The 138,117-nt window shown below is 41.2% G+C and overlaps 7 protein-coding genes and 1 long non-coding RNA gene across 14 annotated transcripts; 4 read left to right on the top strand and 4 right to left on the bottom strand.

The window, feature by feature from the left end:
• Window positions 1-5,923: 5,923 nt before the first annotated feature.
• Window positions 5,924-12,138, top strand: LOC141572782 (scavenger receptor cysteine-rich domain-containing protein DMBT1). The gene is made up of 4 exons (XM_074338664.1): window positions 5,924-5,936; window positions 6,147-6,322; window positions 9,077-9,459; window positions 11,847-12,138. The coding sequence occupies exons 1-4, from the start codon at window positions 5,924-5,926 to the stop codon at window positions 12,136-12,138; spliced, it is 864 nt and encodes a 287-aa protein (XP_074194765.1).
• Window positions 12,139-17,551: 5,413 nt separating this feature from the next.
• CUZD1 (CUB and zona pellucida like domains 1) lies at window positions 17,552-28,941 on the bottom strand. The gene is made up of 9 exons (XM_074338859.1): window positions 28,791-28,941; window positions 26,492-26,642; window positions 25,283-25,497; window positions 23,668-23,818; window positions 23,116-23,333; window positions 22,496-22,668; window positions 21,060-21,451; window positions 19,606-19,874; window positions 17,552-18,011 (listed from the first exon to the last, which is right to left on the bottom strand). The coding sequence occupies exons 1-9, from the start codon at window positions 28,870-28,872 to the stop codon at window positions 17,839-17,841; spliced, it is 1,824 nt and encodes a 607-aa protein (XP_074194960.1). The 5' UTR covers window positions 28,873-28,941; the 3' UTR covers window positions 17,552-17,838.
• A 14,445-nt stretch (window positions 28,942-43,386) lies between these two features.
• Window positions 43,387-55,618, top strand: LOC109436397 (ATPase PAAT). The gene is made up of 6 exons (XM_074338858.1): window positions 43,387-43,606; window positions 44,336-44,539; window positions 45,369-45,438; window positions 47,874-48,080; window positions 48,713-49,164; window positions 54,459-55,618. The coding sequence occupies exons 1-6, from the start codon at window positions 43,443-43,445 to the stop codon at window positions 54,691-54,693; spliced, it is 1,332 nt and encodes a 443-aa protein (XP_074194959.1). The 5' UTR covers window positions 43,387-43,442; the 3' UTR covers window positions 54,694-55,618.
• A 12,994-nt stretch (window positions 55,619-68,612) lies between these two features.
• Window positions 68,613-76,498, bottom strand: LOC109436390 (ATPase PAAT). The gene is made up of 6 exons (XM_074338850.1): window positions 76,193-76,498; window positions 75,260-75,463; window positions 74,365-74,437; window positions 72,124-72,330; window positions 71,037-71,491; window positions 68,613-69,796 (listed from the first exon to the last, which is right to left on the bottom strand). The coding sequence occupies exons 1-6, from the start codon at window positions 76,354-76,356 to the stop codon at window positions 69,562-69,564; spliced, it is 1,338 nt and encodes a 445-aa protein (XP_074194951.1). The 5' UTR covers window positions 76,357-76,498; the 3' UTR covers window positions 68,613-69,561.
• Window positions 76,499-79,182: 2,684 nt separating this feature from the next.
• Window positions 79,183-83,002, bottom strand: LOC109436387 (uncharacterized). The gene is made up of 2 exons (XR_002136106.2): window positions 80,816-83,002; window positions 79,183-80,322 (listed from the first exon to the last, which is right to left on the bottom strand). It is a non-coding gene; the product is annotated as an uncharacterized LOC109436387 (long non-coding RNA).
• PSTK (phosphoseryl-tRNA kinase) lies at window positions 82,987-103,478 on the top strand. 7 transcript variants are annotated; one of them, XM_074338852.1, is made up of 7 exons: window positions 82,987-83,485; window positions 86,170-86,461; window positions 86,707-86,905; window positions 89,359-89,434; window positions 89,953-90,046; window positions 92,883-93,044; window positions 102,021-103,478. In XM_074338852.1, the coding sequence occupies exons 1-7, from the start codon at window positions 83,015-83,017 to the stop codon at window positions 102,053-102,055; spliced, it is 1,329 nt and encodes a 442-aa protein (XP_074194953.1). In that variant the 5' UTR covers window positions 82,987-83,014; the 3' UTR covers window positions 102,056-103,478. The 7 variants fall into 7 exon arrangements, with proteins under 7 accessions (XP_074194953.1, XP_074194954.1, XP_074194956.1 ...); XM_074338853.1 differs by lacking the exon at window positions 102,021-103,478 and adding an exon at window positions 101,368-101,875; XM_074338855.1 differs by lacking the exon at window positions 92,883-93,044.
• On the bottom strand, window positions 95,213-101,018 carry IKZF5 (IKAROS family zinc finger 5). The gene is made up of 3 exons (XM_019714931.2): window positions 100,886-101,018; window positions 98,790-98,972; window positions 95,213-97,571 (listed from the first exon to the last, which is right to left on the bottom strand). Exons 1-3 carry the CDS (start codon window positions 101,016-101,018, stop codon window positions 96,628-96,630), a joined length of 1,260 nt encoding a protein of 419 aa, XP_019570490.2. The 3' UTR covers window positions 95,213-96,627.
• A 5,608-nt stretch (window positions 103,479-109,086) lies between the features above and the next one.
• ACADSB (acyl-CoA dehydrogenase short/branched chain) lies at window positions 109,087-136,954 on the top strand. Its single transcript, XM_019714935.2, has 11 exons — window positions 109,087-109,245; window positions 121,771-121,930; window positions 122,132-122,232; window positions 124,701-124,907; window positions 125,433-125,603; window positions 126,328-126,453; window positions 127,659-127,751; window positions 130,196-130,285; window positions 133,818-133,955; window positions 134,648-134,747; window positions 135,460-136,954. The coding sequence occupies exons 1-11, from the start codon at window positions 109,204-109,206 to the stop codon at window positions 135,528-135,530; spliced, it is 1,299 nt and encodes a 432-aa protein (XP_019570494.2). The 5' UTR covers window positions 109,087-109,203; the 3' UTR covers window positions 135,531-136,954.
• Window positions 136,955-138,117: the final 1,163 nt, after the last annotated feature.

The following is a 138,117-nucleotide window of genomic DNA, read 5'->3' as shown; positions in this document are numbered from 1 at the left end:
ACCCCACCCCCTTTATTATGGGCATGTTCTGTCTCTCTAGTTTCCTACTGGCCAATGCCAATTATTTCTGGGTCTGGAGGCATCTCCTTCCTTTTGGGTACTTAGTGCTTCTCAAACTTTATTGTGCATATAAGTCACCCGGAGACCTTGTTAAAATGCAGATTCTGATTCAGTAGCGGTGGACCTAAGAGTCTGCATTTCTAACAAGGTGGTACAGATGCTGCTAGTTCATGGACTCCCCCCTCAGATGCAACAGCTTGGAGATTCAGAAAAGAAGGGACTTGCCCAAGGTCAAATGCTCGGTTACACAAAGAGCAGAGGCTAGAACCCAGGTCTCTTGGGTCCCAGATCCACGTACCATTTTCTCCATTCTTTATTTCCCTTAGCTTAATAAAACAGAATATAAAACCAAATAGGAACAGACATAATCAAATATGAACACAACTGGGGCATAATTTGTAAATAGAGTGGACTTGTAAAAAACAATTATTTACCAGTGAACTTGATTGAAAAGGATGGTATTTAATTATAATTTAATTTAGGCTTGTTTTGACAGTTTTGACAGTTTCTACCTCAATTTCAGCCACAGATTTGGTTCTTACAACTAGTAACAAGTTTTCTGTTGATGTGTCCTCTTACTACCTGTCGAAGGGATATTACTGTGTTGAAATTCTACCTAGATGGTACAATTATACTATACAAATTGTCCAGGCGTTGCTTGGCTGAATTAATCCCTTGAAAAATAGACTAGAACCCTGAAATAGACGAAGAGGCATCTATGCAGCCAAGTTGAGGTCCCAACATTCCAGCTCAAGTAAAGCACTTGAATACGCTCAGGTGTGTTCCACAGAGCCTGTTGTTCTTGTTTTCTCACACACGTGACAACTGGCTATCTGCTCTCCCTACTGGCCGTGTATTATGTAAGACAACAAATTGGGAGGGGGAGCAGGGACCAGGAGGGGGGCACCTCATAGCACAGCCACATTGGCAATGGCTGTAAATGCTAACAGATGCTGGTTGCAATTATCCGAGGAGTTCTTGGTGTGCCTTTGGGTTTAAGAATTTTACAAATACAGTGTTAGAGGATTATTTGGGGGAAGACGGTAAAAAGGGTGCTCTCCCCAACTCTAGGTGCTACAGCAATTAATAAATAAAACACCAGAGTCAACACAAAATATGGCCTTTATTATTGATGAAGTTGGACACTTAGGACAGGAGACAAATGGACCTGCCACCCCCTCCTCACCCTCAGTAGAGATCGTGGGACAGCCCACCTAGGGAAAGTTCCCGTCTGCAGTGCTAACCCTTTCCTGGGTCACTGCCTCCCACCCATTTGAAGGGAGGAGAGAGAACCAGGGAAAGCAAGTCCCCCATTTACAGAATCTTTGTTAGGTTAGCCTCATACAGTGGAGGAACAGCTGTTGCCCCCTGAATAGGTGATCCCCACCTCCAAGGGGAGAAGTGAAGGCTGGGCAAGAGGAATGGAGACCCAAGGAGTGGAGGCAATGGGGGACCTGGATGTGCCCTGCAGTAGCTCCCGTCTGAAACGCAGAAAAACAAACTGGGCCAGTCGCACTGATCTGTGGCAGCCATCTTTACAGCTCCTGCGTCTTACAGAAATGTGTGCCTGTTATGGCTGTCTCATTCTGCCTTATTTTTGTTCATCTACAGCTTCGATCTCAACTGCTGTGACCTCCACTCCAGGTAAAGTACTGTCTACTGTCCCATTAAGTGCCTCTTCTTGGAGTTCCGTTTTTCAGGCTAGGCTGTTCCATGGAAATTTTGTCCCCAAAACAGACTCAGTAAAACAGAAACCCAGCTGTCCTCTCCACTGGTATTTGTTTTTGCTTCTTTTTCTAGCTATCTCTTCAACTTCAGCAGAAGTGACCTCTCCAGCTTGTAAAGGCTCTCTCACTGTACTATTTAAATGAAGGAGACCCACTTCTTCCTTGTCATGTTCTATGTAGAAAATAGCCCATTTCACAGCCGTTTTGACCACAAACTAAACCTCAGTAAAAAGACACACAGAAATGTTCTTTCTCACATTTTTAAGTGTCCTATTTTCTTTGTTCTTGCACAGATGTATCTTTAACCTCTGCAGAAGTGGACATCCCCTATGGTAATGTTACCAGCCTCTCACATTTCTTAAGTTAAACCTAATCAACTCTCTCTCTTTCTATTTAACAAATGAACATATATACTGAATTATTTGTCTGCAGTTCAAGCCGCAATGTAAACAGAAGTCCCAGCATCCTTTTCACAGAAGTTAAGCTTCATGTTCTCTTTATTCATCCAGACACAGGAGTGGTCCCTCCACTAGGAAACACCTTCTGCGGGTTGTACTGGTCCTCATCATATGTGCCCACAGGAGGTGGGGCCTGGGGGTCCACACCTCCACCTGCTTGGTGGTGTGTGTTATGTTTCAGGTGATGCTTTGACCCGTCCAGCACACTGAAACACACACACACTAGGGAACCGAGTTGTGATAGCATTGGTTCTACCCATTCACTGTTCTGTTTTCTACCACACTGCTGTTCAAAAAAAAAAACACCTTTTAAAATTTTTTCACTGATATTTGAGTTTGATTCTTCTTTATTTGCAGATACAACTCCCACTTCAGGCAAAGAACCTTCTTTACCAGGTATGCTCCCTCATCCTTGCCATAGCCCTGGCGAGTGACTTTCTGAGAAACCCCGGCCCAGCAAGTTTACATACCAGAGTAGACACTTCCTGTTTCCCCAGAAGAGGTCAGCAGAGAGGAGAGGAGAGGTCAGGCAGGTTCCAGGCCACTCCCCCATCACTGGTTCTAATTCTGAACAATGAAGGCAGATGTGGAGATAGGATGAATGAGATAAACTAACACCAATGTCAACCCTGGAGGAGACCTTAGAGATGACCTACACCAGCGATTCTCAAATATTAGTGTGCAAGCGAACACCTGGAAAAATGCAATTCTGATTCAGTGGTGGAGCCTGAATTCTGCATTTCTCATAGGCTGCCAGGTAATACCCATTCAAGGAGTTAAGATGCTAAACGACCACAGTTGTCTTGGAGGAAAAATGTGGCCCAAAGAAGGAAGAGACTTGCCTAAGTTCCCTGTCTTAGCTAGAGTTGCCATAACTAAATACCAGACTGCATGGCTTGCACTACAGAAATTTATTTTCTCACAGTTCTGGAGAAAAGAAGTCCAAGGTCAAGGTGACAGCTGGGTTGATGTCTGGTGAGGGCTCTTCCCTTGGGTTGGAGATGGCCACCTTCTGGCTGTGTGGTTCCTCAGTGTGTGCTGGTGGGGAAGGGGAGAGGGCGCTAGTTCTGGTGCTTCTTCTTATGGAACACCAATCCTATCAGATCAGGGCCCCAACCTTAAACCTCGTTTAAGCTTAATTATTTACTTAGAGGCTAAGGATTTTAGTATTTTTGTTTAAAGATTAGATTCTTAGGTATCTGGGAAATTAGGCTGTCCATAATCGCCAATCGCTTGAGGGTTTCAGTTAATTAAGCTTTTACTTTTTGTGAACGAGTGAATGCGACAGAGAAAGGTGGGGGGGGGGAGAGAGAAAGAGGGAGAGAGAGAGAGAAAGGGAACTACTCAATCAGACAAAGAACTCATCCCAGTGTTAATTTTTTTATTGTTAATGACAAGGGACACCTGAGATGCGGTCTGGCGGTAGGAACCTACCCAGCCGTCCTTCCCACCTGACTTGCTCTCTTGCCTCCCACAGACCCTGCCCTGCGTCTGGTGGGCGGACGCAGCCTCTGCGAGGGCCGCGTTGAGGTCTGGCACCAGGGAGTGTGGGGCACGGTGTGTGACGACTACTGGAACATCAGGAACGCCCGTGTCGTGTGCCGCCTTCTGGGCTGCGGCCGCGCGCTCAGGGCCCTCGGGCGCTGCCACTTCGGCCCAGGCTCCGGACCCATCCTGCTGGACAATGTGCGCTGTGAGGGCACCGAGGGCGCGCTGGAGAGCTGCGCTCACTCTGGCTGGGCTCAACATGACTGCCAGCACCAAGAGGACGCGGGCGTGGTCTGTGCAGGTACCGAGCGCCACGCCCCTGCCCCGCCCCATCGCCAAGCCACCCCAGGCCCTGGGTCTTCCGGAGGCTCTGTCTCTTCTCTTCAAGCATTCCTAAGGTCAAAATTCACCCCCCCCCCCCCCAAGGAATACCAGGTCAGCCAAGGAGCCAGATTCTAGGATAACAAGAGCATATTTGTAACACGACCATTGCGGTCAATGTTTTAATCATACAGGCTTGGGTACTAATCCGTTTTGTCTAATTGCAATATATTTGTTCCGAACTATAGCTGAAAAGATTATGAGGCCAAAGGAAAAACTGACGGTGTGATAAAAATGATTAAGGACATAGCACTTGCTGCTCTCATTCAGACTCCAATTTGTCCAAGTCCTTTTTTCAATCTCTGACAAAGTCATCAAGGGCACAGTCCTGAGTGGATGCCATTCTTCACCTTGACCTAGCCCTCAGAAGTCAGACCCCTACAATGTCCTGAGTTCCCCTGTGTTCCTTTCATCCAAGGTTTGGCCTGTACCTTTCCTGGAATACTTTTATTATCACCCAATATCTGTCTGGTCATTCTGACCTCCAGAAGTTGACCCCCTTCTGTGTGGAGAGGTACTTCCTTAATTCACCCACATAAATCTCAAAGAGTGATGGAATTCTAAGGTCTAGTGAACAAGTCTGCGCTCACCTCATCTGTTCCATTATGAATTTTTTGTAGGTAAACAAGGTAAAGAAATCATGGCCATTGCTTTTACCTTGATGTAGGAATTACTCTTGTTTTGCATAGAAATGGGGCCCAAATAGAAGAGTGATCACAGTGCCCTTGAGAAAAACACTAATCCTGCAGAGGCCATGTAGCATCAGTCTGTCCGGGGTTGTGGGCTGTTTAATTTCCAGATCCACACTTTTATTGTGTCTGTCCAGCCATTCCTCCTGCTGTTGGGGTGGGAAAGGGTGCACTATAAATGGTAATTCACTTTCTATTCTTGGATTATACACCAAGGGGTTTCCTTTTCACCATTATAGCAACTAAAGGACCAGTGGTCTGGGGCTGAGGTTGAGTGAGTCTGGTCAGCCACGCTTCCTGGCCTGGGCCCTTCTCCTAGGTCACCATCCTGCCCAGTTTCTGGGCTGGGGAGGCCTTTGATTGCCACACACTCATATTTCCCAGCCTCAGTTTCCAAATGTGCCTTGTGCATGGGAAGGGACGCCAGCCAGACTCATACGTGTGATGGTGTTTACAACCCGCAAAGCCCTGTATTTATTATCCTCTTGCTCCAGCAAATCTTCATGTTGACGACACCCGTATTCTCAAGACTACTTCACAGATGCCAGAATCCCGTCCTCCAGCTGCATCAGGAGGCCCTGGGTTCTCCTTTCTTTTGCATTGCCCTGGACTATTTTCATGTCATTGTACCCAGCTTTAATAGCTAAGTCAGCTGAGCCCATTCCCCTACATTTCACGTCAACTGCTGGCTGTATCATCCTCTTACAGTGTTTCTGCACAGTTAACATTTGCTTTTCATTGTTTTTCCTTTACCAGGTGGAACTGACTCTATTATACCCAAGGACAATGGTAAATTTTTCTCCTTTCCTAGAGTCTGAGGCTGTGGAAAGGGGGAGCTAAGAGAGCAATTATCTGGGGAAGAAAGAACAGTCTATGAGGGGGGCCAGTTCTGTGTCTCGACTGAGATTTTGTATCTCCATCCACTCCCTGGGCTTTAGAAGATTGAGGAAGAAGCCCCTTTGCACCCATCCTCCCTCCCCGTTGGCTTCCACTCTCTTTTTCCAACCTACCTCTCATGCAAAGGCCCAGATAGATGCATGTTCAGGCTCAGGGGTTCTCAACGTGTGAAATGAGCTGTGCTTTAAATCCTTAGAAGACATTCTGACTCACGGCCCACAGGATGGATTTTGTAGGTACAACTCCCTATGGATATGGTGTGACTTTTGGAAAAGGGAGATAGAAATAAAATCAATACAAGTCAAGTCAAAGGTAGGGGGTAATAAGAGCTGAGCCAACCTAGGGCACTGTCCATGGTACTTTTAGAAAGTTACCGTACACCCACACCCCACGTCCTTGACCTACACATTCTCTGTGAGTTTCTCCCCATCGGCCTTCTCCTGCAGCCCAGCTCTCCTGCTTGCCTCACCTCTTCCAAATCACAATTGACCGAGGCTATCTCCGGAGGCTGGGCTACTCCTCCTGGGATGTCCACTTAAATGATGAGCTGTGTCGTCCCCAAGTCACAGGACGCTACCTGATCTTCAACATTCCCTATGGTCACTGTGGCACCGTCCAACAGGTAAGAAACTGACAAGGTGGTGGTACCCTTCTGTGGATGGAAGCCAAAAAGAGTGGTTTGAAAAATTCAATCACCTGTTAAAAAACCTGGGTAGAGACAAGCCGTGACTTTATTTCTGAGTTTGGTGAGAACTGGAGGAGCTCACTAATTTGTCTGAAGCTTTCATTCTTTTTGGGAATTTGGAATATATACTGAATTTTGAACACACAGTAACAAGTGCTGGGTGCTGATAGACTGATGCGATGGATGAGTGGATGGATCAAGGGATAGATGCTATTCCCTTAGCTCCAAAGAATTTTTGGAGCAAAAGCCAAAGAATTGTTCACAACATGCTTCTTTATTCAGCATTAGTGCACACCTACCATGTGCAAGCCATGGGGCTGGGTCGGGGGAGGACAGAGGATCTGTCTATCTGACTGCTATGTTTCATTTCCCAGTCTAGCCAGTAAATATCTACCATGTTTCCCCCAAAATAAGACCTAGCTGGACAATCAGCTTGAACGCATCGTTTGGAGCAAAAATTAATATAAGACCTGGTCTTATTTTACTATAAGACCAGGTATAATATAACATAATATACTACAAAATAAAATAATATAATATATAATACCTGGTGTAATATAATATAATGTAATATAATATAATATAATACTGGGTATAATATAATATAATATAATATAATATAATATAATATAATATAACAATACTGGGTCTTATATTAATTTTTGCTCCAAAAGACGCATTAGAGATGATTGTCCGGCTAGGTCTTATTTTCGGGGAAACAGGGTAGTACATTTATGTTTAATGATTTATGTTTATTTCATTTTTCTTAACCACCTACTTATTTCACAAAACAATATCATTGAAGTTAAGGAAACAAGTATACCAAAGATATCGAAAGAGTGTATAACCACAAAATAATTTTTCTCAGGACATTTAACAATATAACATATTCCAGAGCAAGATCCCCACACCATTCCTCCAATTTTTTCATCCATGTGCCTAAACACACACACACATACACACACACACACACACACACACACACACACACACAAACACTTGACATTGTTGGAAGTTGAATTCATTCAAACAGTATGCATGACGCCAAATAAACACTTTAATTCCATTCTTGACATTTTGTATATTTGGTCGTGTAGACCATGGTCATGCTTATCTTTTTTGCTCTGGAAATTCTAGTTTTCACCTCAGAAGTTTCTGCCCCAGGAATCATGCAGGAAGCCTGCCAGTGTCTGGGAGGAGGGCAGCCCTGGCAGCTTCTGGGCCATCAGGGAGGACCCTCGGCTGTCCTCTCTTAGCTATTGGCCTAGCTTCCCCAGAAGCCTCCTGTGCTGAGCACAGTGCTGGGCCAGTGGGCACAGCAGGTCAGGAACCACGAATCCCAGGCCACCCACAGGGAAAACACCACCACAAAAAGCTCCCGTGTCTGATTTCAGAGTCAGTGAATGAGCAACATTCCAGGTGCTGAGGACACAGCAGCCAACAAGCCTGACAAGGGCCTTTTCCATGACCCTTACAGTCAAGAAAAGGGAGGCAGGCACTGAACAAACACTCAAGTGAGAGTGCTTTATAGTGAAAAGGGCTAAGAAGACAACAAAGCAAAGACAGGAACAGAAAATGATTTGAGGAGGAACAAAGTCCACTTTGAATAGGGGGCCAAGGCCCGAGGCCCAGGAGGAGACGGAGCCCCCTACAGATGAACAGGAGGAACACTGGCCAGGTGTCAGCAGGTGTCCAGGCCTCCAGGCAGCAGCAAGCTTGGAGGGCTCCAGGAAGAGATTGGGGGCGTGAACACCAGGGAGCCCGAGGTCAGGTTGGAAGGGAGCAGATCCCTGTGAACATGAGTTTAGCTTGTCTTCTAAACTGTGCATTCTCCACGAGGGCGATGTCACCCTCAAGGGGGAGGAGAGACATTGGTTCTTAGGGGCAAAAAAAGAACAAAAATCTTTCTTTATGGATCTTAAAAATCTTTATGTTGTTGTACTAAAATTTTATAACAGGGGCTGGAGAGGAAGTGGAATGAGTAGGAAAGAAAATGTCCAAAAAGGCAGACCAGTGAGAAGCAGTGGTATAAGCCATCCTTGGAGAGTTCCAAGACAGAATGTCCCAGGATCTGGGTCACACAAACCGAGGCTTCCTTGAACAAATGTCCCTAAACAAGCTGACTCTCTGGGTGCCACACAGGGCTGTGGGAAGGAGGCTGCCAGAGGCAGTGGCCCCCTTCTCATCAGCCTTAGCACCCCTTTAGCCCCTCTAAGTCATGATGGATTTGAAGGAGCAAAGCTGAAAGCAAAGGTCACCAGGGCCAGGCTCATATGGTGCCAGGACTGGTCTGGGGTCAAGAGCAGGGAGGAACCAGAAGAAAGGAGGGGAGTTCCAGTGGGGGATGGTGTGTTCTTGTCTGAGAACATCATGGGCTAAGGAAATAGGATGTGTGGACAAATTCAGCAGCCACCCCACCTCCTACCACCACAGCTTGGCCCTCACAGAAGGGAAGAAGGGAGTCAAGGCTTACCCACTGGGGGCTCCCTGCGTGTACCCTGAACTCCAAGGACCAAGGACATAAAGTCACCCCATCATGGCATCAGGTACCACAAAGGCCAGGCCCAAAGCCTCCTGGCCTCCAGCTTCTCAGCAAGCTGGCACCAAGCAGCAGAGGTCTCTGCTCATGAAGGAAGGTGCTTGTCAGGGAGCCAGGACCACTGGCCACCAACTCTGCTCTCTTCCTTCCAGGAAAGCCTTGGCTCCCTCAGCTACTCCAACTCCATCAGAGGCCGCATACGGGGCCACCCTGGCCAGATCATTGTGCGGCACAGGGTGCCCCAGCTGAAGTTCACCTGCAGGGTGGATGGCCCATCAGCCATTGAAATTGTTCCTGGGACTGACAACCCAAGGCAGGGTGCCGGCTATGAAGTGTCCATATCGTTCCTCAAGTTGCCCATGTCACAGCACGTGGGGAACACGGGGCCGTACTACACCAGCCAGAGGAACGAGGTCTTCCTTCAGGCCACACTCCACAGCCCCAATCCCGACCTGAGGCTCTTTGTGGATACCTGTGTGGTTTCTCCTGATCCCCATGATTTTACGACTGTCAAGTACGATTTGATCCAGCAAGGGTAAGGAAAGTGGAAGGTCCTCTAGGGTTGACTATTAGATTCACGGGCCAGTCTATTGGGGGACCTTTGGCTCCTCAACTGGTAGTCTTAAATCATAACAGTGTGCAAAAGAGTCCTCCTCATGCCCCAGAGGCAGAGTTGAGGCCCTCAATTCTGATCCCATTTGGGGACAAATAGTTATAGGAAGTATGGAACTTCCCTTGAATCTCCTGAGTCCTGGGCAGAACCCTTGCTGTCTTGACTCTACTGTCCCATCCCACCCTTTAATACTCATTTCTTTCTCTTTAAGTTTTACGATTTGTATTACACTCCCCAGTCCTCAGCACATTTGGCCTACATTGGTGGGCTGGTGGGTTATCCCAGGCTAAGCGCTTACAGTGGTGAGATTTCTTCTGGCTCCTTTGGTTAAACAAAAGATTTGTCAGGTTAGCACTCTGGCAAGTTGTTTGCCTTTATAGCTCCCTGGTCTGCTAATAAGGGCAAAGTGCTTATGGATGGGCAATTGCAACCAGTGCAAAACCCACAAAAACTTATCAGCTACTGATAGCAGCTTTAGAGTGGTGAGCCCACAGTATCCTAAAGCCCCAGGAAGCATGGTAGTGACTGTTTCCCAAAGCCAAGCGTGGAGCGAGAGGTGGCGGCACCTTCTCCAGGTGGTGTCAGCCATGGTGTGGACAGTGCACAGATGTGGCACGAACTTCCACTAAGTCAGAGAGAGAAAGCTCTTCCCTTTAATTCTCCTTACAAATACATCAAAGAGAGAGGCACAGTTTAATGCCAAAATTTAACATGTAGCACTTTTTTCTTCTGCTTGCTTTAGGTTTAATTTGTTCTTCTTTCTCTAATTTCCTAAGGTGGGAGCTTAGATTATTAATTTTAGATCTTTCTTCTTTTCCAATATATGCATTTAATGCTATAAATTTCCCTCTAAGCACCACTTTAGCTGTTTCCCACAAATGTTGGTAAATTGTATATTCATTTTCTGTAGTTTGAAATATTTTTTTAAATTTCTTTTGAGACTTTTTCTTTGATCTGTGCATTACTTGGAAGTATGTTGTTTAACTTCCAAATATTTAGGAATTTTCCAGCAACTTTTCTGTTATTGATGTCTAGTTTAATTCCATGGTGATCTAAGGATATATTTTCTATGGTTTCTGTTCTTTTAAATTTGTTAAGGTGTGTTTTATGGCCCAGAATGTGGTCTATCTTTATGAATGTTCCATGTGGACCTGAGAAGAATGCTGTTGTTGGATGGAATGTTCTATAGATGTCAATTAGATCTAGCTGATTGACAGTGCTGTTTAGATCAGCTATATCTTTCCTGATTTTCTGCCTGCTGGATCCGTCAATTAATGATAGAGGGTGCTGAAATCTCCAACTATAATAGTGGATTTAGCCATTTTTCTTTGCAGTTCTATCAGTTTTTGCCTCATTATTTTGACACCCTATTATTAGTTGCATATATATTAGGGATTATTATGTCTTCTTGGAGAATTTACCTCTTTATTGTTATGTAATGCCCCTCTTCATCCCTGATAATTATCTTGGCTCTGAAGGCCATTTTGTTTGAAATTAATATAGCTGCTCCAGATTTCTTTTCATTAGTATTAGCGTAGTAATTCTCTCTCCTTTACTTTTAATTTATCTATCTCTTTGTATTTAAAGTGGATTTCTTGTAGGCAACATATAGTTAGGTCTTTGGTTTTTTGAAATCTGCTCTGGCAGTCTCTGTCTTTAAATTGGTATAGTTAGACCATTCACATTTAAAGAAATTATTGATACAGTTGGACTAATATGTATCATCTTGATAACTGTTTTCTATATGTTGCATTTGTTCTTTGCTTCTCCCCCACCCCCAACTCTCCTTTTGCTGCCTTGTTTGGTTTTAATAAAGCATTGTATATGCTTACTTTAATTGAACATTTTATATTATTCCATTTTATCTGCTCTCTTGATGTATCATTTATAATTATTTTCTTAACTTTTCAGTGGTTGCAGTGGGTTTTACAAAATACATTTTAAAATAGTCTAAGTTCACCTTTAAATAATACAACCCCCACCTTCCACTTACCTTTTGACAAAATCAAGTAGGCCTTTTGAAGGCAACGGCTCTAGCTAGAATTTAATTACCTTGTTTTGGTTTTATTATATTTGTTTTATACTTCCATTCTATTTCTGATCAGTAATAGTGGTTTTTCGACTCATGGTAGTATTAGAAAGCTTTTTTTTTTTTTTTTTTTTTTAATGAAAGAAAGAAAGAGTGGGTAGGGGGAAGAACCCTATTTGGAATTCGGAGGTCTGGGTCCAAGTCTGATCATTTGAGTCAGAGTGAATTCATCCCATGCTCTAAGTTGATCCTTTTGACTTGAGGTCCTTCTTCCCATCAGGTGCATCAAAGATGATACCTACGTCACCCTCCACTCTCGCCAGAAGAACGTGGCCCAGTTCAAGTTCAACGCCTTGAACTTTCTCAACAGCTACGACGTGATCTACCTGCAGTGTAAGGTCGCCGTGTGCAAAGTGGGGGACCACTCCTCCCACTGCTCCCAGGGCTGTGCAAGGCGGAATAAGAGAGGTGCAGGCCCCAGGGAAGCCACGGAAGAGCAGGCTGAGCATTTCCAAATGGTGGGGCCACTAGAAATCCACCGAGGAACTGAGCAGAGCAAGAACTTTGTGTGATTCCTCCAATTTTCACATGAATCTGTTAGAAATTAGAAGCAAAGTCTATTTCTCTTCAATAAAACAATGAGTTGGACAAATCAGAGGTTGTCCACATAGAGACAGGTAAAGAAACAGCTACAGAGGTTCTCTCTGAGGTTTGTTGCTAAATACATCTTCTCTGATTACTAAACTTCTAAGGCAAATGCTCTCTTGCGGGCTAGAAATGTTGCATTTTCTAATTCTTCACTGTCAAGAACTGTATCATTGTCTTAAACTGTACAAAATGCTATAAAGAACAAAGTTATCTCTCTACAACACATTGCCACCTTAAAGATTGTTTTAATTGACCCCTTAATGTTCAGATCCTAGTAGGTTGATCTTTTCGTTTCTGTTCCTCTGGTGGTGTGAAAATTTATTTTCAGATCTTGCCAAGAGTCTTATGAAAAATAAACTACTCATAAGTGTCTGTCAGGAAGCCACAGCTCTTTTTTTTTAAACTCTATTAACTGATTAGTTGAATCAAACACATCATTTACTCATTTACTCATTGTCACCTATTCAAAACAAGCTTTGTTTATTTCTAAGGGAACAAATTGGACCCCAGCTTTGTTGGTTTGGGGTTACAGCTTGCAAATGAGAGTCTAAAACAATCACAGGAACCACTTGTGGCTGCTTTCTGAGACACTGCACACTCAGTCTGTTTCCCAGATCCTCGCAGCATGATCGGAAACCTGAAAAGTAGATAGGAAATCTGAAAAGCACACAAAGAAAGATTCGCATATTCCCACATCTTCTCAGAAAGAGGGCGGTACCCACTTTATCCACTCTGTCTTTTTATCTTAATAGAAAGAGTCCTGCGCTAGGCTCAATACCTTTAAAGTTGTCTTTAAAGAAACAGACTTGGACATAGTCAGGTATTTCGTTTGTCAAGAAATATTCAGTGGTAATATTTAAAATATGAGTCCTCAACTCCAAGAAATTGTTCCCGTCTTTGTTAAATAGCATGCACGAGATGAGAATACAGTATGGTCAAGTCCCCCAGAGAGTAGGGAGGGAACCCCAAAGTCCTCAGAGATGGAAATCTGACACGTGACCCGTGGACAGGTATGGCCTCTAAAGGAGGACATCTCAGTGTCATTACAAACGTTCCTTTCATCGACAAGTGTCTTGGTACAAATATGACGTTGACATTTGTTTTGATGCGGTTCCCTGCTCATACGTAGGAGGAGCCGATGGAATGTAATTACTGGTCAGTTTGGTGAAGATGGCGTCTTTAAACCAAAAGTTAATTATTTGTCGCCAAGTCACTTCATCTTCAATCACATGAAACAATGATTTTAACATCTGCCATCTATTTTATGCAAGTGCTTCAAATGGATAAAGCATTTTCCAAGTAACTGTGAGTTGCCAGCGTTTCTACTTCCCAAAGTTCATCTGCCCCTTCACAGTAGCTGTCCATACCGTGCTGAGAAAGGGGGAGGCTGCCAGCCTCCAAAATGGCTTTTAACAAATAATGTGAAAAGTGTTGAAGAGAAAGAACTGAATTTTCAAGAGTAAATACATAAAGGTCCAACGAACTTCCAGGCGGGTTCTCTGGGTGTTGTGCAGTGGATGGGTGCCAGGAAACCGCCCTTTCCAAAAGCAGTCCAGGTGAGTCTTAGGAATGCTGAAGTTTGAAAGCCATGGCCACTGTCCAGCATTCTGTGCCCCATGGATCAAAATGCACTTAGCACGGAGAAGCCTGCAACCCAGAAACACCCATGGGTGCAGACAAAAAGCCCAAAGAGACACCTGCTCTCTCTAGCCAAAGGACCAGCACCTAGGCAGCACAGAAAACTTTTTTTCTTTTTTCTTTTTTATTGGGGTGACAATTGTTAGTAAAGTTACATAGGTTTCAGGTGTGCAATTCTGTAATACATCATCTATATATCACATTGTGTGTTCACCACCCAGGGTCAGTTCTCCTTCCATCACCATATATTTTATTCTTTTTACCCTCATCTACCACCCCTCTCCCTCCTTACAGGAAACTTTTAGACAATACCTGCCCTTCTCCAAACACCACAGGTAAAACTGTGCCCCTCCCCCACCAGGCAGCAAAAGTGAACTGGGGAGCCTAGACTTTTGCCTGCCCCCAGCACCCCTCACCTTTCCCCTCCCCCGGAGGGTGTCAGAGGAGGCAGAGTGGGGAGCTGCGACTTTTGTCACCTCCAGGCAGTAACCAGGGCCTCCCCGGTAACCCCCATGTCAGGGGAGACCAACTGGGAAGCCCGGACTTCCAGTCCCACCTGGCAGGTGTCCCTCTGAGTCTGCTCTGGGGTGGGGTCACCAGAGGCCTAAGGGTGAACCAGGACCTCCACCCCCACCCAGAAATAACAAGGTGACTCCACCTTCTTGGGAGGGGGGCAGCAGACCCTGGTGAGTAGATTGATTCCACCCTGCTCGGTGGTAATGAGGTGAGCCTCCCCGGCTGGTTTGCATACGCTGGTCTTCTATTGCCCATCCTTTGTTTCAGCCTTCCTAAAACACTTGGTTAAGCAAGTCTCTCGAGTACAGTGCAGAGTCAGGCGTTACTTTCTGAGACATTCTGAAAATCTGCTATTTTAAGAAGTGAGTGTAATGACTGCTCTGGTGTGACACCCAGGTCTCCCTCAGATGAAGTCGCTTGTTCTTCAAGCTGCTGGCAGTGTTGATGGCTGACAACCCTCAGCCCCACTGCTCTGCAGGAATTTCCCTCAGCTCAAGGCAGCTGCCTTGTCTGAGTTCCCAGCCTTCAATCAATGACGGGTCAATACAGGCATATGAAGGTCTGTGCCTGGGGGCAGGAAGATATCTCTGAAGGGCCAGCCCAGCCCAGGACTCCCCAGGAATTGGCTAGACCTTTAACCGCAGCTGCCTCACACTCCACGACTCCCCTGCCCAGTCCTGCCTCCCTCACCCCTCACACAGGTTTATCCTGCGCGCACTCCCCAGGAATCCTTCTGTACACAAACCTCTGTGTCAGAGGTGGTTTCCCAGGAAACCAACCCATGTCAGTCAGTACACGCTGTGGTTGGAGGAAGCAGATTCTAAAATGGAACTTGGGCACTGGCCACGAGGACTCGTCATTGGTGGTAAGTGGAACACAGATGTGGGGACAAAGCCAGGAGTGCAGTTTCCAGGCTCTCGGCCTCATGTGGAAAGGTGCTGGCTCGGGTAGTAAATGGCCATCAACTGTGATCGGATGGCCATCAGCTGTGGCTACCTGGCCGTCAGCTGTAACCAGTGAGCCATTGAGCACTTATATAACTGCTGTGGCTACGCTAGCAGCGGATGGTGGCTGAGCTAACAAGAGGGGATTGCAGTTAGCACAGCGGATTTCAGTTAACAACTGGGGTTGGTTGGTTGGCAGAGAAGTGGACGGCGGATTGCGAATCGTGTGGCTCCTGCTCCCTGTGTCTCCAACCCAGCCACCAGCGAGAATATGGTGGTGTGACTCCCCTATCTGTGACTCCGTGGGTGTTCCTTTTTGGCCTCACCATGTCCTGTGTCCTTATGTGGGGAGCAGGAGCTGAGACCCCGCGTGACACCCTGCATGACAACAGATAGCTCCTGACTGCAACTCTCTCTCATTTAATCCTTGCAACACTCCCAGGGAGTGGGCAGCTGTTACCATCCCTATTTTAAATGGTGGAGGTCAAGACTGAAGGTGATCTGGCCCAGGTAACCCACCAGGTAAGCGGAAGAACTAAAACCCAGGCCACCAACTCCAGATCCAGGATCTTTCATCACTTCACTGTAGTTTTTCCTTAAGAAATAAAATTCAATATTATGTATTACTGATAATGCATTGGTATAGCTCAATGGCGCCACTACAAAGGACTTTCTGTGTCGTGATGCTACAATCCTACGCACCCTCTAGGAAGCCACAGTGCTTGACAATTTTCTTGGAATTACACTGCTGCACCTGGTGCACCTCTGACTACCCCAGGCCAGGCCACCAGCAGATGTCCGGTCAGTTCCTGATGAACGGATGGCTGATGGAGCCGTGACCGAATAGTTTTTAAGTGCTCTTTTGAAGCACTTAGTTTGACTTGCCCATTCTAATTAAGTTATTAAGTATTTTCACATTTGGTTAGAAAAGAACTTGACAGTAGTTACATTTAGGTTACATGGATGAAGGCAGAGGAGACACAACCATATGGCCTACGTGGAAGCTGTTATGGAAATATTAAAAAGAAAATGGGGGAGATCTGTACTGATTTGGAGCTGGAAGTCAGCGGGTCCCCTAAGGACCTATTCTGTGGGGGTTGAGATGCAAAAGTATCCACTGTGTACCCCCAGCATACTGTACACGTGTATGGTAGGCATTCGGGAATGTGGTTGTCTGTTTGGACACATTAGTGTGTTGAAATGTGTGTTGTGGGGACAGAGTCTCAGAGCGCAGTTTCCAGGCTCTCGGCCTCACGTGCAGAGATGTTGGCTCAGTTAATAGATGGCCATCAGCTCTGACTAGTTGGCCATCAGCTGTTACTGGTTAGCCGTTAGCCACTAATATAACTGCCGTGGCTGCGCTGGCAATGGGGTAGGTTGGTTGGTTGGTTAGCAGAGAAGCGGACGGCAGATTGCAGTTAGCAAGGGGTTGGTTGGTTAGCAGAGAAGCGGACGGCAGATTGCAGTTAGCAAGGGGTTGGTTGGTTGGCAGAGAAGCGGACGGCAGATTGCAGTTAGCAAGGGGTTGGTTGGTTAGCAGAGAAGTAGACGGCAGATTGCAGTTAGCAAGGGGTTGGTTTGTTGGCAGAGAAGCGGACGGCAGATTGCGGATTATGTGGCTCCTGCTTCCTGTGTCTCCAACCAGCCGCCAGAGAGAATATAGCGGTATGACTCCCCTATCTATGGCTCCGTGGGTGTTCCTTTTTGGCCTCACCATGTCCTGCGTTCTCATGTGGGGAGCGGGAGCTGAGTCCCTGCGTGATAGCGTGTTGTTAGGTGAGAAGGCAGAGCTGTGATGTTCGTCTAAGATAAAGAATTAGATGTGATGTGAGGCTCGGGTACAGTTAGTTCACACTGCGGTCTTTAGTTATATTGTTCAGCCACAGCAGACGGGAAAGTGTAAACCAGACTACTCCTTGTTAGGACTATTTTGGCTTTAGGGTTTAATGGTAAATGGAAGGAGAATTGTCGCTTTATCTCATTATCTAGAAGCTACACAGAAGTCTCTCCTTTTATAGTCAGGTTCTTCATTCCGACACCCTTTTCTAGATGTTTAAGGTGTGACATGCTGAGACTGCATGTACGCAGTAAGGCCTATGGATCAAGGAGGTGACAGTTCTCGCTGTCACCCTTTAATTTCAGAAATTACAACTATTATATGTGCTCTTCAACAGATAGCATTTTCTGCATCTAGAAAATAAATTAATGCAGAAGACTACTTTTCTTAAGTAAAAATAACTGTTTTCTTATTACTTGTTTATTTAACATCCTTTTTCATAAACAACACAGTTTTTAGTTTGTTTAATATTTTGGTGGCTTTAGTTTTTTAACATGAGAGCTAACACATAAATGCTTGTTCATTTCAGTCATCCTGCAAGGGAACACACTCTGGCCACAATGACAGAAGGATGTGTTTGTCACTCTGATGAGGCCTGCCCTAATTTATTCACGATGCTTATAGTCTGGAGGTTGCATTTCCTGCTGCACTCTGGAGGGGTGTGTCTCCCTTAAGGCTGAAGCCTTTAGTTAACAGTCCGATAGCTTCTGGTATTTGTAGTCTGTTTTCTGATTCACAAAATGCCTCACGATGACGGCAGCCACAATCACAACATTCAGAGCGAGGACCATGAATGAAAATAGGTGCAGGCTGTTGAAAGGTTGATTCTGAGTTTCATCTCCATGTATTTGATACTGAAATCCTGTAATTGGAAACAAGATAAAAGTCATTTAAAGAAAAGTATTGGGCCAGCCCAGTGGCTCAGACAGTTGGAGCTCCGGGCTCCTAATGCCGAAGGTGGCCGGTTCGATTCCCACATGGGCCAGTGGGCAATTAACTACAAGGTTGCCGGTTCGACTCCTCGACTCCAGCGAGGGATGGTGGGCTGTGCCCCCTGCAACTAACAGTGGCAACTGGACCTGGAGCTGAACTGTGCCCTCCACAACTACAATTGTCGGCAAAAATCCTGGGACGTACACACTGTTCCCCAATAAAGTCCTGTTCCCCTTCCCCAATAAAATCTTTAAAAAGAAAAAAAAGAAAAGAAAGAAAAGAAAGAAAGAAAGAAAAGTATTACTTGGCATTACAAAATGTTCATATATTTATATCTCTATATAACATGAATTTCACACATCAATTAACGTAGATTATATAATGCCAACACAACATACAGGAATTGTTATCAAATATTTAAATTCACCTATGTTTATGTTTAATTTCAAAGATAGGGTGACCTTCCATTTCTTTATTTAAATGGTTAACTTAGTTTGGTTTCCTAACATAAGATCAAAAACTTGTGAAATTCAGGCATAATAGTCAAATGGAAATGCAGGTTAATTCATTAATTGTCACTACGTATATCCCATAGTTGCGAAGATATGTTTAATTGATAGAGAAACAATTAGTTTCTTCCCTTGAACTACAAAAAGGATACTTTTCTAATATGTACAATACTTTTATAATAACTTCACTAATTTTCAAACTAACAATCATAGTTTGAATCATAAAATTCATCTTTTCAGTGAATATATTTATAAAATTACTGAATTTAATTTTTGTTTGCACTCTTTTGTTTTTGTCATAAAAATATGTTGGACAAACCAGAATCATATTCCTTCATAGTCCATTCAAACATTCAAATAATAATAATAAAGACAGAGATCATAGGATTCTTTTATGCCAGGATCATTTTCATATAAGATAATTTCTAATAAGCAGTTTTTATTTAATTATGGCATATCCTAACCCATTTAATTATGGATCATCCTTGAGTATTCACCACTGCCCTTTCCCATGCAGAGCTCAGGTTTCAATCCTTTTAAAAAGAAGCAGGGCTGTCTTGAAAATATAATATTTTCTCTGTTTTTGAAAAAATAGCTTTTCTTCCAAATAGGTGATAGTGTGTGATGCTGGTTCATCTTATTTTACTCATTTAGGAGTTAAATACATTGCTTTTGATGTACTTATCTGCCACAGTGTTTATAATAAGGAATCAGGAAGCTAAGGAAAGGGGTTGTGTGTAGAAGTGAGGACATTACATTTATACTCAAAAGCCATATGAATAATGGTAAATTATCGGTATATAATATGCTTAAGCTGCACATGGTTTAGCCATTCTCAGCTAAGGAAACTAAAAATTAATCTTGTGTGCTTAGAACTCCTATCTTATTTAGGGCTTTGCTGAAACTATCATAAATCTCAAAATCATACATGCTTAAGAAGGACTACAAGTACATTCGAGCAGCCTTTTATGCGCTATGAAGTGTTCTTAGATCATGAAATAGCTTCTTTCTTACCGGAATTTCCACTTGCACTTCGATCCCTTTTCAGACGAATGGGTCCTAGGATGGCATCAGTCTTCCATTTGTAGGAAGAAACATCTCGTTTCCTTCTAGAGACACAGCCTTGGTGGCAGCGAGACTGAGGGTCACCACTATCACATATGAAAACCTTACACTGTAGATACACGGAGCCCAGACTTCTCAAGAATTTAAAGGCATTAAACTGGAATCTTCCATAGTGTCCAGATAAGGGATAAATCTCACACGTCTCATCTCGATTACATCTGGAACACAATTTATGACACATTTAGAAAGTTTACAGAATGTTCAGTCTTTGCAGTATTGAAAAGAGATGATATAAAGTTTTCTTTTGTATTATTATTAATTTCAGGTGTACAAAACAATGTCATAGTTAGACATTTATATCCCCTCACAAAGTGATAACTCCGCCCCCAATCTACTACCACTCTGACATCATATATGATTGAAAGGACAACAACCTGACTGTTACAATTCCATTGACTCTATTCCTTATGCTGCATTCCACATCCCGTGATTATATATATAATACTTAATTATAGTTAACATTCCATATTATTCAGCTTCAGGTGTACAGTGCAGTGGTCAGACATCTACACTGTCCATGAAGTGGTCTCCCCAGTAAGTCCAGTGCCCATCTGACCCCCTACAAAATCTTTACAACATTATTGATTATATCCCCCAAACTGTTTAAAGTTTTCTTTGAACTTTCTAATTTGTGGATCCAAAGGCCTCTCTGGAAAGACAGTGTCTTTAGCTCAGTCTATAGTGTCTAAGACTATGCATCTGATTCCTGGGAAAGATAAAATTCCCTCCAGCTCTGAAGTTCCAAGTCCATGTGAATTCATTAGAAAGTCAGTTCTGATGTATTAGAACTGAAACACCTTACTTTACATACTTGCTATGAATAGGTCAGTATGGTTGATGTAGTTCAAGTCCATATGCTTAAAGAAAAAAAAAAGGAAAAACTTTCAAATAAGAACTCTACTTTTTTTTTTTAAAGAATACTACAGAGGGGTGGGGGAGAATACTACATATGCTTTCCTAATTACATTGTGTTTATGTTCTAAAGCTGAAACACATGTAATAATCTTCTGGGGTGCTATTGAAAATAACCAAAATGTGAAAAAAGCAGAAACACAATTAAAGCCTTCTTGCCCCAAAAATAAATTTGTTTCTACTAGCAAACATGTTGCAAATACACTTAAAATTCTAGTGGATATGGACTATGACTATAGAAATATTTAACTTAAATTACTTGTAACTAGTACACAGTAATGGTATTTTATAAAATGATTAAATTTTATTAAATTCCCTGGTAGTAGTGCTAGAAATATATACATATGAATCATATATACATACACACAAAATATTACTTCATTAAAGTCATTACTAATCCTCAGAAAAGAATGTCATCTATCAGTACATACCCATTTTTTATTAGGTCATAGGTTGGAGATGCAAAGTCAGATGTGGGAGAGGCACTGCAGGTATCAAGAAACACCACCAAATTTGGATCTGAAGTGTGTAGACTGACTTGAACAAAAAGAGTCTGGTTCAAATCCACATAGTATGGTGATTCTAGTATCGTCTTCTCAAATGAATTGGATTCAAAAAGAGCCATGCTTGTGTTATATTTGCCCAGGGCATTTTGAGTTTGTATTATGTCATCTTCTGTCATGTACATCATCTCCACAGTAGAATTCTGTTCCATGTCACACTTCACAATAATCTGCAGGTGTTTCTGACGGGTGATCACTTCAGAAGTTGGGGCCGTAGTGAGGGTGATTACATTGGTGTAAGTAATTGAATGATCTTCTATCTGCAGAACAAGATGGAATTCAAACATTGTATTTTAAGTCCAGTAATATTTCAGAGCAAAGATGTGAACACTATTTGCAGGTAGAGACATAATTTTCTTAAGTCACAAGCTAGTGGCTTTCATATCAGAACACTATAAACCTTAAATGCATTTTATTTAAGAAACATTCTTGGTAGGAAGAAAAAGTGTGAGACAAGAGATACAGCCCGGATTAGAAACACTTGGAGAATTGGACAGAATTTTTTTCAGTCATATTAAAAACAATTTTGAATGCAAATGTCTAGCCTATACTTATAAGGATTTTATAGACTCAGGAACATATTGCCTTCTGTAAGTAGCACTTAGTGTGGCTAAGTGGGTAGTTCCCCAAATGTACGCAGACAGACAGATGTCCTGCATGGGTTCTCCCCAGGCTGCCTGCCTTAGAGATTCACATTGTAATAGCCCGGGTGTTCATTTGGGGCAAAAAAAAATCATAATTTACTTCAATCCTTATCGATTTCTGTTGTTTAATGACCTAAGTGAAAAGTTGAGGGCATGTATCCTAAAGGGGTCCCACCAGTTAAAAAATGTTTGAGATCTTGAAGTTCTAGAAAATATAGAACAAATCACAAACTTATGTCCTTTATGTTTAAAATAAGGATAACGTTTTTACTTTCTGTCTTTATGGGGAAAAGGAGATCATAAAAATACAGCTAGATTTGTGCCAAATATGAGATGTTAACATTTTCTATGCCAGTAGTAGGCTATTAAACCCACAGTGCATAGATGTTCAAACACTCTCCAGCGAGTAGCCAGAGTTCTTTACCTTTAGGGAAAGATAAACCACCCTCTAGTGATCCTGAAAATGAATGCAGTAATTTGAGATTTGTGTGTATAAAAGTGTGTGCACTTATATATCCACCATGCTTACCATGTGTTAAACCACTAAGATTTAGAAGTTGTTTGTTAAAGCAGCCAGCAAATATTACATTACACTCGCAGATTAGCCAACAACATACCTTTGGCATCTGACAAAACCCAGCTATCAGTGTTTCACTTTACCTTTTTAATTGTACCACATCCATCAAAAGGAATAGAAAACTCCACAACATTTGATACTTTGGGTCTGCAAGTTGGGTCATTTACTTGTAAGTTAATCACATTGTAATTAAATGATTCCAGGTAGGATTTACTTATGATAGCTCTCATCTTGTCAGAGGAGCAAATTAAAGATGCTGTCCAAAAAAAAAAAAAAAAAAGATTATTATGTTTATGTCAACTAGGAACTTTGGATCTTAAAAAGCTATGTGTGCAGGAGAATATATACAAACTCAAAACCCATTTTGCCTTAAACTGTACTCAGAAGCCTGAGATAGCAGAGCAAGTGATTCTCTGCGTATTTGGAGCTAGAATCTGTAAATCCAATATTTTTAATTGTCCTTTATAAAAGGCATTAAGGGAAACAGAATTTTCTGCTCAGATCTTTTTCAGGTCAATAAAATCCTTAATTTCCTCTTGTATTAAGCAATGCACAGAACTCAAGCTTCAGATTATGACTACATTCCCAAGTATATGTGACAGGCTGGCTCATAGGGACAGCCACTGGTAGGCTAAGAATTAAGGAGCCATTTCTACACACACAATCTTCAGAGAGCTCAAAACAGCGGAGGAACATGACTTACTCGTGTTGACGTTTTCCGCATAAATTGAAGTGTAGGAAGCAGAAAAGCCCCGGTAGGAGTTGGCATAATCTGTAGACAGCACGACGGTCAGTGAGTCTGACGAGGATTCGAAGGTGGGCCTCAAGCGGCCACACACTTGTCCCATGAGCCCAGAGGTGGTGGAGGAGCCATCATAGACAGCAACAAAATCAAATCTGCATTGCTCGTCCACTTCCAGGCTAGAGAAACAGGGCCTCAGGTGAGAAAGCTTTTCACACCTATTCCGTTCTATTTTCTATAATCCCAACCATGCCAATCTTCAGTGATTAAGGATTTTCCTTACGATATGATGACAAACCTGGGGGTTGGCCAGTCCCTGAAGTGACCTCAGAATCATCATGAAAAACAGTCAACTTAGTTCAATTGGTAATAGCATTGGTTTTCTTTATATATCCCATTCTTTGAAAAGTGCCCATCTATGGGGGGTACATGTGATACTTTCTCTTCCCCAGGTCCCCCATTTGTGGGCTCACTGCATTTGCTCCAGCAGGAGAAAAGGACCACAGTACTTACAAAATCTCTTTGAAGTTTAATTTTATCTTGTAACCTTTCTCCACTTGTATGTGCCACACACAATAGGCCATCTCAGGATGTGGTTTTGGGTAATTGGGGCTGGTAAAGGAACCTTCGGGAGTGTCCAGGTAACCACCACAGTTTGGGATAGCTGAAAGGGATGTGAGGATGACCCAGAATGTAAATCAAGATAGACTTCTTTTAATTTCTGTGTTATGTATTAATAGGCATTAATAAGAGTTGCCTACGTCTCCCCTGAGCTTTACTCCATTACTCTCTTTTGAACTGTAGCGCATTGAGATTTAAAACCTTCTTTATCACTAAGTTTCTGCCCACTGGTAAGGGGCAGAGAGTGAATCCGTATACTACTGCCGAATGAATAGGATTAAACTCTCACTATAAAATCTGTCTCAGCTATAAAAGCCCTCCATTCCCTGGACTGAGTCAGAAAATAGTCATACTCAGAACTACCCCTGACGGCTCCTCCTCACCGACGCCCAGCCCTGCTTCCCAGGCTCCTTGGCCACCCCCAAGTGACCATCCTTTCCGGCCTGTCCTTTCTTCCTACGTCCCCTTAGGCTGTTGGTTCCAGCAGACGTGAGTCCTCCTCCACTGATGCCCACCTCTCCCTACCCTAGTCACACTATCGTTCCAAGCTCAGCTTTGATGCAGACTTCACGTAGCCGCCCGTGGTTCCCCCTTCCCCAGTGGGTGAGCAAACAGCTGGACAAGTGAAACACGAAGAAACCAGACTGAAGGTTCATGTCAGGAGGGGTGTACAATGGTTTAGACTGCCTAAAACACAGCATACGTGTCAGGTAGTGGCTAGAGGTGAGGCCTGAAAAGGTGCCCCGGTCCAGCAGGGAAAACCATGACTGCTCCACTCCGGAGGTTTGTTACCACCACGGGGTCGGTGGTGTAAGCAGGAGGGTGAGTGATGTCATCAGCTCTGGGCCTTGGAAAGGAAACCAGCATGGAGCTTTGCTCCTGAAGCACTCCCAGTACTGCTGGGCACCCTGCTTTGGGTGGCGATGCAACACAGGCGCTGTGAACGCAGAACCACATAGTTGTAGCCTCTGACTTCCTGACAGGCTGAGATTCAGTATGAGGCCAGAGATTCTCAGCGTGTGCTCCCCGATTCTCAAGAATCACCCGGGAGACTTGTGCAACGTGAAGACACGAAAGCCCCAAGCCCGATCTGAGGAATCAGACCAGAGGGAGGAGTGGGCCCTGAAGAGGCATTTCAGAAGACCTCAGGGTTATCATGAAACAGGCTGAACGTGGAGAGTCTGCTGGGGTCCCTAACACAGTACACCTCATCAGTAGCCATCTGATCCGCCCCCCCTCTGCCTCCTCTGAGAGCTGGTTAGAAAGGCACATTCATGGGCTCCGCTCCAGCACCCATGGATCAGGACCTCTGTGATGGGGCCCAGGAACCTGATTTCACAAGCTCTCTAGGTGATCTCACACACATAAGGTCAAGACCACTGCTCTCATGAACAGACATGTCTCTGACGGAATAGACTCAGACTCAAGGTTACAACGCAGGCAGGACAGTGTGAACCTTCCACGCTCACAGGCGCTGTGTGCATAGGACGAATAAATGAGAACTCACTGGTGCCGGGAGTGAAGAAATAGTAGAAGATGAAGACAGTTCTTTGAATTCTGGCAGAGTCGGTGACTATTTGAAACGTCAGCATATTGGATGATGATTCAAATACAGGAACATAGTCATTTTTGCTGCAGACTTTCCCTAGCAGAGTCTCCTTGGTAGACTTTCCATCAAAAACTTGAATGTTTTCACTTTCACAACTTCCCTCTGGATCAAGCCTGTGAACAGAACACACCTGTGGATAAACAGCCACCAGCAAAGGGGGTTTCACAGAGCGGGGTCAGTTTTTCACATTATCTTCACAGTTTACCAAATGGTGACACTCCTCTTATCATATCAAGGTCTCCAAGCCACATTCCTCCCCACACACACACACCTTTCTCAACAGACCACACACCACGCGTCCATAACAGCCATTGAAAATGGCTCAGGGATCTGAGCTGCTTTGCCAACGTCTCATATGAAGAAATTATGCAACCATAACTGTTAATGGGGACAGAGATTTGGGGGTGATGAAATGTTCTCGAGTCAGTGTTGATGGTGGCATAATTCTGTTTGCATCTCTCCTGTCCCCATGACTATTTGGTGTAGAACCTTCTTGTTTAGACTTGGTCCCCTTTGTCATTTGAAATCCAAAGCTGGTGAAAGGTAAAGCAATTTGTCTTAAAGGGTCACCTCTACCAAGGTCAAGCACACTTAGCATCTTCCTGGTTGCCCCTTCCTTTCCTGACATCACCACTTCGTCATGCAGCCCCACGTCCTGCCCTGGAAGGGCAGCCCAGGGTGATGTTTTCTGCCCATTCTGACAGGGTCTCTCCAAAGGCCCTGAGAGGACACATTTCCAAGATGACTTAGAGGAAGAGACACATGGGTAGAGACACTGGACTTTTCTACCGCCTCAGTTACCTGCTGTGTAACTTTGGAGAAGTGCTTTCACCTGTCTTGATTTCAGTTTTCTGGACTGGGAAGTGGGATTGTCACTCCGACTTCATACCACGGTGTGAGGCTTATAATACTCTGAACATGAGGACCTGGCACAGGCCTGGCGCACGGGACGTGTCCAGTAAGAGTGAAATGTGCGTTTCCCACTATCCTCATCGGACCGTGCGTGTTACTGCCACCTAGAGGAGCAGCTGACTTCTCTCCACGGAGACTCCCTCGTGTTGCCAGAGAGTTCGACCATGCTCAGTGGGAACGGAAGTCTCTACTTACTGGACGTGGGAAAAGATGATTCTGACGCTCTTGTTTTCTGGTCTTTCTAGTGTCCAGGTACAGTCCTCATCGGCAGTGAGTTGCAGGACCAGGGCACGGTGGGTCTCTGACAGGCTGGCGCCTCCCAGACTGGCTCTGCATCTGGAATTTCCTGGTGGAGACCACAGTTGGCAGTAAGTAGAGTCGGTAGTCCCTCCCCTCCCTACCAGGGCCTGGGCACCTATCCCCACATGGAGTATCATACCAGCAGACTGGTCATTGTGAATGGTATTTAGCTCACTCCCAAGTAAGCCACCCACAATTGATTTCCCTTCTTGGGGCTCTTGGGGAGAAAGTATTTATAATTTCTCTACATCTGGTGTTAAAAGAATAAAGATTACATTATGGCCTGAAGAAAGATAGTTTTGAAAAGCCTAGTATCTAGAATATGTAAAAGAACGCTTTCATCTCAATAATTAAAAGACCAAAATAGATATTTCTCCAAATAAGACATAAATGGCCAATAAAAGAGACACTGAACATCATTAGTCATCAGGAAAATGCAAATCAAAACCACAATGAGATACCGGTTCACACCTATTAGGATGTGAAACAAAAACTAAAATCAAAACCAGAAAATAACAAGTGTTGACAAGGATGTGGAGAAACTGGAAGCCTTCAACACTGCTCGTGAAAATGTAAAATGAGACAGATACTGGGAAAACAGTCTGGCAATTCCTCAAAGATTAAACATAGACTTATCATAACCCAGCAATTCCAATCCTAGCCATATCCCCAAAAGAAATGAAAAGATACATCCACACAAAACTGTGTACACTAACGTTCATAGCAGCACTGGTAAATTACCCCAAACTGGAAAGAACCCAAGTGTCCATCAGATGATGAATAAAGAAGTAAAATGTGGTCTATCCATCCAGTGGAATATTGTTGGACGATAACAAGGAATAAAGTACTGACACGTTACAGCATAAATAATCCTTGTAAACAGTATGCTAACAACCACATATTGTATGATTCCATTTATATGAAATGTCCAGAATAGATAAATCTATAGAGACAGAAAGTAAATTAGTGGTTGCCTTGGGCTGGGGGCATCAGCAGAAACGTAGAGTAACTGTTAATGGGTATAGAGTTTCTTCTTGGAGTGATGAAATGTTCTCGAATTAGTGTTGATGGTGGCATAATTCTGTTATATACTAAAACCCATTAAATTTCACATTTTAGAAGGGTGGATTTATAGTATGTGAATTATATCTCAGGAGAGCTATTATATTAATAGAAGAGGTGGAGGGGAGGGTAAGGAAGTACGGGGATGACCAGCAGCAACAGCTATAAATGAATGTGAACAATAAAAAAAAAAATAAAAATCAAAGACTTCATAATGGAACCTGATTAATGGTTAAAAACTCCACTTAGAAACAGAAGTTTTCATTTTCATTTTTATCTGTGACAGATGGGTGATGTCTGTATAACAATAGTCTTTTATTTAGTTTTCCCTAACAATAACTATTAATATTATATATTAGTGACAAAAATTAGAAAGCAAAGACAATTAAAGAAAAAATATAACTCCATCCACCCAAAAATAATCATCATTAAAAGCAGCCGGGTGGCTCAGTCGGTTAGAGTGCAATGCTCATAACACCAGCAGCGCTGGTTCGATCCCCACATGGGCCAGTGAGATGCGGCCTCCACAACTAGATTGAAAACAACGACTTGATTTGGAGCTGATGGGTCCTGGAAAAACACACTGTTCTCCAATAAAAATTTTTTTTAAAAAACAACACCTTTTTATAAGTATGTCCAAACCCATTCCTTTCCTCTTGTCCTCTACTTCAATTTTTTTAACACTCAAATGTGTATCATTTAACTATAAACACCATCATATTGTACAAACTTCAGGTAGTTTTTTTTCCTCTTAAAGTAGATCCTGGGCTCCTTTCTTATAGCTCAGTCTCATCTTTAAGAAATTGCCAAAGATTATTCCTTGTATGGATTTATTACAACTTACAAAATAAATGATAGAAATTTAGATTGCTTTTTAGAATTATATAAATGCACAGTACATATATCTTTGTGCACTTATACTATTATTTCTTCAATATTAATTCTTAGTACTGAAATTGCCTGATTAAATTCTTTGTGCTCTTTTATTTTTATGCATATTGTCATACGGGCCTAAAAAAACTTTAGTGCTAATTCAAAATCCCATCGATATTAAATGTTTAAATGTTGGGCAGAGGCCTCTTGAAAGGAGGTCTCCCTATTTTGATTAAAATAACTGGTTCTATTTTCTTACCTTCAGTCTTGGTTGAATTAAACTCTGCTGAACATGACACAATTAAAAGAACCAAAGGGATGAGCCTTCTCACCGCCTCCATCTTGGTAACGGGAGAGACAGCCTAAAGGGCTAACAGGCTTTTATACTTCTCCCTCTTTCATAACTATCTGCTTTCACAAGCCTCCAGGCGGCCTACAGGGGAGTGTGTCAGTTTGGCCAGGTAAGGGGTAGATTTATGTGAGAAGGTAGCAGCTGTGTGACTGGTTTATTATCAGCAATTGCCAACAATGAGTGTTTGCTGTCCTCAGCTGACTCTTGGAAGCTCTGCAGTAGTACCAGCTGAAGGTCTTCATGGGCCATCTCTAACACCTGGCACACAGGTGTTCCTCCTGGCACTGACTTGGAATTGGACCTTTGCCCTGTAATTTGTTCAGATCACGAAGGGATAGCATCATGCGCATCTTAAGCCTCCACTTCCCTTCTCTACATATTAAAGCCTTTGGGAACCCAAAGGATCAACATGGTGGAGGTCATGGGGGGAGGGTGTGACACCTGGGCCAGCTAGGTTGTTCTGATGCCTGCCAGCGTGCTCACACTGAGGGAGAGAAGGAGGTGGCACAGGATGGGGAGGGGACAAAACGTGCAGGTCCAGGTTCGGCTTCCAGAAATTTCTAGCTGGTTATGTCCAGAGAACCTAAAAAAATTAAATTCCCCTAGGAGCTATGTTTTACAGATGAGAGAAAGGAATCCTGGTGTGCAAAGGGAGGCCAGTGCTGCAGTGGCAAGGCCAGCACCTGTGACATTGAGAAGTTATATTCACAAGGACCTGGGACGCTCACCAAAGTACCTGCACAGCCCCACTCAGGAGCTCTCTGGTGACAAGAAAAAACTGAAGCGCACATACCACCTAAAACAACGACGGAAGCAGAAGATGTCAGCAGAGGGACAAAATGCTCCAGGAACTCAAGAAAGACAGGTCACTTCCAGCTGGAAGGTATCAAGGGGCGCTCCAGGGAAGATGCAGCCTTGAATTTGTCTCTTAAAACTCCTAGTGGGGCTGGGGGCACTCACCCTCCTGAGAATTTCTCGGCGAATCCAAGGACTGCTCTGTGAGAGCAGCTCCACTCCCACACCCCTTCTGGCAAATCTCACCACTACTAAAGTGCTGAATATTCCCTCATCAGCCAAGCCGTCTACGGGGGGGACTGAAACTCTGCCAGGAGGTGACCTCCTCCAGGAGCTCAGTTCTATCATTGTTCACTCCACGTCGGCTTAGAGGTAGTAGCTATTTCCTTTATCTATTCCTGTCATCCCTTTTTATCCTGTTTAGTGGGTAACCACGTGTTATTAGTTAATTCTTTACATTCATGAGAACACGTGATGTTCACACAGCAAGGGTTTTGTTAAGACAAAGTACAAATTGTGGTTAGAGATGGAAAGGCTGGGATGAGAAAGGGGTTCCGGAGGCTCAGTGGGAAGAGCAGGAACAGAAGGGAGCTGGTGAGCAGAACTGGTGAGGGGTGTATTCCACGGCCTGTCCCCAGCATCAGGAGAACCTGGGCTTTGGCCTTCAGCAGGAGGGTCCTGTTAGCAGTTCAAGACACTGGCTGCTGAGTCAGCAAAAGTCAGTATTATAAAGTTAGTCCAAGGGGGAGGAAACCTCAAGATTCGGGAAATGCCAGGAGAAGGAATCTCGGGTTTTGTGAACATCCTTTTGACTCCACTGAGCTCCACCCCATCATTACACAGACCAGGCAACCTGCAAGCCAGAGAGGTCCCACCAGGTGTTCTTTCTCTCTGGGGTTGACGTCTTCTCCTGCAGCATCAGGGAACTCAATTGTCCATGGTAGGAGGGCTGGATGAGGGTGAATGAGGCCGCAGAGGAAGAGGAGCCACATGAACTACTCCAGTGTAGGCAGTATCACGGGGTCTGAAACTGGAAATACTCTAAGATCAGTATATCTTTTCCCCTAGAGTTGGAGAAATGCTAGATGTTTCTACTTTCTACTCTCACTCTACTTATATTGCAATATAATATTACAAGCTGTTTGCCCCAAGTCCCAAACTGGGACATACACAAATGTAAGTACATTTACAACTAATCACAACAAAAATACCAGAGGCAGAGAGAATTATTTTCAATACTGCATTTATTCAAAAGTACGTAAGTATGTAATATTATGCATATATAGTGTAAACGTTATAAAACTTGAATAAGAAAACATTCTACTAATAAAGAACTATTGCTCATGAGGACATTTATTGCCATCCAAATTAGAGTCCCTCATATACATCACAGAAGCACGGTGGCAGAGGATCAAACTTGTCATAGAAGTTACATTCGTCACAGTACCGGAAGTTGGGATATGGCCCAGTGGTGATGGGTGTGGCTGCGGTGACCTTGTCCTGCGTGACCATGGCTGGATTATTTTTTAAGGCCAAACAAAGAGGTACCTTTAGAGCTCTTAAGAAAAGACAGACACAACACAAGGGATTATACTTTTTCTTCTCAGTCCACTTGTTACATGGTCAGGGGTCTCCGGGGAGTTTAGGGCTGGAGCCAATCACACATGTGACACCAGCCTGACATGGAAGTTCTCTGGCCCAGTCTCCAGTTCCTGCCTAATTTCTTCCCCTCCTAAGATTGCTAGAAATGTAAAATCACATTTCAGGAATAAGGGAGAGTGAACTGCAAGTGTGGATCACTCGGCTGATTGCTGCAGGCCCCCCGAGTGCAGAGCATGATGGGAAGGTGCCACAGCCGGCATCCCCCCGGTTCTGGAATCTCCCTTCTAGCTCACAAGTTCCTTGAATGGAAACACCACTACTGACAACTAATCTCTCCCATGTTTGAAGGGTCCTCTCCCCCAAATTTAATTATCACTTATCTGATCTATACTTCCTTGTCAGGCGTCCCCCAGAATCTTCACACAGCTCAGTTCCCCATAACCCTACAGGCCACCCCACTGTCCCTGAGGCCAGGAGGCCATGGGCAATGAATGCGAGGACACCCCGAGAGCTCCCAGCTCAAGCAAGAAGAGATCAATTCAGTGCATCTTCTGAGCGAACGTGAGGCAGAGACTCATTCACACAGCCTCCCCCACCGTCCTCGGTGCCTGGGACGGGGGGGGGGGGCAGTCAGTGTGCTGAGCTGGGCAGCTGAGGGTAAACTCCATGACGTCGGTGACAGCTGAGCAGCGCTGACACACACAAGCCACGCCAGAGGGGAAGAAGCCAAGATGCTATACTCACCTGCCTCCACCTGTTCCAACCTGCCCGCTGTTCCTGACCTCCCCCAGGATGTGGCCCCAGAGCAAGGAAAGACCCCGCTCAAGCAGAGAGCCCCGGGATCCCATTGGAGGGGCTGTTGTTCACTCTTACCCATGTCACTCACTTCAATGCCGGGACAACTTTGATGTAAAGAGAGATGACAATACCCGTCAACACGAGCACAGCCGCCAGGAGAGCGCCACCAATGCAGAAGAGAATTATCGAGTGGACTTTAGAAGACTCATGTCTATCTAGGCAGAGAAGTGCAGGCAGGCAGTGAACATGGCCTCCCTCACCACACGGCCACTCAGCACCCTCAACGTGCTTCCTCTAGTGGAGGAAGAATGACCCCACACCATAGAGCCTTGTGTGTGTAAAACAAATGAGTCCTCCCAGGGCGGACTAGGAGCCTCAGCTGGCCCAGAGATGGAGAAGGAGGGTCTATTTATGAAAGGAATGGGACTGAAAAGCTAAATCCAGACAGGAGGAGGAGGGAAGCTGGGAAGAATGTTTTTCTCCCTAAATGACAAACAGGCAAATGGTTTTACTCCCTGGGCCTCCTGAACTATAGAAGAACAAACACCTCACTGTACAGAAGACTTACAAATCTCCTATAGGAGTGATCAAGACACAGACTTTTTCAAAATGTTATGTTCAACAATAGTAAGACTATACAAATCCATTTTGTAAGTGATACGTGTTTTAGGAAATAAGTTTTCAGTCTCCCACTGACAACTGCCTTTTTTTCCTCCTAAATCCTAAATCCTCCCAAGAAATCCAATGTTCCTGGAATAAGCACTTTGTTTACCCTAACTCCCTGAAACTAGGTAAAGGTGAGCCGGGAGGGAAGAAGAAACAACCCTCTGCCAAAGCATACTTACTATGGTCTAAGACATAGCTGAACGAGTGCCGGCAGTAACCGAAAAATACAATTAAAATAAACTTTAGAGAACAGTACATCTGATCAGGAATTTCTCAAACCTTTAACTGGAGAAAGAAAATCTAATTATTCTCGTTAGGAGTAATTAAGATATAAGTTTGAAGAGCTCGCTTGTAGGAGTGCAGATGTCACCAGAATTATCACAATGGACAGCCACTGTCTGCTTCCAACTTCTATGCCTATCACGCCACAGGCTGTGTGACATCAACCCTTGGGACACCAACCCTCTTTCATGGAGTTCTGAATTCCATTCCATGTTCAGATATATTTTAGCACCAAGGGAAATATGAATGCCCACATCTGATTTTAAGTCATTTAAAATTAATCTCAGTCTCACCTTTTCCGGTTTTGCTTCCCTCAGAGAACCTTTGAAGATTTGATTGCTCAGAATAAAATGAAAGGACAATCATGGGGGGAGGCGACTATCTAAAAATACTCATATATCTAAAAGTTCAATTAGAAAAGACGGATCAGACTTTGTTTTAGCCACACAATGAAATACTATATAGTTATAGCCGTTTAACAGGATTCAGGTATAGGTTCAGTGGCTTCAAAATATCATCATACTTTATGGTTGAGACAAAAAGATTTCAAAAAGTAATTTGAATGGGATACCTGTTCCAAAACAGGTTTTTATAATTTCAAGGTACTCACACCGAACAAAGTTATTTCAACTAAATAAGGGAATTATTTTAACTATGAAACTTAGTCCTGCTGCTCTTGCCAAACCCTGGCTGAGGTCAGCAAAAGCAGGGGAGATGTCAACCAAAATGGCGGCATAGACCTCTGAAAATTCTCTCCTCTGAACAATGAAAAACGTGGCAAAATTTATCAGAATAAGCTTTTTCAGACTCTGGAAATTAACTAAAAGCTTTTAGCAGGACAGGAAACATGTATTCAAGAACAACTGAAATTCAGCATGAGCAGCAAGTTTTGTGGTATTGTTCCATCATTCACTCTTCAGCTCCATGGTAGCTTTGAAAATAACAACCCAGATTACAGTGCAGCCACAGGAGGGAGAGAAAGAGGTAAAGCTTTCAAAGCTTCATTTCCAAGAATTGTCATTATTTGACCTGTCTGCTGGTTATCTGGAAAACCTCACCTGCAAAGCTTTTTACACTGGGTGGACCCCAAGTGAGGTCAAAGATTTTATTTGACCTCACTTGGGGTCCACCCAGTGCAAAAAGTCTTCACTCAGGAAACTTCAGCAAAAACAATTATAGCCAATTGTTTTAACTCCCTGGCTGCCTGAGACAGTGGATAACATTTGGGACAAATGACAGACTAGTGAAAAAACTTAAAAGAAAAGCTGGTAAGAGAGATATCCATAGGGGTTTTGAAAAGCCCTGCTATATTCCTAGAAGTCTAGAAGGCCATGCACCTGTGCAGGGCTCTGGGCATGCCTAGGGCTGTGAACATGCTCAAGGAAGACATGAGATGGCCCTAAGCATTCACCTCTGGCTGACCTTGAGACTTTTCCCAGGCAGGAAGTAAAGGCTAAGTCTTGGCTGATTGTTGAAGGCAGGCCACAACATGCACACAGAGCCCCTCATGAAAGACTGGGAGATTTATTGGTTCCAGGAAGTTAAAGTAATCTTTTGTCTAATCATTAGCTGACCACGAAGCAATCAGTAAGACTTCAGTGTCTACACACAACAAAGAATACAGACTTTACAGAATTAGTCAAGTCACTAAACAAACAATAACAACTATAACAAACAGCAACAACAGACTTTGGAGAGCAAGAAGCTGATTCTGAAGTTGCCATGTTATATTATTTTAAATATCCAGTTTCCAAAAACATATTATAGAACATGCAAAGAAATAAGAAAGTAAGACCCATAAAAAGAGGGGAGGGAAGCAATCAATAAAAGCATTCCCTGAAGAACCCCAGACATTGGCCCTACGACACAAAGGCTTTAAATCAGCTATGTTAAATACGTTCAAAGGAAACCATGTCTAAAGAAAAATATGAGTATAATGTCTCCAATAGAGAATATCAATAAAGAGATAGAAGGCAGAAAAAATAAGTACCTAATAGAAATTACGGAGTTGGAAAGTATGACCGAAAAAAAAATTTCACTAGAAGGGTTTAACATCAGATTTGAGGAGGCAGGTGAAAGAATCAGTGAGCTTGAAGACAGCTCAACTGAGATTATCTAATTTGAGGAGCAAAAAGAACAAAGTGAATACAAATGAACACAGAACTTCTAGTTTACATTCAAACATGTAAAGAGCTTGCAAGTTGTCCTCAAAACAAGAAAAAAGCTGAACAGACTGAAAGTGAACAAGTCTTCTCAGGCCAAGCAGAGACCTGAAGTCACAGGGCAAAGAGCCACACCAAAAATGAAGAGACAGGTGAATACAGAGAATCGGCTACCAGGGCAGAAGCCACAGCTGGAGCCAGCAACCGGTGGGAACATTTCAATAGTAATAAATGAATTGCTGTGGGCTGAGTGAGGACTAACTAGCTAGCTTCAGTGTTAAAAAAAATACAACTCCTGGGGACCCAGGTATGTGTTTTTGTTTGTTTTTTGTGGGGTTTTTTTGGTAGGGGCAAACGTTCATGATTTTAATCTCTAGGAACTAAACTAGTTTCTTATAGGGAAGATTGCAGGAAAATCCCAATGCGTCTGTCTCCATTGACACCGTGATGAGGGTGGCCTTGTTACCCTTGAGATGGTGCAAGTCCCGAATCTCAACTAGGCCTCCTCTGGTGGAACAGTGTTTCATTACCACTGGTTCGGCGTGGACCTCCAGACTCCCCAAATCTCCACTGACACCACAGGGCTTGGGCATGGGTGTTACAACCCAGGGATAAAAGTCTCAGCTCTCTGCTTGGCCTTCCCTGATGCTACCCTGGCAAGAGGGGCTGGTTTGGGGTCCCTTCTACAGCCTGGAGAGAGAGGAAGTCTGGGCTCTCCATTGTATCTCTGCCGGGGGAGTCTGGGGGGAGGGATACAATTTCGTCTGTGATCCTCCTGGATCAAGAGAGGATGAGGCTTGTAAGAAATTGCTCCAGAGCCACCTCTCACTCCCATTCTCCTCTGGGAGACTGTCATGAGACAGTTTCTCATTGCTCTGGGTCTGACAAGGTAAGAGGCTTTCTGCTTTGCCTCCCCACCAATAGAACTGCAGGATATAAAACCACTTAGCTTCACACTAGAACTGGCTCCTCAGCATCAAAATATCCCACAACTTGCACTGCAGTCATCCAGCCCCTTTCATTGTGGCATCATCCTTCTTGGCGTTTGGAACAAGTTTCTGGCTCCTTTGGCTAATCTCCCTTTCACTGTACATGTAAGTAATAAACTGTTTGAACCCAGAAGTGGATTTTTACCAGCAGGTCAGTCTTTTGACCTTTACGATTTTCATTCTTGGGGAAGAGCAGAGGTTTAAAAATCCAGGGATACCAACACATTTACAATCCTAACACATAGTGGGGCAAAGCCAGAGTGCCAATTTGATTGCACAGGTAATTACTCAGTGCCTACTACATAGCAGGTGTTGAGATTAAGCAGTGAGCGGCTTTCGTCATGGCACTACCTAGAAACCTCTGTGAACAAGTGGAGTAAAGGGAACACTCCCTCTTTTGAAATCGCTATAATAATAAACCGGTCACACAGCTGCCATATTCTCAGATAACTCTATACATGGCTGGGATTGATGTTTCCCTGAGGGCCAAAGTTATGGAGCAGATGTAAGTGACTAAGGTAGAATAAGAATTCATATTTGTCTATTCTTGTGATTTTTCCTCTAAGCTACCTCGGAAATGTGTCCTCTGAGGGCATTTGGTGAGACCTTGTCAGAATGAGCAGAAAACCAAATTCTGGGCTGCCATGTCCAATGCAGGGCGTGGAACTATCTTTAAGAACGTGGATGTGGCAATGGGGAAAGAGAGAGGGAATGCATCTAAGGTTGGATGCAAATGGTCCATTTAAATTATTTACCTCTCAAGACCAATATCTGGGCAAGGGAATTGTAAGAGGGAGTCTCAGGGTAGCCATGGAAGAAGTTACGTTACCTTTACCTGACAACTGCTTTGGACTTCAAAAGATAAAGGGGCTCAATTACCAATGAGGTTTGTTAAGGATTGAATTGTCCCTCCCCCCCCCCCCGCCATTCATACATTGAAGCCCTAACTCCCTGTACCATGTCTTTTTCTTGTGAAGAAAGTGACTGTATTTACAGATGGGGCCTTGGAAGCGGTAATTAAGTTACAATGTGGCCATTAGGGTGGGGCCTGATCCAATATGACTACTGTGTTAATAAGAGATCAGGACACACACACACACACACACACACACACACACACACGGGAAGGAGTACATGAAGACACAGGGAGAAGATGACCATCAACAAGCCAAGGAGAGAGGTTCAGAAGAAATCAAATGCTGACACCTTGATCTTGGACTTCTGATCTCCAGAACCGTGAGAAAATAGACGTCTGTTGTTTAAGCCTCTCAGTCTGTGGTCCTTTATTCTGGCAGTCAGAGCAGAATAGTACAAGAGGGCAGGGGCTACAGTGAGTCAGAGAAGGGCCTGAAACCAAGCTCCACTCTTGACTGGCCTGTGACCTTGTGTGTGAAAAATGGACATACTCAGTCCTACTAGGGAGGGCTGCTTTGAGGATTAAACGAAGTAGGGCATGAGAAAGCTGCTAGAACTGGTCCTCAAATCACATCACCATGTCTTTTTCTTATGAAGAATTCAGCGAGTCGGAGACACAGTGTCAACTCAGATGCCTCCCTTTACTTTGCTGACCCTCACAGAGATGAGTGGGCACAACTGAGCCCAGGTGCAAGATGGCATTTTACGTCTGCTAGAAGCCTGGGAGTGTCACCAAAAGCAGGCAGGTGGGATTTCAGCTCCATCTTTTGCTGCTGAGGCTCAGTCCCTGAAGCAGAACAGGAACAGAAGGGGACTGCAGTCCTCGTTGTGACTCTGCATGGCATGTGGCTGCCCCTTCTCTGGAACCTGTGAGTATAATTAACTCCTTCCTTCCAAGCTTCATCCTCATTGCTGCCTGTGCCAGCCGACTTTACCATATCATAACCAGCATGGTGTAAGGAATAGAAAATATGAAGGCCTGCCTGGGAACATTTGCAGATGTAAACTCTCACAGTGGCTGGGGTACGTGCTTGGCCTTGGAAGGATTGGCTACCCTCCCAAGGATCAAGAAAATATTTACAGGATGTGGAGCCTGGCCTTTGCCTTGGCGCAGGTGGGCCGAGCTCCGATACATCTAATCTCCTACCAAGGACTGGCCCCGGCTCCCAGCCAGATCCGAGTCTAGTTCCTTGTGTTGTTAACACGTATGCTTATTGGCTCCTTACCGCTGTTGTTAGTGAAGTCCTCAAAATCCCAGAAAGCCGAGGCGGGCGCAGCAGTAGTTGTTGTTGTCCCCCAGCCGCCTCGGCTGCTGCAAGATATTCCGCCCGTGTTGATGACTTTACTTGACTGGGATTTTGCCTATGCTGATGAAGGGCCAGTGCTGTTTCTGCACGTTTTGCCCGTGCTGATGAAAGGCCGGTGCTGTTTCTGCGACTCTAATTGACTGGGCCCTGGTGGTATGATGAATTGCCTCCTTGCTTGTTAGTGGTATGATAATATATCCCTCTAATCTCTGTCTTGTCTTACTCACCTTCACTTTGTAATAAAACTCTTTAACCCCTTCATCCCGGCTTGCAGTGGTGTGTCTTGCGTATCGGGCCTTGATATTAAGTCTGTGCACAGCAATCGCTAATACTTATCGATACACATGGACATTCTTCAAACAACATACTTGGATCCCTCTTTCTTTTTCTTTTGTGTATCTTGTATAGGTATATACTTTGTGGTTACCATGGGGCTTCCATAAGACATTAACTGTCTATTTTAAGCTGGTATGATTACATAAAAAAAAGTACAGTTTTATTCCCCCACATCTGTTTACGCTATTATCACAATTTGCATCTTTTTATATTGTGTACCCATTATATTTTTAGTTGTTTTGAAACTTTTAACTTTTATATTAGAATTAAGTGATTTATCCATCATTGTTACAGTATTACAGTACTCTGCATCTATCGATTTACCTGTATGAGCGAATTTTATAGTTTCATATACTCTTAAAAGTGTAGCATGCTTTTATTTCAACTTGTAGAACACTTTTGAGGATTTCTTATAAGGCAGGTCTAGGAGTGATGAACTCTATCACCATTTGTCTGGGAAAGTCCTTATGTGTCCTTTATATTTGGCAGTTATAGTATTCTTGGTTAGCAGGGTTTTTTTCTTTGAGTACTTTGAATATATCATCCCACTCCCTTCTGACCTGTCCACTGTGGCGGGGAAGGGGTCCAGGGCTTCCTATTCTGCCAGCTTGCTCTACACTAACATGTCTTTTCATTCTTTTATGAGTATCTTCCATGGAGCAAAAGTTTTTTAATTCTAAATTATCAATTTTTTTTCTTTCATGGATTATATTTTTGGTCTCACATCAAAAATGTCATTGCCAAACCCATAGTCACACAAATTTCCTATTTTCATCTATGTGTTTTATAGTTTTGTGCTTTTTACATTTAGGTCTATAATTAACATTGCTTTAATTTTTGTAAAAGATGTATCTTTTTTCTTTTCTTTTTTTTTTTTTTTTGCATGTGGATAGTCAATTGGTTTTAAACAACTATCCTTTCTCCATTGAATTGCCTTTGTAATTGTTTTCAAAATTCAGCCTTGTTTGTGTGGACCAATTTGTGGGATCCATTCTGTTCCATTCAGTTTGTGTCTTTAAACAAATTGGTTAATTTCATCTAAGATGTCAAAACATACAGTTGATTCACCTGTTATCCTTTTTAATTTAGTGAGATCGCTAGCCAATATCCCCTTTTATTGCATATATTGGCAAGTTGTTTCATGTCTTTCTTTTTCTTTGTCATCCTTGCTAGAGGTTTATCAAGTTCATTGATCTTTTCCATGAACCAGCTTTTGGTTTTATTGATTTTTCTCTATTTTCTATTTTCAATATTTATTATCTGGGTCTTTACAGAAAAAGTTTGCCAACCCCAATCTAGCACCTGTTCTTATGTTGTAATTTTAAACCAGCTACCTCAAGCTCCAAAGTGGTTAATATAAAAACAAAAGTAAACAATATGTCACCAAGAAAGGGATACTACAGTCAAAGAGAATTTTTTCATAGTTACAGATTTACTGAAAAGTACATTAGAAATCATGTAAACATGACTTTCTATATAGCAAGTGAAGAAATACTATAATTATAAAAAACTAAAAACATACTTTAACTGAAATGCTAAAATTTCACTAAAAACAAACGAAACATTGACCACAAAGATATCTGTTGCCAGCATTTCTAAGTTACATTCCTTCACTTCGGTCACAAAAGCACGTCAGGAGGCAACTGAGCTTGGCATAGAAGGTACAATCTTCACACAAATGAATTATGGAAGGTGACACAAGGGAGTTCACCCATATTTGGGGGAAAATTACCACAATATTATTCTCTCAGGCTGCATCATTAAATATCTAACAACTAAAGAGTTAGGAGACAACAGATTTTTCAGGATTATCTTCTTCCAAACTGGGTTACATGCCTTTTGTGTCAATGTCATTGCTTTCAACATTTTGATTGAGCACTCTTAAGAAACTATATATCAACAAAACACACACACACACATTTGTGGAGGTTTTTCTAAATCCATTTGTTACACTTGTCAGGGGGGGTTGTCCAGAAGTTTTCAACTGAGGCAAATCATACCATATGACCTCTCCCAATTCCTATCCAAGCCTTTCCTCCCCCACCTGTTTTATAAATAGGCAGTGAGACTTAAATAAATCAAGGAGGGCAAACTGCAAACTTGGCACCCTATTGCCACTTTCTGACCTTGTCAATGACTAACCAGCTAGGCCCTGCAGGCCCAAAAGGTGCCTATATTCTCCCATACTCTGAGATAGCCAGTGGGAAGATGGGCAATAACAGAAGCTCTTATTATTATTTTAGTGTCATGGACAAGACACAGACTGGTGAAGCCTATGGACCCAAAAGTAACACATTTAAGTATATAACATAAAATATATAGGTTTACAAAGGAAATTAAGTAAATTGAAATATAATCACAAAATATGTTCAAAACCAAGTATATAATATAGTGGTGTATGTGCTTCTTTACAAATAGATGCAATGCCCAGTATTACTGGCAGGTCTAATAACTACCACATACAAATTGTGGAATCTCCACACTACAGTGTGCACTATAGTGTGCACTACCCACATATAACTATATGCATTTGTCAAAAGACAAAGAACTGTACACTCAAAATTGTGACTTTTACAGTATGCCAACTATACCTCAATAAAACTGACTTATAAAAACAAAAAGTGGTAGTGGTAGTCTAATAACTACAATTTTGCGGTTCCGATAAAGTTTTAAGATAGCTGTAACATCACTACTGTGATGTGAAAATGTCTGTGATTTATTTTAGTGACAAAGTGACAGGTGCTGCCAATCCTACTGTGGTTTGCTAATGTACTAATCACTGAATTGTTACATTTAGTGTGAGGTGAATAAAAATAAAGATGGAAATATTTTTCCCAATTTGGGTTGATGGCCCCCATGAAATCTACCCACAGACTGTATCCATGGAGTACACAGAAGGTAGTGAGGCTAGTTGCAGAGGGAACAGATAAACAGAGCAGCCTGGGGGAATCTGTGAACATAGATTCCTGAGTGTAAGCAGCCATTAGGAATCAGAAGGGTCTATATTCCATTGTGATGCCACCTGCTTACTCTCACAGGACATTCAGTCCTCAACTCATACGTGGCCAGCCCAAGCAGTCTCCAAGCCAGAAAGAACCTGGTGGTGTTACAGAGGACCATTTCCAAGCTCCCAAGGTGCTCATGAGTATGACATCCCCGTATCCCAGCTTTGCCATAGCAGCACCAAACATGTGTCCAACTACCTGCATGTGAGGCCCAACTAGGAATAGATCCTCTGGTTCAGTCTAGGACCATATCCTTCCCCCAAGCCCCAATGTCCTGGATCCCAGTAAGCGATCAGTCAAAACAACAGGGAATAGAAGTGTTGCTGGGGCACTGGGGCAACCAGAAACGGCTTCCATCATGAAGATCCAGTCTATACTCGCTTCTAACCTCCAAGAGCTGCTGGGGGGTTCTTTAAAAACTAGTCAGTTTTGTCATTCCTTTGCTCAAAAGGTACCCATTGAACCTACTATCCAAGCTCTTTAATTGACATTCATAATCTCACCATTTACTTACCTTTCTTCCATAATCACCTGCTACTTCGCTGCCTTTTACTGACAGTCAAGCCACAGTGGTCTTCCTTTCCTTGTTGTGTAGACATGCCCACTTGCTTCCTGCCTCACTACCTTAGACCTTAGCACTTGCCTTTTTTTGGGGGGAGGGGATGCCTAGGATGCAACTCCCCACAAAGTCCACAGCACAGGTGAGTGCCTTGCTCTTTATGTCTTTGCTAAAATTTCATCTTGAGATGCATTCCCTAGCCATGTTATTACTGAACATTATTCTTGAATATCCACCTACAAGACAGTCATTCTCTTCCCCATCACCTTGTTTTATTATTTTCTAGGCAGGTGTTATAATCTGAGTTTATTTATTTTGGCTTGTTTACTGTGTCTCCTCCACTAAGAACATAAATTCCATGAAAGCAGAAATTGTGACTCTCATGGTCATTTTGATATTTCCAGTCCCCAGAAAAGACTTAATAAGTACAAGCATTGTATAAGTCTGGAGGAGAAAGAAAAGCAAAAAGTATATACCTGAAGCTGTTAACGATTGTCTATGAATAGTTATGATTTTGGAACTTTTTTTTCCTTTTCATTATCTTCCTGACTTTTCTGTAATAAGCGTATGTTGCTCTTACAATGAGTTTTTAAGTAAAAATAAATGAATAAAAGGCACCACTTTAGGGAACAACTCTTCAGCCAAAAATAAAAATGTTCCATTATACATGAAGATTGTAAGTCAGAAGTGAGGTTTCCTTCCAGATATTTTTTCTTTTTGTACAAATTCAATTAAGAATTCTTCTACTACAGTCATCTTCCTTCAGTCTTGAACGTACGCTTTGCTCTTTTAAGGACTATGACACGAAGAAATCATGACTACTTTTCTCCCCAGGTCTCCAAATAGGAGAAACTAATTGCTAGTTGACTACTTTGTAATCGGGTCAATACTATTCAAAATTAGCTACGTGACTGTATGGGGACTGCACGTGCGGGGCATATTCACACTCACTGAAAGGACCGCTGACTCCTAGCGCCAACTGTGGTGTCTGACAAGCAAATAACGCAGAGCCAGCCTAGGAGGCGCCAAGTTGAAGGAGGACGAGCCGGAAGTTGCACTGCTCCCTGACCTCCCCCCTGCCCGGGCGGAAACAACAGCGCTGGAAGAGAGGTTCCGGGGCTGGCCTGTCCTGGAGGCGGCCGAATGGAGACCCGGACTGAGGACGCGCGATCGACCCGCCACCCGATGCTGGCCTCTTCCTGGGATGCCACATGCGGGGCCCTGGCCCAGAGCCTCCACGTCGCCCGAGATGATCTCGGCGCCCGGGACTCTGACCCGGAGGAGCTGCTGGCGCCGCCTGCCCCGGGGTGCGTTTGGGCGGCGGAGACTGGGTGACAGCTACGTTCCTGGGGAGCCTGAGGGGAGGCAGGGGCCGTGAAGGGAGAGGGTCTGGGCCGGAATCCGGGGGCGGTTCTGGTGGCCGATCTGTGCGAGGAACAGGGCCGGCGTCGGCGAGGGGCAGGGCCCAGGTGGCTGGAGGGCGGGTCTGCGCGAAGGCGGCACCTGCGAGTGCGTGAGTGTCGGGCGCTGGGGACTGGGAGCCGGTGACCGGGCGACGGCCTTGCGAACACAGCGCCTGTGTCGGTCACGTCTGCTGCTGAGGCCCCGTCAAAATCAGAACCCGCCTCTCTATCGCCAAACAAAAGCCTGCTGTAGACCAATGTAGGTGAAAAAAATATTCAGACAGTTGAGAATCTCCATCAGCTTAATTTTGAAAAAGATAACACTCTCTTATCGTATTCTGCTTCCCCCTCTTATGCACGGGATAGGTGCCCCGTGAGTTTTTAAATAAGTAATTACAGGGGATTGAGTGAGATATCCATGATCGCCGATAAAACAAAGGGGTTCCCTGAGGTCAGAAGTGTGCCATTGGCTTCTGAATCTGTACTGAGCGTTTGCTGGGTGCTTGGGAAGGTGCATGGACCTTAAAGGCAAATGAAAGTGAACTGGAAGAAATATCCATCGCCTAATAAGTGGGTTGTGAACAGTGTTCAAAGAACTGTGCCGTGTAATGTTTCTAACAAGTTTCTTTTCAGCCAGGATCTGGTGATTTTGAAGAGAAGCCTCAACAGCCAAGATGCAAACCCCTGCTTCCTTTACCTGAGATGTGACCCTAGTGGAGGTGAAGAAATCGTTTCTGTTGGCGTTTTAAGTTCGGCAAGAAATATGGAAGTCTACTTAGGAGAGGAGTACTGTGGAACCAGCAGGGGCAAGAATGTTGGTAATGTTCTGGATAACAGGTTTGTGACTTGTTCATGCAGAAGTGTTCTTTTGAGCCAGTGTTATTTTCACTCAGCTGTTGCAATGTTTATTAATTTTCTGACATTGGTGCCAGACTTTAGGGAAGAGAAGATTAAAATATACCAGCAGGAATAGAACTTTAGACCTTTAAGGGATCCTCAAGATAATTTTGATAAGCTTTCTCATTTTCATAATATGGACATTGAGAGCTAATAGTGGGGAAGTGACCAGGTAGAGGGTTGTACAGGTTCATTAGACTTTATAGATGAGTGGAGTGTGGCCCCTTATTGCTGCTGCTTGGCTTTCTCCGTGAACGCACAATGGTATGTTTTCCACACGTTTATTTGGCAATTAGTCTGGAACTTGGAACACATGTTTTTGGAGGGAAGCCCATTACAAATGGTAAACATGCCCAAGACTCTTCCATAGCAGCCTATGTAATCCATAATTCAGCTGTTATAGTTCGATTTTTATTTAAGCTCTTACATATTCTATCCTAGTCTCTCCTTAGTATGACCCAAAATATGGACTATGCGTATTTTATATATTGCACATACTGAAAATAAAGGTACATGTATTGAGCTTTACTGTATGTCCTGTGCTACATGGTTTTATATAGATTATCTCATTTAATTCTCTTACACAGAAAGAGCAGACACAATGTTTGTAACCAGGTCCCTTGATTAGGGACCCCCAACTCTTTGTCCCTTGCCAGATAAAATGTATCTCAGGGGTTTCAATAATGACTTAGAAACAATTCATTTTTTAATGTAACTATTAAAAATGATAATAAAAGTAAAAATAATTTAAATTCTACTTTATTTTTAGTGAACATGAAATTATTTTCTACAAAAAATATTTAAAACTGGAGTCCTCCACTCTTGCTTGTAAAATAAAGGTAAGTCATCACCGAGTTTTAACTAATTTGACAACTGCACATGTTTTTGTATAACTTGTGCTTATGTTCTGTTGGTTTGGTAACACAGTTAGTTCAACTTTGTTCCTGGTAATCTTTATATAAAATTATAGTGTCAAGATAACCACAAGCAGTTTTGGCTCCATTATATCAAGAAAAAAATGGAAAGCAGTTAGAAAGAAGAGAACAGTTGGAGAGCATCTAAAAGTTAAAGGGATTTGGACTGGTATCTTGAGTATGAAAAATATCACAAAGATGAATTTTTGTGATGTGTCTGAAGTCAGAGAATGGGTACTGAGCTGGAAGTCATGAGCCCAGAATATTAATTCTGCTTTGTTGCCTAACGTGGGCAAATCTCTTTATCTCTTTGGAACTACCTTATGGATCAATTAAACTGCTAAAAAAAAATAAATCCTTGCTTTATACATGAGTATTCATAAGATCATCATTTCTAATAACCAAAAGGTAGAAAAAACACAAATATCCATCACCCAATGAATGGATAAACAAAATAATGGTATACCTATACAATGGAAAAGTATTTAGTCATAAAAAGCAATGAATTATGGATATATACTACAAACATGGATGAACCTTGAAAACATTAAAGAAGTCACTTCAAAGTACCACTTATTGTTTGAGTCCATATATATATCAAACATCCAGAATAGGCAAATCCATAGAGACAAAGTTGATTAGTTGTTGTCTGGGGCTGGGGGCTGGGGCATAGGGAGTGACTGGCAGTAGTATGGGGTTGCTTTTTTGGAGTGATATTATAAAATTGTGGTGATGGCTATACAACTCTGTGAATATACTGAAATGCATTAAAATGTATACTTTAAATGGGTTGATTGTTTAGGATGTGAATTATATCTCAAAACTGCTTTTAAAAAAATTAAGGGAAATAAATCCTTATAGTCTTTTTATGTTCACATTACTTCATACAGAGTTACGAGACTTTAGAATAAGAAAAAAAGTGATTTTCATAGGCAGGTAGCAGATTTACAGAACTAATTGTCCCAAGATGTTTCAGATAATATATATTGATAACTTCCAAATATAACGAAGTAATTGATTTATTTAACATGAAATGTTCATTCACCAAATATTTGAGTGCCTATTAATGATAGATACTGTAGGATGAGCAGTAATATAATAAACTGGAATGACTGCCCCCATGTCGCTTACATTTTAGTCGGGTGAGACGGTGGGCTGATTCAATGAGTAAAATGTGTACAATATTCAGTGATGAGAAAGCATATGGGGACTAAAAAGCAAACAGGGGATTTCAAGGAGGTTACGAGGTGAGTGTCTAAATTTAATGGGAAGTTTTTTTTAATTGTTGAGGACAGTCACCTCTTTGGTGCCACACTCAGAGTTCTTGGCTCATGGGTCTAGTTTGTCCTTCATGAAGACCTGTGTCTTCATATTACATACAGTCGGTTCTGTATATGTCTCTGAAGGTGAGTGTCTTCTGTGACTGTTCTGTGGAAGTTCACGGGGGTGCAAAGGGTCGTTTGATTTAGGGAAATCCTAAGCCCACAAAAGCGTGTTCTGGGGCAATAGTATATGAAAGTTCAAAATAATAGTTACTGATGCATATTTTTGAACACTTTCTCAGTGGTAGGTGCTGGGAATTTCAACACGTAATCCTCACAACAACCATGTGAAGTCCCTTTTGTTGCCTCATGTTATCACTGCCTCCGATGTTGGCCTGTGCGCAGGCTCTTACATGCTCTACATAGCAGAGGCATCAGTGAACTCAGGTCTGTCTATTCTAAATCCTGTTCCCTTCCCACTTTGCTACTCTCTTGTCCATATCCACACGAAATGTCTTTTGGTTCAGAAACATGCATGAAATGAGGCAGCATAAAGCATTGGCCCAGGCACTGCTGTAGAAGCCAGAACTTGACTTTTGCTAATTGGATAATCCTTTGAGAAGTTAGAAAATCACCCGACCTCATCTTTTTTGTATGTGAACCAGCAAGTTATGTTAGATCATCTTGAGTTTCCCTCACACTTCTAAATTCTAAAAGACTGACTGACATTTGGTATTTCCGTCAGTACTTTGGGAGGCCTTCTGAATAGCCTATTTTGGGGTATGTGAAGGGTTCAGACTGATATAGTTTACTTTTATTCTTTAAATTAACAAAACTTTATTTTAGACCCTTTTGTATTTTCTGTGTATTTATTTTAATTTCAAAATGGCATTCTTTTACATAAATAGTATTTCTGAGCCTCATAATAAATTGGAGTGCTGACCATTAAATTATAGGGAAAACTTAAAAATGAAAATGTATTTAAAGTTTATATTTGCTTTCCTGAATACTTCACTATTGCTAGCTTATACAAAAGAGTGACCTTAAATGTGACTGTTGTTTAATATTATTACTTCCTGAACTTTTGTTTTATAATAGTTGCTCTCCTTTGGTGAAAAGCAGTGTGTGTTCATCAGTAAAGTTGTGGTACATGTGAGACCAGTGTCAGCAAATTCTTCAACAAGCTCTCCTGCTCTAGGGTCAAGGATAGACCTCGGGAGGGTCCAAACCATCATGGAGTCCATGGGGTCCAAGTTATCACCTGGAGCTCAGCAACTGATGAGTATGGTTAGGTTTCAGCAGCAGGTAAGTAGGACGGCATTTCTTTCTAGATACCGTTAAAAATGTCAAAAAATGATGGCTTTTCATAAGGACATGTGGTGACTTAAATTTTTCCTGGAACTTTTATTGATTTGACTGTTACCTTTATTTTACTGTGGTGAAAATGACATTTTGTAGACCTCCCCTCTTACAAAATATTTGTGTTACAGACTTCGGTTTACCAAATGTGAAAGTTGACGGATGATATTTAACTCTATGAAAATTATCAATTATTGTGACTCAGTTGAGGGGACTATGTTTTGTTACGACCAGTTAAAGAGGGCTTAGTAGAAATGTTAAAATATTCCAATGCAATTTTACTACGTATGTATGTATTTTAATATTTTCTGTAGGAAAGAGTACAGTCAAATGATTAAAAGCCCTGACTCTGGACTTAGGTGGCCTGGTTCGTGTCCCGGGTCTGCCACTCGCTAGTGGTGTTACCTTGTTGGCCCAGTTACCTTTAACCTTGGTCTCCTCAACTTTATATTGGATGGTAACTGTAGCTTGCTTCGTATGGATGTTTTGAGGCTCAAATGGAAGAACGCACATTGCCTGACTCCTAAGTTAGCTGTCATTAGTATTAATAGTAACACTTACTTGTTTCCCTTGCTTAGAATCATGTTGCCTTTGGAGAGCAGCTTCAGTCAGTCTTGGGAAATACTGGATACCAGTGTATGGTTGACCTGCATTCATCAGCTGCATCAGGAGCCGTTGACAAGTCGTCCGCCACACCGTTTCCTTTTAGAACTGGACTGACATCTGGAAACGTGGCTGAAGACTTAAAAGCTTCCATGGATAAAAGTACACAGCCACCTGGTGGAGGGAGTAGTACAAACCTCGAAGCGTGTAAAATTGTGCCACAAAACCATTCTCTTCTTGAGAATGATCTTAAAACTGCAGTATCTTCTTTCTTACCAAAGAAAGCAACTGACAATTCAAGTATACCTAAGTCTGAGTTGCTGCCCTTTCTCCAGAATTTGTGTAGTCAAGTTAACCATCTCCGTGTGGGACGTAACACCGAGCGTCCGGAAAACCTCACCAAGCCTGGTGAAGGCGGTGGTGTGGCGTAAGTATTTATCTTAAGATAAACATGCTTTAGATTTGGTAGGTGTAACTATTAACTGAAGAGAAACAGATTTATCTCAGTGAGTACTGCCTGAATACTAAATTATTCTCCATAGAAAATTTAAGAGCTTTTACATTTTACCATTGACATGCTTATAGGGAGTAACTATTATACAAAGTAAAATTGGTTGCTTTGTAAGAGGTGCCTAAAAGTGGAGGTGCTTAGGACTTCTCAGGGATTTTCTGAACGGATTACAACTATCAGATAGAGGTTGAAGTAGAAAGTTATTTACATGAAGAGAGAGGGGCTGTAGATTCATAATCTTTACATTGGTTTTATTTATGTTTGTACTGTTTTTTGCTGGGTATGTTAGGCGGGCCAATGTAACCTATCTTTTTAGGTCACGTTTGGCCTAGGCTAATTTTGGAACAATGAAAATTCTATTAGGATGACAATTATTTATAGTATACAAGCTCTTATCCCGATTTTATAATCCCATATTTTTAATAGCACATGGTTAAGAGGTAGTTAAGTATTTAGTATGTCCCTATTCTTTACATAAATATAGTGTGTCAAAATAGTGTTCCAGACTGGAATTCAGGTCTCTGGTCATAGTTTTGGTTTAAGCACTTTACCACACTGTTTAATCTCCCGTAAATTAGAGTTTTCATCTGAAAATGACATAGTTGGATTAGTTTGGAACTAAACAATACCAACCAAGCAACAAGATCTAATTGACACATATTTTTCAAGCGTCCATGCAAGATTCACAAAGGTAGATTATATCTTGAGTCATAAAGTAAACCTAACCAAATTTAAAAGGATTGGAATCATGCAAAATACATTCTCTGACCATAAATGAATCCAACTAGAAATCAATAACAGAAAAACAACAACAAAATTTCCAAACATTTAATAGCACACTTCTAAATAATCTGTGGTTTAAGAAGGAAGTCTCAACAGAATTTTTTTTTTTTTTTTAATTGGGGAAGGGGAACAGGACTTTATTGGGGAACAGTGTGTACTTCCAGGCGTTTTTTCCAAGTCAAGTTGTCCTTTCAGTCTTAGTGGTGGAGGGTGCCGTTCAGCTTCAAGTTGTTGTCCTTTCAGTCTTAGTTGTGGAGGGTGCAGCTCAGCTCCAGGTCCAGTTGCCGTTTTCTAGTTGCAAGGGTCACAGCCCACCATCCCTTGCGGGAGTCAAGGAATCGAACTGGTAACCTTGGGGTTGAGAGGACCCGCTTCAACCAACTGAGCCATCCGGGAGCTCAGCAGCAGCTCAGCTCAAGGTGCCGTGTTCAATCTCAGTTGCAGAGAGCACTGCCCACCATCCCTTGCGGGACTCAAGGAATTGAACTGGCAACCTTGTGGTTAAGAGCCCACTGGCCCGTGTGGGAATCAAACTGGCAGCCTTTGGAGTTAGGAGCATGGAGCTCTAACCGCCTGAGCCACCGGGCCGACCCATCAACAGAAATTTTAAAAAATACATGGTAGTTAATGAAAAGACAACAAGACCAAACTTTGTGGGATGCAGCTAAAGAAGTGTTAAGGATACTTATAGCACTAAATGCTTCCATTGGAAGAGAGAAGAGGTCTCAATAACACAAAACTACAGCAATTCAATCAAAATGAAATAGATCATTTGAATAGTCCTATAACCATTAAAGACATTGAATTTTTAATTTAAGTGCCTAGCAAAATAAACCCAAAAACAAGCTGAAAGAAGGAAATGACAAAGATGAAAATCAGTGAAATACAGAACAGAAACATTAAGAAAATCAGTGAAGCAAAAAGTTGATTCTTTGAAAATTTTAATAAAATTGATAAACTTCTGGTAGGACTGGCTAGTAAATCTGGCAAAGATAAATAGAGAGAAGACACAAATCACCAATATCATGAATGTAACAGGAGATATTGCTACAGGTCCTGGAGCCATTAAAAAGGTACAGGAATGTTGCAAACAAGTTTCTGCTCATAAATTTGACAATTTGTAAGAAACTGATTAATTCCTTAAAAACAATGAACTCCCAAACTCAACCAACGTGAAATATACAAACAGAATAGTCCTACAACTGCTAAAAGTACTGAATTCATCATTTGAAAGCTCATGTAAAGAAATATCCAGGTCCAGGTTTTTCCAGTCGAGAATTCCACCAAACTTGTAAAGAACACCAAATTTACACACTTCCAGAAAACAGAAGAGGAGTGAAGACTTCTCAATTCATTTTACAAAACCAGTATATTCTGATACCAAAATTAGATTTTCCAAAGAAAAATGAAATGCCTAAAAATACATGTAAATTCATCTAAAATATATAACTATAAAAATAATTATAAAAATATAAAAATCTAACAAAACATATGCAGGACTTATATATTGAAAATCATAAGATGCTGATGAAAGAATCAGAGGCAGCCTAAATAAGTGGAAAGACATAACCACGTTTATGGATTTGAGGACTCAACATAGTAAAAATGTCAGTACGCCACAAGTTGACCTATGTTTAATGCAATTCCTATCAAAAGTTCAGCAAGATTTTTTGTAAATATAGACAAGATGATTCTAAAATTTGGAAATGGAAAGATAAAGGAATTAAAATGCCTGAAACAATTTTGAAAAAGAAAAATAAAGTGATAGAAATCACTACTTGATTTCAAGACATATAGCTACAGTATTCGAAACTGGTATTGGCAGAGAGACAGACACATAAATCAGTAGAATAGAGCCCACAGAAATAGCCCCACACAAATATATTCAACTAATTTTTGACAAAGGAGCAACAGCAGTTCCGTGGGGCAAGGATAGTCTTTTTAACATGGTGCTGGAGCAACTGGATATCCAAAGGCAGAAGTGAACCGTGACCCAAACATCATACCTTACACAAAAATTACTTCACAATGGATCATAAACTTAAATGTAAAATACGAAGCTATAAAACTTTTCTAGTAATATATAGGAGAAAATCTTGGAGACCTAAGACTAGGAGGCAACTCCTTAGATAGAACATCAAAAAGCAGGATAATTGAAAATTTGATATATTAGACCCATCAAAATTTCAAACTTCAGTCCTGGGAAAGGCTGTGTTAAGAGGATTAAAATACAAACTACAAAGTGGGAGAAAATCTTTGCAAATAACAAGTCAGACAAATAAAATATTTAAAATATATAATGAACTGTCAAAATTCAACATTTAAAAAAATCCCATCAGAACATGGGCAGAAGACATAAAGAGACATTTTACCCAAGAGGATGTGCAAATAGCAAATAAGCACATGCAAAGATGATGCACACTGACTTCAGGACTATTAGGGAAACGCAGCAGAAGCCACAGCAGGTACCGCCACACAGTACGCGAAAGGCTCAAATAGAGCAACACAGTTTACAGTACCAAATGCTGACGAGGCTGTGGGAAACTGCATCTCTCAGACATTGCTGGTGGGAATGTATGTGGTACAGCCAGTCTGAAAAATATTTTGGCAGATCATTGAAAACTAAACATACAGTTACCGTGTGACCCAGCGATCATATCCTTGGGCCGTTGTCCCAGAGAAAGGAAAAGCTAATGTCCCACAAAAATCTGTATACAATGGCTCATAGAAACTTTGTGTGTAATAGCCCCAAACTGGAAACAAATGTCTTTTAAAAATGAATGGTTAAACAAAGGGTGCTGTATTTGTATAACATGCTAATCAGCCATAAAAAAGGAACAAACTGTTGATACGCTCAACAGCTTGGATGGCTCTCAAGGGCATTATGCTGAGTGACACAAGACAATCTCAAGAGGTCACATATGGTATGATTCCGTTTCTGTAACATTCTCAAACTTATAGACGTGAAGACCATATTAGGGGTTGCCAGGTATCCTAATGGAGGGGATTAGGGCAGTGGATGTGACATTACAGGCGTGGCAGAAGGGAGACCTTTCCGGTTAAGGAATAGTTGTGCATCCGGATTGCGGTGATGCTTATATGAACGTGTGTACACGTGAGAACGTGATGCACACACACCTTGTACTAACATCAGTTTCTTGGGTTTGATAGGAAAGCAGTTAGGTGAGATGTAGCCACTGGGACCATCAGGTGAAGGGTACTGGGGACTAGTATCTTTACATCTTCCTGTGACTCTCTACTTATTTGAACATAAAGTATTAAAAAAAAAAAACTCATCTATTCTAGAGTAGTGGTTCTCAAACTTTTTGGTCTTTACACTCTTAAAAATAATTGAGGGCTCTAAAGAACCTTTGCCTATGTAGGCTATATAAAAATATTTATTTGTTTTAAAGTGACAGTAAAGCCATTATATGGTAACATAATTTTATGAAAAATATGTTTTTCTAAAAACATGTTAGTGAGAATTGTATTGTTTTAAAGTTGTGCCAATCTATGTGAGTTTTTGGTTGATTCTCCTATAGTTGCATTATAACATATGTAATCAATAGCTACTACACCACAGTAAACGTACTGAAAACAAACTGAGTTAATCTCTGAAAAAGTATTTATTTATATCCTAACCCACTACCCTAGCAAATTCTAGGAGTCAGAAGAATAGACAACCACACATTCTATATTAGTCTTCAGAGCAATGACATTACACTTTGTGTAGCTTCTGGAATATGTCACTGTACATTCATGAGAATATGAGGATGAAAACGTCACATAATGTGTTAGTGTTACTATAAAAATACTTTGACCTCATGGAACTCCTGAAAAAGTCATGGAAATTCCAGGGTTTTGTGGCCCATGCTCTGAAATAATGTCCTACTGTTCATTCACAGTGAACTCCAGAAAATGGTATGCTTTTTATTATTTTGGTTTTAATTTGCCCATTACAGAAAAATATGAATATTTTTCATATTAGGTTAGAAAAGATCTTCCCTGTACTTTAGTAAGGTTGTGCGGGTGAAAAAAGACAAAACTGTTTAAATTGTTCAGGTGGCATTTGGAAGTCATACATGGAGACCTTAAAATTTTTTTGGCAAGATCAGGTTTGATTTTGAGCTCAAAATAAAAAAGATCCCTTCTAAAGACTTGTTGTTTGAGGGTAGAAATTCTGTCATCATTTTTATATTCTCATTTCAATTGTCTGTCTACATGTTTAAAGAATTAAAGAAATAATGCTTTGGGCCTTCAGGATTGTGGTTGTCTGTTGTGTATGTATTTTAGAACCTGGAAATACATTGTAAGGAGAGAGCACAGTTATGGAGACAGATTTCAGCATGTAGGTGGCTGCTTGTTGTATGCTTTGGTTGTTTTGTTATAATATCAGGGATAATTATTATCTTTCAATTTATCTTTAGAATGGGAGAGCCACCCGTTTGCTCCTACTTGGAAAAGATTCTTTCTAAAAATGTGGAACTGATGGAAAAGAAACTTATGGACCACATCGACCAGCGAATCTATAAACTCCAGGAGCACATTGATAATAAGATTGCTTTGTTAATGGACTTGCTGCAAAATCCCAACTCCCCACCCCCTGGGACGCCTCTGAGACGTTACGACTCCGGAGAGAGACTTTCAAATGGAGAACGATAAGTGCTCAACATGTACAATGTACTGCAGATATTTATTACCTATTTATTATAAAGCCGAGACCCTAAGCATTCAAAGCAAGTATTTAATGTCATTTGAGGATCGTCATCTTCCATAAAGTGACCTCAGTGTTCATTTTAACTGTACTTGTTATTGTAAATCCAGTACTGTACACTAAGAGTTAACGTGAACAGGTCGTAAATTATTTTTGTTTGCAATATTGTTCACTCTTACAGACATTTATGTGTACATCTGTGTTATTTAAGTGTTTAAAAATTGTAAGGATTTCTAATACAGTTTATATGTGTTGGACAGAAATATATTTTCTATTTATGAAACACCTTATTTCTTAGTCATAGGAGTATGAAAAATAATGCTTAGAGTATTTGATAATTTTTTTCTAATTGATTGTTCTTGGTAAATTGGATACGTAAGACTTGGAACCTTTAATTCAGATCATTAATTTACATTTTGTTTATCTCAGATAATGAAGAAGATGCAATACTTGGCATCTGTGCATAAACACTGAGATTGTTATAGTTTTTGTTTCAGTATAGTGTACCAGTAAATAGGAAAGTGAAATCAGAACTGTTCCTTGGTAGGATTACTTTAAATTGAGTGATCGATGCCAAATGAGAGTCATCTTATTTTACATCAGTTAACCCAGAAAGTACAAGGAGCTCTCCTTTTCTGAGCTGATACAGGTTCTCCTTCCCAGTGTCCTTTTGTGGTGTTTACATGTGAAGTGCTGAGGCTCTGAGTGAGTAAGGCCTGGGACTCAAGGAGAGGGCTGTTCTCACCGGCAGACTTAACTTTCAGAAATTATAAGTATCGTATGTGTGTTGATATATTTGCATCTAAAAAATAAATGTGTCCACTCTGGGAATTACTTGTCTTAAGTAAACAGCAATATTTTATTTTCACTGAATCTTTGCTTAAAATGTTTTATTTTAAAAGAGGTGTTTCACACACTTTGGGTGAATTTATTCTTTAAAATGATGGCTAATTTATATACTCTGTTCAATTTTATATTACAAGGTAACACACTATATGGAATACACTCCAACCACAGTCACTGAGGATTTGCATATCACTTGTTCTAGTCTTTCTCTGATTTGTGGGACATTACAACATACATAGCTATAAAAATAGTATCTGTCACTCAAGAGAAATCTGTCTCAGTTCAAGTCGAACCCTTCAGCTGTTTTACAGATTCTGGTATTTGTAGTTTCTTCATTGATTCACTAAATGCGTCCCCATGATTGTAGCTACAATCACTACCTTCAGAGCGAGGACCAGCATGGATATAGATGTAGATGGTTGAAAAATTGACAGTTTTTCCTGCATATATTGATGATGAAATAGAATCGCGGAGTAAGATCACAAACATTTTTAAAAGTAATATTTGGCAATATGAGATTTGGTATATTAATGATTTCCTTGCATATTCTATGAACTGTATGTGTGTTAGGACTTTGTGAACGACATTTGTGAAGCAGAGCGCAGGGTACCGGACAGTGACTCATGGTTCAGCAGAGGACCACAAGACATACTGATACAGGTTTGTCACACCCGTGTCCTGGCAGAAGTACCTGGCGTGCCGTGAGGGGCCACACGAGGAAGTCACGGCCAGGTGCAGGCAGAGAGTCAGGACCTGGGGTACATGCTTTGATTAGGGTCTGTGGGCGGAATGCTTTGGGGTTCCTGGGGTAAGGCTGCATTTGTCCATTCATACCAAAAAGAGTAGAGCTTTGGCCAGCTCCATGGGGGTCTTATGTAGGCCCACGGGGGAAGATGGGGGAAGACTTAATCACGAGGGCTGTTGGGGGAGTCATAGCAGGAACTTACATTGACTTGTGCCTCTTTGGGCTGCTGTCTATGGCATGTGCTTGCATGAGGGGTCTAGTATCAGATTAAGGCCACCACAGGCCGCTTGACCAAACAAAATTGATGCCAAGGCAGCAGGTGATTGAGAGGCTGGTTTTTTTTGTTTTTCCTTTTATGTCCTAAATAATAGCTCACTGGCAATCCCCATTTAATGGCTATTCAGGAGTGAGGAAAGTGACGGCATCCTGAGGCCCAACATGGAGGAATGGGCAACAGCTGTGTTGACAATCAGTGAGTTGGACTTTGGGGTTCTGTCTGGGTCCCAGGGGCTTGTTTCTTCTTGGTGGGAAATTCTCCGTAAATTCACACTCACAAGGACTTTTACCCAGGTCAGTATTTTCTGCCAAGTGCCCATCCTGTGACTAACCTGGGTCAGGTGGTGGCAAACACCCTGATACCTGCAAAATCGCATCTCTGCTAGAAGAGAGCTACCCGGATCCCAGGCCACTGGGAGTAAGCCCATGAGCCACCCTTACCTGGCCCAGGTCCCATCCGCACGCCTCTTCCACAGCTCCTTCTGCTCCCAGCATTCTCATCTTCACCTACACACTCCTGCATGGCCAAGGACCTTGCTATGGCCCTGGTACCTGCCAGGAGAAGAGTCCAGTGTTACCCAGGGGAGAGGATCTCCCTGTGGAAACCCCACGCCCTCAGAGCCCTTAGTGCTCCAGGCTCCGGGGCATATAAACGTCTGGACAGTGTGCCCTCAGATGTTAGCACATGCCAAGGTTTGGAAACTGATTCCAAGCCTTTGAAAAACCCAAATGGAAGGTGTCCATATTTCAGAGTCTCAAAGAGAAGGCTCCATGTAATATTAGGTTGGTGTGAAAGTAATTGCAGTTTTTGAGTTGTAACCTTTTAAACCACAATTACTTTTGCACCAACCTAATAAAATTGAAATAGAATTTACCACGAGGAAAAGTTTCTCTCATTTGGAGACATCGTATTTCCCTTTTTGCCTAGGCTGCTGTGAAGCTTCCGTCTAAACTTCATTTTCAAACGTTATCTTTTCATCCAAGCATCTAACACAATGATATCCCTACCTGGTAAATTGCTTACATGCCTTCTTTTTATTTTCTACTCTCGCTCTCCTTATATTGCAATATAATATTACAAGCTGTTTGCCCCAAGTCCCAAAGTGGGTAATACACAAATGTAGGTACATTTATAACTAAACACAACAAAAATACCAGAGGCAGAGAGGGTTATTTTCCATATTGCATTTATTCAAAAGTACACAAATAGGTTATGTCGTAAATAATATAATGTAAACCCTGTCAAACTTGACTGGAATAAGAAAACATTCTACTAAGAAAGAACTATTGCCCATGAGGACATCTGTGCCCACCCAAGTCAGAATCCTTCATTTCCATCACAGAAGCACGGTGGCAGAGGATCAAAGTTAGCATACAAGTTACATTCGTCACAGTACTGGAGGTTGGGATATGGCCCAGTGGTGATGGGTGTGGCTGCGGTGACCTTGTCCTGCGTGACCATGGCTGGATTATATTTTAAGGCCAAACAAACAGGTGCCTTTGGAGCTCTTAAGAAAAGACAGACACAACACAAGGGATTATACTTTTTCTTCTGAGTCCACTTGTTACATGGTCAGGGGTCTCTGGGGAGTTTAGGGCTGGAGCCAATCACACATGTGACACCAGCCTGACATGGAAGCTCTCTGGCCCAGTCTCCAGTTCCTGCCTAATTTCTTCCCCTCCTAAGATTGCTAGAAATGTGGAATCACATTTCAGGAATAAGGGAGAGTGAACTGCAAGTGTGGATCACTCGGCTGATCGCTGCAGCCCCCCTGAGTGCAGAGCATGATGGGAAGGTGCCACAGCCGGCATCCCCCCGGTTCTGGAATCTCCCTTCTAGCTCACAAGTTCCTTGAATGGAAACACCACTACTGACAACTAATCTCTCCCATGTTTGAAGGGTCCTCTCCCCCAAATTTAATTATCACTTATCTGATCTATACTTCCTTGTCAGACATCCCCCAGAATCTTCACACAGCTCAGCTCCCCATAACCCTACAGGCCACCTCACTGTCCCTGAGGCTGCGAGGCCATGGGCAATGAATGCGAGGACACCCCGAGAGCTCCCAGGACAAGCAAGAGGAAATCAATTCAGTGCATCTTCTGAGCGAACGTGAGGCAGAGACTCATTCACACAGCCTCCCCCACCGTCCTCGGTGCCTGGGACTGGGGTGGGGGTGGGGGGGGCAGTCAGTGTGCTGAGCTGGGCAGCTGAGGGTAAACTCCATGACGTGACAGCCGAGCAGCGCTGACACACACAAGCCACGCCAGAGGGGAAGAAGCCAAGATGCTATACTCACCTGCCTCCACCTGTTACAACCTGCCCGCTGTTCCTGACCTCCCCCAGGATGTGGCCCCAGGGCAAGGAAAGACCCCGCTCAAGCAGAGAGCCCTGGGGTCCCATTGGAAGGGCTCCAAGGGGTTCACTCTTATGTCACTCACCTCAATGTGTTGGCCAATTTGCAGAAAAGATAAAGGAAACAGCACATGAGCACAAAAGCAGCGATCAGTAAGGAGCCCCCAATGGCAATCATAACCTGAGTGTCAACCTTCTCGATCATGGTCAAAGCCAAGCGGGCACCTGGGCAGAGCGGGCAGGCAGGCACGAATATATTCACTGATAGAGTCAGGACTGACCCCTGGCTGTTCATCAAATTTATATTTTATGGGAATCACCAAGCAAATAACATCTTTTCCAAAATGTTATGCTGCACCACACTGAGAAAATGCAAACTCATTTTGTTAAGTAATATGTTTTAAGGAAAAAAGTTTAATTCTCCATGACAACTGTCATGCCATCTCATGATTTACAAGATTCCAGGCACCCTTGACCCTCATTCTCTCTCTAGGATACCATAGGCCTTTCTGCTATTTTTCCTCTTAAATCTTCCCAGGAAATCCAGTATGTCTGGAATAAGCAAGTTGTTTAATCTAATACCCTGAAACTGGGGAGCCATGAGCCAGGAAAGAAATATAAACAATGTGACTGCTAAGCATACTTACTACACTTAAACCATCCAGATCTGGATGAAGGCCAACTATAAAATAAGTTTTCAATTAAAAAAATAAATTTAGGAAGCAGGGTATATTATCAAACCTGTAATTTGAGAAAGAGGGATCTGATCATCTGTCCTAGGAGGAATTCCAAGGATCCAAGGTCGAAGAGCTTGCTTTAGAAGCACAGCCACTATCCAGCTCCAACGTCTATGTCACAGGCTTTGTGACATCAGCTCTCTGGGTACCAGCTCTCTGTCACGGAGTTCTGAATTCTCTTCCATGTGTAGTTATATTTTTAATCCCCATGAAATAGAAATACTATTTTGAGTCACTTAATTCTAAGTCTTCACCTTTTCAGGTCTTATTTCCCTCATATTAATTTTCAGCATTTGACTGCTAATCAAAAGCAAGGTTAAGATTTCAATTTCAAAATTAAAACAACAGAAATGTGGGTAGGTTAAAAATACTCTTACACTGAAAAGTTCATTTATAGAAGACTGGGTAGAATTTATGTTTTAGCTACACAATGAAATAATATGGAGCCATTTACTAGGCTTCAAGCATATGCGCATTGATTTTGGAAGATTTTCACACTTTACTGTGTTAATAAACAAAATTAACAGTAAATTTGAAGATTTATGGGCTTTATTAAACAATTCATGAATTGGGCAGCATCTCATCTAGCAAGGAAGCAGGGAGAGACTCTGAGGAGTTACACTAGATGGGAGGCTTTTCATAAAAATGAATGAAATTTTGCCATTTGTGACAACATGAGGATGGACCTGGAGGGTATTATGCTAAATGAAATAAGACAGAGAAAGACAAATGCCACCTGATTTCACTTATCGGTAGAATATAAGAATGAAAAAACAAAATAAGTGAACAAACAAAATGGAAACAAACTCATAGATACAGAGAACTGATGGTGGCCAGATGGGAGGGGTGTCATGCAGATGAAGAAGATGAGAGATGGAGAGGTACAAATTTCCAGTTACAAAAATAGCCACAGGGATGTAAAGTACAGCACAGGAATATACTCAATCATATAATAATTACATATGGTGCCAGATGGGTACTAGACTTATGGTGATCACTTTGTAAAGTATGCAAATGTCTAATCACTGTTGTACACCTGAAACTAACAAAATATTGTATATGTCATGCAGGGTCTCAGCTCCCGCTCCCCGCACAAGAACACAGGACATGGTGAAGCCAAAAAGGAACACCCACGGAGCCATAGGTAGGGGAGTCATAGCACTATATTCTCGCTGGCGGCTGGTAGAGACACAAAAGCAAATATCTGCCAGTACCCCAACAGGGGGGTCTTCCTACACCCCAGTCTCGCTGGCAGCCAGGCAAGACACAGGAAGTAGGATCCGCACGATCTGCAATCCGCCATCCACTTCTCTGACAACCAACCAATCCCCTAGCGTAACCATGGCAGTTATATCAGTGGCCAATGGCTCACTGGTTACAGCTGATGGCCAACTAGTCACAGCTGATGGCCATCTACTACCCAAATCAGCACCTTTCCACGTGAGGCTGAGAGCCAGGAAACTGCTCTCTGGGACTCTGTCCCCACAGTACGTCAACTATAATTGAAAAATAGATTTAGGGGGGAAAATGGAAGGTTTTTATAGAAAGGCAGGGGGGACAAGGAAGTCATCGACAAGAGAAAAATGAACGTTCATTGCAGAAAAGAATTCAGGTGACCATGCTTCCACACTGGCTGAACCGTAGTGTTTCCATTGGCTGGGCTTGTCTCTGGACAAAAGGAAAATCTTCCTTCCTCCTGCTGGAATGGTGAGTAGCTACACTTCCTGTTGGAATCTGTAACTGACATCTTTCTGTTTGGGGTGATTGAAGAGGAATCGTAGGGCATGAGAACTCCCTTCCTGACTTCAATTTTAGTTGAAGTTTCCTTTACGAATTTTCACAATAGTTAAGAGGATTACAAAAATGAAAATTGACTAGGATACCTGTTCTAGTCAGGTGTGTTTGATTTAAGGTACTCATACCCAGCCAATCTAATAACATTAAATGAGTAGACTCCAGATGAACACAAGATGGCTTACATGTGTTTTCTTCTGCTCCTCCCTGTGAAATAAATTTAGTAATCCCGGGAAGAAAGGAAGGAAAAAAAAAAAGCAAAGGTCTAACAAAAGAGAACTCTGAAAGTTGGAAAGAGGAAAGCAAACTGGTTAGGGACCCCAGGCCTGGATGAGTAACATAGCAGCAGGACGGAAGGAGGTGGCCCAGGCCTGGTGTTCTCCAACTCTGAATCTAGCAACAGACGATGGCTCCAGTGGGTTTATCCCCTTTGGATTTAATGTGAGTCCTGCTGACAAGCCCAGACTAGCCAAGCAACAGTGGCAAGGTGGATCATGTGGGAGCCTCACTGACAATAAGTGACAAGGGGAAGGGCTCTTGCTGGTCCTGAGACGTCTTCTCCACTGAGAGATAGTGGGGTGGCCAGCGGGAAGCCCAAAGGGGATCCCATTATAACAAGCATCTTTGTTCCCAAGGACCAGAGATTCCCTTCTTCCACCTAGACACATAGGTGGGCCTACCCTGGGAAATCTCTTTCTGCTTCTTCAGGTAGCACTAGTGGGAACCTGGGGGCCCCAGTGGCACCAGAGAAGCTAAGCAGATCAAAACAGAACAGTAAAGCCTTTGAATATTAAGTTGTCCTTGGAACCTCATCCCACAAAAGTAGGCCAGGATCTGCATGCTAACCCTAAGTGGGTGGCTACATGATAAAAGATTTAAATAGGACTTAGAGTCTCCTAATATAATAGTCAAGACATCCAGGATTCAACGGAAAGACACCTGTCAGAACAAGAACCAGAGAAATAATACCTGAACAAGAAAAGATCACGTATGAATTGATGCCAACAGCAAGATGAATTAAACATTGAACTTTCCAAAAAGGATTTAGAACAGCCATCATAAAATGTCTTCAACAATCAATAACAAATTTTCTCGAAACAACAAAATATAGAAATATCAGCAAAGAAACGGAAGTTATAACAAAAGACCCAAATGGAAATTAGAGAACTGAAAAGTACATTAACAAATTAAACAGAAACAAAAAACCTCACTGGACAGGCTCAAGAGCAGAAGGAGAGGACAGAACTGAATCTGTGAACTTAAGGACAGAACAATAGAATTTACCCAATCTGAACAAAAATGAGCAACACCTCAGGAACCTGTGGGACTATAACAAAAGAGCAACATTTATGCCATTAGAGTTTTAGAATGAAGGAGAAAAAAAATGGAGCTGAAAGAGTTTTTGAAGAAATAATAGCTAAAAACTTCTCAAATTTGGCAAAAGACACAAACTGACAGATTCAAGAAGCTGATAAAACTCCAAGCAGTATAAACCCAAGATTATCGATGCAAGACACATTCTAATAATTAAACTTCTGAAAGTTAAAGACATAGAAACAAACTTGAGAGCAGACAGGAGAAATAACACATTATCTATAAGGGAACACCAATTCAACAGCCAATGAACATTTCATCTGCAATCATGGAGGCAAGAAGGAAGTAGCACATGACATTTTTCAGAATTTGAACTGTCAACTTCAAATTCTATATCCAGCAAAACGATCCTTCAGGAGTGAAAAGGATAAAAGACTTTCTCACATAAAGAAAAACTAAAAGAATTTGTTCTAAACAGATCTAGCCTGTAAAGAATGGTTAAAATAATAATAATAAAGTGAAAATAGCTGACAAAGGTGATGGCGGTGGGGAGGAGTTTAGCTACGATGGTCAAGGAAGGCCTTTGTGAGTAAGTGACATTTCAGCAGAGGTCTGGAAAAAGGAAGGGAACAAAATGAGGAGGTGTTTTCTAGGCAAAAAAAAATTTAACAACAGAACCCTGAGGCTGCAATGGGTTTGATGTTCAAGGAACAATAAAAGGGCCATTGTGGCTGGAGTGAGATGCATGAAGGGGGTCAGTTGGGGTTTTGGGAAGTAACCCATGTAATCTGGCTGCAGAGCCTGTGCTTTGAAACATGAACCAGCATTCTCACACTGAGCATGCGTCCATGTCAACTGGAGGGCTTCATGAAACACTGGTCCCCCACCCAGAGTTTCTGCTTCATTATGTCTGAGGTGGGGCCTGTGTATTTGCATTTCAAAAGAAGAGTTCCCAGGTGATACTGATGCTGCTGGCTCGTGAGTCAGACTGAAGAACCACAGCTCAATATGCAGTCATGTGTCCCATAAGGACGTTTTTCAGTTAACGAGGCTCTGCATACACTACAGTGGTCCCATAAGGTTATATTGGAGCTGAAAAATTCCTGTCACCTAATGACATCATAAGCATCATAATGTCACAGCACACACGGTACGCACTTGTGGTGATGCTGGTGTAAACAAACGCACTGCACTGCCAGTTGTATGGAGTACAGCACATGCAATTATGGGCAGTACACAATACTTGATAACAACTATTGTTACTGGTTCTGTATCCACTTTTTGTTGTTACTAAACTTTTTATTGTTCTCTTAGAGTGTACTCTTTCTACTCATAAAACAAAAAGTTTGCTGTAAAACAGTACACTGTGTGACTCTGGCAGCGGCCTCATGCATGTTTACCGTGTCTCTTGATTGCATCATTTTCTCTTGTGCCTCATTTAATCTTGTGTTGCTTTGCCCAGTAACATGCAGTACAGGTGGTAGCCCAGGAACACTAGGCTGACCCGTACAGCCTAGGTGTGTATCAGGCTAGACCATCTAGGTTTATGTAAGTGCACTTGGTGCTGTTCACACCCGATGAAATCGCCTAATTGCTGGGTTATGATAACTCTGTTTAATCTTTGAGAAACTGCCAAACCCTTTTCCCAGTAGCTGTCCCATGTTACATTCAAGAGCAGTGTTGAAGGATTCCAATTTCTCCACATCCTTGCCAACACTTGTTATTTTCTGCTTTTGATTCTAGTTTTTGTTTCACATCCTAATGGGAGTGAAGTGGTGTCTCACTGTGGTTTTGATTTGCATTTTTCTGATCACTACTGATGTTCACTATCTCTTTTATTGGCCATTTATGTCTTTTTGGAGAAATATCAATTTTGATTCTTTGTCCATTTTTAATTGGGTTGTCTTTTAATTATTGAGTTGTAAGAATTCTTTACATAGTCTAGATATTAAGCTTCTTTTCAAAACCATCTTGCTTCAGGCCCTAATATTAGGTTGGTGCAAAAGTAATTGTGGTTTTTGCAATTATTTTTAACCTTTTAAACCATAATTACTATTGCATCAACCTAATATTAACTTTATTCTTTTAACACCAGATGTAGATAAATCATAAATACTTTCTCCCCAAGAGCCCCAAGAAGGGAAATCAATTGCTAGTGGCTTACTTGGGAGTGAGCTAAATACCATTCACAATGACCAGCCTGCTGGTATGATACTCCATGTGAGGATAGGTCCCCAGGCCCTGGTGGGGAGGGGAGGGACTGCCGACTCTACTTAGTGCCAACTGTGGTCCCTCTACTTAGTGCCAACTGTGGTCTCCACCAGGAAATTCCAGATGCAGAGCCAGTCTGGGAGGCGCCAGCCTGTCAGAGACCCACCGTGCCCTGGTCCTGCAACTCACTGCCAATGAGGACTGTACCTGGACACTAGAAAGACCAGAAAACAAGAGCATCAGAATCATCTTTTCCCACGTCCAGTAAGTAGAGACTTCCGTTCCTACTGAGCATGGTCGAACTCTCTGGCAACACGAGGGAGTCTCCGTGGAGAGAAGTCGGCTGCTCCTCTAGGTGGCAGTAACACGCACGGCCCAAGGATAGTGGGAAATGCACATTTCACTCTTCCTGGACACGTCCCGTGTGCCAGGCCTGTGCCAGGTCCTCATGTTCAGAGTATTATGAACCACACGCCGTGGTATGAAGTCGGAGTGACAATCCCACTTCCCAGTCCAGAAAACTGAAATCAAGACAAGTGAAAGCACTTCTCCAAAGTTACACAGCAGGTAACTGAGGCGGTAGAAAAGTCCAGTGTCTCTACCCATGTGTCTCTTCCTCTAAGTCATCTTGGAAATGTGTCCTCTCAGGGCCTTTGGAGAGACCCTGTCAGAATGGGCAGAAAACATCACCCTGGGCTGCCCTTCCAGGGCAGGACGTGGGGCTGCATGACGAAGTGGTGATGTCAGGAAAGGAAGGGGCAACCAGGAAGATGCTAAGTGTGCTTGACCTTCGTAGAGGTGACCCTTTAAGACAAATTGCTTCACCTTTCACCAGCTTTGGATTTCAAATGACAAAGGGGACCAAGTCTAAACAAGAAGGTTCTACACCAAATAGTCATGGGGACAGGAGAGATGCAAACAGAATTATGCCACCATCAACACTGACTCAAGAACATTTCATCACCCCCAAATCTCTGTCCCCATTAACAGTTATGGTTGCATAATTTCTTCATATGAGACGTTGGCAAAGCAGCTTAACTCCCTGAGCCATTTTCGATGGCTGTTATGGACGCGTGGTGTGTAGTCTGATTTTTAAGGAGGTGTGTGTAGGTGGCGGGGGAGGCGGGTTCTTGGAGACGATGAGATGAAAACAGAAGTGCCAAAACTTGGTAAACTGTGATAAAAATATGAAAAATCGATATTCTGTGTAACCCCCTTTGCTGGTGGCTGTTTATCGACAGGTGTGTTCTGTTCACAGGCTTGATCCAGAGGGAAGTTGTGAAAGTGAAAACATTCAAGTTTCTGATGGAAAGTCTACCAAGGAGACTCTGCTAGGGAAAGTCTGCAGCAAAAATGACTATGTTCCTGTATTTGAATCATCATCCAATATGCTGACGTTTCAAATAGTCACCGACTCTGCCAGAATTCAAAGAACTGTCTTCATCTTCTACTATTTCTTCACTCCCGGCACCGGTGAGTTCTCATTTATTCGTCCTATGCACACAGCGCCTGTGAGCGTGGAAGGTTCACACTGTCCTGCCTGCGTTGTAACCTTGAGTCTGAGTCTATTCCGTCTGAGACATGTCTGTTCATGAGAGCAGTGGTCTTGACCTTGTGTGTGTGAGATCACCTGGAGAGCTTGTGAAATCAGGTTCCTGGGCCCCATCACAGAGGTCCTGATCCGTGGGTGCTGGAGCGGTGCCCATGAATGTGCCTTTCTAACCAGCTCCCAGAGGAGGCAGAGGGGGGGCGGATCAGATGGCTACTGATGAGGTGTACTGTGTTAGGGACCCCAGCAGACTCTCCACGTTCAGCCTGTTTCATGATAACCCTGAGGTCTTCTGAAACGCCTCTTCAGGGCCCGCTCCTCCCTCTGGTCTGATTCCTCAGATCGGGCTTGGGGTTTTCGTGTCTTCACGTTGCACAAGTCTCCGGGTGATTCTTGAGAATCGGGGAGCACACGCTGAGAATCTCTGGCCTCACACTGAATCTCAGATTGTCAGGAAGTCAGAGGCTACAACTACGTGGTTCTGCGTTCACAGCGCCTGGGTTGCATCGCCACCCAAAGCAGGGTGCCCAGCAGTACTGGGAGTGCTTCAGGAGCAAAGCTCCACGTGGTTTCCTTCCCAAGGCCCAGAGCTGATGACGTCACTCACCCTCCTGCTTAAACCACCGACCCCATGGTGGTAACAAACCTCCGGAGTGGAGCAGTCATGGTTTTCCCCAGCTGGACCGGGGCACCTTTTCAGGCCTCACCTCTAGCCACTATCTGACACGTATGCTGTGTTTTAGGCAGTCTAAACCATTGTACACCCCTCCTGACATGAACCTTCAGTCTGGTTTCTTCATGTTTCACTTGTCCAGCTGTTTGCTCACCCACAGGGGACGGGGGAACCACGGGCGGCTGGTGAAGTCTGCATCAGAGCTGAGCTTGGAACAATAGCGTGACTAGGGTAGGGAGAGGTGGGCATCAGTGGAGGAGGACTCACGTCTGCTGGAACCAACAGCCTAAGGGGACGTAGGAAGAAAGGACAGGCCGGAAAGGATGGTCACGTGGGAGTTGCCAAGGAGCCTGGGAAGCAGGGCTGGGCGTCGGTGAGGAGTTAAGCTCTGAAGCCACACGTTAAGATGAGTGACATGGCAGCAGCATGGAAACTCACTCTCTGACCCAAAGTCTGAAAACGGAATAATGAAAGAGGAATTCAAACTTCAGTTTGCCACCAATGGGAAAGAGGGAGAAGAAAAACTACACTCAAAGGGGACTCAATGTGGAAATTAAACTACATAACCTGTACTGTGAATTAATTTCTTGATCACCACACATCCCTTGCAGGTACTTCAAAATGCTACTTCAAAGTGGTAACCTCGTCACCTCTGAAGGGACTTTGCTAGTACTAATTTCCCAAGTTTATTGGAGGGGCACATACAAGTGGAGAAGCATTACAAGAAAAGAAACACTACAGAGAGATTTTGTAAGTACTTGTGGTCCAATTCTCCTGTTTCAGCCAATTCGGGCAGTATTTTCTTGGGAAATAATAATTTTAATAATACAATTATATACATAAACATATATAAGCATATAGCAATTTATAAATATAAGAAAATCGATACCTATGAAATTCTAATACACAAGATGTAGTTTAGGTCTTCATTAACTTAGAAAAATTAAGAAAGATCGGGAATTAAATCTCATCTGAATTATTTGTAGTACTATAATCATGAATATTGTATTTATTTTAATCTCTTCATAAAACATAGCTTATGTGTTCTCATTATAACTATACTGGAGCAATTTGTGAGTCAAAGAACAGGCCACAACTACAGAAGCTGTACAACCGTTCCCAAAGGGTTCAGCTTTGAGTGACACACATTTTTCCTGAGTGCTGAGAGAAATGCTACCTCATGGCTACAGGTTAGGAATAAATTAGGAAGCTCCTGATAGAAGTGATGTACAGGTCCCCATGTCACTGAGGTCAGAACGATTCATAAATGAACAAATATTATATTTACTAATCCTCACATTAAAGAACTAAATTTACCAAAATATTAAATGAGTGGAAAACATCCTTTCTCATCTTAAAACAAATATTAGACAAAAAGAAAGTATTTCTATTTATTTAAGACAAGTAGTTCTCAGAGTGGACACATTTATTTTTAGAGCAAATATATCAACATACATATGATACTTATAATTTCTGAAAGTTAAGTCTGCCGGTGAGAACAGCCCTCTCCTTGAGTCCCAGGCCTTACTCCTTCCACGCAGAGCCTCAGCACTTCACATGTAAACACCACAAAAGGACTCTGGGAAGGAGAACCTGTATCAGCTCAGAAAAGAAGAGCTCCTTATACTTTCTGGGTTAATTGATGTAAAATAAGATGACTTCTCTCATTTGGCATCACTCAATCTAAAGTGATAATCCTATCAGACAGGCCACTTCTGACTTTCACTTTGCTATCAGTAGCTACAATGTGATAGGACATAAAAGTCATGGCCCCAATGTAAACTCATTTTACACACGACAAACATCACACGTAATTTTTTATCGAAATAAACAATATGAAATGCAATTTGGTGATCTGAAATTAAAGGTTGCAATCTTAAGTACCCAGTTTTCCAAGAACAATGTAAGACAAAGAAAAAAAAAATCAAATACTCTAAGCATTTTTTCCATACCACTTATACATAAGATCTTTCTAGAAATTAAACCAGTACTTCAATCGAACACATATACAATACGCACTAATGAACTGTATTAGAAATCCTTAAAAAAAATTTAAACAACACAATAGTATATGTAAATTTCTTATAAAAGTGAACAATATTGCAAACAAAAATAATTTACGACCTGTTCACGTTAACTCTTAGTGTACAGTACTGGATTTACAGTAACAAGTACAGTTAAAATGAACACTGAGGTCACTTTATGGAAGATGACGATCCTCAAATGACATTAAATACTTGCTTTGAATGCTTAGGGTCTTGGCTTTGTAATAAATAGGTAATAAATATCTGCAGTACATTGTACATGTTGAGCACTTATCGCTCTCCATTTGAAAGTCTCTCTCCGGAGTCGTAACGTCTTAGAGGCGTCCCAGGGGGTGGGGAGTTGGGATTTTGCAGCAAGTCCATTAACAAAGCGATCTTATTATCAATGTGCTCCTGGAGTTTATAGATTCGCTGGTCGATGTGGTCCATAAGTTTCTTTTCCATCAGTTCCACATTTTTAGAAAGAATCTTTTCCAAGTAGGAGCAAACGGGTGGCTCTCCCATTCTAAAGATAAATTGAAAGATAATAATTATCCCTGATATTATAACAAAACAACCAAAGCATACAACAAGCAGCCACCTACATGCTGAAATCTGTCTCCATAACTGTGCTCTCTCCTTACAATGTATTTCCAGGTTCTAAAATACATACACAACAGACAACCACAATCCTGAAGGCCCAAAGCATTATTTCTTTAATTCTTTAAACATGTAGACAGACAATTGAAATGAGAATATAAAAATGATGACAGAATTTCTACCCTCAAACAACAAGTCTTTAGAAGGGATCTTTTTGATTTTGAGCTCAAAATCAAACCTGATCTTGCCAAAAAAATTTTAAGGTCTCCATGTATGACTTCCAAATGCCACCTGAACAATTTAAACAGTTTTGTCTTTTTTCACCCGCACAACCTTACTAAAGTACAGGGAAGATCTTTTCCAACCTAATATGAAAAATATTCATATTTTTCTGTAATGGGCAAATTAAAACCAAAATAATAAAAAGCATACCATTTTCTGGAGTTCACTGTGAATGAACAGTAGGACATTATTTCAGAGCATGGTCCACAAAACCCTGGAATTTCCATGACTTTTTCAGGAGTTCCATGAGGTCAAAGTATTTTTATAGTAACACTAACACATTATGTGACGTTTTCATCCTCATATTCTCATGAATGTACAGTGACATATTCTAGAAGCTACACAAAGTGTAATGTCATTGCTGAAGACTAATATAGAATGTGTGATTGTCTATTCTTCTGACTCCTAGAATTTGCTAGGGTAGTAGGTTAGGGTATAAAATATTTTTTCAGAGATTAACTCAGTTTGTTTTCAGTACATTTACTGTGGTGTAGTAGCTATTGATTACATATGTTATAATGCAACATATAGGAGAATCAACCAAAAACTCACATAGATTGGCACAACTTTAAAACAATACAATTCTCACTAACATGTTTTTAGAAAAATATATTTTTCATAAAATTATGTTACTATATAATGGCTGTACTGTCACTTTAAAACAAATAAATATTTTTATATAGCCTACATAAGCAAAGGTTCTTTAGAGCCCTCAATTATTTTTAAGAGTGTAAAGACCAAAAAGTTTGAGAACCACTACTCTAGAATACATGAAAGAGTTGTTTTTTTTTAATACTTTATGTTCAAATAAGTATAGAGTCACAGGAAGATGTAAAGATTTTCCCATTTAGCACATCTAAATCACATTTCTTTTAGGTACTTACGCCACACCACCAACGCCTTCACCAGGCTTGGTGAGGTTTTCCGGAAGCTCAGTGTTATGTCCCACACGGAGATGGTTAACTTGACTACACAAATTCTGGAGAAAGGGCAGCAACTCAGACTTAGGTATACTTGAATTGTCAGTTGCTTTCTTTGGTAAGAAAGAAGATACTGCAGTTTTAAGATCATTCTCAAGAAGAGAATGGTTTTGTGGCACAATTTTACACGCTTCGAGGTTTGTACTACTCCCTCCACCAGGTGGCTGTGTACTTTTATCCATGGAAGCTTTTAAGTCTTCAGCCACGTTTCCAGATGGCAGTCTGGTTCTAAAAGGAAACGGTGTGGCAGACGACTTGCCAACGGCTCCTGATGTAGCTGATGAATTTAGGTCCACCATACACTGGTATCCGGTATTGCCCAAGACCGACTGAAGCTGCTCTCCAAAGGCAACACGATTCTAAGCAAGGGAAACAAGTAAGTGTTACTATTAATACTAATGACAGCTAACTTAGGAGTTAGGCAATGTGCGTTCTTCCATTTGAGCCTCAAAACATCCATACGAAGCAAGCTACAGTTACCATTCAATATAAAGTTGAGGAGACCAAGGTTAAAGGTAACTGGGCCAACAAGGTAACACCACTAGCGAGTGGCAGAACCGGGACACGAACCGGGCCACCTAAGTCCAGAGTCAGGGCTTTTAATCATTTGACTGTACTCTTTCCTACAGAAAATATTAAAATACATACATACATAGTAAAATTGCATTGGAATATTTTAACATTTCTACTAAGCCCTCTTTAACTGGTCGTAACAAAACATAGTCCCCTCAACTGAGTCACAATAATTGATAATTTTCATAGAGTTAAATATCATCCGTCAACTTTCACATTTGGTAAACCAAAGTCTGTAACACAAATATTTTGTAAGAGGGGAGGTCTACAAAATGTCATTTTCACAACAGTAAAATAAAGGTAACAGTTAAATCAATAAAAATTCCCGGAAAAATTTAAGTCACTACATGTCCTTATGAAAAGCCATCATTTTTTGACATTTTTAACAGTATCTGGAAAGAAATGCAGTCCTACATACCTGCTGCTGAAACCTAACCATACTCATCAGTTGCTGAGCTCCAGGTGATAACTTGGACCCCATGGACTCCATGATGGTTTGGACTCTCCCGAGGTCTATCCTTGACCCTAGAGCAGGAGAGCTTGTTGAAGAATTTGCTGACACTGGTCTCACATGTACCACAACTTTACTGATGAACACACACTGCTTTTCACCAAAGGAGAGCAACTATTATAAAACAAAAGTTCAGGAAGTAATAATATTAAACAAGAATCACATTTGAGGTCACTTCTTGTTATTATTTAAGAGTGAAGAATTCAAGAATCTAAAAATTAACTTCAAGTACATTTTAAAATTTCACTAGTCATGGTGTGAAAAACTGCTCAAAAGAACAATTTAAGTAAAAAAGTCCTTTTCAAAAAATTACATGTAAAATAACATTTTACTTATTTAGTTTAACAATTAAAGCTAAAGTATACCAATCTGACACCTTACCATACTGCAACTTGCTATAACATTTCATACAAAACAACGCTGTCCAGAGTCCATGCAGTGTTTGCTGAAGTACTAAATATAAGTCAGTATTTTAGAATTTAGAACTGTAAAGGAATGTCAGGATGATCTAACAGAGCTCAATAGTTTACATATAAAACAGAGGAGTTCAGGGTGATTTTCTAACTTATCAAAGGACACCCAGTTAGTATGTTGGGCTCTTAGCCTAACTCTTCTGGTTCCTATCCCAGTAGTTTTTCCAATGCTTTATGTGGCCTCACTTCGTCCATGCTTCTCAACCAAAACACATTCATGTGTGATATGGGACAACAAAACAGCTAGTGGAAAGGGAGCAGGGTTGAGAATCAGACAGACATGAGTTCAACGATGCCGCTGCTACTTCCGAACCTGTGTGATCCTGAGCACGTGACAAAACTTGAGTCAGGAGCAAAGTGACTTCCTATGGTTGTTATGATGATGACGTGTGTAAAAACGTCTAGTATCTACCACTGAGTAAGCGCTCAAAAATATGTACCTGTAACTATTATTTTTATTTCAACTTTCATAGACCATTGCCCCAAAAGAAGCCTTCATACAAACCCAAGATTTCCCTAAATGAAACAACTGCTCCATGTACTTCCAGAGACGTTACAAAAACATTCACCTTCAGAGACACACACACAAACCCATATATCACACAAAAACACAGGTGAATACAGATCCACGACCTAAAAACTCAGTGGCACCAAAAACATGACTGTCATCAACAATTAAGGAAACACCTCATTAAATTTATACAACCACATTCCAACCTCCATATTACCCCCTTTACATCTTTTTAATCTCCAAGACTTTCTCACTATCAAATGTAGTATATATTTGGCACACTGAATCGACTTATTATCTATCTGTCTTGCCCACTATAATATCAACAGGAGGGTTTCGGTGCAATTTATTTTATTACTGCTAATTCCTAAGTGCCTAATACAGTATCTCTCATCAATAAACACTCAAAATATTTCTTGAATAAACGAAATCACTTTAATGACTTTAGAAGCTATTGATCTGTATATACCTCTAAAACATCATGTTGGAATAATTAGTTCTGTGATCTATAAGTAATAATAAGCACAGAATCTCAGAGCTAAAAATAATCCAAGGATTTATTTTCTTCAGCCACCAATACTACCCATGACGTGGTTCCAAACAGGTGAAAAACTTGCCCAAGGCCATTCTGCTAGTCAGCAAACAGCTCATTTACTAGTCAGGGCTTATGATTTCCAATTCAGTACCCTTTCCCTAGGCTTTGATGACTTCACTAAAGTTTACTTTAACAATATTTTTCATGCTAAAGACACCCGTCCAAATCCCTTTAACTCTGTGGTACCCTTGTCTGAAACTTCTCTAATTGTGTTCTTTCTTGGTATTTTGAGACCAAAACTGCGTGTGGTTTTCTTGGCACCTAAGTTTTACATAAGAATAAAAAATACTTTTTAACTCAGTTTTCCAGGACTTAAAAGTACAACACTAATGTATGAACAAGACATGACATGACATTGCCAGAGCTAATTAGTGGTCAAATTTTAAAAGGAGAATGTTGATAATTTTTTAGAAAAGAATATTTTTTACATATTTACTAAGTATTTCTGAAATAAAACCAGGGACTACTTAGTTGGACTAATTGCACAACCAACCCAAGAGGAAATAAATATATATATAGTACAAAAACAATGTAGTTTTCAACTTAGTTAAAATTTAGTAACGACCTACCTTTATTTTACAAGCATGTGTGAAGGACTCCAATTTTAGATATTTTTTGTACAAAATAATCTTTTCATGTTCACTAAAAATAAAAGAAAGAATTGACTTTTTTTTTTTACTTTTATACATTATCACTTTTAATAAATGACATTCAAAAATAAAAGGTTTCCAGCACAACACTTATCCTGAGATTCAGTTTTCCTGGTGAGGCATAAATTGCTGTGGCTTCCTACTGAATTGCATTGGGTATACACACTACATCTGTCACTTACTAGCTATATGAGAGAAGTAAATTAGTTAAATGTATAATCATGTTTCACAGAGCATACTTTAAAGCTCAATAAACATCTACTATTTCCACATGTACAGTATATAACACAGTTCATAATTTGAGTTATATAAAAGAAAGATTAGGACAGAATCTTTGTAAGAAATCAGAAAAAAAATACAAAGTATATAATGGGTTAAATATGCTGGTACCACACAGTGTTGAGCTCACGCACTATTTGTTAAGGACTTCCTACAAGAAAATATGTTCAAAGTTCCAGAATGATTGAAAAATTAATTTTTGGGAAATAGACCCCTGTGAATTAAAGGAAACGAAGAAGAAACACTTTTCCAAACTTGATTCTAATAAAAGTCTTCCACTATCTAGCTATGCCCTTCTACCAACTTATCTCCCTTCTTTAGCTCTCAATTTCCACCTTCATGAAAACAATTAGGCTGATCTAGACTGTCTGTAACATCCGTAAAGGTCTAAGCTTCTATGCCTGCTGGCATGTGTTTTATCTTCTCTCCCCATAATGCATGACGCCAATGTCAGAGAATCAATAAATACTGCAAAAGCTGAGGGAAACAAAAATACTGATTCAGAAGAACACTGCCACACGGGTAAGTCACAAACCTGTCATCCAGAACATTACAAACGTTCTTGCCCCTGCTGGTTCCACAGTACTCCTCTCCTAAGTAGACTTCCATATTTCTTGCCGAACTTAAAACGCCAACAGAAACTATTTCTTCACCTCCATTAGGGTCACATCCCAGGTAAAGGAAGCAGGGGTTTCCATCTTGGCTATTCAGTCTCCTTTTCAAAATCACCAGATCCTGGCTGAAAAGAAAATTAAGACTGTGATACAGTACAGTTCTCCAAACACTGTTATTTACTTACCCATTTGATCCAATTCATTTACATTTATATTTGAAGTCTAGAGCTTTGCAACGCATCCAACAAATAAATGCTCAACACACAATTTATAAGGAAGTGATTTACACATAAGGTCTTTCTACTCTATTTTTCCTTTGACCTCGACATTCTAAGCGACTCTCTGTATTAGTTTCTCCAGTTAAATAAATACATTAACTGGACACCTAGTGTGAACAAAAGACCAGGTCAGAAGTGAAAGGCAGAATGGAATAAAAGACAAGTGTTATCGTATAAGAGGATGGAGATTCTCAACTGTCTGAATATTTTTTACACCTACATTGGTCGACAGGAGGCTTTTGTTTGGCGATAGAGAGGCGGGTTCTGATTTTGACGGGGCCTCAGCAGCAGACGTGACCGACACAGGCGCTGTGTTCGCAAGGCCGTCGCCAGGTCACCGGCTCCCAGTCCCCAGCGCCCGACACTCACGCACTCGCAGGTGCCGCCTTCGCGCAGGCCCGCCCTCCAGCCACCTGGGCCCTGCCCCTCGCCGACGCCGGCCCTGTTCCCCGCACAGACCTGTTATCAGCTCCGCTCCCGGATTCCGGCCCAGACCCTCTCCCTTCACGGCCCCTGCCTCCCCTCAGGCTCCCCCAGGAACGTAGCTGTCACCCAGTCTCCGCCGCCCAAACGCACCCCGGGGCAGGCGGCGCCAGCAGCTCCTCCGGGTCAGAGTCCCGGGCGCCGAGATCATCTCGGGCGACGTGGAGGCTCTGGGCCAGGGCCCCGCATGTGGCATCCCAGGAAGAGGCCAGCATCGGGTGGCGGGTCGATCGCGCGTCCTCAGTCCGGGTCTCCATTCGGCCGCCTGCAGGACAGGCCAGCCCCGGAACCTCTCTTCCAGCGCTGTTGTTTCCGCCCGGGCAGGGGGGAGGTCAGGAAGCAGTGCAACTTCCGGCTCGTCCTTCAAACCCTGGAACCACGGTTTCTCGTTCCCGTAGGGAGAGAATCAGGTACCGTAGTCACGCATGCGCGCGCCAGTCGGATTTATCAATGATGCTCAAACCTGCAGGGGAGATCTCAAGGGCGGAGCGCTCCAGGATGGAGCATGCGCACCGACAGCACCTCGGCGGATTGCTGGAGCTCTGCGCAGGCGCGGTGCGGTGCGTGGGAACCATGGCGGGGTTTTGTCTTTGCCCTTGGTTGAAAAGGAGGCGGTGGACGACGGTTGCTGGGTGGCCTGGGAGGGTTGGTCCAATAAGCAGAATCCGTCGTCAGGTAGGTGTGGTGACTTTGCTCCGCAAGAACTGAAAGACCTCTTCCCGATCCTCGTGGTCCCTGTAGGGGCCTCCCCTCCGCCAGCGGACGGCGGCCGGCCAGGCCGTGGAGTTGGCCTGTTCTTTTTACTCCTCCTCCTCCTCTCCACTCACATGTTCCGACCTCAGAGAATGGTTAGGTGGAGGCTGGCAGTGTGGCTTTACCAAGGGGAAGTGTGAACGGAGCCACTGGGCTGCACGGGCCGCGGCGGGTACTGCAGAGGGAGCTTTGGGCCATGCCAGGCTTCTGCCACTTCTCCATCTGTGGCGGGTGGTCACAGAGCCGGAAGCTGCAGCTGGGGAAAAGCACCTGATGCCACATCCCCCAGCCAATAAGTAACAATGAGCGGCGCAGGAGAGAGAAGCGGTCCCACGGAAAGTTTCTAAAGTCGCCCATGCACGTTAATGAAAAGAGCTGCCCTATAGTTAACTTTTCTTCATTATAGTAGTAAAAAAAACTCCCCTAGGTGGAGCTTTAAGATGTTAATGAGACGTGGGACAAATGAAATAGCTTGTAGGTGCTCTGTGCCCACGCAGTGTAGGAACCGCCTCAACATACTTTGGGGAGGGAAAAAGGTAAGAGGAAGGGGACGCCCCCAACCCCAAGAGCCTATAAAACTGCTACACCTGTAAACCTGGGGGAGCCATATCCATTCTGTTTCAAAGTGAGCTCCCTTGGTGCATCAAGCTTATGCTTTAATAAACCTTTCTCTGCAAAACTGTTTTACCTGCTTTGTTGATTTCTATCCTGAAAGGGAGACTTAAGGACCCCTGTGCAGGTAACACATCTTAGCTGACACTGGACTTGGGCCATGGCGCCTGCAAGATGGCGACCTCGTGACCTCCGGCCGCAGTAACCAAAGTGGAGAAAGACCTGCGGCCAAAGGGGGATCTGTGCGCCTGCAAGAGTGAGCAGAAACGGCACCTTGGGTCTCTGGTGCAGTAGAATCTGAGCTGGGATTTTAAAGGTCTGGAAAAATGGGAACTTTCTAGATGCCCCATGGGATAGGAAGGTAAATAGTACCGACCACCACCACCACTCCATGCCCGTCCTCTGCCTGAAGTGGCTTGTACAGATGACTTCTACATCTTTTGAAAGAAAAAAGGAAATTATAGAAAAGTTGACTGTCAGAGTTCCAAAGTCTAATTGTAAAAAGGTCCTAGTTGGCCAAGTTTTAACACTCCAGATTCATTCTAGGTTGTGGAAGTCAGTATCTCTGTTCTTTACATCCTGTTTCCTGTGGTTATAAATTAACTTCCACTGGTGTTAACACATTTGGACAGTCCAAAGGTATATATGCTCTTCTTCCGAAAAAGCAATCTGCAATTTAGGGAGCAAGATGAATATTAACTAGATTTTTACTTCCTTAAATAAGGTGGAATGAATGACCTGGAATCAGAAAACTAAAATCTCTCCCCCTTTCTTTCTTTCTTATACAGCCAATAAATCATCAAGTCTAGAGGTAGATAGGAATCATAACCATGTCTTGTTGCTGTGTGTGCCCCATAATATTCTTAAAACACTGGTTTTGTGACTCCTTTACATCATTATATTATTGGAAACTACAAAGAGCTTTTGTTTATATAGGTTTTACCTTCCTAACTTAATTTTTGTTAATTGTTCTGCTTGGATCGACAGTAATGTACATTAATGGGAATGAATCAGTAAAAAGTAGAAAAGGTAACCAGCATGAATAACATGGTATCTATGGAAAAATCCACTCCAGCTTCTGAATACCTGGCTTAAAATTAACTTTCATAATGGGCCCACTTCATGGGATTGTTTTATCCTACAATCTTGGGATCTTGGCAATAACTTAGATTGTTTCCTAGAGTTGTAATGTCTATGAACTAACTCTCCTTTTGGTAAGTTCATAATGAAGGAAAGTAGCATCCAAGCTAAACCAACTATAGGATGTGTTTTGTTACTTTTTGTTATATTTTTGTGACTCTTGCACATTCTGAAGAAGTCACCCATCAAAAATTCTACATAATATACTCACTGGTTTTAAATATTGCATGTTTCCTACAAAAATTACCCATATGCAAAATTATAAAATTCTGAGGTATGTTTATTAATGTCCCTTTGGGCATATGCTGTACTATTGGATTTCAGGTTAAGGGGAAGCTATGGAATCCTTTCTACCAATTTTACTTTTGATAGCTCTGCTTTTATATATAACATAATACGAACAGCCAATGCAAATTTTCTCTATTTGTAGTTATAGTTATCTCTGTACTGTGGACATTGTACTTTTCTCACTTTGTCTCATCAAATAAATTATGAGGGTTTTTTAACAATAGATGTCTTTATGTGTGAATCCCCAGCATCTGGTACGCAAATATCAAGTGAACATTGAATAACTTTCACAGTGTTGAAACACAGGGTTCGTTTATTAGACTGATGAAGATGCTGTTTTAAACATCTCTATAATTGTTTTAAACATGTAACACACTGATCAGAAGGAAATAGTGAGAAAGCTCCTTGACCATTTCTAGGAATTGTTTACTTCAAAGAAAGTTGTTTTGGAAGCTTAAAGCAAGGAATTAAAATCTATTTCATCATTGTTGCTGGGAACCAGAAGTTGATAACATTCAGATCCTCCTTTATCCTAGTAGAACTGCCTTTTGTACCTTTGATCTTTCCTCAGACACTTTGGTGGTTCTTAAGATTAGTGAGATTGATGATTATTCTGGGTCTTAAGTACCCGCTTTCAGCACATTATGTAATTTACTTGCTTTCAACCTCCCAATACCAGGAGCAGAGTGGTCATTGGGAATACGGAGAAACACCAGATATTGTAAAATTAGTTCAAGACCTCAGTCCCACCCAGGTTCAAAGCAGAGCGACTGCTCCAGCATGAAGGGTCACTGACCAGCCTCCTTGCTTCTCTTGAGGACCAGAAGAGACAGAATGTTGACAACTGAGGCTGCACTTAGTGACGCTGCCCATGTGACGTAACCACTCTAATGTGATAGTGATTTAAATCAAGTTTAACAACAAATCCTAAACAGGAGTGACCTGAGCACCTTCACGTTATGTGTATGTGAGGGAAAATGGGCCAAACAGGTCTCAGGGATGGGGCTGCTGTTGGCTCATCTATTACCCTTGTAATTACTGCAGTGACACCAAAGATCAGGTCAGGCTAAATGGGGGCAGTAGAATCCAACAGAGCAATAAACGTTTGAGCCCTTTCCCTCCAAGTTCTCAGCATACCCAGCTTTTTTCTTCAGTCAGCTGAGATTGGAGTAGAGGAAGAGGAGTGAAAAAAGCCAGAGGGCAGAGCCGCCCAATGGCAGTAAAGCAAGTCTTTTCCATTTAACTTCCAAGCAGCTGCCTGCTCAGGCTCAAGAAATGATCTTCCAAATTTCTGCCCGAAGCTCTCTCTTCACTGCTGACACCACTTATTTCTGCTTTGGGCCCTGTGTGACCAGCCACCACAGCCACACTGCCCTTCAGCTGGGGACCTAGGGCTCACTGCCCCATCGTCATCACGTTCCTTCTCCCGCCTGAAGGAGCAACGAGGTACCATCTGAGCAGTTTGTTTCAATCCTGCCTTCCCCACTCAACCTCTAAAGATTTAACAGGACACTGGGAGACCCAACCCCATCCCCACTACTTGAACAAAAGCATTTGCTTCCAGATCTGGGGCATCGCCTCATATCCCCTAACCTGGCCCCCAGAGTCCTTTTTCCAAAAAGCAATGTCTCTGCATTCAATCTTCGTCACCAAAACTGTCAAACTGTGTAGGGTCTGAGGTTTTAATCCTACAAGCTACTAAGCTAGAGGCTGTTATTTTTTCATGGTTGCTGGCAGAAGACACAAGACTACTCATCCAAAGAAAAAGGACTTGGTACTCATAGCAAAAGCTGTCACCATAGCTTCGTACTGGATTGTGTCAGTTTCCTATTCCCTCAAGTCCCACAGAGATGACATAGGGACTGATAATGGATGTCTATACACACAGTGGGTTGCATTACAAAACAGGAACACTGGACTTACAGGATTCAGTGCTTTCGTAGCGAACAGAAGCAAGCTTGCTCTCTGTCTGGAGGAAGACATTACTTCATCTTGCAAGGTTGGTGAGATGCAACATAACCCTGAGAAATGACTCATGTAAAGAGTAGTCAGGGCCTTGCACTGTTGGGATACCCAACAAGACGATGCAGGGATACTAAGGGCACATGGCAGATTGCTTCTCCTGACAGGTACAATCTTCTGGAGGGGAAATTTAGCAATAGCCAACAAAGTTACATATGAATTTACCTTTTGACTCTGCAATCCTATTTCTAAGAATTAACTGATGACACATCTCAAATAATGCAGAAATATAGATATGCCCAAGGTTATTCATATCATGATTGTAACTTAAAAATATTGGAAACAATAAGAAAATGAACAACCCAATTTAAAAATGGGCAAAAGATTTGAACAGACACCTCACCAAAAAAGATGTACAGATGGTAAATAAACATGAAAATATGCTCAACATCATGCATTTTTAGGGAATTGCAAATTAAAAAACATGAGATACTACTTCACACCTGTTAGAATGGTTAAAATCTAAAACATTGACAAGAAATATTGACAAGGATGCGGAACAACAGGCAGTCTGTCATCGCTGGTGGGAATGCAACATGGTGCAGCCACGAAGGAACAGTTTGGCATTCTTACAAAATTAAACATGCTCTTACCACAAGATCCAGTAATCCTGCTCCGTGGTATTTATCCAAACTGAAAACTTACAGCTACACCAAAATCTGCACACGTTTACAGCAGCTTTATTCATAATTGCTAAAACTTGCAAGCAACCAAGATGTCCTTCAGTAGGTGAATGGATAAATAAATTGTGGTTTATTCAGACAATGGAATATTATTCCCTCTCAAAAGATGTGAGCTCTCAAGCCATGAAAAGACACAGAGGAAACTTAAGTGCATATTACTAAATGAAAGAAGCAAATCTAAAAAGCCTACATGATTCCAACTATATGACATTCTGGAAAAGGTAAAACTATGGAGACTGAAAACATCAGCAGGTGCCAGGGGTTAGGTGATAGGAGGGATGAATAGGTAGAACACAGAGGACTTTTAAGACAAACTATCCTGTATGACACTATAATGGTGGATGTATGTCATTACACATTTGTCAAAACTCACAGAATGTATAACATCAAGAGTGAACCCAGTGTAAACTATGGATTTTGGGTGATAATGTGTAGGTTCATTGACTGTAACAAATGCACCACTCTGGAGGGTGTGGGGAAGACATTGCTAGTGGGAGACTGCGGGATAGTGGGTAGAGGTATATGGGACCTCCCTGTACTTTCTGCTCAATTTTGCTGTGAACCTAAAACTGCTTTAAAAAATAGTCTATCTTAAAAAATAAACAAACAAAAATAACGTGTTGGGGAAAAAAAAACGTTGCCGGAGTAGGGGGAGGAAACGGATGTGGGTTGGAGGATGGGGGATAAAAGAACAATAAATTAAGGAGAGGAATTGTGCACTGGACCAAGGACAAAATGTAATAAAATGAAGAGTATGTTTAACTCAATGCTCACCTTCAGTTCAAGAGAAAAGATAATGTATGTGTACTTGCTCTGTAATCACAACTTATATGATTTGGTACTGAGTTATTGGTTGTATTTTGCCCCAGTATACACTGATTCTAACCTCAATTGTTCACATTTTGACTATACTTCCTTACGAGTAAAAACTAACCCCCTAAATCGAGGTGAAACTCGGAATTCAATTTTTCTACACCGTATCCCCATACAAGGAATTTGTTTTATTATCTCTCTACAGCTTAGTATTTGTTTTTTAACACTAAAATACCCATTGTCCTCTGCAGGAATACATTGCAATTGAGGTCTGGGGATGTTCCTTCCCTGCCCGATTTCCTCACACTTGCTACCCACTCGTGGCGTTAGGGCGCAACTAACATCACTTTGCCTTCCTGCCCATCACACATCAAGCAGGGGCGGCGGAGCGCGGGTGTCCGACCGTCACCTTCGCCGCCTATTCTTTCATTTCCAGTAATTGACCTTCCAGAGACCGCGGAGGTAGAGGTACAGTCTCCTGTGATTCTCCTGGCTGGGGGGCTTCATCGTAACGAACTCGAGGTGCACATCCTAAGGGCTTTCAGGTTGCGGCAGGGAGGAGGATTCTACCTAAAGGTTAAGTTCAACTCTCTGACTCTAGGAAATGTCCAGCAGTTGGGAAACGCGTCGCCGCGGTCTCTCCAGCCTAAAGGGCTGGCCTCACGGAGAACAGCGTCAGCGCTTCAGGTCACCACGGGACCACGACCCAGCCCGCACCACGCATCCTTCAGGACTCAAAGACTCGCCCGTTGCTCCATTGCGGCGCCAGGCGGAGCAGGCGGGCGTTGGGGAACTGCGCGTGCGCGGCGGAGGACGGCTCCGGAGTCTGCGTCCCGCCGCCTCCGGGCTCCGGGGCGGCATGAAGCGCGGCGCGGACGCCGGCGAGGCGTGCGGCGAGGGCCCGCGGAAGCTGGGACTCTGCGTCCTCTGCGGCCTCCCCGCAGCAGGAAAGTCGACCTTCGCGCGGGCGCTCAGCCACCAGCTGCGGCAGGAGCGGGGCTGGGCCGTCGGCGTCGTCGCCTATGATGACATCATGCCAGACGCGTTCCTCGCGGAGGCGAGCGCACGGCCATTGGTCAGTACGAGGGGGCGGGGCCTAGACTGTGCCACGGAAGGAAATGTACAAGCTCCTCTGTGTACTGGGTGATACCCGACGTGGGAGCGGGGAGCCCTAGCAGAGCGGAGAGACTGGGGTTGGAGGACAGTGCAGCTGCTTTAACCTATTAGGTTGGTGCCAAAGTAATTGCGGTTTTTGCAATTATTTTTAACCCGCAATTACTTTGGCACCAACATAATAGAAGGCGTTGACTCCATCTTGGAGTAATTCGTTGTAGAGGTTTATATGTACTTTGGGGACATATATGTATATTCTGTACAGTGAAGTCTTAAGACAGGGTTAGGTTCTGAAGTCAGCGTGCAAGGTGGAAATCCCCCATAGGCAAATACACTCTTGAAAATCCTTTGGGAAGATTGTTCGCAGAAGAGGGATAGAATCTCTAAAAAATTCCAACCACAGCCAGTTTAACATGCAGCCAGGAGTGAATCCAGGTTTTGTGGGGCTTGAAGTTTATGCAGTTTGGGGAAGAAAAAGCATACAAAACGATAAGGAACAAAATTGCTATGACGATAAAGAGGCTGTTCAAATGAAGGACCCAGCCTCTGAAGCTCAAGCTTACTCATCTCGGTAAACTTGCATCTGCCAGCATAGGAAAAGATGGCTGTTCCTTAGTAGACCACCAGATAAAGTAATGGGCTTGTATTTAGGGACCTACTTGTGTGTTCCAAGTACATGCTTCTCTTTAAGCCCTCGATCACACTCAGCACTGAGCTGCATCCTCTTGGAGACACGTGTGAAAACTGAGACCTGAGGGGAGAGTAGATTCATGTCTCCCATATCTCATGCTCACTCTAGAGCAAATACTCTTTGGTTGAAATATTCTAAAAATTTTAAAGTTATTTTTGTCATTTAGTGCCTGAGTGTAGATGAATTCACATAAATAAAATGCAAATATGATGTGATTCCACTCTATATCCACGGTCAGACAATTAAGTTCACGAACTGATCCTAGAAAAAGTGCTGCATACCTCATTGCTGAATATCACTATGGTCACCTTCAAAGTACACCCCTTGGGAAGCTAAGCACTGCCATTGCCTAGTCCACCCTTCAAAGCAATCTTGGAACTCTTTTTCTGGAATGGCCATCAGAGCTATCGTCGTATTACCCTTGATGTCCTCAAAATGTCTTCCTTTCAATATTTCCTTTATCTTTGGGTAAAGAAAGAAGTCATTGGGGGCCAGATCAGGTGAGTAGGGAGGGTGTTCCAATACAGTTATTTGTTTACTGGCTAAAAGCTCCGTCACAGACAGTGCTGTGTGAGCTGGTGCATTGTTGTGATGCAAGAGCCATGAATCGTTGGCGAAAAGTTCAGGTTGTCTAACACACGCAGCCTTTTCAGCACTTCCAAAAAGTAAACTTGGTTAACTGTTTGTCCAGTTGGTACAAATTCATAATGAATGATCCCTCTGATATCAAAGAAGGTTGGCAACATCGTTGCAACAAGTTCACAAACTTCATTGCCAGACCTCCTATATGTAAGAATACAGTATATCTGACAAGGAAAAATTTTGGACCACTCCACCAAAGTTACATACTTCCCTTTTCTTGGTTAATTGTGAGGTGAATACAGTATCAGGCCCCTGGCAGCACCAGTTTACTTAGATGATAGTATTTTCACCACTCTGGAGAAAGCTAAAAGTTATTGATGGGGATTGTTGTATTTGCTGGGCTTTTCCTTGCTTTTCTTAGTTTTTTTTCCCACTCTCCCCCTATAGATAAAGGCCATGGGATTCATCTAATCACATGAGAAGGATCTCTCACCTTTTAGGAAGTGATCCCTCTTTTTATTGGATTTAGCTGATGTATTTGTTGTATGTGCTGTAACCTCAGTGAGGTGGTAAAGCAAGGACAGGCAAGAGAGGGACGCTGATCTCCTGTCGTGTGTTTGACCTCATGACTCTGTCCGTGCTGTACACAGCCCTTGAGCGCACAAGGTTACTTGTATTTTCAAGCTATTTACTCTCTTCCCCTCAATCTGCTTCCTCCATCTTTCCCCGTCCCTTTCCAACCCTGTTAGCCTGAGGTCTTTTCCTCTTGACCCAGGGACCTTTCAGCTGATCCTTTATGTCCAGAACTTTTCTCATTTCAAAGGCAAACCAGCGTTGCTGTATCATAGCCAGCCTAATTTATTTTGGCAAGATACTGATTTTGGCTTTTCCTTTCTCCTGGATGGTAACAGCTTTTCATTCTTTCATTATTCACTCATTTCGTTATTCAATTATTTAATATACATGTCCAGAGCACCGATTGGTGGCAGACTCTCTGCTGGAGGCTGGGTGTCTACTGGACGAGCAGGGACAGAGAGACATGCAAACAAATGCCTAAACAGTGGAAACCCTGCTAGAGTGGAAACCCGACTCACACAGAACAGGGTGTCGTGATAAGTCAGGGAGGGTCTGAGCTGCCTTCTGCATAGTGGAGTCTGAGAAGAGTTCACGGAGAACTAATCATTGGGGAGGAGTCTTCCAGGCAGAGGGAACGGTATATAGGAGGACGTGAGACATGAGAATACAAGCTGTGTTTAGAGGATGCCATATGGTCCTGTGGGATGAAATTTTCATTTGGGGCGGGGTGCCAATGAGGCATGACTGTCTTACTGGCCAAAGCCTAATGTAAGTTGCAATGCTTCGGTCTTTTACAGCCATCCCAATGGAAATTGCTTCGACAGGAACTGCTGAAGTACATAGAATACTTCTTGCTGGCTGTCATTAACGGGTGTCAGATGGCTGCCCCACCCAACAGGACTGAAGCCATGTGGGAAGATTTTATAAACTGCTTAAAGGATCAAGATCTCCTATGTTCTGCAGCGCTTGAGGCCCAGTCTTGCTACCTCTTAACGAAGACTGCAGTTTGTAGACCTTTGTTTTTGATTTTAGATGACAACTTCTATTATCAAAGTATGAGATATGAAGTCTACCAACTGGCTCGGAAATGTAATTAAACCATTTTTTCTTACACACAGAGACATATATTCCCATATCAAAATCATTATCGTCTTTAGTGAGAATTTCATGGGTTTGGGAGATTTATATGGATTTTCTTCATTTTCAAAGCTAGATGTTCATTCAGTATTGCACATGGTTGTCCCTGCTGCGGCTGGAATAATGTGTCTAATATGTTTATTTCACAATTAGAAAATAGCACAGCAGTAACTTCTGTGGTTTCAAATTGTTTTCAGATTCATTAGGCTTTTGCCAGCTCTTCTTAGATTGTTCTCTCGAGACCTGTTTACGGAGGAATGACCAGAGACCTCGGGCACTGCCAGCCGAGACCATCCACCTGATGGGAAGAAAGATAGAAGAGCCCAACCCTGAGAAAAATGCTTGGGAACACCGAAGTCTCACAATTCGGAGTCCAGCATGTTCTTCTGAGGCCAGGTATCCCTCTCAAAGCCATCCTTCCCTCAGTGTCTCCTGAGGCAGGCACTGTGCTAAATGCTTTACTTGTATCCAGTTGGTTAATTCTCACACAGGCCTTAGAGCGGTCTTGTTATTAATATGTCCCCCTTTGTATAGGAGAGGAAACTGAGTGAGACCGTTTAGTGTGTCCAGAGTCACCGAGCTTGTGACAGCTGAGATTTGACCCCAAGTTTGTTTCAAACGTGCTCTTGTTAAGATCCTGCTGTGTCCCAGAGGTCAGAGCAGGGAATACAGAGTAGGACATATCTTTGGTACTCTTGCAGAAATAGCATGCAAGTCTAAATAGGTTGCCCAGTAGTTCTCTTATAGAAAGAAAGATACCAGAACTGTTACTGAATCCTAATTTTGCCTTAAACCTCACAATAGTTATGTGCTTATCTAGGGAAGGCTTGTGGCCGTGGTGTCTAATGCATTTCGGTCACGATATATGCATATGTCTTGATAGTCCTAGAGCAGCACATTTCTAATGGAAAGTTCACTGTTTCACTGACGAAATGTGCTCCATTCGCACTGTCCAGCGTGGTAGCTGCCAGCTACAGGGAATCTTAAGCACTTGAAACATAGCCAGTGCAACTGATGCCCTGAATTTTAAATTTTATTTTAATGACTTGAAACTTCAGTAGCCCACGTGGTGCTAGTGGCTATTGTGTCAGACAACGCAGTTCTGCAGGTATATTACTGCCCACCTCTCCTTAGCCCCGGCCTGACTATTGTCCGTAGAGGGTCAGTAATTTTTAAAGGCTAATTTTTAAAAACTCATTCTTCAAAACGTTTAGTTCCCATACATTTTATTATACTTGGACATACTGAAAAAAATAAAAATTGGGTTTAAGTGACTATGGTTTATAGGGTTTATGAAAGAAGCTGAGGTTTCTAATTTTAGCTTCTCATAATATCCTGAAGGCTTGATCAGACACATAAGCGCTTGAGTGATCATTCTGTAATACATAAAATGTTTCCTTTGGGAAAGAATGGCTGGTTGAGGTATTGAGCTACCCCATGAGAGCAGCATAAGGTTTATCGTCAATGCTTTCAGACCAGTGAGGGCATTCTTTCTAGGAGCAAGGAGTGGGCTTCTCCAATGCCAGTGCAAACCCTTAGCACTTAATCTGCTGTTTTGTCTTGGGTCTGAAGATGGTCGCCTTTTCTCACATATCCACAATAGTCACCGCGTAACTGTGAACAGGTTGATGGATGTCTGGTGGCCCTGTGCAAGAAGTTGAAAGGTGATCTGACAACTGTACCTTTCCCAGGCTTCTCTGCAATCTTACTACTTTATGTGTATAATCTCATTCAATCCTCACAATATCCCTGTGAGGGTAGATACAGTCATCCCCCTTTAATAGATGGGATAACTAAGGCCCAGGTAAGTATAGTAACAGCCAGATAGTAAATGGCAGAGCCAAGATTTGGACCCAGTGCAATCTCACTCACTCTAGAACCTGGGCTCTTTTCAGTGACAAAAATCATCTTGAGGTTGAGATTTAACGCAATGAATTCACTGCCCTAAGTTTTTTCAGTGCTACCCCTTGTACTCTGAGTAAAATTCAGAGTTGTTACCATGTGTTGTAACCCTGATCAACTCCCAAACCTCGTATCTTACCACTGTCTCCTGTTGCTGCTTTTCAGCCAAACCAGCCTTCTCTGTTGCGTGAACACAAGAAGCTTGCTCTTGCCTCAGGGCCTTTGTACTTGCTGTCTTCTCTACCCTTCCACATATCCATGCTTGACTGGCTTCCCTGAGCATCTGAACCCTGAAGAATGTAGTTAGATTACCCAGGCATCTCTGATCATAATCGCTGTGTGTATGGTCTTAACTCACCACTTGTCACTCTCTGAAATTAGTTTCTGCTTATTAATTTGTTACCTGTCTCCATTATATTATCCCTTGGAGAGAGGAGGCATCTTGCTTCACCTCCAGCCTAGCACATAGTTTCACATACATGGTTGTACAATGTTTCTAATAAATATTATTAAATGAATGAATTCCACCTCAGCTCTCCAAGGCTGCTGGACAAATGACAGCTTTGCTAACTCACACTCAGTAAAGGAGCAGAAGCCAGGAAGTAAAGACAGGGCATCTTTCTTTAGGGAATAAAAGAGAATTCTGGTAGCCTGAAGTTCAGCACCTAATGAGGGTAGAGAGAATGTCTTTTCAAAGCTTACTGATGTAGCTTTGGAAATTAATTTTTTTTTTAAGGAGGGTTTTTTTTTGTTTATAATTTAAGCTTTTCCATTTCGATTTTACAAGAAGGTAGCTTTCCAAATTGTTTTGTTTTCTCCCTTTTGTTTAGGATCGTGGGTTACAGCACTTTTATTCCTCTAGAATTCAATTTGGTGTTCACAAACACAAGTTATTTAAAAACAAATGTTTGCTATGAAGATTTATTTTATCCCACCTTCTCTTGCAGCCCGGAGTTGACTGATTTATTGCTTACTGCTCTGGAAAATCCAGTAAAATATGCTGAAGATAACGTGGAACAAAAGGTAAGCCTTCCAGTTTAGCTTTAGTAGAAATGAGAAGGGACAACTTTTTGCAGGAAAATCTTTTTGAGCTGAGTGAACAATGTGAATAAAATGCGGAAGCAGCAGCTTTGGCACTGCCTTGGCATGTCGCCAGTTCTCAGCTTCTGGTCCCTGGGTGCTGGAGTGCACTGGTGGCCGCTTGCACTGGCTGGTCAAAGCTGTCAGATTTTCAGAAATGTTGGTAGCTTGAGATGGGCAAGGATGGGGCTATTTATACCACAGAAATTGACAAATACTACAGATAGGTTTTGTTGTTTTTCTGGAGAGCCCTGTTGTTGGACATTTACCAGCATCCTGTGGCCCCAACAGAACCCAGTTTGCAACTGGATGTATTTCATACAGACCCTGTCCTACGGAAGAATAACTGAAACAGAAAAGCCACTTTGATTTTTCTTTTCATCTCTTCAAGCCTGCATCACTTTAGCCTTGGCTTTTATAAAACTCTGTCATTGTTCAATAACTATGTCTGTATTACATAGGAAACAGACAGAATTATTTGTTCAACGAACATTCTTCATCAAGCTGATCAGACCCTCCGAAGAATTATCTCTCAGACAATGAAGGAAGCGAAAGGTATGTTGTGTCGTTACATTCTGTTTAGTTGAGTAGTACAAGTACTGCTACTCTTGTTCCCTTGACGCTTAGGTGGTTTATTAGCTTTCAGCCATAAAGTGTACATCATGTTTTCAGTTCTAATATACAACTGGGTTATACAAAACTAAACAGTCTACCCCTGGAACGGTATTCATCCATCCAATAAGTCTTTACGGAGTGGCTACTCTACGAGGCCTTTTTCTAGATACTGGGGAGTTGGGAGGGAGCAGAACATGAGGAGACAGGGAGAAAAAGTGAATATATGCTGGTGCTCTGAAGACAAATCCAGTAGGGTAAGGCAGGTCAGAGTGATGGGGGGAGTTCTTTTAAAGGAGTAATCAGAAAGGCTTCTCAGAGGAGATGACATTTAAGCACAGATGTGAATGGAAGGGAAGAGCAAATCATGCAGGTATCTGGAAGATCATTCCATGGAGTGGACACATCAAGTGCAAAAGCCCAGAGGAAAAGTTGTTTGTTATGTTCTAGAACAGAAAAGAGGCCACTGAGCCTGGGGTGAAGTAAGAACAGTGGAGAAGGAGTCGGGGACCAAATGTAAAATCAGCATGGAGTTTGAACAAGCTTAATATACTGTCAGTCTGAATTTAGATGAAACATGTAGTAATTATAGTTTTATAAAATAATAATTCCTTTAGATTTTAAACATTGAACTCTTTGCTGTATTTAAGTTTTGATTTAAAAAATAACTGTAGCATTTCTTGAGTTCCTTTTATATGCTAAATGCCTTATAAATATATTTTCTAGTCTTTACAATCCTACAAGGTAGCTGTGATTTTACAAATGGCGACATGAAGGTTCTGAGAGGACCTAGTAACTTGCCCATAGCCGAACAGCTACTAAATACTGTACTGGGGCAACCTGGGATTCAGACTTTAGTCTGCTTGTAGTGTGTGCTTCTATGCTCCCCACACCACCAACGAAAGCTTCTAATATTCATACCTTTACAAATGTTTAGACATTCGAAAAACAAACAGTAGATGTTATATTGTAACCTCTGTGCAGCTCAGTACGTGGACACAGGCACACACAGAAAGAGTCACAAAACCGTCACATTTAAGGAACGCCATGTTCTGTTTGATTTCATTTTAGAAAAACACTGGATGCAACTTGCAACTCACTTATGGGTTACAATCCAAAATATGAAAAACAGAGGCCTGGAACAGCAGTGGCAGCATGATTAGAATAAAAACAAAAATAGTTGCAGTTCTATCTCAACCATTTGTCTTTCTTCTGTTCTGTCTATAACGTGAAGGGCAGGGGTTATGCCCAAATCACTCTTGACCCACCCATTTAAAAAAGATAGTTTTTTAGGCTTTCTGATTTTTGTTTTTTTGGGAGGGAGATGGTACTAGCTTCTGGATCTGTGCTTAAAATTAAAAATGCAGTTCTCATACCATCAAGAAAGTTAATTTTTAGAAAAACCACACAGAATGGGAAAAAATATTTGCGACTAATGTATCTCATAAGGGACTTGTATCCAAAATACATAAATGACTCTTAACACTCAATAATGAAGACAAATGACCAAATTTTTCAAAGGGCAAAGGATTTGAATTTCTCCAGGGAAGATATACACATGGCCAAGAACCACATGAAAACATGCTTGATGTCATTAGTCATCAGGGAAATGATGTCAAAACCACAGTGAGACAGCACTGCATACCCACGAGGACAGCTCGAATCAGTAAGTGCAGGCGAGGCTGTGGAGGAGTCAGAACCCTCATGCACGGCTGGTGGGAATGGGAGATGGTGCAGCTGCTTTGGAAAACAGCCGAGCCGTTCCTCAAACAGTTAAGCGCAGAGGTATCCTGAGACCGAGCAATTCCACTAGTAGGTATATACTCAAGAGAAATGAAAAATATGTTCATGTAAAAATTTGTACACAAATGTTCATAGCACCGTTATTCACAACAGCCCAAAGGTGGAAGCAACCTAAGTGTGCATCAGCTGACAAATGGATAAACAAAATGTGGTCTACCCCTACAATGGATTATTTAGCCATAAAAAGGAATGAAGTATCAATACGTTACAACATGGGTGAACCTTGAAAACATGCAAAATGAAAGCAGCCAGTCACAAAAGGCCACGTATGAGTCCAGTCATGTGAAATGTCAGAACAGGCAAATCTAGACAGAGTAGGTTAGTGGTTGCTTAGGGATTGGGGGTGGTGAAGTAGGAAGGTGATACTAAAGAGTACAGGTATTTGAGATGACGATATATTCTAAAATTGTGGTGATAGTTGCATATATCTGAGTATACTAAAACAACTGAATTGTACTTTAAATGGATGAATCAGATGGTATGTGAATTGTATCACAATAAAGCTGTTTTACAAAAAAATTCAGCCCTTCAGTCCCACTACCCACACGGCTGGGGGCTGCCTGACTGAATAGGGCAGATACAGAACGTTTCCATCATTGGAGAACGTAATGTTGGACAACTGTCGTAGGTACTATCAGTTTCAAAACCAAATTGTCATTTTCTGGCTCTACTTTTTTGCTTTACTACCGGTTAGTTCAGCAAGATTCAAAGTCAAGTATCTTGTCAACAATAAAAAGAAATCCCTTTCAGCCTCGTCTTTTCTGCTCAGGAATTTCCTAGCAAGTTATTTAAAGGATTTGCTTGTATCACATTAATGTAACCTTTTGTCTATATTGTACCAACTCAGTGGTATTGTGATTATTTATAGAAGAATCTAGTTGGTTTGTGTGAAGTAATCATATTAATTTCCTGGTGTCATTCGACAGCCCAGCTTGATTTGATTTACACAAATAATTTGAGAATATCTTTATCTTAGATGAACAAGTGCTTCCTTACAACTTGAAGCTTCTAGCAGAAGAACTTAACAAGCTCAAAACAGAGTTTTTGGAAGACCTAAGACAAGGAAACAAAAAGTACCTGTGCTTTCAACAAACCATTGACATATCAGATGTTATTTCTTCTTTTCATTATGAGAAAGGTAATATTGTGCAGAAGTATTTTTCAAAGCAGTGTTAAAACTTATGACTTTCCAATCAAATGGCTGATGTTGGTTAAGATTTTGTAGCAACAGTTTTGTATTACTGGATGTTTTCTAGGCCAACGATGTAAATTGCCAAAGACTTGTTATTTTATAAAAATCAGCCATTCTAAGATCCATTTATCATAACAGAAATTACTTCAGTCAGTCACTTGTCAGATGTGACGGATAATTAAGCATCAGAGGCAGCCTTCATCATTTCTGCGCCAGAACTCTTAGGGTAGGGCTGGGGAGGGCCAGGAGTCACACACGGTTCTTAAAGCAAAGGAACTAGAAAAGACACAAAACGCAGATGTCTGGAGCTGTTGTTTTTAACTCGTGACAGATATTCTCCTGGGTAAGGCATTCTACAAATTTAAACTAATGTAGCCACAAAACCTTTTTTTTTTTTTTAGCTTAATATTTTACATACTGGAAAACAACTAACAAATTAATTGGATCCTAGTTTTCAAAAAGAAAAATCGAGATCATTAGAAAGTGTTATTTTTTATTCATATATTACAAAAGCAAAGCTTCTTTCACAATATGGACTACATACTATGTGTGGTTATTTCAGCATTAAACTGCTTTCTGGAATCCCTAAACAATATAGTGTTTTGCAACGATACTCAAGTTTTGTTTTGCATACAAAGTAGATGTTCTTTACATCAAAGTATACATTACCAAAAACAAGTTCTAGAAATCACCCTCTAAGACTATTTAATGAAAAAGTTCTTAGGGAATTTTTAAAAAATAATACATCCATTTGATAAATATTTTGTAGAACTTAAAGTAAGGTTTATCTTTGAACATTTTGTTTTTGAAATTTTCCTTTGTCAAACAGTTCTGCAGATGAATGGCAAACACTTATTTCTAAAATGAAATAGCACTGGGAAATATCCAATGGAATTCTTTTCAAGGTAAAAGTATAGCCTTGACTTGAATTTCAAACAGTTGTAGTTATATAATCTATTACTAAAATCTGAAATAAAATTATTCCCTATTAATCTCTTTACAGTTTCTTAAAAAAATATTAGTGGACATAAATCATCTACCAACTTTAAAAAATCTAATCTTATGTTCACTGAACAAAAATAAATTTAGTTTCAGAACACTGCCTATTAACAGCAAAGTACTATAAATAGTGCATGTTAAACTTTTCCCAACTCATTTCTACAAAATAGTTGATTAAAAATAAAATGGGACAAATATATTGACTATATAATGAAAGACACAAAATTTAAATAAAATCCTAAATCTTTTTAAAAATATAATACTAAAGATTCTAAGGTAGATTTGCTTCAAAAATTTCAGTGCATTTAGAATTGTAGCTTTCAGGCATCAACACCTTTGGAATACTTTTAAGTCACAGGAATATTAGAATTATACACTCTAGTTTATAATTAGGGGAAAAACTTTTCTCTGTTTAAATTAAAATGCGCCTTCAAAACATCTTTAGTTATTGGAAAAAATGTATTTGTCACTATTTGGCCCAGGATATAGCGTTTATAAACTGATTTTAACAAGGGAGTTCTTCCCCTGTTTAATGAAAACTTTCATTTTCTATAATGGGTATTGCCTTCATTTGAAGAATAAAATAGAAGTGAGAGGGGGAAAAAATAATCACAAAAGTTTCCAAATGACAGCAACCTGTTTCTTTCTGGCAACCAATAAACACCCGGGCCAAGCTATACATTTGGAAATGGCTGCACTAAACTGATCTGAGCAGTGAGCAATTTAAGCAACAGAGCGAAGCAGGATTGTAGAATTTTAGATGCACAAGCCTCAGATTTGACAAGAAAGAGTTATATTTGTTTGGAGTCCAAGCCTCTTTAAGATGCTGCTTCTTTGAACAATGCAACTGAGATTAGTTGAGATTGGATATTAAACCACAAGAACTCAGTCTAGTGGCTTTCTAGCATGTGGGAGGGCAGACGATGCATTAACTTGGCACTTAGGGGTGTTTGTGGACATGTACCATCAGCGTTCCCCTTTTATTTGCTATAGGAGTAGTGGTCCTTCTTGGTTAATAAACGCTTAATAGTTCTTTATGAAGCCAATTAGTAACACTTTCAGCTTTGATCCAAATTAAAAATAAAAATTTTTGCAAAGTACACAGAAACCAGCAGTTAGTAACAATATATTTTATTGTTTGAAGCTAGTTATTACACAATATATAAACAATAGCCTCCTATTCAAAATTACTCTAGATTTAGCAAGTCTTATTTTTGTAAACAAATTAAATATGTTCAAATGCATTTTATATCTATTTTTACATTTTCGTATCTTTTCCTAATAATCAGTTTCCATATAGCTTTGTCACTCACTGTACAGGAAAGACTGGTAAAACCGCAAATAAGCATTACAACTTAAAGTCACACAAAATATTTTCAAAATATTTTCAATGGCTAATTCTGAAGAGAAGACCACAATTCATGGATATATGTTCTCATTTTTTAAAATATTACTTCATCAACACATTTTTCCATGTGTTTCCATACCTACCTTTTTTTTGGAAATTATGGACAAGAATGAATATAAGGCAGGAAAATGAAACTTCAGAGATTTTTTTTTAAGGACTGCATTTCTAGGAATATGATGGATGACTTCCACTGTACCTCTTTGGTCATCAAAGGAATAAGAGGAATGACAGAGTCTTAGTAGTAATCAACCTCACCCGACACTAACTGTCAGAATGAAGGTTTAAATGAAAAGTTCAAATTAAAAGGAAAAAAAAGCATCTTCATAGACAATCCTCTGATATTTCTAGTGTTCTCATGTATTTACCTGTGGTTTCTAAAATAAATTAGAAAAGAATCGAATGGAAAATTGACATGTGTTTAAACTAGAAATTGAACATGCAGGTATTTTAAATATCCAACTCAATTTTCAATGTAAAGCTTTGTTTCATTTCTTTTCAGAACTTTTATCTCATATTTTTATAATTTTAATTTCAAAAGAATTAACTGTTTTATATTGCCCCTTATGGAAAAAAGGTTTACTATAGCTGAAATGGCTTTACTATTATCAGTTGAAATGAAACTATGTAAACAAAATAGTATTTCAATTAAGAGCAATTTTAAAGGCAATTCCTCTACTAAACATTGAAATAAGTTGTAACATTTTATAAGAGAAAGTAATTTATTTTACCATTTTGAAATATGGCAGAAATAACATCTAGCTACAATGTATCTATTGAAACATCAAGAGTATTGATAATCTTCGAAGTTTTTATGGACCATAAGTATGGGAAATTTAAATGAACACCTGTAAGACTGAGAATGCATTTCAGTTCTCAAATGTCTAACTGAAAGGGAAAAATAGATACCAGTGTGTCTAGCTATTCTACATAAATGACCCTGACCGGAATTTTATGAAAAAAACAAAAGGAAAATTTCTTTCCATTGTCAAAGTTTTCTATAAATATAATGTATAAACTTTAAATTAGCAGACACCTTATTAAGGATGGACATCCCCCCCAAAAAATAAAACTACAAAACACAAAAAGGCAAAACCAAGAAAAGCATAACGTGATTGTTGTTGATCAGTGTTGGTTATGTTGCCCTCTTGCAAAATGACAGGCAAAGTCGTACTTGTTTTTACATTTACACCCACATATGTTACACTGAAAAGGATTCTCATAGCCATGGCATCCCATGTGAATCGTGTAGAGGATGTTGTCCGCGAAGTACATGTCACAGTGCTGGCAGTGGTGGAGCAGCTGCGGGTCCTGGACTGGCAGGGTCGGAGCCGGAGTGCTTGGCTGGCTGTTCCCTAGGCTGGGTGTACTCGTGTGGGCGCTCGGTTCACTGCTTGGACCCGCCACCGGACTGTAGTTCCTCTGACTGTGTGAAGGCCGGGGCTCGGGGCTCGTAGGGGAAGAGCTCTGAGGAATACTTGCTGACACGGCAGAAACAACTGTTTGGGCAGAGGGCTGCTGTATCAGGAAAGGCTTCTCGTCGGGGCAGGGTACTACATCAGGGGACGCGGGGTTTTGGTTTTCAGGTGGCAAACTGGACAACTGTCCTGCTAGAGTGGAGAGCTGATTTAAAGGGTTGTCAACCAGGAGTTCCTGGGGGTCCCGTGGCAGGCCACCAGTTGACGTGGTTTTCGCCATACTTTCATAGGAGTCAGTCTGGATGTTTGGGATTTCATGGGTAAAATCGTTAAGGTAGTCTGGCTTCTGAACCACCATGGAAGGTGGACTTAAGTTGATTAGTGCTCTTCTGCTATAGCTCAGATTGCTTGTTTTCTTCTGTAAAACCCCCCACATTTTCTTGCTGCTTAAGGAAGACCTAGTACCTTTAATTGGTACCATTTTATGCTTGCGCCTTCGATGATGGGACAGGTTGCTTCGATCACTGCAGCGGAAGGAACATAATTCACATTTGTATGGTTTTTCTCCTGTATGGGAACGCATATGGGCTTCCAAATGACGCTCATACGCAGATGCAAATGGACATAAGTGACATCTATGAGGTTTCTCACCTGTTTAAAAAAAATGCGGGAGAAATTGCAAGAGTAGCTCATCTATGAAGTTTCCTGTTTTGTCCATTCATTAGATTTGAAATTGATCAAAAATAAAATGCTTTTTAGAAATATACATTTGCACAAAAGATTTATTAAAATCTGTAAAGAAACCTACAAAGCTTAACAACTCATCAGCAACAGTTTGAAATATACACATATATTCTATCACTCAATATAGTATAAAAATTGTTACAGCTTCAACTGGCATTCAAGGAAAGAAGAAATAGCACAACTGACAATAATATTCCCTACATAGTAATTTTATCAAAAGCATGCTCCAGAGTTACATGTTCACGTATGTATCTACACATGAACCGTTATTCATACATTTTGCACACACACAAATACCCCTTCCTCGGGGGGAAAAAATACAAAAATCCTTTTTTAAGAAGTCCATATATTAAGAAGAAAGTTCAAAATTGACATGCTTGCTAGGCCAATTATGAGTTATGCAAAGTGTCCTTTCAAAATTGCCAGCTTTACCACTAACTTTCTCCTTTAGTTAGTGCTCTTAGTTGAAGATGGCCAAATACGTAAAATAAATATCTGGAATCCGAGATTTGGAGTCATTCATTCAACAATGAAGGACTGAGTACCTATTATGTGTCAGATGCCATTACGCTGTGGGGCATAAAGATGGCACTGACACAATCCTTGTCCTCAAGGTTTTCAGGCCACCACAACACAGCATGGGAAGCCACTGTGGCACACAGGAGGGACACGTAACCTGCTCCCAGGGCAGGACAAGGTGTAGTTAGGAGGGTTTCGCAGTAGGAGGGATGGCTAAGGTGAGACCTGAGGCCAGCACTGTAGTCTGCGACTGTTTCCCCCAGTCTGCAAGTGAAACGCACTAAGGATCAGGATGAAAACATCTTATCTCTTCACACGGCTTTCAGCATTAACCTGTCCCGCCAGAGAAGCAGACAGATGTTGAGAGGTTATTTGGATCAAGAAGGAAGAGACAGCTAAGGACGGGGAAGGTCTATAAGGACCTCACTTCCTGTTTGTATGCTGTGATGCTATTGCTTTGTAAAAATGGAGTAACTTCCCCCTTTATTCAAACCTTATCTCAACCTTCATTTTTAAACTACCAGAACTAGGTATATACAGATCAACCTGCCCTCCTAGGCCCCTCTCTTGCCCCCAAAGAAAGGCCTTCTCAGCCGCTTCTGTTACCTGTGTGGATTCTAATATGTTCAATAAGCCGGGCGGTTCCTTTGCTGGCATAGTTGCAGTACCGACACTTGAGCTTCCCATCGAAGGTCCTTTCAAACCCGTCCACTAACATTCCTGAGTTTTCATCCAGGGAAACTTCAACAGATGGGTGATCAAGTCCATTCTGATCACCATCTGTTCCAGCTGTAAACAAAGTATGCAAAAGAAATCATGCATCTCAGAATTAACTCAGTGTGGCATTTTAGTCTTCAATGGTAGCAAATCTTTCATAAATTGATAGCTTACTTAGCTTAAAAGTTAAATTCTTAAAATACAGACTTTCTGAACTGAGGCTAATTTTGTACAAAAGCAATATTCTATTTATGAGAAACTCTTTTAGGGGGATTTCAAATTACTTACAAATCTTATCTGTCCTCAACATGCTTTTGAAGAAGAGGGTCACATCCTTATTTGACAGGTGAGGAGTTGGGGGTACATAGTAATGGCATCATTACACATGTGTTTAAGATGCTAGCCTCTTCTACAAATATTAATATTATAATTGGAAGTCATGAAAAATCTCCCCAAATCCTAACTCTTATCTTCTTTAGCCTAAAGCAATTAATGTTGAGTTCTGCACTGTTCCACTCAGTTTATACATATGTCCTAGATACTGGGTAGCATTTAGGATCTTAAAATTCTAGTTAAGCACATAAAGGAAAATACTGTGTTTGATTCCTCTGAATGTTAGAACTCTTAAGAATTTGAGGGCTAAAAGATATTTCTTTGGCTCTTTGCTTTTAATCTAATCTGACTGCTTCTTTGTGTAGATAAAGAAACTGAAAGGGCAAGTGCTCATAATCAGGAAAACCAGCCAATGGGGGAGACCACAGCCCTGGTCTCTGGAATCGCAGTCCAGGAACTTGTACACTAGTGTTTGCAGGAAAATGTTTACTCCTGTAGCTTCAAGGGAAAAGCACTTCTACCCCATCCCCAGGAGGTGGCATTGTGGGTGTGAACAGCTCCATCCCCCAACCCCGGTTCCTCCCTCCCTCACCAGGAGAAGTGATTTTGCTGGTTGGTGCAGGTCCAATATCTAACAAAGCCATTGCACTGGAGGAACAAGGCTCAGTGTCCCGCTCTCCCACTGCTTTCCCAAGCCAATTTAATGTGTATATTAATCACTTGAGGAGCTTATTAAAACACAGATTCTGATTCAGTAGATCTGGGGTGGAGCCTGACATTCTGCACTTTTAACAAGCTCCCGAGTCTCTGCTGCTGGTCCCTGGACTCCAAGGCCATGGACCATCTAGGTCAGCAGCCAGCCCACTTTTCCTATCAGGGTCATAGAGTAAATATTTAGGGGCCATATGGTCTTTATAACTACTCAACTCTGCCGTTATACTACTCAAACATAGCCATACTTGCTTATTTACAATTTTCTACAGCTATATTTCAATAAAACTTTATGGATGCTGAAGTTTGAATTTCACGTAGTTTTAACGTGTTATGATTATTCTTTTGATTTTTTCCAACCATTTTTAAATGTAGAAACCACTCTTAGCTTACAGGTCACACAAAATCAGCAGTCCAGATGGGCTCACAGGCTGTGGTTTGCTGACCAATGAATTAGGTTTGGAAACAAATTCCAATGTGTGTGGTAAGCAAACCAGTCACAGTCTATGGCTGCTTTCTCTATTCTACTTTCTGCTCCTAGATGGGTAAACACGGTCATCCCGTTCTTCATTTTAGTAGTAGGAACAGAAACCCCCATTTTGTTTCAGGTCTGATCCAGAGTTCCTAATGGCAGAATCCTCTGTGTACTGAAATTGATGCTTGAACCCTTTGGGTTCCTTTGGGTCTAGTAACAGAACCTGAGAAGGGTATTTAGAACCCCTAAACTTCCAACAAGACCAGAAAGCATCTGTAGAGCACGTTAAGCCGTTGGGGAGTTTCACTCTCCCTCAACAAAAAACCTGGTATGTTTAAAGAAAACCAAAAAAATTGCCTTGGATCTTTTTAGGAAAAAATGGAAAGATTCATAGTATGGATTACTACACACAAACATTCTAGATTTATAAACCGTGGGTTATTCAATAGTATTAAGATGAGTCTACCTCCCTGAAGAGACTCTGCTTCTTTGTCCCCACTAACTGATCCAGAAATCATGTTCACATGGTGGGTCTGCTGAGTCAGGTATTCCTGGAAATCCTTCACGAAGTCCAAAGGCTCTGGTTTCTTTTCACCCATCTTTGCCTTTTAGTTTTTTACGTTTACAGTTATACCTAGGGGGGAAAAAACTGAAATAATTTTACACTATTAAGGGAGATGCAGTATGTATTAAAACAACAGTGACGTTATTATGTGCAAGGAGCCATTCACAGTCCCTGCCTGTAACTATGGTACAATCTTCCCGGGGAACTAGAGACATACACAACGTGGTGAGCAATGAGCATATTTGACATTTCAATAAACTGGGATTAAACTAAAGTCTTAAGAGGATGGAAGGAAATTACAAAGACAGAAAAGAAGAGAAAATAAGTCCTAGGGGGTTTTAAAGGTATTATTATTATTACTACCTCTTTTAACTATTTTCTAGAAAGCTGGGACTACTGAAAGTCTATCCTCGGGGATGAACAGAATACTACCATATTTCCCAGAAAATAAGCCCTAGCATGATTTTTCAGAATGCTCATAATATAAGCCCTACCCCAAAAATAAGCCCCAGTTAAGATCGTCAGCCAGATGGATGCACTAAGTTGCAACACAAGATGGACATACTGAATTATAAAATAATGATATTAATATACAATTAAATATAAATAATATTGACATTAATACCTAAATGATAATATAAATATAATTAAGTATTTGTAAATGCCCAAGCGGGCGCCTTTGGATGAGAGGTAAATGCCTATGTAAACAGATGAACTTGAGACTTACTGCCGAATGACCAATCGGAGTACAGACACAACACACAAATAACATGCGCACTTGACAACGAACGGACGTGGTTGTGTCTAACATGAATCTTCATAATTCAATATGCCATGTGTGTAACAGACGTACTTAATGCACTCGTGTGAAATAAAGAAATGTTTTCTGAATTTTGGTGCCTGCAATTTTTCGTCGCTTTTCTGTGGACCATCATTCTTAACTGTCATCATTTTTGTTGCTACTCCTGTCTCATAAGTCTTCAATTAACATTTGATTTAATGGTAGATTTAAAGGGAATAATATTTTGATCCCCAGACAAGATGAGTGCAAAAAGAAAGCTATTCTGTTGAGTATAAGAAAGGAATCGTGGAGGACTCCCGGGGCAAGAATCTTACGGCTTTCTGCAAAGAGAAGTTGGATCTCCGAATGGTCCAAATGGCGAGCAGAGTATGATAACCTCAGTCAACAGATGGACAAGGGAAATGCTAAGAAGCGCAAGTGTGGATCAGGTCAGCAACCATTATTTCCTGAGCTAGAAGACATCATCTGTGAATGGATTGCTGACAGGAGAGCAAAGGCTTTGGTTGTGTGCAAGGCTGATAGTCAAGCATTTGCCCTTGCAATGGCACCACAGTTAGAAATGTCCTCAGAAGAACTCAAAGCATCACAACACTGGCTAGATGGCTTCCTTCAGCGATATGACTGTCTCTAAGATCGACAACACTGTTCAAGCTGGAAGATACTGAAGTTATTAAACGTGCACTTGCATTCAAGTCCTTTGTTGATGGGATCGACTTTTCTAAATACCAACTCTCCAACATGATTGCTATGGATGAAACTGCAGTGTTTATGGGCCAAGGATCTCAAACGACAGTTGATCAGAGGGGTGCCTCGTCAATCTACATTCAGTCCACTGGTTACAAAAGTGGACGTGTTACCTGTATTTTGGCGATTAGTCTGGATGGAAAGAAAGCCCCACCTCTAATCATCACTAAAGGCAAGAAAGATAAGGTTGAACATGATTCAGCCATTTATGTTCTTGAAACGGAAAAAGCCTGGTGCACACAAGCAGTTATAAGCAAGCGGGTAGATTTAATGCTGCCACTTGTTTTGCGAGGGGGCCAAAGAGGTCTGCTAGTCTGGGATTCAGCCAGCACTCACCGCGCTAAAGACATGAAGAACTTCCTTGCAGAGAGAATATATCGAATAATGATTCCCGCAGGAATGACTGCCTATCTCCAGACTCTTGATATTGCAATAAACAAGCCATTCAAGGACCATTTGCGCATGGAAATCAATGACTACATTGAACATAGAATGGAGAGAAATCAGTGTGGAAACTTTGTGAAGCCTAGCCTGCAAGAGGTGGGGACTTGGGTGAAGAATTCCTGGGATAAAATCACTGACAGCTGTGTTGCCAATGCACTACGAGAAGGTGACATGGACAAGAAGTGCTCATTTAAGGAGAGCTGTATTGCTGAACATGAGAGATTGGGGCCAATGGTTCTATAGGAAATGGAGTTGCAAGAAATTCAAGCCAGAATTCGGGGTTTAGAGAGTTATGACGATGTTCCAGAAGATGACATGACTGTATTTGAATAAATGTAGATTGTTGTACATGAATAAATGTAGATTGTTGTACGTGAAAAAATAAGATATCCCCTGAAAATAAGTTCTAATGCGTCTTTTGGAGCAAAAATTAATATAAGACTGGTCTTATTTTCAGGGGAAATACGGTAGTAGCTCAAACTAACCACCTGTAAGAATGTGAACAGGGACTTTTCATAGCCTTCATTTATTTTATAAAATGGGATAATACCAACTTGCTGTGCTGTTTTAAGTTTTACGGTATGTATATGTAAAGTAGCTCACAACAAGTGTAGCAGATGGTATATTCTCAGACAATAGTGGCTATTTTTGCTGCAAAACATGGTCACACCTTGGATTAAGAAATTCCTCACTGTCCCAGATTCAAAGGCTTTTCCCTTTTTTTTATCAGCTCATCAATTGAGCATCTTATGTTACCATTTTACATATCTGTTCCTGAATTACAACGAAACTAACATGGTCTACCTTAGTCTCATTAATTCATATATCCCAATTTGTAATTTCCCAAACCTATTTGAAATTTCCCAAACTCATCTCTTATTTTACTCCTGAAGGCCACCTACCTTTTTAAATCACTTACTTGCTTTAGTCTGGCTCAAGTTTCTGAACCTAAAGGACTGTTACTGGTTTCTGAACAAGTTTGTTTCAGTTGCTTTTCCCATGTTTACTTGAACTGGTTCTCTATGTTTCCTAACCATTGTATTATCATTTGTTTTATGATTATAATAGATTCTATTGATTATTTGTCCTTTAAAATTTGCCCTTTGGTTAGGAAAAAAAAGTGAGCCAGTCAGCTCCAATGAAAAAGATTAGGAATTAGATCGAGATCAACATATAATAAGGTTTTATCTCAATAAAAAGTGGAAAATACAACTCAAAACACACAGGGGTGGGGAGAATTGTAAAAATAGACATAAAATGGGAATTCAGCACATAGAGGTGTAGAATGAGTTCCAGAAAGAGAAAAACAAACGAGAAATGATTAAAAAAATAATGATCAAGGTATTTCCAGAATTAAAGATCTCTTTCAGATTGAAAGGGATTAGAGTGTAAAATAGAATCTATGATAAAATAACACTTAGAGATATTATTGTGAAATTTTAAAATCTCAAAGAGAATTATACAAAACTTTTTAGAGAGGAAAGGCAGCCCACCCCCATAAGAAAAACAATCACACTGCATCAGGGTATCAATGGCTACACTAGGTGCAAGAAAACAGAGTAATCTTTTATTCAAACTTAGAATGTTTTAACTTTCTCAAGTTGAAAAGGGATATCTTCCCAAAATCTACATCACAATGGAGAAAATTTAAATTCATTACCTTTAGAATCAAGACCAAGACAAGAATGCTTGGTATTACTAACGTTAGTCAACATAATACTGGAGGTAGAGGCCCCCCACAATAAAGAAGGAAAAAAAGAAAAGATACGAAGATTGGGAGGTACAAAATAATGACAATAATAAAAAAGATGATCTGGGAAATTGTTTTTAAATTGTAAATGCTGTTAGGCCCTATAACTTGTCTGTGTTCTAATTGTAAAAGTTATAATTAAGAAAGAAATCCTGGGATTTCACATTGCAATTTATCATCACTTCTTGCCAATCTGTTCATATGAAAACTGATTGTTTCCACTGGAAACATCTGAATGTACTTTGATAGGCTTCAATAAGCAAGGTAAATCTTACCAAATTCTGGTTAGAAAGTACAGAAAAAAAAAGCAGACTGCCAGGAAGAGCAAGCAGCAGAAATTGATACTTTTATACATGCATCTCAAGTTTTAAGAACACAAAGGAGCCTAATTAGAGAGGATAGCTGTCATATTTTGACAGTCTTGGCTGTTATCACACTGTCACATTATAAATTTCACTGTTCCCTGCCATAAATTATGTGCTGATGGACTTAAGAAAAAAAAGGGGGGGATGCCAATGGAAAAAAGGAAGATAACATTGTAAACATGAAAGAGAACAATTCTTAAATTAGCATTTTAAATATATTGATATGGTTTGTAACCGCTGACATACATCACCCCACCCACCCCCCACCCCCAGCTTCACAGACCCTTGCAGAGCTCTAGTCCCTGGAACAAATGATTATGAATGAATGAATGGTGCCTAAACCTGAATAGCCTTTGGTTCAAGACCCAGGTTTCTTCATCTCAAGTCAGCATTTCTAAGCACAATAAATAGAAAATGAACAATAATTCTGAAACTACAAAAAGCTTTCTGATACCAAAAGAAAATACAGATTTTATACCCAAACCATCTTTCTGTCTTTAATAAAGTAATCAACAGTCTCAGGATTGAAAGTTTAATCTAAGAACTTCACAAATTAATTGATATCTGGAGATGCCTCTAAGACACTGATAAATTTTAAAACCTTTGCAAAAACAACACAAAAATCTACTTTGGGAAATTAGCAAACTAATGTTTTTATTGGAAGTATCTTTCCTACTAGCCATGAATTAAACACCTTGGAGCTTGTTAGCCAAAAAATTACACAGAATTTCAAGGTGTAAAATTATGTCAACAGAAAAAAGAAACATTTAAGAGTTTTCTACTTTTATTATGGTGTATTCCAAGCCTGATCTACGCTTTCTATAACTGATATCTAATTATATCAACCAAAGAGAAGAATTTTCCCCATTATTTTACGATTATCATTCCTTCTGATACAGCAAAATTTGAGTCCATTCTGTGATTACTCTAATTAAAACTAAATTGGGTCTAGTATGGTATTCCATGGGTGTAGGTACATGTCTGTATTGAAACTAGCTAGAATATACCTGAATTATTTCTATGCCAATAGCTTCTCCTAACTTATCCATTTCAAGGATCAAAAATAAGGTTCTTACAAAACAACCAGAGGCTACGCATGCTAGTGAAGAAAAAAATTACTTGAGAAATAAGCTTTGTTATTCCAAAAGAACGTGAAAACCTCTTAACCTTTTAGCAGGTTAACTGCAACTATCTGACCTTTCTTTGATTTCTAATAAAGGATTTATGTGTATGAAGTCCTCTGATCTTTCTTCTTCAGCCTCGTATTATAATGGGAAGTTGTTGATCAATACACACACACACACATACACACATACACCCTCTTAACTAGTAGCTCACACAACCTCTTAACCAGTAGTTAACAATACAGAGGCATCATGATGCAAATTACAAGACAACTACAACTATGAAATAGAGAAAATATAAGAACCAGAAGTGGTTCTTTAACCTACCTTCCTTCCAAAGTCTACCTTTTTTATAAGTTATAGAATTTTGAGAACAACAGGATTAGAGAATAGTAGAATCTATTTTATTCACCCAGCATTTTTGAGAAGGGTTACTAATCGTATGATAGAATACTTAGCAACTAACTTACTTATACAATAGCTTAATTTGGGGGTAGGTAAGCCCATACACATAAAATGATTGCAGTTTAACAGATGTGTTTACTTTTATAGCCAACTGATTATGGTCACTGAAAGATTTACTCTGCCGTACAATACCTATCAATGGAGAAGTCTGACAAATGAGACTTGGTTTATGTAGAGAATAACATGGACCTTCAAAGAGAATTAGAACATATTTCCTCTAAGAACAGAAGTGTCAAAAAAATTCTTTGAAGACAAAAAGGGACATTATAAGGCTTTGGGTAATCAGAAAACATAATATAAAAGTAAAACACAAATAAATACAAGTTACAAGAAATACAAAAGCAGAGTTACACAATCTAACCTTTTCACCCCAAATCAGTTCCTCCTTTTTCTTGCCACTCCAACATTGATGAAATGTATAGTAATTGAAATTTACTCTGGAGACACACCAAGGGACTCCAAAAGGCCATGGAGGGAATTTCAACTAAAATTGAAAAGCCATACAGAGGTCTGCAAAGAAAAGCACACCACAAATCAAAACCTTTATGACAAAAAATTAGCCATCTACAGGTTTAACAAGCTCATAAAATAACTTGTGCCAAATTTTTTTTCACGTTTTTTGTTCATTTGTTGGTTTGTTTTAAGGAGGGAGCAGTTCACAGTGGCCCACGTGGGGATTGAACCGGCAACCTTGGTGCCATCAGCACCATGCTCTAACCAACTGAGCTCACCGGCCACCCCAACTTGTGCCAGTTTTACCATTACCAGAAAACTATGCTAACAGATAACCAAAGAACAAAGCAACAGATTCACTTGAACAACAGGTCCAAAGAAATCACCAAAGTAACATGCACTAGTGTGACTGTTGTTTTAACTGGTGGATTTCATAAGATTTCATTTTTGGCAAGATTTTTAATGTACTTCTAAATTCAAGGTAATTTCATTTGTTCATAGTACACTTCTTAAAGGGTCAGGCTTAATACCAGCTGATCACCTGTAACTGCATAAAAACAATGCACTAGGGAAAACATTTGTGGCAAAGGCTTTTAAAAAAAAGACCCACCACGCACACCCAATGAGGGCACATCTGGATTCCCAGCTTTATAATCCTATCTTAACCCAAAACACTTAAGATTGTTTGGACCCCCCCCTCCCTGGGGGAAAAAACACCAAAGACCTCAACTCGCTCTAACGAATTCCCAAGAACATATTCATGTGTAGCTGTGCTGAAGGCACGACATAAATCAAAATAAACGGAATTTAAAAGTTGTTAGTCCAGACCAACAACTGGTTTAAAAAGTTGGCTTATAGAAGTTTTGCTTCTTCTAAATTGAATTTTCTAAGATCTCAGCGTAAAACGCCTTTATTTCACCTTCCGCTTGTCACTCCTCTTCTGGGTTCTGAACAGCACATTAAGGTGACACTAAATGGACCAGTGTTTAGTAGCAGATGAAACTGGTTTAACTTCAATTCAGAAACTAGTTACCCAGCACTTGGCTTGGTAGTTTATTCAATGGAGACTTAAACCCTGCATGAACCTGAACAGTTGTTTGCTGCAAAGTCCTCCCCAAACCTGACATCTCCCCAAAATTAGAGTGCTCAAGCAGTAAAATCGGATCCGGAGGCAAGAACATTAGATAAAAGACGGAGATTTTAAAAGTCGTCCTCCCAACAAGTCGCCCGGGTCCGGCGTCGGGGCGCATCCTCACCAGGATTCGGAGTGACCTTCTCACCAGGCTGCGGAACACCTAGGAGACCTGCGCCTCGCCAGACCCCAGGACCCCACGAGCCCACGAAAACGTAAACATCAGGGCGCCCCCTGCACGACCACCTGTCAGAGCCAGAGGCAACTCCCTACCCTGGAGCCTCCAAGCCCTGCCCGACGGCGCCGCCATCGCAGGCGCCGCTCCCTCCGGACTCAAGAGGCCACAGGAACCGCACCTTCTAAACTCGGGCCAGGAAGGACCGGGTCGTGACCCGACGGACCGATAGAACACGCCCGACCCTCCGCTGGGACTGAGTCCCGGGCGGGGTCAGCCGGTCATCCGTGAACCCGGCTCTCGCCCCCCGCCGCTCCTTCTTAAGCGTCCTGCTCAGCCGTGTCTCCGCTACCCGAGCCGGCAGTGTGCTACTTACCACCTGACAACCGCACGGAGTAACTCCCACCGCCTTGTTCAACGCCGCTGCTGTCTCCGTCGCCGCCGCTGCCGTCGCCGTCTTCGTCACCGCCGCAGCCACCGCCGCCGCCATGTTTGGTGTGTCTCCGACTCCCTTCCCGCCCCACTGCCTTGCCCAAGTCTCGCGTGAACAGGAGTAGCGCGAAAGCGGAGAGGGGGGGATAATGTCTCTTTTGGGGTGCCGTAGGCACGAGGGGCGGGATCAAAGAGCTATAAGGTGGAGCCTATTGGGGGGCGGGGCGGTGTGGGCGGGGCCTTGGCTCCCTTCGCCTCCGGCTACTGTCTTGCGACACTGTGACTGAGGAGCGATTTCGAGCAATCAGCGACGCCTCCGGGTCTGTGGCTGCGATGGAGGGAGCTGCGGTACGACTACTGCGCGGCCGCGCGCTGGTGAGTACGCTGGTGGCGAGCGTCCGGCAAGTCTGGGACGACCTTCACCCCAGCGGCGGAGTCTTTTCCTAACGGGACTGGGGCCCCCGCCCCGCATCCCGGGCCCGAGCCTCATTCCCTCCGCCGGGTCCGTCTCTGACCCTTCACGGCGGGCTGACACACGACCCCGACCTCCCTCCAAGCCTCCGGCCGAGCCGGCCTCGGCATCGGTTAGGGTTGGGAGTGGCAGCTGGTGAGAAGGGTCCCGGGGGCTGGCCTGGAAGCTTCTGCGGCGGAGCAAACGCTTTGCACGGGCTCGGAGAGCTACAGCTGCCGCGCGTCCTCTGCTGACCCTTGAGCCCGGGAAGCCACCGAGTCTCGGATCTTTGGAGGCATTTTGCAGAAATGTCACCTCTCGGATGCTACCTTTCCCCCATGATTATATTTCGCACACACCCCACCTAAAAAACGGTTGTTAAAATAATAGGCATAGTCTCATTCCTAGCAGAGTGTTTCCCTGTCCTCCCTTCTGCGGCCCTGCTCCCAAATTAGGAAGGAACCTCGGAGTTGGTGGGACTTAACGGCCAGAAAGAGGTTTCCCTCTGGCCCCCATCTCTTGGCTGGGGCCTGAGTGTCTATCTTGGATGAGCTCATCACGGCACAGGGGACCCCATTCCCGCTTCCTCGAGCTTGAGCTGAAACCCGCTCGGGAGTATCCACCTGTTGTACCTAATTCTGCTCTCTGGACCTACACAAACTGTTGCATCTTCAACAGTTCTTGTGTCTGGGTTCTCTTTACGTTAAACGTTCCTAGTCTCTTCAGTCCTTTGCCCTGTGGCGTGCTTTCCAGAACCCCACTCATTGGGAGACGGTCCCGTTTGTAGTACACTTCTTTGGGAATTTTCTCACTGCTGGCTGTTTACATTTTATGTCGTGTTCATTTGCTTTAAGGAGTGAAAGATTCTTTGACTCTGCTACAGTTTTATGCCCAGAGGCAGGACTCTTTATTTAATTAGAGATAATGAAAGGTACTTGTTTTACAGACTTGAGGTAGTAAAAATTAATCAAACCACATTACCATATTGTCGCAAAGATATGTTTTTATGGTTTCTATTTAATACTATTTCATAATTGTTGTTTAATAGTTTAGCAAAGAAAATTGCTTGGGCTTCACAATTTAACTCTTTTTGTTTTAGAGCCAACATTTATTGACCATATGCTATGTGCCAGGCATGTTCTTGGTGCTCTACTTGCATCATTGAATTCTCACAACCATCCTAAAAAGTAGTTTAATCTTTCAGATGCAGAACCAAGTAAGATTTTAAGTGACTTGCTCAGTCACTCAGCCAGAAAGTGACGGGAGCTGGTATTGTAACTCTGGTCTCCTTCTAAACTTAACCTTCCAGCACTACTGCCTCCTCCCCTTCCTTAGAGATATCAGACACCTATTTGGTTTGGATTTGTTGGTTTTCTTGTGGCTTATCGTCCGTCATAGGTTTTAAAGGTTATTTACGTAAGTTAGCCAGTGTAACTGATGGGATGTGGACTGCAGCACAGTTGTGAAGAATGTGGGTAGGTTGATTGCTCGGCTTTGAACCCAGGCCCTGTCACTTCCTAGTAGTATAATCTTGGGCAGGTTACTTAACCTCTTTGGGTCTTAGTCTCCTGACCTGTAAAATTGGAAAAATAATAGTACCTATGCCTGTAGAGTTGTTGTAAAGGTCAGATAAATTCATATGTAGGTGTGAGGCACTTAAAATAGTGCCCAGTATAGAGTCGGCTATCAGTAAATATTAGCTCTTATTACTGCCACGCATGAGGCGTTGGGTGCTGTGGCAGACGGAAGCAAGACCCTAAACACTTGCCTCTAAGAAGTTACCTTTTGGTGGAGAGGTGAGAACTATATCCAGCCAACCTCATATCATTTAGGTGTGGTACAGACTAGGGGTCCACAGTCTGCCTGTGGCTTCAGAGGAGGAGAAATGACTAGGACCATTAGGGGAGAGAGAGGTTCTCTGTGGAAGCTGGGTTTCGATTTTAGGATGGGGAAAGGAGTAGGGAGAATACTAAAGGAAAGGGGCATGGGGCCATTTGAAGACATTTTGGAGTTTATCCTTTGGGTTATGGAGAGCCATGGAAGGTTTTGAGCCTTGCCGATAGATCAGCATGGCTATGGTTTAGTTAGATTGTTATTGTAGCAAGTGGCAAGGAGGGAAGGGAAATTCAAGGCAAGGCTAATTTTGGTCCCTATCCAAAGATAAACGGAGAAGCAGCATTTAGTGAGAATTTACTGTGGACCGGGGCAGCATTTTCCATCCACTTACCCTATTTACACTTTCTGTGAACGCTCTGAAGCAGCCGTTAGTGACTTCATTTCCCAGATCAGGAACTGGGAGGCAGTATGCACGGCCCTCTCGTCACACAAAAATCAGGTTGCAACACACCCTCAGCTCACACCTGCCTCCTGAGAAGATCTTTCTCCTACAGAGAGAGTATAACCATCCTATTCGTTTTGTTTGACCAGCACAGAATTGACCTAGTCAGTCAGTGGTTCCAAAGCATTTTAGGCAGCTTGATATTTTTCAAGAGGTCATTCTTGAAAAATACTTTTCAGGTGATTTTCTATTCATTAATCCTGTACTGGACTGCTACGTAGTTGCTATACCTCCCAAACTGCATCTGTAAATCTTGCTGTTTAGCTTTCTGCTATTCAACAAAGTCAGCAATACTTTACTTGGACATGTTTGGCATCTGGGTAGGGAGAGCTTGGAGGTAAATACCGTGTTTCCCCGAAAATAAGCTGGAAAATCATCTCAAATGCATCTTTTGGAACAAAAATTAATATAAGACCTGGTTTTATTTTACTATAATATAAGACTGGGTATAATATAATATAATACAATGCTGGGTCTTATATTAATTTTTGCTCCAAAAGACGAATTAGAGTTGATTGTCCAGCTAGGTCTTATTTTTGGGGAAACACAATAGAAACTGTTCATGTGTGATAAAAACAGACTCTGGAGTTGGGTCACGTGAGTTTGAATTTTGCTACATCCAGTTTCTTGACTGTAGAATTTGATCTACACGATTCCAATGGGAGCTATTTCCAGTCTGAGGTGCTGTTTGCCAAGATAAAATGGTCTGTAGCTTGCAGAAGGAACCTGAAATCACAGATACCACTTACACCATTTTAAAAGTTCACCTGTAGTGTAACAAGGCTCTCAACTAGGGTAATGCCACTGATGCTTCGGAAGGAAGACTCATTAGTGAAGGAAGACTTGAGAAGATTCAGTGATTATCTTAAAATGGAGGAATTAGATGGACTGCACATTTTCTAAATGGAGTGGTTTAGTGATGGGCAGAGATCCGGACACTTGGAAGAAAACTAGTTTAGGGGGAACAGATAAATTCTGTGTTAGATTTTAAACTTTACAGAGTGTCAGTAAAACTTAACAACTGGAAGTTTTAATACGCACATTATATGTATATATTAGAGATGTAGTAGGTAAAACCACAAATGGGTGTGGGACATCCAAGGGAAAGAAAGGAGAGTACAAGTGGGAGCCTTTGGAGTACATTACAGACAGTTCTGAGTGAATGATGGAAAAGCAACGCAGGAGAATGAACGTAGGATGTCAGTTACAGTTGGCCACGTAGTTGGCAATGTTTGTCTATACAGATGTGAGTGGTCTTTCTATAAAACTCCCCCCAGAGGGCACCTATGGTAGCCTCATTGCCCAGAAGTCAGATAGGGGAAGCCCCAAGAAGACTTTTCTTCATCTGTTGAATCTCTGTTGTCCTCAGCTTAAAATAATCGTTATGCCCACCTGGTCGTTCCAAGTGGGTCCCCACACCTTAGTAGGGCTATACCATAAGTGCTTAACCATTCACCCATTCAAAGACATCTAGCCTTCCAGTTTTTGACCATTATGAACAAAGTTACTGTGAACATTTTCATTGTTGGATCTTGTTTGAACTTGTTTTTATATCTCTAGGATTAATATCTCTAAAGGAGTAAAATTCTTGGGTCATATGCTAATTGCATGTTTATAAGAAATGGCTAAACTATCTCTCTGCAATCCTACCAGCAATGTATGAGAGATCCAGTCTCTCCTCATGCTTGCCAGCAGTTCCCACTGTCATTCGTTTTTTGTTTTAGCCGTTCTGCTGACACATGTGCGATTATATCTCACTGTGTTGACTTACTTTTAAAACATTCTTTAATTTCCAGCGAGATTGGAAAATGAGATATCCTGGTTATTTGAGTTAAAAAAAACCCTTCTTTTAAATATTATTCACATTTAATTGTATCATAAAATATTATTTTACCTTTCCTTGATCCATAAAGTTGAATCAGTGCAAGGGGACATTAAAAATACCATCAAAATGTGCTTACCAAGGGTGAGCACTCTAAGTAGTTATCTAGCGTAGACGTTATATGATCTTTGTGGACTTGTAAGTCAAAAAGGACTGAGAAAAAGATTAAATTTGTTCATGCATCTATTGTCTTTAGCCTATATAAAAAAGCACATTAAATGTAAAAATCAAATGTATAAAATACTAAAAACAAATCCCTTTATTATCTTAGAGTCAGGAAGGTCATTCTAATTAAAAGCTGGATGTCACCACCAAGGATTATTTTTGACAACTGTCGACGTAAGAAACGTTCAAACAACATAACAAATCAAAAACTCTGTATTACAAAACAAAACTGTAAGCAAAGTCAAGGAACAAATGACAAACTCCTGTCATCAAAGAGCTAATTTCCTTAATTTCATGGAGCTCCAATAAGGAAAAAAGAGAAATTGAATAGGAAAATGGGCAAAGGATGTGAATTAACAATAAACAGAAAAGGAAATACAGTGGTTCTTAAACATAAGAAAAAGGGCTCGAACTCTTAGGAGCTACAAATACTTAGTGATACAACTTTTCACCTATCAGACGGATGCAGAAATCCAGAAATTGGCCAGCAAGTTGTTTTGGCAAGGCTATAGGGAATGTTAAACACCAAAAAATTTAACTTCCACGGCTGAAGTCTTTTTTTGAAAGTAAGGTTTCCTTGAGTCAAAATGCTAGCCAAAAATAAGACAGGTCTTGGAGCATGGAGTCTAGACTAGCAGCATGACGAGGTAGGAAACACAACATGTCTGTCCTCCTGAAGCCTGCAAGTGTTTTATACATCAATAGGAGGAGGAAAGAAGTAGTCTGAAAGGATTTACGTGAGCTATAGGCAAAGGCATGGGAGCCTGGGCTAGCTCTGGAGTAGGCACAGAGTCCACATAAAGAAATGTCCGCTCTTGTGCACTGGCTGGGGCTGCAGCCCAGAAAGCTCACATGTAAGCAAGCGGAGGCTCCTGGAGTTCGGTGGTGCCTGGCTAAAATAACCTGTGAAAATAGGTTGTTTCCAGGAAATAACCACCTGGAAATTAATCTGAAGTTCCAATCGACAATGGAAGGAATGTGAGCAGTCATGTTAGCTGGCCAACAGCCAGCCATTAACAGACTAACAATTCTGTCTCTTTCACTCTACAGCTGGTGTAATTTAATTTACCCTGTTTCCCCAAAAATAAGACCTAGCCGGACCATCAGCTCTAATGCGTCTTTTGGAGCAAAAATTAATATAAGACCTGGTATTACATTATATTAGATTACATTATATTACATTATACCTATTATTATTATATTATATTATATTATATTATATTATATTATATTATATTATATTATATTATATTACATTGTATTATATTATATTACATTATACCCGGTCTTATATTAAAATAAGACCAGGTCTTATATTAATTTTTGCTCCAAAAGACGCATTAGAACTGATTGTCTGGCTAGGTCTTATTTTCGGGGAAACATGGTAGAACATCTTGGAATTTTCTGCTTGTCTGGAAACAGGCACCCTTAAACATTTGGTAGTGGCGTTTAACTGCTGCAAAGGACAAGTTGGGAAATTTTATGAGAATTTTTCATTCATTTTGCCGTTTGATATAGAATTCCTGCTTCCAGTTTGTGCTACAGACAGTCACAGATGTGAAATAATGTAGGTCAAAAGTTATTCATTGCAGCATTAGGTTTTTCATTTTGTCAACCTAACAATAAAAGGCCAAAGTGAGAGGCAACAAGCATTTGAGACCCAAAAGAATAGCTATTCAAGAAGTGCTGATTCAGACTGAAGCCCTTATTTAGTCTGGATTAGGAGGTGAAGACAAAGAATTTTTTAGAGAAAGGGAAGGGAAACAATTACATGTATAGAAGGGAGGCATTTCTATGGGTGTTAACAAGCTAGGGAAGGAATTTTTATAGGTGCAAATAAGCTAATAGTGATGCTAATTCTAAAGAATGTCTTTAATTTTCAGTTAAGTACATAGTCATATGTCTGCTTCCCTGTTGGCTTTGTAAACAGGTGTGTGGGATCCAGTGCTACGTTAGGCCCAGTTCAAACATTTTGCCCAGTTTAAACATTACAGTCAGTCAGAAATGCAGGTGACAGCCTGGCATCTGGAGTGGGGGCGGTCTTGTGGGACTGAGCCCATCACCTGTGGGATCTGACGGCTCTCTCCTGGTAGACAGTGTAGGAATTAGCTGAGTTGTCGGACTCTCCGCTGGTGTCAGAGTGGCTTGTTGCTGTGGGGGAAAGCCACACATTGGGGTGGGTCGGAGAATCATTACAAATGAATCAACCACATTGAAAGGAGTGGGAACAGTGTTTTGACTGGTGAAGGGGAGCAACGTTTACCACCCCAAGATATGTCTCTTTGGCATAAGTATTATTTTAGGCTGGTTAATTTTAAGAAACAGCACACCTGGGAGAAGCTCTAAAGACCAAGTAGAAGTTACACTTAGTAAAGGACATTTACATTTGTGGGGGAAATCTCCATTTGTAAGGGTGTCTCCCTCACTGTACCAGGTCTGCCTTCACTATCGGTGGACTTAAACCTGCATTACCTGACCCTTGTTTACTGTGCTTTTTCTGTGACTGTCCCATCACTGACTGTCCACCCCAACATCTTCCTTTTGGTGTTTAAGATGAGGCGAGTGTTCCTGGGTCTCTCCTGTGTATACATGTTATTAAATTTTAATTTGTTTTTCTCCTGATAATTTCTCTCATGTCCATTTGATTGTTACACCAGCCAGAAGAACTTAAAAGATAAAAGGAAAATTCTTTTTCCGCCCCAACACTAGATGCTGTAAGGCTAAAGACGGAAGGAACTGTCCACAATCACTGTACTCTAACTGGTAAATTTGTTTCTCATAGGAGTATGTGTTAGCAGTTCTGAAACTATTTTATCTGTGTATTAGGTGTGAATAAGTACATTCATCCTAGATCTTGAGAGCCAGGTTTCTCACTGTCAGAAGGACATTAGCAATAAAAAAAGGGGAAGGCTAGGGTGACCCTCTTGAGCTCGGTCGTGCTGGAATGGAATCAAAGCCACACACACGCACACGCAGGAAAGAGGCAGGAGGCACATTTGGTGGGAGCCAGAAATTATGCATTTAAGGTGAAGCATTCTTGTGTTACATCGAAACATTTCCTTTGGAAAAGTCTAGGTGGGTCTTTCTTCACAGGTTAGCACAACTTCTCTCACGTGTCTTCTTTTGCCTTTCATACATTGTAGAAGCTTCTAGATTTGAAGCACTTTAAGAATGTTTGGAACCATACTTCATTATGCTAGAACACAAAGGAGAAGGGTTATGACTAACATAATGGCTAAACTTAATGAGCTGAGCAAAAGATTTACCAGAATATTCTGCAGTCATGAGAGCTTAACCTTTTTTGTGCCATTGGTGAAAGGAATACAGCAGTGTAGTCAAGTTTATAGACCTTTACTCAAAATGTTTTACAATGTATAAATATATAGGATAACCAAGGAAATATAATAAGAGCAATAAAAATATTTTTAATTGTAATATAATAATATGTGCTTAAATAAGATCTGGCAGCAGTAGTAATGAGCAATGACAGTATTTCAAGATATTTGCACTAACTGTTATGTGATATTAAAATATCTCATTTCTTTTGGTGACAGAGTCACAGATAACTCCTTACAGTACTGTGACTTGTTGCCTACATTCATAATTGAAGGAAATGCTATATTTCAGTTAGAGGTTAGTGAACTAAAGATGTCATTTTAACCCCATCCAAGTTCATGGACTTTTGTTCTGTCCACAGGGGTCGGCAGACCCAGGTTTGATCATCAGTGCTTGTAAGTGTAGCAGAACCCTGGTTGGTTGAGTAGGAAACAGATCAGACTCAAACTCTGAAAAGGACTGAGAAACAACGGCTTGAATGGGGCGGGGGGTGGGGGGAGCGAGGAGGCGGAAGAAAGGGGGGAAAATACTTGGCAAGGCATAAATAACCATTATTCCGTTCAAGTAGCAATTGCTGCTCTATACAAAAAAAAAAAAAAAAAATGTGATGCTGTGGTGCCATGGGTTGTAACTGGGAAATCGTTGTGATGGAGTGGACACCACAGCCGCAGAGGCTGCGGTCACACTGTAGGACAGGGGACAGTCGAACATCATCATGGAAACCTCAGGCTGTGTGGTTAAAGGTGAGGAAACAAAACATTTCCTTTATCAAAGACTGTCATATTAAAGGGAAAGTTTTCTTCTGCCCAAACGTATAGGGAATACCTTTCCGTGCTTTTGTTAAAAATGGATTCCATTTACTTAGCATATAGCCACTTTATTTTATGATAACCATTTTCAATAACCTCACCTTCCACAGCTGGGTCAGTTAATTCGGACAAAGAATACATACTGTTCTTGCCTGGAACCATCGGCCCAAGCCCTTCCAAAGCCTGGCAACATGCCTGTCATCGTCACTGTGATGTAACTTAGTTACTTCTCTACCTCATCTGCTGATGCAGGCGAAACAGACAGAAAGCAACATGATCCCATATGTCTCCTACCAGGGCTGAGATGAGGGAGAAATTCTCTTAACCCTAAGCTAACCATCACCCCACATGCACTCTCTCATGTGAGGGAACAAAAGAACAAAAAGCTAACAGACAAAAGCTAACCATCACCTCACATGCAGTCTCTCATACGAGAAAACAAAAAGCAAACCAAAAGCTAACATCAGCCAATGAAGGCAAATTTTTCTAATATTTTTCCCATAGCTAATTTCATGAGCATTTTGCGGCAAAGACTAGTCGGCTTATTCATTCATTCAGATACATATTGAGGGACCCTTCTAAGACGCCACCACCAGCAGTTGAGCAGAATTGCACCCCACACTTACCTCTCTCCCTTCTCCATAGTTCCCTTCCGTCTCCCCAGTTCTTCCTTTGGGCGTACTGCTGCAGCTCACTCTCTTTTTGCAACACTCCTTTCCCCCCTGAGCCCCTTTGCACTTCCATCTCTCACCTCTCTTCTCCTTATCCTTCTTTTTAATTCTTCCCATCTGTTTCATCAGGAAGAAGACAATACCTCATGTATCCCCCTCCCCTTCTTTCAAGTCCAAAGTTTTCATGTCCCAACTCTGGCTTTTCACGAGAAAAACAAAATGTTCCATGCAACTTTGTCCTAAACTATCTGTCTCCTAATTCTCAAAACAAAACAAAATTAAGTAGAAAAATTGAGACATACACATTTTTCTTCTGTCTGGCCAATGTTTTTTTTTTTCCCCAGTTAAATCCAGAGCAGAGCAGAATACGCGTTCTCCTAGGCACATAATTACAAAGGTTTATGTATGTGTAGGAAAGATTAACAATGGTTTCAAACATGGTAACTCATGTCTTTTTTCTACTTACATCAGTAAGCTTTTTGGTGTAGAATCAAAATTATCGTTAAGAAAATATATTGCTATGATGAATACATTTGCTTTTTAATCCTGAAAAACTTGGCCTTGATTCTTAACAGCCTGTTCCAGGATCTGTATGTTGTCTACCTGTCTGTAAGTTTCGGAGAAACTGGCAACCTTTTTGTTCCTCTTTGTACATAATACATGCTCTCGGGCATTTGGCACATGCTCGGTACATTCTCTTTTAATTTTTGTTGCATAAAAGGAAAGCACTAATTTTCTTTAAACAGCTTTATTCAGGAATAATTTACATACCATAAAATTCCGTTTTTCTTAAGTATATACAGTAATGATTTTCAGTAAATTTACAGAGTTGTGCAGCTATCACCACAATCCAATTTTGCAACATTTGCATCACCCCCAAAAGGTCACTGTGTCCTTTTGTAATCACTCCTTGTTCTCAGCAACAGCCACAGGGAACCATTACTCTACTTTCTGCCTCTGTGGATTTTCCTGTCCTGGTAAATTCATATAAAAAGAACCATATATATGTAATCTTTTGTGTCTGGCGTGGCAAGTTTTTAAGTTCAGGAAATGACTAATTCCTTATTTGTTTCCCTTGTACTAATATTCTGCAAAATAAAATTAGAAAGGAATAACAAGCATTTAAAATTGGATAGTCTCTTTTTTCAATAAAATTGTAGCAAATCCACTGCTGAGTAGAATTGTCAAGTTCAAAGATTTGAGACACTGCAATAGGGAGACACATTCATGGCAAGGAAAGCTAGCCTTGCAGTTTGACTAGGTAACTATTACGACTGCTGCTGTTAGGGCCAGCACTGCGGAACTCTCAGCACTGCTGAACTCTCAGCGGTCAAAGTAGGAAAGCAAAGTTTTATTGAAGGTTGGGCAGAGAGAACGCCCATTTCAGTGTCTAAGGAAGACAGCTGTTGTGGGTTTTTGTTTGAAAGAGAAATACTGGCAAAAAGGAGTTTGCCAGGGCAGAGTCTGATAGGAACAGGTTGCTGTTTAGCTGGGGTGTTAATATTTTTCTCTGCAGGATGCAGGGGCTAGTCATCTTACAGTTGTTTCTAGTTGCAGATGGCCCCTTCTGAGAACTGTTGTTGCAGTTGGCTTCCTCTGAAAATTGTCCTGGTGTTTGTCAGCCCGCAGGTGTAGTGTTAGCCAGGGACTCAGACCTAGTCCTGTTAGCTCCCAGACTTGTTCTCGTGAACTCTTTCTGACTCATCAGTCCTCACCGTTTACTGAGCGCTTTCCATATGGTACATACTATGCTTAACCCTTTATGTGGATTCTCTTATTAATTCTCACAAAACTCCACATTTTACAGGGAAGGAAACTAAGACTGAGAGATTTTAATGGAGGTTAAAAATCACTTGCCCAACATCACATAGTTGTTTAATACCAGACCTAGGGTTTCAAACTAGTTCTTTCAGACTCCAGAGCCTATTTTCTTAACCCTTATGCTGTGCTGTCTTACTAATGAGAAACCGAAAAAAACAAAACTAGCTATGGATTTAAAATGAGTTCCAACTAGAAAACTCTGTTACCTCAAAGGTAAAAGTTAATTTGGAGAACGTTTATTTAGAACAGCTCATTGCTGGATAAAGGAGATATGTGTTAGCAAGCCAATTTTGTTTTTGTTCACAAGACAGTAAATTTTAAAATGTGCCAGGTTATCTCTGCTCAGGAAGCATTAGATAAGAAGCTTAGAGATGGTGGCACAAGGTAGGGATCCGGGGAAGGAAGCATAGCGTAGATTGTTGGGCCAACCACCAAAGCTTGCCAGTCAAGAAGATTGGGGTTCAGGGCAGGTCCACTGAATGGAGCTGCCATCTCCCATGTCATCTCAGCATCCTAACAGCATGGTCTGGTGACGGTCGGCACAGCGCAGATGCAGTAGAGACTGGAATCCCAACTCCTTATTGCAACATCACTAACTCCTTTGCATAAACAAGTAACAACCTGTAGGTCTTTTCAGCGAACCTACACATTACGGACATTTTGGAAAATAAAGTAGGAAAAGAGAAAAGTGAAATTTAACATTTTGGTGTTTTTCCTTCCAGGCTCCCCACCCCAATGTTTTCACTAATTTTGAAATGGCCATGTACTCCATTGAGTACATGGACAATAGTGCCAATGGTTGATCACTATACTGTTACCAATTTTTCAGTATTAGAAATTGAGCATGTCTTTGTGCATAAAGCTTTTTCCCAGTGTCCCTTTATTTCCTTAGGATAGATTCCCAGAGATAAGCTTATTGAATTAAGGAATATGAAACTTGTTGAGGCTCTTACTACATATTGACAAAATGGTTTCCAGAAATGTGCCCACTTACACTGCCACCAGCAAGGATTAATGTGCCTGTTTTACCCTCTTGCCAGCACAGAGTATTATCATCTGGCGAACTATTTGCTAATTTGATAATGAAAAACATAGCACTGTGTTTTAGTTTGCATTTCTTTGATTTCTAGCAAAGTTGAACATCTTTCCATGTTAAGCAGTTGTATTTCCTTTTTAGTGGATTGTCAGCGTCCTTTGCTCTTACCTACTAGGGTCTGATAAATTTGTACAAGCTCATTATATATTAAAGATATTAACCTGTTGTGCGTTGTAAAAATAAAATAAAATGTGCCATGTTAAGTTCCCTTACTTTGGTGACACAACATACAAGAATGTGTTATAATAATGGTTTATATTACCAAACAAATGATGTCCTGACACTTTTATTACCTTATGTGTGTTCCTATTCAATGGGACTGTTCCTGTAGCTAAGAAGAAACTTCCCAACTTGCCTGTCTTCTTGGAAAACTCCTCCTCGCGTCCTACACTCTTCCCAGTCAGAAGCTCTACTCAGTATAACAAACGATGGGCTACCCTGCGCCCCCCTGCAGACATTTACAGATGAGGAGATGATGATAAAGGGCACAGGTGAGGAATCCCTTTCACCTTGTTATTTCTGTGAGTGGGAGTGGGGTCTGAATATGAAATTACATGGCCTGTGACACGATTGGCAGGTCTGTTCATCTGCATTTGTGAATGGAATTTTTAAAAATGTTTTTGAAAAAAATTGATGCATGTCATACTAATAGAATAAAGACTTACCAGTATTTTTATTTTTTTCTCCTACAGTTAAAAAATTTGCCCAGGAACAAGTTGCTCCTTTGGTTTCAACAATGGATGAAAATTCAAAAATGGAGCCATCACTAATACAAGGATTATTTCAACAGGGGGTATATAACTCATCATTCTTCCAGTTTGAAACTTGTATACTTTCCAGTGTTAAAATGTCTGCATACTTTTAAATTTAGGAACTGTAATGATAGCATAATGAACTCTTCATTTTCTAGTCAAAATTACCTGTGTTGTCTTTTAGATTGAGATCCTAGTTAAAGATTTTTTTAATTAAAATTTTAAATTAGAAATGCTGTGCTTTTCAAGTAAAAATTTAGAAGTTAGAGAGAAGGATTTTTTGTTTCTTTTTTAGACCATTGGTACTTGTCCATGGGCTATTTTGTCCCCAAGAGATTATTTGGCAGTATCTGGAGGTATTTTGGGTTGTTGCAACTGGGGGTGCTCCTGACATCCAGGGGGATAGAGGTTGGAGGTGCTGCTAAGCCTCCTGCAACGCATGGGACAGCCCCCACCACAGAGAATTATTCAGCTCAGTAATGTCGGATTATGAAAGCCTGCCTTAGTAAAACTCCAGAGTATAGCATGTATTCTACCCGAACCCCTATGAATGTGGGTAAACTTAGAGGCAAAGACTATATCTGAATTACCCAAGGCAAGTGATTTCCAACTTTTAAGTCATAGAGTCCTTTAATAGCAGCACAGTATGTAAAATAGCTACAAGTAGAACTGCTCTGTCTGTGGGCAGAGGGAGAGGTTATCAGCATGGGGGACCACCCGAGGAGAACATTTTCAAAATCAATGCACTCCTCATCATATCTCCATAGGTGTGAAGTGACACTTATTTTTTTATTTTGAATACTAATAGCTCCTATTCAGAGCCATTGGCTTAAATCTTGTCTGTTATTCAGTTTGCAAAATAGCCTTTGCCACTTCACTGGTTTTATTTATTCACTTTCTTTCTTTTTTTCTTTTTTAAGGAGGGCGCAGCTCACAGTGGCCCATGCCGGGATCAAACTGGCAACTGTGGTGTTCTTAGCATCACACTCTAACCAACTGAGATAACTGGCTGCCCCTATTTAGTCACATTTTAAAGAGACAGCTTTTTTACACCACGTATAGTAGTGATTTTTCCAACTTGCTTTCAACAGCGAAATTCTTGGGAAAGTGGGATCTTACGTGGAGCCACAGTGGGTCAGTCTACATGTGCGAGTCCATTTCTCGGGCAGGTTTCATCTTCATGGTGTGCAGAACCTCTAGGCTTCTCTGCGAAGTCTTATTGTTCCAGGGTGTCAGCATCACTCTCCCAGCAGGGGGTTCATGGCCATCGGCAGCCATTAGTTGCCTGCCAGCCCCCATCCTGCTCTTGTGTAGATGTCGCATCCTCAGGAGGGTCTGCATGGTGGCACATCCCACACCAGCTCTTCAGCTTCCCCTGACTCCCAACTCCTGCTGTCGCAGTTCTGTTGTCACTGGCCACGATAGGGGACAAAAACAGTGTTTGCAATGAAGGAGAAATTGGTGACTTTTTTAGAGAAGCGGTATCTCTGATAGCTGTTCAGGATATGGTCAGATAGTTATCATGCCCTCCTCGGTCTTCAGGCATACCTAGCCCTTCGGTCCTTCTTCATAGAACATCATTTCTGGTTCTCTCCCCATTTAAATCCTCTCTCCTTGTGGTTCTACCTTCAGACCAGCTAAGTTTCCTGTCAGCTTAAAACATAACAACTACAACTCAGACTGCAGCATGGTGGAATTCCAAAAGTGGAGAGGATAGAAAGCATTATCCTTTCATCTGTTGACAGCTTTGGGTCTTGAATTACATGTACTCATACATACATTGTCTTCCTGAAATGGAGCTACAGTGGAAGTCTCATGTTCATGACTTAGGAATAGTTACTCAACGGTCAGTTACTAGAAAGCCTGGGCCAGCATTTGGTTGTGTCCAGCAGGCACCTGGGCCTTGCCTAGTGTGGTTCCAGAAAACACCTCCAAATGTTGTCTGCCGACCGTCTGGACTTGATAAAATGGCCTGAAAGGAATGATCATTTCATTATTATCTTGGCTGAAAGAGTCAAGGTAGAGGAGCCTGACTGAAACTAGACATTCCCACGGAGGTGTAGGGTACTTGTTTCAGTTTCCTTATTACATTGAAATCAGTAGAAAGGGGGCCATTTTGAAAAACCAACCCAAACAACCACCTACAGTTTTTAAGCAGGTGTTAGCAGTAAATATCATCAGAACATATTTATATTAGATATTTTCTCATTCCATTCCATTATCCTTCAAAGCATTTTACCTCGTTTTTGTGTTTTAGATCACAAATGGAAACAAATGATAGGTGTAGTTTGTAATTTCTTCCTTTTCAAATATATATAATTTGTTATCTATATATATTTTATTACTTAAAACAGCAAAATAGTCATACCAAATTAAAATAAGATATGCATGCAAAATTTTAAAATTAAGAACTTATATAGTTACAGTTTATTTTTTAACTTGTTCTTGGAAGAAATTTTGCCATATACGAATAACTTTCTTAATCTGTGTTTCCTTGTTTTTCCTTCAGTTGATGGCTATTGACCTTGAAACAAAATATGGAGGAACAGGAGCTTCATTTTTTTCCTCTGTCCTAGTGATAGAGGAATTAGCCAAAGTTGATGCATCTGTGGCTTTGATTTGTGACATCCAGAACACAGTAATTAATGAGCTGTTTAGAAAACATGGAACAGAAGAACAAAAGGCTACCTATTTGACCAAACTAGCTACAGAAAAAGTGAGTTGAAATGAGTTGTTGAAATGGATTTGATCTTTCCTAACGTTAGGATATTTTCGGGAGGAAAATAACTGCAATATTGGCTTTACTATCCCAGACCACAATGCAGCACCATTTATTAATCAAGCAATGCTCAAGAAATTAATGCCACTAGAAAAGTATACTCTGCCTCTCATTTGCCGCTTGGAAATTTGGAGAATAATCCTGAGACAATAAAATTATTATTTTCTTGTCTCAATTATATTTTCTAACACCTTCGTTGGCAGTTTCATTTACATTGAGATGTCTTTCTACTGCAATTATTAGAACCAATTTAAGTCTTTAATTAAGTCTTTAAACCTGTCTTAGACAAATAAGGTATATTTTGGAAAATAATAGTCAGAATATCATTACTATTTTGATAGGTACAAACTTGTAAAGGTAGCTACACATCTGATTTACAAATGTTTATTTTGCCGTGAGTATTTGTTATACATGGTCTAAAAACAGTTTTTAATTTGGGATGTTTTTCCCTCTCATGTGTAGATAGGAAGTTTCTGCCTTTCAGAGGCTGGAGCAGGTAGCGATCCATTTGCTTTGAAGACCAGAGCTGATAAAAAGGGAAATTACTATGTCATCAATGGGTCAAAGATGTGGATTACCAGTGCTGAGTATGCAGACCTCTTCCTGGTGATGGCTAATGTAGATCCCACCATGGTGAGCTTGAAAACAAGATTTCTCCCCTTCTTCCCCCTCATCTTTTCTCTTTGTATCTTTTTCCTACTTCCACTTCCTTTTTAGGACTCAGTCTTAAATTGTTCATTCTCCGCAGTACTGAAAATGTTAGACAACTGACATCTTTTCATCCTCTTATTTACTAACATCCTAAAATAAATATTATTGATGTAATTATTGTACATGGAGGACCCTTTATTAATTATCTCCTAATATGTTATATAGGAAGGTAATCTTTACATTTGTAGAATTTCAAATTTTCTATTTAATAAATAATTTAGGTACCTACTTAGTACATTTAGTTTTGAGAATATTTTATTCAGTTGGAACATAGACATATAGCAAAATAAATACATTTTAGCTTTTGTCTTTAATGTAACATTTAATTGAATTGAATTTTAAAACTTTAAAGTATTTAATAAAGTTAAATAAAAAAACATGGTATTCTCATGATCATATAATACTGGAGTATAACTTAATAATTTTAACAGCCATAATCGTTTTTGGAAAAGTAAAAGAAGTGGTACAGTTCTTGATTTTGAACCTAATGTCCTCTGATCCTTTGGTTTCAGAATGCACGTGTTGCAGTTCTGTGTCCATTCATATTTACTTATAAAGTTCATTTTTAATTTTCTGTTTATTTTGAACTATTTGGAAATGGGATCTTATCAGTCCAAGTGATAACAGCATTTTAAAATCTTCTTAGGGGTATAAAGGAATCACCTGCTTCATAGTAGATCGCAATACTGAAGGCCTGCACATAGGGAAAGCAGAAAACAAAATGGGCATCAGAGCTTCTTCCACTTGCCCATTAACATTTGAAAATGTCAAGGTGGGTATCTTAGACTTCCCAGTAAAAGACTGATGTGAAATAAGCCTTGCATGGAACTGTAGACGTGTAAGAAAGGTGTCCGAACATTCCACATGCATAGGAGAGGACTCTTGAACATTGTTTTTAGGTTAGGTTGTGATTAGATGTACTTTTTACAAGAGTCTAGGCCAGGAGTAGAAACCTTTTTGCCCAGCAGCTGGCCTCAAGAGCCATCGCCGAGAAATAATCCTGTTTATACTTTATAAACTTGGTATTTGTGAACCAGACATGGCTCCAGAGAAGGAAGCGTGGTGTCTGGACCCCAAAGGCCATGAGATGGGGATGTTGCCCAGTGAGAGAGGAAAACAACCAGGGAGTGCCCCACAGTTCTAAGTTGAGTCATTGAAAATGAGGCAGAGAGTATTGCCAGAATGCTTACAGAATAGAACAGGTTGTGATGGGTTATCTACTACTAATATTAGAGCTTGAGCTTTTTGCGCATGGTTGAGTGTGTGCGCTAATGAACTATCTTTATAGATGTCATTTGAGCCTCGCTACTTCACTCCAACTGTCATCCTTCTTCCTACTTTCTCTTTTTTCTTTATTCTGCCCGTTCTCTTTTCTAAATGTTCACATCGTAAAGCTAAATGTGTTTTTTTATTGTTCCTAGTCTAGGTTTTTAAAAATTATGAATAAACATTTTAATCTGTTTCTTTTCTCCTTTCTCCTCTCTCTTGTGTACACATGCATGTACACACACAGACATATATCACTTAAGTTTTATGGGGTAATAGTTTCAACAGAAAAAAGGTTCACTACCCATGCTTTAGCAAGTATTGACATGTTTTGTGTAATTCCTAGTATGTTATCTCATACTATCGCATACAGATAAAGATTGGGGAAAATTGTGACTCATTTATGTTCTTGATGAATTGTATGAGAATTCCCTTTTTCTAGATTCATTCATTCATTCATTCATTCATTCATTCAACAAATGTGTGTGCTAGCCTCTGGAGGATGCAGTAGTGTCCGGTGTCCCTGAGACCTGTCTGGGAAACAATTTAGAGCGAGACAGAGCCGCTGCTGACAATTCCCTTGGAGCTTAAGTACTATGCTACAGTAATATCACACGACTTGGGAGTATATGTGCATTTAAAAATACAAAGTCAAAATGAATTGTGTCAAATTAAATTGAGAAATAACTACACTTTTTTTTTTTTTTTCAGGTTCCGGAAACCAATATCCTGGGACACGTTGGACATGGCTATAAGTACGCCATAGGGAGCCTTAATAAAGGTAGAATAGGAATTGCTGCACAGGTTAGTCAGATTTTAGCCGTTTAACTTGATTCTTCCATAGTGTGGGTCAGTTAAAAGGTAGAAAGAAAAAACTGCAGTAAAACCAATGTGTGTTTGGAAGCTTGTGAACACAAGATGGCACCCTTTCCTTCCATGAGGTGAAAGAATGGCTTCTATGATTTCTTTAAAATTCCAGTTTGGTCAATTACATAATGTCCTGAAAACCAAACAATGGCTTAGTGGTAACAATTTTTCTGCTTTGAGAACATTAAAGTATTACCCAATACCTGGATCGATAACTTCTAAAATATATCATAAATTAAGTATGGTATTTTTTTTAAAATCAACTTTTCAAAGCATAAAATTCATTCTGGAAGAAATTTTTTAAGTTAAGAATAAATAGTATTCTACCGTGTAGTAAAAGTCTCTAATCTATAGATAATGAAATATTTGTCGGTCCCTGTTTTGCATGTTAAAATCGGGCAATTTTTTTGTGTGTGACACTTGAAATAAAGTAGCCACAATTAAATAAGATATGTAAGATGAGAACTATTCAATTTTTTTACTAAATTTGCCTTTTATAATGCATTTTACATTTTTCTAAGTGATGTCAGTTATTTTCTAGATTAATAAAATGAATAAAGTCTTTGGTTTTGTTATAAATTGTCATTTTTATCAAATTTAGTTATTTAGTTATTTAGTTATTTAGTTATTTATTTTTAACCAGTGAGTACCCAAAATTCAAAAACTTAAGAGCTTTTAATTTTGAGGATGTTACATATATACTTAGCTATTGGATTAAATGTTATAGTATCACACTAGATATTTTTTTCACTGCTGCTAATTTGCCCACAAAATATTCTTAGACCAAAACTTAACCCACAAACCTAGATAATATGTTACTAAAGGGAATTGGCCTATTTGTTCTTTTTAAAGTTTTTCTGTAATTCAACTTCAGCTATGACATTAAAACCACAGGACTGGATCTCCTTGTTCCCCAGCATATAAATAATATAGATGTTCTGGCAGTAAAACACATAGCCTGGGCTTGAGTCTAATTATTCGAAGTTATCTTATAACCTAATTAAAAGTTAAGGTCAAATAGTGATTATTTCTTGGTTAATACCATGGGTGCCTTTTAGAGAAAGACGCGCATAGAGCAGTGAACTGAAGGCATCCATCCTCAAATCTCATAGTCGAAGAGAATTTAGTTTTTCAGTATTTATAGTGAAAACATTTTGCAGAGATGGAAAGGCCTGTTTTGATTGACAACTGATCATTTCAATTTTCATGTCAATACAGGTTATCATTAACAGACTGTACACTTTAATTATAAGAGTCCAATGACGTTATCTTATCTCATAGCCAGAAGTGCAGTGAGTCATTGCCTCACTTTGTCACTTTAGAGTTTTGTGGGGAGTGGTTTTTGTCCTTTAATTTTTAGCATAATGTTCTATTTTCCAGAAAGTTCAAAATAAAAGGCTAAAGGAAAATGTGAACAAACACTAATGAAATATTGATAGGTTTATAGGCATTTCCCCCAAAAGCTGTAACTATTAATTTTCCCCTTTTCTGAAACCTATGTAGTTTGACATAATCATGTAATGATTTAATGGCTACGTAACGTTGAAATTTAGAAACCACTTCCCTTCTTAGCTTGACTAGCTCAGTAGACTATGGAGACTGGTTCGCAGTGAGACGATTCAGCTAAAATTGTCACATCCTGATTTGTTCTTCAAATGTACAAAAACACGTTGTTACCAGATGCTCTCTGAGTTGTTCTCAACTCTAGCTCTGTATTAAATCATCTAAGAAGTTTCTAAAATGCTGGTGCTCAGGCCACACTCACCTTCTTCACTCCCAAGGTTTGGATTCAGTTGTTAGACCCCCTACATGGGTATTTTTCTATGAAATTACCCCCAAAGGGTTCTAATTGCAAGCTGGATTGAGAAGCACTGCTCTTTCATATTCTAATGCCCTTTCCACGGAAGCTGTTATTAATCCTGACCATATACAAAATGGACAGGGAGATAGAAGGTTAAGAAGTGACCTTCCACATTTGACTTCCAGAGGGACTAGGGGGAGCTACTCGACAACCTTTGAAGCCAGATCTGAGCACAGTTTCTGTGGCTCACTTTGTGCCTGGAAAATCAGAGCTTAAAGGAGGGGTTTCCTAAAAAGTAAGCTGGTTATGTGAGTACAGCCTTGCCAGGGGCGTTACTTGGACGCTGGAATTAAATACACTCCTTTTCATATGAAATCACCAAATTTCCTCCCAATGAATTGGAAGCTGAGTTCTACAAATGCCGTGGGTGAAGGTTACTTCCACCTCCCTACCTTGGGATCTCTAATTCTTCCCCACCCCAACTATTCAATTTGCCTGTAAAAGGAATTTATAACTTGAATAATTAAAAGTATAAACTTAGAACAAAATAAGAAATTCTGGTCTTTTTTTTTTTTAACAGATGCTGGGAGTGGCTCAAGGATGTTTTGACTACACTATTCCATATCTTAAAGAAAGGATACAATTTGGCAAAAGAATATTTGACTTTCAGGTATGTATTTATTAGACTCTTTCTACTGAACTGGACTTTCCCTGCTTCCTGTTGTTATAGAGCCACAAAGGAAATACCTTCGGGATTTTAAAGGGAGAGGTGTAGTGGAGGAAGGAATGGGTCTCAGGGAGGATACTTATGAATGCCTTGACCTTCTCCAAGGGCAGATCAGTAGTCCTTGAGGCCTCCCTATGGCGTGATTCAGGATATCTAGGTGAGAGCTTTCGAGCTGTCTCCTCACTGCTTTGTAAGTTCCAGGACATGGGGTCTACAGTCAGACATCCTGGGTTCAATTCCTGGTTCTGTGTTTTACTGCTCTAGGCCTTGGACAAGTTACCTCACCTCTCTAAGCCTCAACTGCCTCATCTGTAATAAAGATAATACTCCCTATCCTCCAGGGTGTAAAGTGTTTAACACATTGCCTGGGTCTAACAAGTGCTCAGTTAATGTCACGGTTGTTAGGAATCAGGCCAGAGCCACGCAGTAATCCTCAGAAGACTACACTTTCACACATCCGTCTTATGAAAGGCACAGTTGGCTGCAGAAAGTGCAAATGAGATGCTTTTAGTCAAGCACATTGGGTAACACCGGCCTGCTCCCATGGCGTGGCTTCTCAGAGCTTCCCAGGTTGTGGGGATTGATTGCTGGCAATATGCCGTCTTCCTCTCCGTGTTTCTGTCCCATCGGATCTTACAGTTTAGGGGAAGACTGGAGTCACAGCTTACCAAGTACATCACGTAGTAATCCAGAAGAGTTAACTTGTTTGCAAAATCTCCCCTTGAGTAGCTCTGTCGTGCTGCATTGTCTTCCGGTTCCATGATAATAACTAGATGTTGTACGAGCACACACAAATTGCACATGTGTAGAGATTCTAAGCTGTGGGCATGCGGTCGATTCAAGGTCTAAAAAAGACTGAACATGTCAGGCCTGGCCAGGGTCTACCACAGCTCATGCTATCATTACCCCATCTTACACATGGGGACTGAGGCACATAGAGATTGAGTTCCCAAGGTCATACAGCTAGGAAGGTATCAGAATTACAGGGGCTTTTTGTCGTGACTTTTGGTCTAATTTTCATTTTATTCTACTAGAGGGCTTTCTCAGAGCCAGAAACCACAGATTGCGCCAAAGGGGACAGAATGTGAAGACAGTTTTGAAGGAGGCTTTTGATCTCCTTTGCACACAGGAAGCAGTGTTGCCATGTATATTGGATGAGGGAGGGAAGGTGGGAAGGGAAAGGGGCCAGCGGTACTAACAGGTATAATCATGACATTTCTAAAGATGCCTAGTATGAGTACTTAAAAGAAAACTTGGAAACTTGATCATAAAAAGCAAGGTAGAGGTTTTTCCTAACTGCTTTAATCTCGTCAGAGTAGTTTGTTTTTTGCTTTGCATGCAATCTTTCCTGTAGACTGCAAGCTCCTTGACGATAGAGATCAAGCCTCTTCGTCCTTACTTCTTTTCAGTTGTTCATCCAGTGTAGATTTATTGAGTATGTTCTCCATGCCAAGCCCTGTGTTCACAAGGTTGTTAAGGAGCCAATACTTGGTGATGCTGAGTTCTCACAGGGCTGGAGACTTGCCTGTCATGGTGCCTGCCGTGTTTCCCCGAAAATAAGACCTAGCCGGACCATCAGCTCTAATGAGTCTTTTGGAGCACAAATTAATATAAGACCTGGTCTTATTTTAATATAATATAAAATCAGGTATAATATAATATAATATAATATAATATAATATAATATAATATAATATAATATAATAATACCAGGTCTTATATTAATTTTTGCTTCAAAAGACGCATTAGAGCTGATGGTCCAGCTAGGTCTTATTTTCGGGGAAACACGCTACTATGATCCTTGGAGTAGACAACATGGATGGCAACTGTCAGTTTAATTAAACTTAATGTACTTGTCAAAAATAATTGGAATCACTGCATTCCACATAACAGGTCATAGCAATTTCTAGAACAGTGATATTAAAATGGAAATGGATGAATTAACTGGAACAAAACAGAAAGGCCGGAAATAGACCCATCCATGTATGGAAACTTGATATGTGATGGAGATGGCATTGCAGTCTACTGAGTGGGGATCGTCTTTTTTTGTGGGAACAAATGAAACTGGATCCCTACCTCACACCATACACAGAAAGTAGATTTCAGATGTGTTAAAGACATGACATAAAAAGCAAAATTTTAAGTTTAGAAGAATATCTTTGTGACCTCATGATAGGAAAATATTTCATAAACAAGACACAAAAAGGGCTAATCATAAAAGCTGATAAGAATGGTGAATTTGGCTACCAAATTTGTTTTCCTCAAAAGATGCCATAGATTCAGTAAATAAGGCATACCATAAAAAAGAAGATTTTTGCTCTATACATAGGTTAGTGGGTGTTCAGTGTTGTAGTACGCTTTATAACCTACAGAGATGCAACATGGTCTTTTTTGTGCATATCATGCATTACAGAAAGAGAACACTCATCGTGTATTTGTGAGCAGTGCTGTTTCCCTCCAGTTTATTCCTCTTTTTTGTTTAGGAAAGGCGATCCCTGGGATTGTTAAGTAATTGTCTCAATGGAGGTTCCCTGACTTTGCATTCATCACACAATGTCACAGTTTAACTGTCTGTTCTCCCTATTGGGCTGTAGAAGTCATAAGACCAAGGAACTCTGACTGTAATGTTTGATGTGATGTCTCCATTTCTCGCACACTGTCTGGAATCTAGTAGGTTCTCAATAAATAATCTGGGCAGGTGGATGCATTTGGCAAGAAACTTTTTGGTGGTAATGAATATATCTATGCCATATTTCCAGGAAATTACTTATAACTATAAACTTAATATTTCTATTCTCACTCATTAATTCACTCATTTTTCCTAATCTCCCTCTAAAATTTCAGAGTGGTAGTGATTTCTTCAGGGTGCTTTTTAGTTATTTTTCTGTTCTCTATAACCCTAAAGAAACTGGTACCTGTTTGTGGGTCTTGCAGTGGAGTCAATGCAATACTATAAGAACATTGATGCTTCCAATATTTCTTCATTTGCATCTTTTAATGCCTTGAGGCTATATACAGAATCAAAATTTTGTTCTTTCAAGCAAATAAAAAACATTAAGTTGGTGCAAAAGTAATCGTGGTCTTTGCAGTTATTTTTAACCTTTTAAACCAGTTATGTTTGTACCAACCTAATATATTCAAATTTTTGTTTTGCTGGGATTGAAGCTCAATTTTGATCATAAAAAGGAGTGAAAATAATCAACAGTCAATTTTTTAAAAGTAATTTTGTGATCATTTATTTTTTTAAATCTTGACAATTATAAAGAATCATATAAACTTTGAAATTTTTTAAGAAACAACACGTGTAGTAGTATCATATTTCATCTTAGATTGCAGATTTTCAAGTATTTTTTACAAACTGAGTATGAATTTCCTGTGGGGTATCTTTGGAGTCTGTTCCATAACCAGGCAGAACTTGGAGGATAAGCTGTGATCTCGGGACTCCTAATTCCTAATTTTGACCTGAATGTTACAGGGGCTTCACCACCAAGTGTCTCAGGTGGCCACCCAGCTGGAAGCTGCACGACTGCTAACCTACAACGCTGCTAGGCTTTTAGAAGCCGGCAGGCCATTCATAAAAGAAGCATCTATGGCCAAATACTATGCATCAGAGGTAATAAATAAATAAATAAATAAGCCTTCATTTTTTCCCAGGTATTTATTAACCTTTTCACTTAGGAATGTTGGTTGAACATTTGTTTGTTTTTCAAGTAAAATAACATCAACTCTCCAGTTCCTACAATAGAAAAGCAAAAAAAAAAAAGTAAAGCATCCATAGGAAAGTGCTTTGATTCTGACGTATCAATGTTTCCGCGAGATCTTACGTGGAAACCAGGTCACCCAATTCAGGAGAGGACCCATCATAAATCCCCAGATTGGCCTCATCTGAGTGCTGGCATCACTGATAGCATCACCCCATGGTTCCAGGTTGGAGCAAAAGCAATGCCATGGGAGATAGTGTGTCCTGGAAACTCCAAGAAGAGATCGCTTATGTTTTTGACGCTTGCTGCTCACACAGATGCATTCTACATTTAACACATTAGACGTAGGCCGGAGAACTCAGCCAAATCACTGGGCTGCTGTTTCCCGGCCTCCACAGTATATCTTATTCATTCCATAGCTTCAAATATTCATTTAACTTCTTCAGCCCCAAAATTGAATCTCCTGCCTCAACCTCCCTGCTCAGTGCCAGACTAATCCAAATTCCACTTTATCTACGCACCCCACCCACTTCACTGCAAGAGTGTTTGTAATGCATAAGTGATGTGGTTTCAGTGAGTAATTTGCTGCTTGTTTTTTTGATAGGTTGCAGGACTAACAACTAGTAAGTGTATTGAGTGGATGGGAGGCGTAGGCTACACCAAAGATTACCCTGTGGAAAAATACTTCCGAGATGCAAAGATTGGTAAATAGATTTATTTTCCCAATTTGTTTTATTTTTGTTGCCTCCGTAGGTATTTGGGCTATTGTATTGGGTTGATATTTATTATTTATTTGTACCGAGTCAGATGCAATTTTAATCTCTTCAGCATTGTGTTTATTGGCTCTCCTTTTCTGTGGCTGCGTGTCTTCCCCACTGCTTCCTTCAAAAAAAATGGATTTATAGTTTTAAGAACATCAAATCACCTTTTTAAATGCCTCAACAGGTCTTTTAGTAAAACTAGAACAAAATCTACTGCCTTAATTTTTCTTTTACTAAAAGTGTTAATATTTTTTGATGTGTTTAATTCATCAAAATTCTTTGAAGCCTGAATTCTAACTTCAGAAGCTGAGTTCCTAATCAAGCCTCCTGAGCATTTCAGCACTCTGCCACCAAATAGGAAGATAGAAACACAGCAGTACTGCAAGCTGCCTGCTCCTGAATAACAGGCCAGGCTTTTGCATTGACAGGAAACCCTCACCTGTTTAACACTGATTCTGGAACAAAATCTCATTTCCAAGTGGAAAATTATCATCTCTTCGGCAGAATTACTTTGTCGGATAGTAGCACATTCAGGGGACATTGAATGTTACCAGTAACAGTTTCACAGCAAATGTAGAGGTGATGTTTGTAGAGCTATTTCTTGTATACATGCTTAAACACTCCTGATTGTTCCTTTTGCTCCCTTTCGTTTAAGGTACAATCTATGAAGGAACTTCGAATATCCAGCTGAACACCATTGCAAAGCACATCAATGCAGAATACTGACACCCACAGGAGTGGGGCCCCTCCCTGATGTCACTGATGTAAAATTTCAAACTATTGTGCCTTTGGGGGCCAGTTAAACACCACAGCACTGAAGGAATTTAAGTCCTTAGTCCTGGGTCTTGGGATAGACCTTTTCTATTTTATCTTTCCAGTCAGTTCAGCTTAAGCACAGGAAATCATTTTTAAAATTTGAGAAAAAAAATGCATCCATATTTTCTCAAACTCCTTTTCTAAAATTCTATATTATTCTAGCTTCAGGGTATATAGGGGTTTTACTCTATCAGAATTTGGAAAAATAGGGGCGGGCTTGGTGGCTCAGGTGGTTGGAGCGCCATGCTTCTAACGCCGAGGTCACCAGTTCGATTCCCACATGGGCCAGTGAGCTGCGCCCTGTACGGCTAAGATTGTGAACAGCTCTCCCTGGAGCTGGGCTGCTGTGGACTGCTGAGTGCTGCAGAGGGCTACTGTGTGCCACCATGAGCAGCCGGCAGGCAGCCAGCGTGAGTGGCCAGCATGAGCTGCTGTGAGCGGCCGACTGACGACTGGTGACCGACAGCCTCAGCCAGAGGGAGCACAAGGCTCATAATACCAGCATGGGCCAGTGAGCTGTGTCCGACACAACCAGACTGAGAAGCAACGGCTTGAACCAGAGTGGGCAGAGGGAGGTGGAAGAAGGGGGACAAAAAAAAAGAATTTGGAAAAATAAAGACATACTAATAGACATGGCTAGTTTACATTCCTATTATATCTTTATTTTGTGGCATCAGAGAAACACTTGTTATAGTTGGCAATTCTATGGGATAGATTCAATTCTAAGTTGCTAAACTGCCGTGTTTCCCCGAAAATAAGACCTAGCTGGACCATCAGCTCTAATGTGTCTTTGGAGCAAAAATTAATGTAAGACCCAGTATTATATTATAGACCAGGTCTTATATTAATGTTTGCTCCAAAAGACACATTAGCGCTGATGGTCCAGCCAGGTCTTATTTTCGGGAAAACACAGTAGGTACAAACTGAAAAAAAATTATTTTAAAAAATCAAAAAGTTTTAGTTGTAAGTACCTGAAAATGGCTGGGAAATAAGGGTGTAACTGGTCATGTAACTGAAGAAAAAATTATTCTAACAAACTAAAGCAATATAATTTGCTATGATAATTAACCTGTATAAGAGATACATTTTGTGATAGTTTCAGCAGATCTTTTATTTTTGGTTCCAATATGATTTTATTTTTTTATTAAATGTATTGGGATGACATCGGTTATATAGGATTCAAGTGTACAATTCTGTATTGCATTGTGTGTTGCATTGCAGCCAAAGTCAAATTTCTTTCCGTCACCATGTATTTGACCCCCTTTACCCTTTTCTACCTCCTCCCTCCCCTCCTTACCCTCTGGTAGCCACTAAACTGTTGTCTGTGTCTATGAGTTTTTGTTTGTTGCTTTCAATTTTATATCCCACATATGAGTGAAATCATATGGTCCTCGACTTTTCTGTCTAACTTAATTCATTTAGCATGATCTCAAGATCCACCCATGTTGTCACAAATGGCAGTATTTCATCTTTTCTTATGGCCGAGTAATACTCCATTGTATATATGTACCACATCTTTTTTATCCAGTCATCTAGCAGAGGCCCCTCTAGTTTCCATATCTTGGCCACCGTGAATACTGTTGCAATGAACATACATACATCTTTACGAATAAATATTTTCAGATTTTTGGGGTAGACACCAGAAGAGGGATTGCTCGTTCGTGTTCAGATTAGCAGCATTAGAGAGCATCCATGTACACCTGGACCTTGAATTTATATTTAGTATTGATAGAGTTCTAATTGTGTGTAGATTTTTTGTGCATGTTCACAAAGAACAGTTGAAAATTAATTACGTATTACAATTAATATATGTAACTAACTTCTATTAGTGAATCATGTTATTTTACCATTTCCCAAAGAGGATGTTGTGAGTTTTCCATTATAGCTTTTCTTAATAACCCTGATTTTGGCGTCTTAGTAAATCTATCTTGAGTTTGTGTCCAGTGGCAGACGAGCTCATTCGCTTCCTGAAGCCTGTCATTATTGTTTATTAATTTGAGGTAGACACTTGAACACAATCACCAAGGAACTGTGTTTATGTGGGTAGAGCTGGACACAACCCACTGCCAAGTGAGTATTGTTAGAGATTTCATTTCCCAACATGAAAATGAATCAGTGTCAGAGTTTAGCATCATGGAAAGCTAAACCTAGAAAGATCTTAGAAAACCATCTAGCTAACGCTCCCATTTTAAAACGAAGGATTCCTAGCCCAGAATCCTGGCTGAGGTCATCCATCCAGAGACAAGGACAGTGCTAAAAGGATGGACGATGGTCACTGTCTCTGCAGCAGCCCTTCGTCCCCACAGCCTTCACCTGGCCTTCACTCTTTTCAGTGGATTTAAATGGTGTTCTCAAAAGTTATCGTTTACCCTTAATTAGTGGCCTAGTATATCCATTCCAAACACTATAGTTTTGGACACCACTTTTCCTAAAGCTCTCTGCTTCCTTTGCTTTTAGACAAAGCACCTCCTACTTTTGGCTGACTCTTCTGGTTTCT

Source organism: Rhinolophus sinicus, linkage group LG07 (genome assembly GCF_036562045.2).
Source record: "Rhinolophus sinicus isolate RSC01 linkage group LG07, ASM3656204v1, whole genome shotgun sequence".
NCBI classification, from domain to species: domain Eukaryota; kingdom Metazoa; phylum Chordata; class Mammalia; order Chiroptera; family Rhinolophidae; genus Rhinolophus; species Rhinolophus sinicus.
The sequence above is the reverse complement of the archived record's forward strand: the minus strand, read 5'-3'. Positions and strand labels throughout refer to the sequence as shown.

Excerpts from the sequence above, each read along its gene's own strand:
- LOC109436397 (XM_074338858.1), top strand. The coding sequence starts at position 43,443 with ATGGAGACCCGGACTGAGGACGCGCGATCGACCCGCCACCCGATGCTG. Across the intron at positions 43,607-44,335 it reads CTGGCGCCGCCTGCCCCGGG|CCAGGATCTGGTGATTTTGA; the intron begins GTGCGTTTGGGC and ends GTTTCTTTTCAG. Across the intron at positions 48,081-48,712 it reads TGGTTAGGTTTCAGCAGCAG|AATCATGTTGCCTTTGGAGA; the intron begins GTAAGTAGGACG and ends TCCCTTGCTTAG.
- LOC109436390 (XM_074338850.1), bottom strand. The coding sequence starts at position 76,356 with ATGGAGACCCGGACTGAGGACGCGCGATCGACCCGCCACCCGATGCTG. Across the intron at positions 75,464-76,192 it reads CTGGCGCCGCCTGCCCCGGG|CCAGGATCTGGTGATTTTGA; the intron begins GTGCGTTTGGGC and ends TTTTCTTTTCAG. Across the intron at positions 71,492-72,123 it reads TGGTTAGGTTTCAGCAGCAG|AATCGTGTTGCCTTTGGAGA; the intron begins GTATGTAGGACT and ends TCCCTTGCTTAG.
- CUZD1 (XM_074338859.1), bottom strand. The coding sequence starts at position 28,872 with ATGGAGGCGGTGAGAAGGCTCATCCCTTTGGTTCTTTTAATTGTGTCA. Across the intron at positions 23,819-25,282 it reads TTTCTTCACTCCCGGCACCA|CTATCCCAAACTGTGGTGGT; the intron begins GTGAGTTCTCAT and ends CATCCCTTTCAG. Across the intron at positions 18,012-19,605 it reads AAGTGCAAGTGGAAATTCCG|GATTTCAGTATCAAATACAT; the intron begins GTAAGAAAGAAG and ends TTCCAATTACAG.
- PSTK (XM_074338851.1), top strand. The coding sequence starts at position 83,015 with ATGTCCAGCAGTTGGGAAACGCGTCGCCGCGGTCTCTCCAGCCTAAAG. Across the intron at positions 86,462-86,706 it reads CTACCAACTGGCTCGGAAAT|ATTCATTAGGCTTTTGCCAG; the intron begins GTAATTAAACCA and ends AATTGTTTTCAG. Across the intron at positions 90,047-92,882 it reads GACAATGAAGGAAGCGAAAG|ATGAACAAGTGCTTCCTTAC; the intron begins GTATGTTGTGTC and ends TCTTTATCTTAG.
- IKZF5 (XM_019714931.2), bottom strand. The coding sequence starts at position 101,018 with ATGGGTGAAAAGAAACCAGAGCCTTTGGACTTCGTGAAGGATTTCCAG. Across the intron at positions 98,973-100,885 it reads AGCAGAGTCTCTTCAGGGAG|CTGGAACAGATGGTGATCAG; the intron begins GTAGACTCATCT and ends CTTTGTTTACAG. Across the intron at positions 97,572-98,789 it reads ACATATTAGAATCCACACAG|GTGAGAAACCTCATAGATGT; the intron begins GTAACAGAAGCG and ends TTTTTTAAACAG.
- LOC141572782 (XM_074338664.1), top strand. Across the intron at positions 6,323-9,076 it reads ACTGTGGCACCGTCCAACAG|GAAAGCCTTGGCTCCCTCAG; the intron begins GTAAGAAACTGA and ends TCTTCCTTCCAG. Across the intron at positions 9,460-11,846 it reads TACGATTTGATCCAGCAAGG|GTGCATCAAAGATGATACCT; the intron begins GTAAGGAAAGTG and ends TCTTCCCATCAG.
- ACADSB (XM_019714935.2), top strand. The coding sequence starts at position 109,204 with ATGGAGGGAGCTGCGGTACGACTACTGCGCGGCCGCGCGCTG. Across the intron at positions 109,246-121,770 it reads TACTGCGCGGCCGCGCGCTG|CTAAGAAGAAACTTCCCAAC; the intron begins GTGAGTACGCTG and ends CTGTTCCTGTAG. Across the intron at positions 125,604-126,327 it reads CTAATGTAGATCCCACCATG|GGGTATAAAGGAATCACCTG; the intron begins GTGAGCTTGAAA and ends AAATCTTCTTAG.